We start from the raw sequence: 144,179 nt of genomic DNA on the forward strand, positions 1-144,179 counted from the left end.
AACGTCACTTGGGTATTATCCTGGTTCCCGCATGCAAATATGACGCCACTTCTCATTGACACCCCTGTTTGGTATGAAAACCCTGTAACTCTTAGTCAGGACTGTGAAAACATATCGATGACGATCCCCACTCTGGATCTCATAGGTGAGCAAGACATTCCAGTGGCCGACAGCTACTGGATGTGTGGTGGTGATGTTTTAATGAATGTTTTGCCAAGTTTTTGGGTTGGGTTGTGTACGCTAGTACGTATGAAAGTTCCAGTGATTATCTTACATGAAGGTGTGAGTGAATTACTTCAGTTGGAGACTACCAATAGACGTAGGACAAAGAGGTATGATGTGTTTGATCATAAAGTGCATTTAAACGCCATAGGACTGCCAACAGGAATTCCCATAGAATTTCAAGCAAGAGATGAGGTAGTAGCTGGTTTAGAGTCAATTCTTCCTTGGATAACAATAAATAAGAATGTGAAATGGATCAACTATGTTTATTTTAATCAGCAAAGAATCTTAAATTACACAGTAAATAACCTTGGCCTCTTGGGTGAACAACTTCATGCCACAGTCAAGATGACTTTGCAGCATGACCAGGCTTTGGACTGGTTGCTGGCCGAGAAAGGTGGGCTCTGTAAGTTTCTGAACTCCAGTGGGCAAGAATGTTGCACCTACATTCCAAGTAATACGGCCCCTGATGGTGCATTTACTGAAGGAATGAGGAAATTGAAAGATTTAAAGATAGAGCTGAAGGAGAATGCAGGCAGGGAAAGCTGGTCCTTAGACTCCTTAGCCCTCAAATTGGGTCAGTGGGGAGCTATTTTGGTAAAAGCAGGAATTAGTGCAATAGTAGTACTAATTCTGATTTCTCTATTGGCATGTTGCATCCTACCTGTTGGGAGGAGACTGTGGGAGCGAACTCTGGCTGCCCAAATGAACCTTGCTGCGTCGTCTCAATACGTGCAAATGGAAATGGCCGCAATGGACTCAGCACGACACCCAATGTGCCTGAAGAACGGGACGGCTGATGAGATGGCGGTGGAGTAAGCTTTGCGTCTCATCAGAGATGTTGTTGTTGTGGTTACATGCACTCGACTAAGGAATCGGCCTCGAAGTCCTCTTCCAGCGACAAGACCCCTGCAGCAGTCATCAATGAAACTGAACTTGACTCTTGTGTTTTCTTCACTCCGTTTCTTTTTTCCAGCTCTGCAACTGAGACTCTGGCTCCGTTCTCTATTTCGGTTGAGCAGTTGTGTAGTTACATCTAGTATATTCGTATATTCATTACATTTACTGTTGTGTTTAACTTTTTATAGGTTTAGTCACATCAACATCTCCTAGTTATTCATTCGTATCCACGTCAATCATTTATTTCATATGAGTTTGTATTTTTGATTGCATATTCACGTACAGTTACTGGTTGCAATATTGCTAAGGGTAATTAATGCACGATCGTACTCATGATTTTTTTTATTCTCTGTTGGAAGGTATCATCACTTCATTTTCTCTTATGTGTGTTCTTTTGTTAATTCAATGTTACCTAATGTCTGCCATATACTTAGGCTAGACTTGTATGCTCACTCTGTGCGTTACGTGATCGTCCTGTTGGGGCAGGAGGTCAAGGGGGAATTTTCCTGTTAAGAACAGCGGACAGGTTTTTCGCCCTCTTACAGTGTGCGTATGCATTTTTGATGTATTGCTGGGGTGGTTAAAGACGACACATTCAATGTTGTGTCTTGCAGCTGATACTTACTTTGCAGTTACTTCGTCGTTACATTTATATCTATATAGTTTGGCTGAAGGCTGCAGTATATTAGTCATTTTGTCATTTAACACCCATTTACTGGTCTATGTTAACATTCATTTATGTGTTATGTTATTTGTTATGTAGCCAGCTTGTTTATGGGGGTGGACACCCCCATGGGGGGGATCTGTAGGAGCCAAAAAGCAGTGTTCTGTGTACGTGCATTTTGACAAGATGTTGATCAGCCCAGCATCCTGTGTACGTGCACTTTTAACATCTTGATTGTCCAGCTGCTGCGTACGTGCTCAACAACATGTTGTTCAGTCCAGCTTATGTAACTTCCAGTAAGTATTGGCTTACTTTGACCATATTGGGTAATAAAACAGCATCCCATCATTTCCCGAAATCATGAGGGTGGGGGCCAGAAGAGTATAACCGATGCTGCGTGGTGTAGGAGAGAGGGCTTTGCAGCAGGTTTCCAGCCGAGGCATTTAGTTCGAGGCTGAAGGCTGTCCCCATGAAGTGTTGGTGATGTATTGCTGAATTGTACAAATAAAGCCCCACGCTGAGATTGGATAAACTGTCTCTCTCTTGTTTTTGATAAGGAAAAAGAACCACAACTGGACTACTTCTTTAAAGTGACACCAGATCCGGTGACCTTTGGGACATGGTTTGACCCCCTTAGGAATGTGCGATCATTATGAAACGTTCAGATCACTTACAACTCAATAGATTCTACCTACTTGTAACGTTTCAGCCTGATTGGACCTTGTTTTCACACAAATGGACCCAGAATGATGTGAAATTGTGCTTCATGCAACATAATTCTGGGTGCCGTTTAAAAACCATAAGTGCTAATGACTCCATTCCTTTTTGAGGTAATAGGGGCTGTTAATTTGAGTACTCTAAAACAAACTTGACCTCTTTAGGATATTCAGAAGCCAAGTTATAAGCCCACAAATGTGTAACTGGACTACTTCTTTAACGTGACACCAGGCCCAGAGACCTTTGGGACATGGTTTGACCCCCTATAGGAATATGCTATCATCCTGAAATGTTCAGATCACTTACAACTCAATAGATTCTACCTTCTTGTAACGTTTCAGCCTGATTGGACCTTGTTTTCACACAAATGGACCCAGAATGATGTGAAATTGTGCTTCGTGCAACATAATTCTGGGTGCCATTTACAAACCATAAGTGCTAATGACTACATTCCTTTTTGGGGTAATGGGGGCTGTTAATTGGAGTACACTAAATTAAACCTGACCTCTCTAGGATATTCAGAAGCCAAGTTATAAGCCCAAAAAGGTGTAACTGCACTACTTCTTTAAAGTGACACCAGGCCCGGTGACCTTTGGGACATGGTTTGACCCCCTATAGGAATGTGCGATCATCATGAAACGTTCAGATCACTTACAACTCAATAGATTCTACCTTCTTGTAACGTTTCAGCCTGATTGGACCTTGTTTTCACACAAATGGACCCAGAATGATGTGAAATTGTGCTTCGTGCAACATAATTCTGGGTGCCATTTACAAACCATAAGTGCTAATGACTCCATTCCTTTTTGTGGTTGTAGGGGCTGTTGATTGGAGTACACTAAAACAAACCTGACCTCTCTAGGACATTCAGAAGCCAAGTTATAAAACCACAAAGGTGTAACTGGACTACTTCTTTAAAGTGACACCAGGCCCGGTGACCTTTGGGACATGGTTTGACCCCCTTAGGAATGTGTGATCATCATGAAACGTTCAGATCACTTACAACTCAATAGATTCTACCTTCTTGTAACGTTTCAGCCTGATTGGACCTTGTTTTCACACAAATGGACCCAGAATGATGTGAAATTGTGCTTCGTGCAACATAATTCTGGGTGCCATTTACAAACCATAAGTGCTAATGACTCCATTCCTTTTTGTGGTTGTAGGGGCTGTTGATTGGAGTACACTAAAACAAACCTGATCTCTCTAGGACATTCAGAAGCCAAGTGATAAGCCCACAAATGTGTAACTGGACTACTTCTTTAAAGTGACACATGGCCCAGTGACCTTTGGGACATGGTTTGACCCCCTATAGGAATGTGCGATCATCATGAAACGTTCAGATCACTTACAACTCAATAGAATCTACCTTCTTGTAACGTTTCAGCCTGATTGGACCTTGTTTTCACACAAATGGACCCAGAATGATGTGAAATTGTGCTTCGTGCAACATAATTCTGGGTGCCATTTACAAACCATAAGTACTAATGACTCCATTTCTTTTTGAGGTAATAGGGGCTTTTAATTGGAGTACTCTAAAACAAACCTGATGTCTCTAGGATATTCAGAAGCCAAGTTATAAGCCCACAAATGTGTAACTTGACTACTTCTTTAAAGTGACACCAGGCCCGGTGACCTTTGGGACATAGTTTGACCCCCTATAGGAATATGCGATCATCATGAAACGTTCATATCACTTACAACTCAATAGATTCTACCTTCTTGTAACGTTTCAGCCTGATTGGACCTTGTTTTCACACAAATGGACCCAGAATGATGTGAAATTGTGCTTTGTGCAACCTAATTCTTGGTGCCATTTACAAACCATAAGTGCTAATGACTCCATTCCTTTTTGTGGTTGTAGGGGCTGTTGATTGGAGTACACTAAAACAAACCTGACATCTCTAGGAAATTCAGAAGCCAAGTTATAAGCCCACAAAGGTGTAACTGGACTACTTCTTCAAAGTGACACCAGGCCTGGTGACATTTGGGACATGCTTTGACCCCCTATAGGAATGTGCGATCGTCATGAAACGTTCAGATCACTTACAACTCAATAGATTCTACCTTCTTGTAACGTTTCAGCCTGATTGGACCTTGTTTTCACACAAATGGACCCAGAATGATGTGAAATTGTCCTTCGTGCAACATAATTCTGGGTGCCATTTACAAACCATAAGTGCTAATGACGGCATTCCTTTTTGGGGTAATTGGGGCTGTTAAATGGAGTACTCTAAATTAAACCTGACCTCTCTAGGATATTCAGAAGCCAAGTTATAAGCCCACAAAGGTGTAACTGCACTACTTCTTTAAAGTGACACCAGGCCCGGTGACCTTTGGGACATGGTTTGACCCCCTATAGGAATGTGCGATCATCATGAAACGTTCAGATCACTTACAACTCAATAGATTCTACCTTCTTGTAACATTTCAGCCTGATTGGACCTTGTTTTCACACAAATGGACCCAGAATGATGTGAAATTGTGCTTCTTGCAACATAATTCTGGGTGCCATTTACAAACCATAAGTGCTAATGACTCCATTCCTTTTTGTGGTTGTAGGGGCTGTTGATTGGAGTACACTAAAACAAACCTGATCTCACTAGGTTATTCAGAAGCCAAGTTATAAGCCCACAAATGTGTAACTGGACCAATTCTTTAAATTGACACCAGATCCGGTGACATTTGGGACATGGTTTGACCCCCTTAGGAAAGTGCTATCATCATGAAACGTTCAGATCACTTACAACTCAATAGATTCTACCTTCCTGTAACGTTTCAGCCTGATTGGACCTTGTTTTCACAAAAATGAACCCAGAATGATGTGAAATTGTGCATCGTGCAACATAATTCTGGGTGCCATTTAAAAACCATAAGTGCTAATGACTCCATTCCTTTTTGTGGTTGTAGGGGCTGTTGATTGGAGTACACTAAAACAAACCTGACCTCTCTAGGACATTCAGAAGCCAAGTTATAAAACCACAAAGGTGTAACTGGACTACTTCTTTAAAGTGACACCAGGCCCGGTGACCTTTGGGACATGGTTTGACCCCCTACAGGAATGTGCGATCATCATGAAACGTTCAGATCACTTACAACTCAATAGATTCTACCTTCTTGTAACGTTTCAGCCTGATTGGACCTTGTTTTCACACAAATGGACCCAGAATGATGTGAAATTGTGCTTCGTGCAACATAATTCTGGGTGCCATTTACAAAGCATAAGTGCTAATGACACCATTCCTTTTTGTGGTTGTAGGGGCTGTTGATTGGAGTACACTAAAATAAACCTGATCTCTCCAGGACATTCAGAAGCCAAGTTATAAGCCCACAAATGTGTAACTGGATTACTTCTTTAAAGTGACACCAGGCCCGGTGACCTTTGGGACATGGTTTGACCCCCTATAGGAATGTGCGATCATCATGAAACGTTCAGATCATTTACAACTCAATAGATTCTACCTTCTTGTGACGTTTCAGCCTGATTGGACCTTGTTTTCACACAAATGGACCCAGAATGATGTGAAATTGTGCTTCGTGCAACATAATTCTGGGTGCCATTTACAAACCATAAGTGCTAATGACTCCATTCCTTTTTGGGGTAATGGGGGCTGTTAATTGGAGTACTCTAAATTAAACCTGACCTCTCTAGGATATTCAGAAGCCAAGTTATAAGCCCACAAATGTGTAACTGGACCACTTCTTTAAAGTGACACCAGATCCGGTGACCTTTGGGACATGGTTTGACCCCCTTAGGAATGTGCGATCATCATGAAACTTTCAGATCACTTACAACTCAATAGATTCTACCTTCTTGTAACGTTTCAGCCTGATTGGACCTTGTTTTCACACAAATGGACCCAGAATGATGTGAAATTGTGCTTCGTGCAACATAATTCTGGGTGCCATTTAAAAACCATAAGTGCTAATGACTCCATTCCTTTTTGAGGTAATAGGGGCTGTTAATTGGAGTACTCTAAAACAAACTTGACCTCTCTAGGATATTCAGAAGCCAAGTTATAAGCCCACAAATGTGTAACTTGACTACTTCTTTAAAGTGACACCAGGCCCGGTGACCTTTGGGACATGGTATGACCCCCTATAGGAATATGCGATCATCATGAAACGTTCAGATCACTTACAACTCAATAGATTCTACCTTCTTGTAACGCTTCAGCCTGATTGGACCTTGTTTTCACACAAATGGACCCAGAATGATGTGAAATTGTGCTTTGTGCAACCTAAGTCTTGGTGCCATTTACAAACCATAAGTGCTAATGACTCCATTCCTTTTTGTGGTTGTAGGGGCTGTTGATTGGAGTACACTAAAACAAACCTGACCTCTCTAGGACATTCAGAAGCCAAGTTACAAGCCCACAAAGGTGTAACTGGACTACTTCTTCAAAGTGACACCAGGCCCAGTGACCTTTGGGACATGGTTTGACCCCCTATAGGAATGTGCGATCATCATGAAACGTTCAGATCACTTACAACTCAATAGATTCTACCTTCTTGTAACGTTTCAGCCTGATTGGACCTTGTTTTCACACAAATGGACCCAGAATGATGTGAAATTGTGCTTCGTGCAACATAATTCTGGGTGCCATTTAAAAACCATAAGTGCTAATGACTCCATTCCTTTTTGAGGTTGTAGGGGCTGTTGATTGGAGTACACTAAAACAAACCTGACCTCTCTAGGACATTCAGAAGCCAAGTTATAAGCCCACAAAGGTGTAACTGGACTACTTCTTCAAAGTGACACCAGGCCCAGTGACCTTTGGGACATGGTTTGACCCCCTATAGGAATGTGCGATCATCATGAAACGTTCAGATCACTTACAACTCAATAGATTCTATCTTCTTGTAACGTTTCAGCCTGATTGGACCTTGTTTTCACACAAATGGACCCAGAATGATGTGAAATTGTGCTTCGTGCAACATAATTCTGGGTGCCATTTAAAAACCATAAGTGCTAATGACTCCATTCCTTTTTGAGGTAATAGAGGCTGCTAATTGGAGTACTCTAAAACAAACTTGAACTCTCTAGGATATTCAGAAGCCAAGTTATAAGCCCACAAATGTGTAACTTGACTACTTCTTTAAAGTGACACCAGGCCCGGTGACCTTTGGGACATGGTTTGACCCCCTTAGGAAAGTGCTATCATCATGAAACGTTCAGATCACTTACAACTCAATAGATTCTACCTTCCTGTAACGTTTCAGCCTGATTGGACCTTGTTTTCACACAAATGAACCCAGAATGATGTGAAATTGTGCTTCGTGCAACATAATTCTGGGTGCCATTTACAAACCATAAGTGCTAATGACTCCATTCCTTGTTGTGGTTGTAGGGGCTGTTGATTGGAGTACTCTGAAACAAACCTGATCACTCTAGGACATTCAGAAGCCAAGTTATGAGCCCACAAATGTGTAATTGGACTACTTATTTAAATTTACACCAGATCCGGTGACCTTTGGGACATGGTTTGACCCCCTTAGGAAAGTGCTATCATCATGAAACGTTCAGATCACTTACAACTCAATAGATTCTACCTTCTTGTAACGTTTCAGCCTGAATGGACCTTGTTTTCACACAAATGGACCCAGAATGATGTGAAATTGTGCTTCGTGCAACATAATTCTGGGTGCCATTTAAAAACCATAAGTGCTAATGACTCCTTTCCTTTTTGGGGTAATGGGGGCTGTTAATTGGAGTACTCTAAATTAAACCTGACCTCTCTAGGATATTCAGAAGCCAAGTTATAAGCCCAAAAAGGTGTAAATGCACTACTTCTTTAAAGTGACACCAGGCCCGGTGACCTTTGGGACATGGTTTTACCCCCTATAGGAATGTGCGATCATCATGAAACGTTCAGATCACTTACAACTCAATAGATTCTACCGTCTTGTAACGTTTCAGCCTGATTGGACATTGTTTTCACACAAATGGACCCAGAATGATGTGAAATTGTGCTTCGTGCAGCATAATTCTGGGTGCCAGTTACAAACCATAAGTGCTAATGACGCCATTCCTTTTTGTGGTTATAGGGGCTGTTGATTGGAGTACACTAAAACAAACCTGATCTCTCTAGGACATTCAGAAGCCAAGTTATAAGCCCACAAATGTGTAACTGGACCACTTCTTTAAAGTGACACCAGATCCGGTGACCTTTGGGACATGGTTTGACCCCCTTAGGAATGTGCGATCATCATGAAACTTTCAGATCCCTTACAACTCAATAGATTCTACCGTCTTGTAACGTTTCAGCCTGATTGGACCTTGTTTTCACACAAATGGACCCAGAATGATGTGAAATTGTGCTTCGTGCAACATAATTCTGGGTGCCATTTAAAAACCATAAGTGCTAATGACTCCATTCCTTTTTGAGGTAATAGGGGCTGTTAATTGGAGTACTCTAAAACAAACTTGACCTCTCTAGGATATTCAGAAGCCAAGTTATAAGCCCACAAATATGTAACTTGACTACTTCTTTAAAGTGACACCAGGCCCGGTGACCTTTGGGACATGGTATGACCCCCTATAGGAATATGCGATCATCATGAAACGTTCTGATCACGTACAACTCAATAGATTCTACCTTCTTGTAACGTTTCAGCCTGATTGGACCTTGTTTTCACACAAATGGACCCAGAATGATGTGAAATTGTGCTTTGTGCAACCTAATTCTTGGTGCCATTTACAAACCATAAGTGCTAATGACTCCATTCCTTTTTGTGGTTGTAGGGGCTGTTGATTGGAGTACACTAAAACAAACCTGACCTCTCTAGGACATTCAGAAGCCAAGTTATAAGCCCACAAAGGTGTAACTGGACTACTTCTTCAAAGTGACACCAGGCCCAGTGACCTTTGGGACATGGTTTGACCCCCTATAGGAATGTGCGATCATCATGAAACGTTCAGATCACTTACAACTCAATAGATTCTACCTTCTTGTAACGTTTCAGCCTGAATGGACCTTGTTTTCACACAAATGGACCCAGAATGATGTGAAATTGTGCTTCGTGCAACATAATTCTGGGTGCCATTTAAAAACCATAAGTGCTAATGACTCCTTTCCTTTTTGGGGTAATGGGGGCTGTTAATTGGAGTACTCTAAATTAAACCTGACCTCTCTAGGATATTCAGAAGCCAAGTTATAAGCCCAAAAAGGTGTAAATGCACTACTTCTTTAAAGTGACACCAGGCCCGGTGACCTTTGGGACATGGTTTTATCCCCTATAGGAATGTGCGATCATCATGAAACGTTCAGATCACTTACAACTCAATAGATTCTACCTTCTTGTAACGTTTCAGCCTGATTGGACATTGTTTTCACACAAATGGACCCAGAATGATGTGAAATTGTGCTTCGTGCAGCATAATTCTGGGTGCCAGTTACAAACCATAAGTGCTAATGACACCATTCCTTTTTGTGGTTATAGGGGCTGTTGATTGGAGTACACTAAAACAAACCTGATCTCTCTAGGACATTCAGAAGCCAAGTTATAAGCCCACAAATGTGTAACTGGACCACTTCTTTAAAGTGACACCAGATCCGGTGACCTTTGGGACATGGTTTGACCCCCTTAGGAATGTGCGATCATCATGAAACTTTCAGATCCCTTACAACTCAATAGATTCTACCTTCTTGTAACGTTTCAGCCTGATTGGACCTTGTTTTCACACAAATGGACCCAGAATGATGTGAAATTGTGCTTCGTGCAACATAATTCTGGGTGCCATTTAAAAACCATAAGTGCTAATGACTCCATTCCTTTTTGAGGTAATAGGGGCTGTTAATTGGAGTACTCTAAAACAAACTTGACCTCTCTAGGATATTCAGAAGCCAAGTTATAAGCCCACAAATATGTAACTTGACTACTTCTTTAAAGTGACACCAGGCCCGGTGACCTTTGGGACATGGTATGACCCCCTATAGGAATATGCGATCATCATGAAACGTTCTGATCACGTACAACTCAATAGATTCTACCTTCTTGTAACGTTTCAGCCTGATTGGACCTTGTTTTCACACAAATGGACCCAGAATGATGTGAAATTGTGCTTTGTGCAACCTAATTCTTGGTGCCATTTACAAACCATAAGTGCTAATGACTCCATTCCTTTTTGTGGTTGTAGGGGCTGTTGATTGGAGTACACTAAAACAAACCTGACCTCTCTAGGACATTCAGAAGCCAAGTTATAAGCCCACAAAGGTGTAACTGGACTACTTCTTCAAAGTGACACCAGGCCCAGTGACCTTTGGGACATGGTTTGACCCCCTATAGGAATGTGCGATCATCATGAAACGTTCAGATCACTTACAACTCAATAGATTCTACCTTCTTGTAACGTTTCAGCCTGATTGGACCTTGTTTTCACACAAATGGACCCAGAATGATGTGAAATTGTGCTTCGTGCAACATAATTCTGGGTGCCATTTAAAAACCATAAGTGCTAATGACTCCATTCCTTTTTGAGGTTGTAGGGGCTTTTGATTGGAGTACACTAAAACAATCCTGACCTCTCTAGGACATTCAGAAGCAAAGTTATAAGCCCACAAAGGTGTAACTGGACTACTTCTTCAAAGTGACACCAGGCCCAGTGACCTTTGGGACATGGTTTGACCCCCTATAGGAATGTGCGATCATCATGAAACGTTCAGATCACTTACAACTCTATAGATTCTATCTTCTTGTAACGTTTCAGCCTGATTGGACCTTGTTTTCACACAAATGGACCCAGAATGATGTGAAATTGTGCTTCGTGCAACATAATTCTGGGTGCCATTTAAAAACCATAAGTGCTAATGACTCCATTCCTTTTTGAGGTAATAGGGGCTTTTAATTGGAGTACTCTAAAAAAACTTGAACTCTCTAGGATATTCAGAAGCCAAGTTATAAGCCCACAAATGTGTAACTTGACTACTTCTTTAAAGTGACAGGCCCGGTGACCTTTGGGACATGGTTTGACCCCCTTAGGAATGTGCGATCATCATGAAACGTTCAGATCACTTACAACTCAATAGATTCTACCTTCTTGTAACGTTTCAACCTGAATGGACCTTGTTTTCACACAAATGGACCCAGAATGATGTGATATTGTGCTTCGTGCAACATAATTCTGGGTGCCATTTACAAACCATAAGTGCTAATGACTCCATTCCTTGTTGTGGTTGTAGGGGCTGTTGATTGGAGTACTCTGAAACAAACCTGATCACTCTAGGACATTCAGAAGCCAAGTTATGAGCCCACAAATGTGTAACTGGACTACTTTTTTAAATTGACACCAGATCCGGTAACCTTTGGGACATGGTTTGACCCCCTTAGGAAAGTACTATCATCATGAAACGTTCAGATCACTTACAACTCAATAGATTCTACCTTCTTGTAACGTTTCAGCCTGACTGGACCTTGTTTTCACACAAATGGACCCAGAATGATGTGAAATTGTGCTTCGTGCAACATAATTCTGGGTGCCATTTAAAAACCATAAGTGTTAATGACTCCATTCCTTTTTGAGGTAATAGGGGCTGTTAATTGGAGTACTCTAAAACAAACTTGACCTCTCTAGGATATTCAGAAGCCAAGTTATAAGCCCAAAAATGTGTAACTGGACTACTTCTTTAAAGTGACCCCAGGCCCCGTGACCTTTGGGACATGGTTTGACCCCCTATAGGAATATGCGATCATCATGAAACGTTCAGATCACTTACAACTCAATAGATTCTACCTTCTTGTAACGTTTCAGCCTGATTGGACCTTGTTTTCACACAAATGGACCCAGAATGATGTGAAATTGTGCTTCATGCAACATAATTCTGGGTGCCATTTACAAACCATAAGTGCTAATGACTCCATTCCTTTTTGTGGTTGTAGGGGCTGTTGATTGGAGTACACTAAAACAAACCTGATCTCTCTAGGACATTCAGAAGCCACGTTATAAGCCCACAAATCTGTAACTGGACTACTTCTTTAAAGTGACACCAGGCCCAGTGACCTTTGGGACATGGTTTGACCACCTATAGGAATGTGCGATCATCATGAAACGTTCAGATCACTTACAACTCAATAGATTCTACCTTCTTGTAACGTTTCCGCCTGATTGGACCTTGTTTTCACACAAATGGACCCAGAATGATGTGAAATTGTGCTTCGTGCAACATAATTCTGGGTGCCATTTACAAACCATAAGTGCTAATGACTCCATTCCTTTTTGTGGTTGTAGGGGCTGTTGATTGGAGTACACTAAAACAAACCTGACCTCTTTAGGACATTCAGAAGCCAAGTTATAAAACCACAAAGGTGTAACTGGACTACTTCTTTAAAGTGACACCAGGCCCGGTGACCTTTGGGACATGGTTTGACCCCCTATAGGAATGTGCAATCATCATGAAACGTTCAGATCACTTACAACTCAATAGATTCTACCTTCTTGTAACGTTTCCGCCTGATTGGACCTTGTTTTCACACAAATGGACCCAGAATGATGTGAAATTGTGCTTCATGCAACATAATTCTGGGTGCCATTTACAAACCATAAGTGCTAATGACTCCATTCCTTTTTGTGGTTGTAGGGGCTGTTGATTGGAGTACACTAAAACAAACCTGATCTCTCTAGGACATTCAGAAGCCAAGTTATAAGCCCACAAATCTGTAACTGGACTACTTCTTTAAAGTGACACCAGGCCCAGTGACCTTTGTGACATGGTTTGACCACCTATAGGAATGTGCGATCATCATGAAACGTTCAGATCACTTACAACTCAATAGATTCTACCTTCTTGTAACGTTTCAGCCTGGTTGGACCTTGTTTTCACACAAATGGACCCAGAATGATGTGAAATTGTGCTTCGTGCAACATAATTCTGGGTGCCATTTACAAACCATAAGTGCTAATGACTCCATTCCTTTTTGGGGTAATGGGGGCTGTTAATTGGAGTACTCTAAATTAAACCTGACCTCTCTAGGATATTCAGAAGCCAAGTTATAAGCCCAAAAAGGTGTAACTGCACTACTTCTTTAAAGTGACACCAGGCCCGGTGACCTTTGGGACATGGTTTGACCCCCTATAGGAATGTGCGATCATCATGAAACGTTCAGATCACTTACAACTCAATAGATTCTACCTTCTTGTAACGTTTCAGCCTGATTGGACCTTGTTTTCACACAAATGGACCCAGAATGATGTGAAATTGTGCTTCGTGCAACATAATTCTGGGTGCCATTTACAAACCATAAGTGCTAATGACTCCATTCCTTTTTGTGGTTGTAGGGGCTGTTGATTGGATTACACTAAAACAAACCTGACCTCTCTAGTACATTCAGAAGCCAAGTTATAAAACCACAAAGGTGTAACTGGACTACTTCTTTAAAGTGACACCAGGCCCGGTGACCTTTGGGACATGGTTTGACCCCCTTAGGAATGTGCGATCATCATGAAACGTTCAGATCACTTACAACTCAATAGATTCTACCTTCTTGTAACGTTTCAGCCTGATTGGACCTTGTTTTCACAAAAATGGACCCAGAATGATGTGAAATTGTGCTTCGTGCAACATAATTCTGGGTGCCATTTACAAACCATAAGTGCTAATGACTCCATTCCTTTTTGTGGTTGTAGGGGCTGTTGATTGGAGTACACTAAAACAAACCTGATCTCTCTAGGACATTCAGAAGCCAAGTTATAAGCCCACAAATGTGTAACTGGACTACTTCTTTAAAGTGACACATGGCCCAGTGACCTTTGGGACATGGTTTGACCCCCTATAGGAATGTGCGATCATCATGAAACGTTCAGATCACTTACAACTCAATAGATTCTACCTTCTTGTAACGTTTCAGCTTGATTGGACCTTGTTTTCACACAAATGGACCCAGAATGATGTGAAATTGTGCTTCGTGCAACATAATTCTGGGTGCCATTTACAAACCATAAGTGCTAATGACTCCATTCCTTTTTGAGGTAATAGGGGCTGTTAATTGGAGTACTCTAAAACAAACTTGAACTCTCTAGGATATTCAGAAGCCAAGTTATAAGCCCACAAATGTGTAGCTTGACTACTTCTTTAAAGTGACACCAGGCCCGGTGACCTTTGGGACATGGTTTGACCCCCTATAGGAATATGCGATCATCATGAAACGTTCAGATCACTTACAACTCAATAGATTCTACCTTCTTGTAACGTTTCAGCCTGATTGGACCTTGTTTTCACACAAATGGACCCAGAATGATGTGAAATTGTGCTTTGTGCAACCTAATTCTTGGTGCCATTTACAAACCATAAGTGCTAATGACTCCATTCCTTTTTGTGGTTGTAGGGGCTGTTGATTGGAGTACACTAAAACAAACCTGACCTCTCTAGGAAATTCAGAAGCCAAGTTATAAGCCCACAAAGGAGTAACTGGACTACTTCTTCAAAGTGACACCAGGCCTGGTGACCTTTGGGACATGGTTTGACCCCCTATAGGAATGTGCGATCATCATGAAACGTTCAGATCACTTACAACTCAATAGATTCTACCTTCTTGTAACGTTTCAGCCTGATTGGACCTTGTTTTCACACAAATGGACCCAGAATGATGTGAAATTGTGCTTCGTGCAACATAATTCTGGGTGCCATTTACAAACCATAAGTGCTAATGACTGCAGTCCTTTTTGGGGTAATGGGGGCTGTTAAATGGAGTACTCTAAATTAAACCTGACCTCTCTAGGATATTCAGAAGCCAAGTTATAAGCCCACAAAGGTGTAACTGCACTACTTCTTTAAAGTGACACCAGGCCCGGTGACCTTTGGGACATGGTTTGACCCCCTATAGGAATGTGCAATCATCATGAAACGTTCAGATCACTTACAACTCAATAGATTCTACCTTCTTGTAACGTTTCCGCCTGATTGGACCTTGTTTTCACACAAATGGACCCAGAATGATGTGAAATTGTGCTTCATGCAACATAATTCTGGGTGCCATTTACAAACCATAAGTGCTAATGACTCCATTCCTTTTTGTGGTTGTAGGGGCTGTTGATTGGAGTACACTAAAACAAACCTGATCTCTCTAGGACATTCAGAAGCCAAGTTATAAGCCCACAAATCTGTAACTGGACTACTTCTTTAAAGTGACACCAGGCCCAGTGACCTTTGTGACATGGTTTGACCACCTATAGGAATGTGCGATCATCATGAAACGTTCAGATCACTTACAACTCAATAGATTCTACCTTCTTGTAACGTTTCAGCCTGGTTGGACCTTGTTTTCACACAAATGGACCCAGAATGATGTGAAATTGTGCTTCGTGCAACATAATTCTGGGTGCCATTTACAAACCATAAGTGCTAATGACTCCATTCCTTTTTGGGGTAATGGGGGCTGTTAATTGGAGTACTCTAAATTAAACCTGACCTCTCTAGGATATTCAGAAGCCAAGTTATAAGCCCAAAAAGGTGTAACTGCACTACTTCTTTAAAGTGACACCAGGCCCGGTGACCTTTGGGACATGGTTTGACCCCCTTAGGAAAGTGCTATAATCATGAAACGTTCAGATCATTTACAACTCAATAGATTCTACCTTCCTGTAACGTTTCAGCCTGATTGGACCTTGTTTTCACATAAATGAACCCAGAATGATGTGAAATTGTGCTTCGTGCAACATAATTCTGGGTGCCATTTAAAAACCATAAGTGCTAATGACTCCATTCCTTTTTGTGGTTGTAGGGGCTGTTGATTGGAGTACACTAAAACAAACCTGACCTCTCTAGGACATTCAGAAGCCAAGTTATAAAACCACAAAGGTGTACCTGGACTACTTCTTTAAAGTGACACCAGGCCCGGTGACCTTTGGAACATGGTTTGACCCCCTATAGGAATATGGGATCATCATGAAACGTTCAGATCACTTACAACTCAATAGATTCTACCTTCTTGTAACGTTTCAGCCTGATTGGACCTTGTTTTCACACAAATGGACCCAGAATGATGTGAAATTGTGCTTTGTGCAACCTAATTCTTGGTGCCATTTACAAACCATAAGTGCTAATGACTCCATTCCTTTTTGTGGTTGTAGGGGCTGTTGATTGGAGTACACTAAAACAAACCTGACCTCTCTAGGAAATTCAGAAGCCAAGTTATAAGCCCACAAAGGAGTAACTGGACTACTTCTTCAAAGTGACACCAGGCCTGGTGACCTTTGGGACATGGTTTGACCCCCTATAGGAATGTGCGATCATCATGAAACGTTCAGATCACTTACAACTCAATAGATTCTACCTTCTTGTAACGTTTCAGCCTGATTGGACCTTGTTTTCACACAAATGGACCCAGAATGATGTGAAATTGTACTTCGTGCAACATAATTCTGGGTGCCATTTACAAACCATAAGTGCTAATGACTCCATTCCTTTTTGTGGTTGTAGGGGCTGTTGATTGGAGTACACTAAAACAAACCTGATCTCTCTAGGATATTCAGAAGCCAAGTTATAAGCCCACAAATGTGTAACTGGACCACTTCTTTAAATTGACACCAGATCCGGTGACCTTTGGGACATGGTTTGACCCCCTTAGGAAAGTGCTATAATCATGAAACGTTCAGATCATTTACAACTCAATAGATTCTACCTTCCTGTAACGTTTCAGCCTGATTGGACCTTGTTTTCACATAAATGAACCCAGAATGATGTGAAATTGTGCTTCGTGCAACATAATTCTGGGTGCCATTTAAAAACCATAAGTGCTAATGACTCCATTCCTTTTTGTGGTTGTAGGGGCTGTTGATTGGAGTACACTAAAACAAACCTGACCTCTCTAGGACATTCAGAAGCCAAGTTATAAAACCACAAAGGTGTACCTGGACTACTTCTTTAAAGTGACACCAGGCCCGGTGACCTTTGGGACGTGGTTTGACCCCCTACAGGAATGTGCGATCATCATGAAACGTTCAGATCACTTACAACTCAATAGATTCTACCTTCTTGTAACGTTTCAGCCTGATTGGACCTTGTTTTCACACAAATGGACCCAGAATGATGTGAAATTGTGCTTCGTGCAACATAATTCTGGGTGCCATTTACAAACCATAAGTGCTAATGACTCCATTCCTTTTTGAGGTTGTAGGGGCTGTTGATTGGAGTACACTAAAACAAACCTGATCTCTCTAGGACATTCAGAAGCCGAGTTATAAGCCCACAAATGTGTAACTGGATTACTCCTTTAAAGTGACACCAGGCCCGGTGACCTTTGGGACATGGTTTGACCCCCTATAGGAATGTGCGATCATCATGAAACGTTCAGATAATTTACAACTCAATAGATTCTACCTTCTTGTAACGTTTCAGCCTGATTGGACCTTGTTTTCACACAAATGGACCCAGAATGATGTGAAATTTTGATTCGTGCAACATAATTCTGGGTGCCATTTACAAACCATAAGTGCTAATGACTCCATTCCTTTTTGGGGTAATGGGGGCTGTTAATTGGAGTACTCTAAATTAAACCTGACCTCTCTAGGATATTCAGAAGCCAAGTTATAAGCCCAAAAAGGTGTAAATGCACTACTTCTTTAAAGTGACACCAGGCCCGGTGACCTTTGGGACATGGTTTTACCCCCTATAGGAATGTGCGATCATCATGAAACGTTCAGATCACTTACAACTCAATAGATTCTACCTTCTTGTAACGTTTCAGCCTGATTGGACCTTGTTTTCACACAAATTGACCCAGAATGATGTGAAATTGTGCTTCGTGCAGCATAATTATGGGTGCCATTTACAAACCATAAGTGCTAATGACTCCATTCCTTTTTGTGGTTGTAGGGGCTGTTGATTGGAGTACACTAAAACAAACCTGACCTCTCTAGGACATTCAGAAGCCAAGTTATAAAACCACAAAGTGTAACTGGACTACTTCTTTAAAGTGAAACCAGGCCCGGTGACCTTTGGGACATGGTTTGACCCCCTATAGGAATGTGCGATCATCATGAAACGTTCAGATCACTTACAACTCAATAGATTCTACCTTCTTGTAACGTTTCAGCCTGATTGGACCTTGTTTTCACACAAATGGACCCAGAATGATGTGAAATTGTGCTTCGTGCAGCATAATTATGGGTGCCATTTACAAACCATAAGTGCTAATGACTCCATTCCTTTTTGTGGTTGTAGGGGCTGTTGATTGGAGTACACTAAAACAAACCTGACCTCTCTAGGACATTCAGAAGCCAAGTTATAAAACCACAAAGTGTAACTGGACCACTTCTTTAAAGTGACACCAGATCCGGTGACCTTTGGGACATGGTTTGACCCCCTTAGGAAAGTGCTATCATCATGAAACGTTCAGATCACTTACAACTCAATAGATTCTACCTTCTTGTAACGTTTCAGCCTGATTGGACCTTGTTTTCACACAAATGGACCCAGAATGATGTGAAATTGTTCTTCGTGCAACATAATTCTGGGTGCCATTTAAAAACCATAAGTGTTAATGACTCCATTCATTTTTGAGGTAATAGGGGCTGTTAATTGGAGTACTCTAAAACAAACTTGACCTCTCTAGGATATTCAGAAACCAAGTTATAAGCCCAAAAATGTGTAACTGGACTACTTCTTTAAAGTGACCCCAGGCCCCGTGACCTTTGGGACATGGTTTGACCCCCTATAGGAATATGCGATCATCATGAAACGTTCAGATCACTTACAACTCAATAGATTCTACCTTCTTGTAACGTTTCAGCCTGATTGGACCTTGTTTTCACACAAATGGACCCAGAATGATGTGAAATTGTGCTTCATGCAACATAATTCTGGGTGCCATTTACAAACCATAAGTGCTAATGACTCCATTCCTTTTTGTGGTTGTAGGGGCTGTTGATTGGAGTACACTAAAACAAACCTGACCTCTTTAGGACATTCAGAAGCCAAGTTATAAAACCACAAAGGTGTAACTGGACGACTTCTTTAAAGTGACACCAGGCCCGGTGACCTTTGGGACATGGTTTGACCCCCTATAGGAATGTGCAATCATCATGAAACGTTCAGATCACTTACAACTCAATAGATTCTACCTTCCTGTAACGTTTCCGCCTGATTGGACCTTGTTTTCACACAAATGGACCCAGAATGATGTGAAATTGTGCTTCATGCAACATAATTCTGGGTGCCATTTACAAACCATAAGTGCTAATGACTCCATTCCTTTTTGTGGTTGTAGGGGCTGTTGATTGGAGTACACTAAAACAAACCTGACCTCTCTAGGACATTCAGAAGCCAAGTTATAAAACCACAAAGTGTAACTGGACTACTTCTTTAAAGTGAAACCAGGCCCGGTGACCTTTGGGACATGGTTTGACCCCCTATAGGAATGTGCGATCATCATGAAACGTTCAGATCACTTACAACTCAATAGATTCTACCTTCTTGTAACGTTTCAGCCTGATTGGACCTTGTTTTCACACAAATGGACCAAGAATGATGTGAAATTGTGCTTCGTGCAACATAATTCTGGGTGCCATTTACAAACCATAAGTGCTAATGACTCCATTCCTTTTTGTGGTTATAGGGGCTGTTGATTGGAGTACACTAAAACAAACCTGATCTCTCTAGGACATTCAGAAGCCAAGTTATAAGCCCCCAAATGTGTAACTGGACCACTTCTTTAAAGTGACACCAGATCCGGTGACCTTTGGGACATGGTTTGACCCCCTTAGGAAAGTGCTATCATCATGAAACGTTCAGATCACTTACAACTCAATAGATTCTACCTTCTTGTAACGTTTCAGCCTGATTGGACCTTGTTTTCACACAAATGGACCCAGAATGATGTGAAATTGTGCTTCGTGCAACATAATTCTGGGTGCCATTTAAAAACCATAAGTGTTAATGACTCCATTCCTTTTTGAGGTAATAGGGGCTGTTAATTGGAGTACTCTAAAACAAACTTGACCTCTCTAGGATATTCAGAAGCCAAGTTATAAGCCCAAAAATGTGTAACTGGACTACTTCTTTAAAGCTACCCCAGGCCCCGTGACCTTTGGGACATGGTTTGACCCCCTATAGGAATATGCGATCATCATGAAACGTTCAGATCACTTACAACTCAATAGATTCTACCTTCTTGTAACGTTTCAGCCTGATTGGACCTTGTTTTCACACAAATGGACCCAGAATGATGTGAAATTGTGCTTCATGCAACCTAATTCTGGGTGCCATTTACAAACCATAAGTGCTAATGACTCCATTCCTTTTTGTGGTTGTAGGGGCTGTTGATTGGAGTACACTAAAACAAACCTGATCTCTCTAGGACATTCAGAAGCCACGTTATAAGCCCACAAATCTGTAACTGGACTACTTCTTTAAAGTGACACCAGGCCCAGTGACCTTTGGGACATGGTTTGACCACCTATAGGAATGTGCGATCATCATGAAACGTTCAGATCACTTACAACTCAATAGATTCTACCTTCTTGTAACGTTTCCGCCTGATTGGACCTTGTTTTCACACAAATGGACCCAGAATGATGTGAAATTGTGCTTCGTGCAACATAATTCTGGGTGCCATTTACAAACCATAAGTGCTAATGACTCCATTCCTTTTTGTGGTTGTAGGGGCTAATGATTGGAGTACACTAAAACAAACCTGATCTCTCTAGGACATTCAGAAGCCAAGTTATAAGCCCCCAAATGTGTAACTGGACCACTTCTTTAAAGTGACACCAGATCCGGTGACCTTTGGGACATGGTTTGACCCCCTTAGGAAAGTGCTATCATCATGAAACGTTCAGATCACTTACAACTCAATAGATTCTACCTTCTTGTAACGTTTCAGCCTGATTGGACCTTGTTTTCACACAAATGGACCCAGAATGATGTGAAATTGTGCTTTGTGCAACATAATTCTGGGTGCCATTTAAAAACCATAAGTGTTAATGACTCCATTCCTTTTTGAGGTAATAGGGGCTGTTAATTGGAGTACTCTAAAACAAACTTGACCTCTCTAGGATATTCAGAAGCCAAGTTATAAGCCCAAAAATGTGTAACTGGACTACTTCTTTAAAGTGACCCCAGGCCCCGTGACCTTTGGGACATGGTTTGACCCCCTATAGGAATATGCGATCATCATGAAACGTTCAGATCACTTACAACTCAATAGATTCTACCTTCTTGTAACGTTTCAGCCTGATTGGACCTTGTTTTCACACAAATGGACCCAGAATGATGTGAAATTGTGCTTCATGCAACCTAATTCTGGGTGCCATTTACAAACCATAAGTGCTAATGACTCCATTCCTTTTTGTGGTTGTAGGGGCTGTTGATTGGAGTACACTAAAACAAACCTGATCTCTCTAGGACATTCAGAAGCCACGTTATAAGCCCACAAATCTGTAACTGGACTACTTCTTTAAAGTGACACCAGGCCCAGTGACCTTTGGGACATGGTTTGACCACCTATAGGAATCTGCGATCATCATGAAACGTTCAGATCACTTACAACTCAATAGATTCTACCTTCTTGTAACGTTTCCGCCTGATTGGACCTTGTTTTCACACAAATGGACCCAGAATGATGTGAAATTGTGCTTCGTGCAACATAATTCTGGGTGCCATTTACAAACCATAAGTGCTAATGACTCCATTCCTTTTTGTGGTTGTAGGGGCTAATGATTGGAGTACACTAAAACAAACCTGATCTCTCTAGGACATTCAGAAGCCAAGTTATAAGCCCACAAATGTGTAACTGGACCACTTCTTTAAATTGACACCAGAGCCGGTGACCTTTGGGACATGGTTTGACCCCCTTAGGAAAGTAGTGTCATCATGAAACGTTCAGATCACTTACAACTCAATAGATTCTTCCTTCCTGTAACATTTCAGCCTGATTGGACCTTGTTTTCACACAAATGGACCCAGAATGATGTGAAATTGTGCTTCGTGCAACATAATTCTGGGTGCCATTTAAAAACCATAAGTGCTAATGACTCCATTCCTTTTTGTGGTTGTAGGGGCTGTTGATTGGAGTACACTAAAACAAACCTGACCTCTTTAGGACATTGAGAAGCCAAGTTATAAAACCACAAAGGTGTAACTGGACGACTTCTTTAAAGTGACACCAGGCCCGGTGACCTTTGGGACATGGTTTGACCCCCTATAGGAATGTGCAATCATCATGAAACGTTCAGATCACTTACAACTCAATAGATTCTACCTTCTTGTAACGTTTCCGCCTGATTGGACCTTGTTTTCACACAAATTGACCCAGAATGATGTGAAATTGTGCTTCATGCAACATAATTCTGGGTGCCATTTACAAACCATAAGTGCTAATGACTCCATTCCTTTTTGTGGTTGTAGGGGCTGTTGATTGGAGTACACTAAAACAAACCTGATCTCTCTAGGACATTCAGAATCCAAGTTATAAGCCCACAAATCTGTAACTGGACTACTTCTTTAAAGTGACACCAGGCCCAGTGACCTTTGGGACATGGTTTGACCACCTATAGGAATGTGCGATCATCATGAAACATTCAGATCACTTACAACTCAATAGATTCTACCTTCTTGTAACGTTTCAGCCTGGTTGGACCTTGTTTTCACACAAATGGACCCAGAATGATGTGAAATTGTGCTTCGTGCAACATAATTCTGGGTGCCATTTACAAACCATAAGTGCTAATGACTCCATTCCTTTTTGGGGTAATGGGGGCTATTAATTGGAGTACTCTAAATTAAACCTGACCTCTCTAGGATATTCAGAAGCCAAGTTATAAGCCCAAAAAGGTGTAACTGCACTACTTCTTTAAAGTGACACCAGGCCCGGTGACCTTTGGGACATGGTTTGACCCCCTATAGGAATGTGCGATCATCATGAAACGTTCAGATCACTTACAACTCAATAGATTCTACCTTCTTGTAACGTTTCAGCCTGATTGGACCTTGTTTTCACACAAATGGACCCAGAATGATGTGAAATTGTGCTTCGTGCAACATAATTCTGGGTGCCATTTACAAACCATAAGTGCTAATGACTCCATTCCTTTTTGTGGTTGTAGGGGCTGTTGATTGGAGTACACTAAAACAAACCTGACCTCTCTAGGACATTCAGAAGCCAAGTTATAAAACCACAAAGGTGTAACTGGACTACTTCTTTAAAGTGACACCAGGCCCGGTGACCTTTGGGACATGGTTTGACCCCCTTAAGAAAGTGCGATCATCATGAAACGTTCAGATCACTTACAACTCAATAGATTCTACCTTCTTGTAACGTTTCAGCCTGATTGGACCTTGTTTTCACAAAAATGGACCCAGAATGATGTGAAATTGTTCTTCGTGCAACATAATTCTGGGTGCCATTTACAAACCATAAGTGCTAATGACTCCATTCCTTTTTGAGGTTGTAGGGGCTGTTGATTGGAGTACACTAAAACAAACCTGATCTCTCTAGGACATTCAGAAGCCAAGTTATAAGCCCACAAATGTGTAACTGGACTACTTTAAAGTGACACATGGCCCAGTGACCTTTGGGACATGGTTTGACCCCCTATAGGAATGTGCGATCATCATGAAACGTTCAGATCACTTACAACTCAATAGATTCTACCTTCTTGTAACGTTTCAGCTTGATTGGACCTTGTTTTCACACAAATGGACCCAGAATGATGTGAAATTGTGCTTCGTGCAACATAATTCTGGGTGCCATTTACAAACCATAAGTGCTAATGACTCCATTCCTTTTTGAGGTAATAGGGGCTGTTAATTGGAGTACTCTAAAACAAACTTGAACTCTCTAGGATATTCAGAAGCCAAGTTATAAGCCCACAAATGTGTAACTGGACTACTTCTTTAAATTGACACCAGATCCGGTGACCTTTGGGACATGGTTTGACACCCTTAGGAAAGTGCTATCATCATGAAACGTTCAGATCACTTACAACTCAATAGATTCTACCTTCTTGTAACGTTTCAGCTTGATTGGACCTTGTTTTCACACAAATGGACCCAGAATGATGTGAAATTGTGCTTCGTGCAACAGAATTCTGGGTGCCATTTACAAACCATAAGTGCTAATGACTGCATTCCTTTTTGGGGTAATGGGGGCTGTTAAATGGAGTACTCTAAATTAAACCTGACCTCTCTAGGATATTCAGAAGCCAAGTTATAAGCCCACAAAGGTGTAACTGCACTACTTCTTTAAAGTGACACCAGGCCCGGTGACCTTTGGGACATGGTTTGACCCCCTATAGGAATGTGAGATCATCATGAAACGTTCAGATCATTTACAACTCAATAGGTTCTACCTTCCTGTAACGTTTCAGCCTGATTGGACCTTGTTTTCACATAAATGAACCCAGAATGATGTGAAATTGTGCTTCGTGCAACATAATTCTGGGTGCCATTTAAAAACCATAAGTGCTAATGACTCCATTCCTTTTTGTGGTTGTAGGGGCTGTTGATTGGAGTACACTAAAACAAACCTGACCTCTCTAGGACATTCAGAAGCCAAGTTATAAAACCACAAAGGTGTAACTGGACTACTTCTTTAAAGTGACACCAGGCCCGGTGACCTTTGGGACATGGTTTGACCCCCTACAGGAATGTGCAATCATCATGAAACGTTCAGATCACTTACAACTCAATAGATTCTACCTTCTTGTAACGTTTCAGCCTGATTGGACCTTGTTTTCACACAAATGGACCCAGAATGATGTGAAATTGTGCTTCGTGCAACATAATTCTGGGTGCCATTTACAAACCATAAGTGCTAATGACTCCATTCCTGTTTATGGTTGTAGGGGCTGTTGATTGGAGTACACTAAAACAAACCTGATCTCTCTAGGACATTCAGAAGACAAGTTATAAGCCCAAAAAGGTGTAAATGCACTACTTCTTTAAAGTGACACCAGGCCCGGTGACCTTTGGGACATGGTTTTACCCCCTATAGGAATGTGCGATCATCATGAAACGTTCAGATCACTTACAACTCAATAGATTCTACCTTCTTGTAACGTTTCAGCCTGATTGGACCTTGTTTTCACACAAATGGACCCAGAATGATGTGAAATTGTGCTTCGTGCAGCATAATTCTGGGTGCCATTTACAAACCATAAGTGCTAATGACTCCATTCCTTTTTGTGGTTGTAGGGGCTGTTGATTGGAGTACACTAAAACAAACCTGACCTCTCTAGGACATTCAGAAGCCAAGTTATAAAACCACAAAGTGTAACTGGACTACTTCTTTAAAGTGAAACAAGGCCCGGTGACCTTTGGGACATGGTTTGACCCCCTATAGGAATGTGCGATCATCATGAAACGTTCAGATCACTTACAACTCAATAGATTCTACCTTCTTGTAACGTTTCAGCCTGATTGGACCTTGTTTTCACACAAATGGACCAAGAATGATGTGAAATTGTGCTTCGTGCAACATAATTCTGGGTGCCATTTACAAACCATAAGTGCTAATGACTCCATTCCTTTATGTGGTTATAGGGGCTGTTGATTGGAGTACACTAAAACAAACCTGACCTCTCTAGGACATTCAGAAGCCAAGTTATAAGCCCCCAAATGTGTAACTGGACCACTTCTTTAAAGTGACACCAGATCCGGTGACCTTTGGGACATGGTTTGACCCCCTTAGGAATGTGCGATCATCATGAAACTTTCAGATCACTTACAACTCAATAGATTCTACCTTCTTGTAAAGTTTCAGCCTGATTGGACCTTGTTTTCACACAAATGGACCCAGAATGATGTGAAATTGTGCTTCGTGCAACATAATTCTGGGTGCCATTTAAAAACCATAAGTGCTAATGACTCCATTCCTTTTTGAGGTAATAGGGGCTGTTAATTGGAGTACTCTAAAACAAACTTGACCTCTCTAGGATATTCAGAAGCCAAGTTATAAGCCCACAAATGTGCAACTTGACTACTTCTTTAAAGTGACACCAGGCCCGGTGACCTTTGGGACATGGTAAGACCCCCTATAGGAATATGCGATCATCATGAAACGTTCAGATCACTTACAACTCAATAGATTCTACCTTCTTGTAACGTTTCAGCCTGGTTGGACCTTGTTTTCACACAAATGGACCCAGAATGATGTGAAATTGTGTTTCGTGCAACATAATTCTGGGTGCCATTTACAAACCATAAGTGCTAATGACTCCATTCCTTTTTGGGGTAATGGGGGCTGTTGATTGGAGTACACTAAAACAAACCTGACCTCTCTAGGACATTCAGAAGCCAAGTTATGAGCCCACAAATGTGTAACTGGACTACTTATTTAAATTGACACCAGATCCGGTGACCTTTGGGACATGGTTTGACCCCCTATAGGAATGTGCAATCATCATGAAACGTTCAGATCACTTACAACTCAATAGATTCTACCTTCTTGTAACGTTTCAGCCTGATTGGACCTTGTTTTCACACAAATGGACCCAGAATGATGTGAAATTGTGCTTCGTGCAACATAATTCTGGGTGCCATTTAAAAACCATAAGTGATAATGACTCCATTCCTTTTTGAGGTAATAGGGGCTGTTAATTGGAGTACTCTAAAACAAACCTGAACTCTCTAGGATATTCAGAAGCCAAGTTATAAGCCCACAAATGTGTAACTTGACTACTTCTTTAAAGTGACACCAGGCCCGGTGACATTTGGGACATGGTTTGACCCCCTATAGGAATGTGCGATCATCATGAAACGTTCAGATCAATTACAACTCAATAGAATCTACCTTCTTGTAACGTTTCAACCTGAATGGACCTTGTTTTCACACAAATGGACCCAGAATGATGTGATATTGTGCTTCGTGCAACATAATTCTGGGTGCCATTTACAAACCATAAGTGCTAATGACTCCATTCCTTGTTGTGGTTGTAGGGGCTGTTGATTGGAATACTCTGAAACAAACCTGATCACTCTAGGACATTCAGAAGCCAAGTTATGAGCCCACAAATGTGTAACTGGACTACTTATTTAAATTGACACCAGATCCGGTGACCTTTGGGACATGGTTTGACCCCCTTAGGAAAGTGCTATCATCATGAAACGTTCAGATCACTTACAACTCAATAGATTCTACCTTCCCGTAACGTTTCCGCCTGATTGGACCTTGTTTTCACACAAATGAACCCAGAATGATGTGAAATTGTGCTTTGTGCAACATAATTCTTGGTGCCATTTAAAAACCATAAGTGCTAATGACTCCATTCCTTTTTGGGGTAATGGGGGCTCTTAATTGGAGTACTCTAAAACAAACCTGACCTCTTTAGGATATTCAGAAGCCAAGTTGTAAGCCCACAAACGTGTAACTGCACTACTTCTTTAAAGTGACACCAGGCCCGGTGACCTTTGGGACATGGGTTGATCCCCTATAGGAATGTGCGATCATCATGAAACGTTCAGATCACTTACAACTCAATAGATTCTACCTTCTTGTAATGTTTCAGCCTGATTGGACCTTGTTTTCACACAAATGGACCCAGAATGATGTGAAATTGTGCTTCGTGCAACATAATTCTGGGTGCCATTTACAAACCATAAGTGCTAATGACTCCATTCCTTTTTTGGGTAATGGGGGCTGTTAATTGGAGTACTCTAAATTAAACCTGACCTCTCTAGATTATTCAGAAGCCAAGTTATAAGCCCACAAAGGTGTAACTGCACTACTTCTTTAAAGTGACACCAGGCCCGGTGACCTTTGGGACATGGTTTGACCCCCTATAGGAATGTGCGATCATCATGAAACGTTCAGATCACTTACAACTCAATAGATTCTACATTCTTGTAACGTTTCAGCCTGATTGGACCTTGTTTTCACACAAATGGACCCAGAATGATGTGAAATTGTGCTTCGTGCAACATAATTCTGGGTGCCATTTACACAACATAAGTGCTAATGACTCCATTCCTTTTTGTGGTTGTAGGGGCTGTTGATTGTAGTACATTAAAACAAACCTGATCTCTCTAGGATATTCAGAAGCCAAGTTATAAGCCCACAAATGTGTAACTGGACTACTTCTTTAAATTGACAACAGATCCGGTGACCTTTGGGACATGGTTTGACCCCCTTAGGAATGTGCGATCATCATGAAACGTTCAGATCACTTACAACTCAATAGATTCTACCTTCCTGTAACGTTTCCGCCTGATTGGACCTTGTTTTCACACAAATGAACCCAGAATGATGTGAAATTGTGCATCGTGCAACATAATTCTGGGTGCCATTTAAAAACCATAAGTGCTAATGACTCCATTCCTTTTTGGGGTAATGGGGGCTCTTAATTGGAGTACTCTAAAACAAACCTGACCTCTTTAGGATATTCAGAAGCCAAGTTGTAAGCCCACAAAGGTGTAACTGGACTACTTCTTTAAAGTGACACCAGGCCCGGTGACCTTTGGGACATGGTTTGACCCCCTATAGGAATGTGCGATCATCATGAAACGTTCAGATCACTTACAACTCAATAGATTCTACCTTCTTGTAAAGTTTCAGCCTGATTGGACCTTGTTTTCACACAAATGGACCCAGAATGATGTGAAATTGTGCTTCGTGCAACATAATTCTGGGTGCCATTTACAAACCATAAGTGCTAATGACTCAATTCCTTTTTGTGGTTGTAGGGGCTGTTGATTGGAGTACACCAAAACAAACCTGATCTCTCTAGGACATTCAGAAGCCAAGTTATAAGCCCTCAAATGTGTAACTGGACCACTTCTTTAAATTGACACCAGATCCGGTGACCTTTGGGACATGGTTTGACACCCTTAGGAAAGTGCTATCATCATGAAACGTTCAGATCACTTACAACTCAATAGATTCTACCTTCTTGTAACGTTTCAGCTTGATTGGACCTTGTTTTCACACAAATGGACCCAGAATGATGTGAAATTGTGCTTCGTGCAACAGAATTCTGGGTGCCATTTACAAACCATAAGTGCTAATGACTGCATTCCTTTTTGGGGTAATGGGGGCTGTTAAATGGAGTACTCTAAATTAAACCTGACCTCTCTAGGATATTCAGAAGCCAAGTTATAAGCCCACAAAGGTGTAACTGCACTACTTCTTTAAAGTGACACCAGGCCCGGTGACCTTTGGGACATGGTTTGACCCCCTATAGGAATGTGAGATCATCATGAAACGTTCAGATCATTTACAACTCAATAGGTTCTACCTTCCTGTAACGTTTCAGCCTGATTGGACCTTGTTTTCACATAAATGAACCCAGAATGATGTGAAATTGTGCTTCGTGCAACAGAATTCTGGGTGCCATTTACAAACCATAAGTGCTAATGACTGCATTCCTTTTTGGGGTAATGGGGGCTGTTAAATGGAGTACTCTAAATTAAACCTGACCTCTCTAGGATATTCAGAAGCCAAGTTATAAGCCCACAAAGGTGTAACTGCACTACTTCTTTAAAGTGACACCAGGCCCGGTGACCTTTGGGACATGGTTTGACCCCCTATAGGAATGTGAGATCATCATGAAACGTTCAGATCATTTACAACTCAATAGGTTCTACCTTCCTGTAACGTTTCAGCCTGATTGGACCTTGTTTTCACATAAATGAACCCAGAATGATGTGAAATTGTGCTTCGTGCAACATAATTCTGGGTGCCATTTAAAAACCATAAGTGCTAATGACTCCATTCCTTTTTGTGGTTGTAGGGGCTGTTGATTGGAGTACACTAAAACAAACCTGACCTCTCTAGGACATTCAGAAGCCAAGTTATAAAACCACAAAGGTGTAACTGGACTACTTCTTTAAAGTGACACCAGGCCCGGTGACCTTTGGGACATGGTTTGACCCCCTACAGGAATGTGCAATCATCATGAAACGTTCAGATCACTTACAACTCAATAGATTCTACCTTCTTGTAACGTTTCAGCCTGATTGGACCTTGTTTTCACACAAATGGACCCAGAATGATGTGAAATTGTGCTTCGTGCAACATAATTCTGGGTGCCATTTACAAACCATAAGTGCTAATGACTCCATTCCTGTTTATGGTTGTAGGGGCTGTTGATTGGAGTACACTAAAACAAACCTGATCTCTCTAGGACATTCAGAAGACAAGTTATAAGCCCAAAAAGGTGTAAATGCACTACTTCTTTAAAGTGACACCAGGCCCGGTGACCTTTGGGACATGGTTTTACCCCCTATAGGAATGTGCGATCATCATGAAACGTTCAGATCACTTACAACTCAATAGATTCTACCTTCTTGTAACGTTTCAGCCTGATTGGACCTTGTTTTCACATAAATGGACCCAGAATGATGTGAAATTGTGCTTCGTGCAGCATAATTCTGGGTGCTATTTACAAACCATAAGTGCTAATGACTCCATTCCTTTTTGTGGTTGTAGGGGCTGTTGATTGGAGTACACTAAAACAAACCTGACCTCTCTAGGACATTCAGAAGCCAAGTTATAAAACCACAAAGTGTAACTGGACTACTTCTTTAAAGTGAAACAAGGCCCGGTGACCTTTGGGACATGGTTTGACCCCCTATAGGAATGTGCGATCATCATGAAACGTTCAGATCACTTACAACTCAATAGATTCTACCTTCTTGTAACGTTTCAGCCTCATTGGACCTTGTTTTCACACAAATGGACCAAGAATGATGTGAAATTGTGCTTCGTGCAACATAATTCTGGGTGCCATTTACAAACCATAAGTGCTAATGACTCCATTCCTTTATGTGGTTATAGGGGCTGTTGATTGGAGTACACTAAAACAAACCTGACCTCTCTAGGACATTCAGAAGCCAAGTTATAAGCCCCCAAATGTGTAACTGGACCACTTCTTTAAAGTGACACCAGATCCGGTGACCTTTGGGACATGGTTTGACCCCCTTAGGAATGTGCGATCATCATGAAACTTTCAGATCACTTACAACTCAATAGATTCTACCTTCTTGTAAAGTTTCAGCCTGATTGGACCTTGTTTTCACACAAATGGACCCAGAATGATGTGAAATTGTGCTTCGTGCAACATAATTCTGGGTGCCATTTAAAAACCATAAGTGCTAATGACTCCATTCCTTTTTGAGGTAATAGGGGCTGTTAATTGGAGTACTCTAAAACAAACTTGACCTCTCTAGGATATTCAGAAGCCAAGTTATAAGCCCACAAATGTGCAACTTGACTACTTCTTTAAAGTGACACCAGGCCCGGTGACCTTTGGGACATGGTATGACCCCCTATAGGAATATGCGATCATCATGAAACGTTCAGATCACTTACAACTCAATAGATTCTAACTTCTTGTAACGTTTCAGCCTGATTGGACCTTGTTTTCACACAAATGGACCCAGAATGATGTGAAATTGTGCTTTGTGCAACCTAATTCTTGGTGCCATTTACAAACCATAAGTGCTAATGACTCCATTCCTTTTTGTGGTTGTAGGGGCTGTTGATTGGAGTACACTAAAACAAACCTGACCTCTCTAGGACATACAGAAGCCAAGTTATAAGCCCACAAAGGTGTAACTGGACTACTTCTTCAAAGTGACACCAGGCCCAGTAACCTTTGGGGCATGGTTTGACCCCCTATAGGAATGTGCGATCATCATGAAACGTTCAGATCACTTACAACTCAATAGATTCTACCTTCTTGTAACGTTTCAGCCTGATTGGACCTTGTTTTCACACAAATGGACCCAGAATGATGTGAAATTGTGCTTCGTGCAACATAATTCTGGGTGCCATTTAAAAACCATAAGTGCTAATGACTCCATTCCTTTTTGAGGTAATAGGGGCTGTTAATTGGAGTACTCTAAAACAAACCTGAACTCTCTAGGATATTCAGAAACCAAGTTATAAGCCCACAAATGTGTAACTTGACTACTTCTTTAAAGTGACACCAGGCCCGGTGACATTTGGGACATGGTTTGACCCCCTATAGGAATGTGCGATCATCATGAAACGTTCAGATCACTTACAACTCAATAGAATCTACCTTCTTGTAACGTTTCAACCTGAATGGACCTTGTTTTCACACAAATGGACCCAGAATGATGTGATATTGTGCTTCGTGCAACATAATTCTGGGTGCCATTTACAAACCATAAGTGCTAATGACTCCATTCCTTGTTGTGGTTGTAGGGGCTGTTGATTGGAGTACTCTGAAACAAACCTGATCACTCTAGGACATTCAGAAGCCAAGTTATGAGCCCACAAATGTGTAACTGGACTACTTATTTAAATTGACACCAGATCCGGTGACCTTTGGGACATGGTTTGACCCCCTTAGGAAAGTGCTATCATCATGAAACGTTCAGATCACTTACAACTCAATAGATTCTACCTTCCCGTAACGTTTCCGCCTGATTGGACCTTGTTTTCACACAAATGAACCCAGAATGATGTGAAATTGTGCTTTGTGCAACATAATTCTTGGTGCCATTTAAAAACCATAAGTGCTAATGACTCCATTCCTTTTTGGGGTAATGGGGGCTCTTAATTGGAGTACTCTAAAACAAACCTGACCTCTTTAGGATATTCAGAAGCCAAGTTGTAAGCCCACAAACGTGTAACTGCACTACTTCTTTAAAGTGACACCAGGCCCGGTGACCTTTGGGACATGGGTTGATCCCCTATAGGAATGTGCGATCATCATGAAACGTTCAGATCACTTACAACTCAATAGATTCTACCTTCTTGTAATGTTTCAGCCTGATTGGACCTTGTTTTCACACAAATGGACCCAGAATGATGTGAAATTGTGCTTCGTGCAACATAATTCTGGGTGCCATTTACAAACCATAAGTGCTAATGACTCCATTCCTTTTTTGGGTAATGGGGGCTGTTAATTGGAGTACTCTAAATTAAACCTGACCTCTCTAGATTATTCAGAAGCCAAGTTATAAGCCCACAAAGGTGTAACTGCACTACTTCTTTAAAGTGACACCAGGCCCGGTGACCTTTGGGACATGGTTTGACCCCCTATAGGAATGTGCGATCATCATGAAACGTTCAGATCACTTACAACTCAATAGATTCTACATTCTTGTAACGTTTCAGCCTGATTGGACCTTGTTTTCACACAAATGGACCCAGAATGATGTGAAATTGTGCTTCGTGCAACATAATTCTGGGTGCCATTTACACAACATAAGTGCTAATGACTCCATTCCTTTTTGTGGTTGTAGGGGCTGTTGATTGTAGTACATTAAAACAAACCTGATCTCTCTAGGATATTCAGAAGCCAAGTTATAAGCCCACAAATGTGTAACTGGACTACTTCTTTAAATTGACAACAGATCCGGTGACCTTTGGGACATGGTTTGACCCCCTTAGGAATGTGCGATCATCATGAAACGTTCAGATCACTTACAACTCAATAGATTCTACCTTCCTGTAACGTTTCCGCCTGATTGGACCTTGTTTTCACACAAATGAACCCAGAATGATGTGAAATTGTGCATCGTGCAACATAATTCTGGGTGCCATTTAAAAACCATAAGTGCTAATGACTCCATTCCTTTTTGGGGTAATGGGGGCTCTTAATTGGAGTACTCTAAAACAAACCTGACCTCTTTAGGATATTCAGAAGCCAAGTTGTAAGCCCACAAAGGTGTAACTGGACTACTTCTTTAAAGTGACACCAGGCCCGGTGACCTTTGGGACATGGTTTGACCCCCTATAGGAATGTGCGATCATCATGAAACGTTCAGATCACTTACAACTCAATAGATTCTACCTTCTTGTAAAGTTTCAGCCTGATTGGACCTTGTTTTCACACAAATGGACCCAGAATGATGTGAAATTGTGCTTCGTGCAACATAATTCTGGGTGCCATTTACAAACCATAAGTGCTAATGACTCAATTGCTTTTTGTGGTTGTAGGGGCTGTTGATTGGAGTACACCAAAACAAACCTGATCTCTCTAGGACATTCAGAAGCCAAGTTATAAGCCCTCAAATGTGTAACTGGACCACTTCTTTAAATTGACACCAGATCCGGTGACCTTTGGGACATGGTTTGACCCCCTTAGGAAAGTGCTATCATCATGAAACGTTCAGATCACTTACAACTCAATAGATTCTACCTTCCTGTAACGTTTCAGCCTGATTGGACCTTGTTTTCACACAAATGAACCCAGAATGATGTGAAATTGTGCTTCGTGCAACATAATTCTGGGTGCCATTTACAAACCATAAGTGCTAATGACTCCATTCCTTTTTGTGGTTGTAGAGGCTGTTGATTGGAGTACACTAAAACAAACCTGACCTCTCTAGAACATTCAGAAGCCAAGTTATAAGCCCACAAAGGTGTAACTGGACTACTTCTTTAAAGTGACACCAGGCCCAGTGACTTTTGTGACATGGTTTGACCCCCTATAGAAATGAGTGATCATCATGAAACGTTCAGATCACTTACAACTCAATAGATTCTACCTTCTTGTAACGTTTCAGCCTGATTGGACCTTGTTTTCACACAAATGGACCCAGAATGATGTGAAATTGTGCTTCGTGCAACATAATTCTGGGTGCCCTTTACAAACCATAAGTGCTAATGACTCCATTCCTTTTTAGGGTAATGGGGGCTGTTAATTGGAGTACTCTAAATTAAACCTGACCTCTCTAGGATATTCAGAAGCCAAGTTATAAGCCCACAAAGGTGTAACTGCACTACTTCTTTAAAGTGACACCAGGCCCGGTGACCTTTGGGACATGGTTTGACCCCCTATAGGAATGTGCGATCATCATGAAACGTTCAGATCACTTACAACTCAATAGATTCTACCTTCTTGTAACGTTTCAGCCTGATTGGACATTGTTTTCACACAAATGGACCCAGAATGATGTGAAATTGTGCTTCGTGCAACATAATTCTGGGTGCCATTTAAAAACCATAAGTGCTAATGACTCCATTCCTTTTTGAGGTAATAGGGGCTGTTAATTGGAGTACTCTAAAACAAACTTGACCTCTCTAGGAAATTCATAAGCCAAGTTATAAGCCCACAAATGTGCAACTTGACTACTTCTTTAAAGTGACACCAGGCCCGGTGACCTTTGGGACATGGTATGACCCCCTATAGGAATATGCGATCATCATGAAACGTTCAGATCACTTACAACTCAATAGATTCTAACTTCTTGTAACGTTTCAGCCTGATTGGACCTTGTTTTCACACAAATGGAACCAGAATGATGTGAAATTGTGCTTTGTGCAACCTAATTCTTGGTGCCATTTACAAACCATATGTGCTAATGACTCCATTCCTTTTTGTGGTTGTAGGGGCTGTTGATTGGAGAACACAAAACAAACCTGACCTCTCTAGGACATTCAGAAGCCAAGTTATAAGCCCACAAAGGTGTAACTGGACTACTTCTTTAAAGTGACACCAGGCCCAGTGACCTTTGGGACATGGTTTGACCCCCTATAGGAATGTGCGATCATCATGAAACGTTCAGATCACTTACATCTCAATAGATTCTACCTTCTTGTAACGTTTCAGCCTGATTGGACCTTGTTTTCACACAAATGGACCCAGAATGATGTGAAATTGTGCTTCGTGCAACATAATTCTGGGTGCCATTTAAAAACCATAAGTGCTAATGACTCCATTCCTTTTTGAGGTAATAGGGGCTGTTAATTGGAGTACTCTAAAACAAACTTGACCTCTCTAGGATATTCATAAGCCAAGTTATAAGCCCACAAATGTGCAACTTGACTACTTCTTTAAAGTGACACCAGGCCCGGTGACCTTTGGGACATGGTATGACACCCTATAGGAATATGCGATCATCATGAAACGTTCAGATCACTTACAACTCAATAGATTCTAACTTCTTGTAACGTTTCAGCCTGATTGGACCTTGTTTTCACACAAATGGACCCAGAATGATGTGAAATTGTGCTTTGTGCAACCTAATTCTTGGTGCCATTTACAAACCATAAGTGCTAATGACTCCATTCCTTTTTGTGGTTGTAGGGGCTGTTGATTGGAGTACACTAAAACAAACCTGACCTCTCTAGGACATTCAGAAGCCAAGTTATAAGCCCACAAAGGTGTAACTGGACTACTTCTTCAAAGTGACACCAGGCCCAGTCACCTTTGGGACATGGTTTGACCCCCTATAGGAATGTGCGATCATCATGAAACATTCAGATCACTTACAACTCAATAGATTCTACCTTCTTGTAACGTTTCAGCCTGATTGGACCTTGTTTTCACACAAATGGACCCAGAATGATGTGAAATTGTGCTTCGTGCAACATAATTCTGGGTGCCATTTAAAAACCATAAGTGCTAATGACTCCATTCCTTTTTGAGGTAATAGGGGCTGTTAATTGGAGTACTCTAAAACAAACCTGAACTCTCTAGGATATTCAGAAGCCAAGTTATAAGCCCACAAATGTGTAACTTGACTACTTCTTTAAAGTGACACCAGGCCCGGTGACATTTGGGACATGGTTTGACCCCCTATAGGAATGTGCGATCATCATGAAACGTTCAGATCACTTACAACTCAATAGAATCTACCTTCTTGTAACGTTTCAACCTGAATGGACCTTGTTTTCACACAAATGGACCCAGAATGATGTGATATTGTGCTTCGTGCAACATAATTCTGGGTGCCATTTACAAACCATAAGTGCTAATGACTCCATTCCTTGTTGTGGTTGTAGGGGCTGTTGATTGGAGTACTCTGAAACAAACCTGATCACTCTAGGACATTCAGTAGCCAAGTTATGAGCCCACAAATGTGTAACTGGACTACTTATTTAAATTGACACCAGATCCGGTGACCTTTGGGACATGGTTTGACCCCCTTAGGAAAGTGCTATCATCATGAAACGTTCAGATCACTTACAACTCAATAGATTCTACCTTCCCGTAACGTTTCCGCCTGATTGGACCTTGTTTTCACACAAATGAACCCAGAATGATGTGAAATTGTGCTTTGTGCAACATAATTCTGGGTGCCATTTAAAAACCATAAGTGCTAATGACTCAATTCCTTTTTGGGGTAATGGGGGCTCTTAATTGGAGTACTCTAAAACAAACCTGACCTCTTTAGGATATTCAGAAGCCAAGTTGTAAGCCCACAAACGTGTAACTGGACTACTTCTTTAAAGTGACACCAGGCCCGGTGACCTTTGGGACATGGGTTGATCCCCTATAGGAATGTGCGATCATCATGAAACGTTCAGATCACTTACAACTCAATAGATTCTACCTTCTTGTAATGTTTCAGCCTGATTGGACCTTGTTTTCACACAAATGGACCCAGAATGATGTGAAATTGTGCTTCGTGCAACATAATTCTGGGTGCCATTTACAAACCATAAGTGCTAATGACTCCATTCCTTTTTGGGGTAATGGGGGCTGTTAATTGGAGTACTCTAAATTAAACCTGACCTCTCTAGATTATTCAGAAGCCAAGTTATAAGCCCACAAAGGTGTAACTGCACTACTTCTTTAAAGTGACACCAGGCCCGGTGACCTTTGGGACATGGTTTGACCCCCTATAGGAATGTGCGATCATCATGAAACGTTCAGATCACTTACAACTCAATAGATTCTACATTCTTGTAACGTTTCAGCCTGATTGGACCTTGTTTTCACACAAATGGACCCAGAATGATGTGAAATTGTGCTTCGTGCAACATAATTCTGGGTGCCATTTACACAACATAAGTGCTAATGACTCCATTCCTTTTTGTGGTTGTAGGGGCTGTTGATTGTAGTACATTAAAACAAACCTGATCTCTCTAGGATATTCAGAAGCCAAGTTATAAGCCCACAAATGTGTAACTGGACTACTTCTTTAAATTGACAACAGATCCGGTGACCTTTGGGACATGGTTTGACCCCGTTAGGAATGTGCGATCATCATGAAACGTTCAGATCACTTACAACTCAATAGATTCTACCTTCCTGTAACGTTTCCGCCTGATTGGACCTTGTTTTCACACAAATGAACCCAGAATGATGTGAAATTGTGCTTCGTGCAACATAATTCTGGGTGCCATTTAAAAACCATAAGTGCTAATGACTCCATTCCTTTTTGGGGTAATGGGGGCTCTTAATTGGAGTACTCTAAAACAAACCTGACCTCTTTAGGATATTCAGAAGCCAAGTTGTAAGCCCACAAAGGTGTAACTGGACTACTTCTTTAAAGTGACACCAGGCCCGGTGACCTTTGGGACATGGTTTGACCCCCTATAGGAATGTGCGATCATCATGAAACGTTCAGATCACTTACAACTCAATAGAGTCTACCTTCTTGTAAAGTTTCAGCCTGATTGGACCTTGTTTTCACACAAATGGACCCAGAATGATGTGAAATTGTGCTTCGTGCAACATAATTCTGGGTGCCATTTACAAACCATAAGTGCTAATGACTCCATTCCTTTTTGTGGTTGTAGGGGCTGTTGATTGGAGTACACCAAAACAAACCTGATCTCTCTAGGACATTCAGAAGCCAAGTTATAAGCCCTCAAATGTGTAACTGGACCACTTCTTTAAATTGACACCAGATCCGGTGACCTTTGGGACATGGTTTGACCCCCTTAGGAAAGTGCTATCATCATGAAACGTTCAGATCACTTACAACTCAATAGATTCTACCTTCCTGTAACGTTTCAGCCTGATTGGACCTTGTTTTCACACAAATGAACCCAGAATGATGTGAAATTGTGCTTCGTGCAACATAATTCTGGGTGCCATTTACAAACCATAAGTGCTAATGACTCCATTCCTTTTTGTGGTTGTAGAGGCTGTTGATTGGAGTACACTAAAACAAACCTGACCTCTCTAGGACATTCAGAAGCCAAGTTATAAGCCCACAAAGGTGTAACTGGACTACTTCTTTAAAGTGACACTAGGCCCAGTGACTTTTGTGACATGGTTTGACCCCCTATAGGAATGTGTGATCATCATGAAACGTTCAGATCACTTACAACTCAATAGATTCTACCTTCTTGTAACGTTTCAGCCTGATTGGACCTTGTTTTCACACAAATGGACCCAGAATGATGTGAAATTGTGCTTCGTGCAACATAATTCTGGGTGCCCTTTACAAACCATAAGTGCTAATGACTCCATTCCTTTTTGGGGTAATGGGGGCTGTTAATTGGAGTACTCTAAATTAAACCTGACCTCTCTAGGATATTCAGAAGCCAAGTTATAAGCCCACAAAGGTGTAACTGCACTACTTCTTTAAAGTGACACCAGGCCCGGTGACCTTTGGGACATGGTTTGACCCCCTATAGGAATGTGCGATCATCATGAAACGTTCAGATCACTTACATCTCAATAGATTCTACCTTCTTGTAACGTTTCAGCCTGATTGGACATTGTTTTCACACAAATGGACCCAGAATGATGTGAAATTGTGCTTCGTGCAACATAATTCTGGGTGCCATTTACAAAGCATAAGTGCTAATGACTCCAGTCCTATTTGTGGTTGTAGGGGCTGTTGATTGGAGTACACTAAAACAAACCTGATCTCTCTAGGACATTCAGAAGCCAAGTTATAAGCCCACAAATGTGTAACTGGACTATTTCTTTAAAGTGGCACCAGGCCCGGTGACCTTTGGGACATGGTTTGACCCCCTATAGGAATATGCGATCATCATGAAACGTTCAGATCACTTACAACTCATTAGATTCTACCTTCTTGTAACGTTTCAGCCTGATTGGACCTTGTTTTCACACAAATGGACCCAGAATGATGTGAAATTGTTCTTTGTGCAACCTAATTCTTGGTGCCATTTACAAACCATATGTGCTAATGACTCCATTCCTTTTTGTGGTTGTAGGGGCTGTTGATTGGAGAACACAAAACAAACCTGACCTCTCTAGGACATTCAGAAGCCAAGTTATAAGCCCACAAAGGTGTAACTGGACTACTTCTTTAAAGTGACACCAGGCCCAGTGACCTTTGGGACATGGTTTGACCCCCTATAGGAATGTGCGATCATCATGAAACATTCAGATCACTTACATCTCAATAGATTCTACCTTCTTGTAACGTTTCAGCCTGATTGGACCTTGTTTTCACACAAATGGACCCAGAATGATGTGAAATTGTGCTTTGTGCAAAATAATTCTGGGTGCCATTTACAAACCATAAGTGCTAATGACTCCATTCCTTTTTGTGGTTGTAGGGGCTGTTGATTGGAGTACACCAAAACAAACCTGATCTCTCTAGGACATTCAGAAGCCAAGTTATAAGCCCTCAAATGTGTAACTGGACCACTTCTTTAAATTGACACCAGATCCGGTGACCTTTGGGACATGGTTTGACCCCCTTAGGAAAGTGCTATCATCATGAAACGTTCAGATCACTTACAACTCAATAGATTCTACCTTCCTGTAACGTTTCAGCCTGATTGGACCTTGTTTTCACACAAATGAACCCAGAATGATGTGAAATTGTGCTTCGTGCAACATAATTCTGGGTGCCATTTACAAACCATAAGTGCTAATGACTCCATTCCTTTTTGTGGTTGTAGAGGCTGTTGATTGGAGTACACTAAAACAAACCTGACCTCTCTAGGACATTCAGAAGCCAAGTTATAAGCCCACAAAGGTGTAACTGGACTACTTCTTTAAAGTGACACCAGGCCCAGTGACTTTTGTGACATGGTTTGACCCCCTATAGGAATGTGCGATCATCATGAAACGTTCAGATCACTTACAACTCAATAGATTCTACCTTCTTGTAACGTTTCAGCCTGATTGGACCTTGTTTTCACACAAATGGACCCAGAATGATGTGAAATTGTGCTTCGTGCAACATAATTCTGGGTGCCATTTACAAACCATAAGTGCTAATGACTCCATTCCTTTTTGGGGTAATGGGGGCTGTTAATTGGAGTACTCTAAATTAAACCTGACCTCTCTAGGATATTCAGAAGCCAAGTTATAAGCCCACAAAGGTGTAACTGCACTACTTCTTTAAAGTGACACCAGGCCCGGTGACATTTGGGACATGGTTTGACCCCCTATAGGAATGTGCGATCATCATGAAACGTTCAGATCACTTATAACTCAATAGATTCTACCTTCTTGTAACGTTTCAGCCTGATTGGACATTGTTTTCACACAAATGGACCCAGAATGATGTGAAATTGTGCTTCGTGCAACATAATTCTGGGTGCCATTTACAAAGCATAAGTGCTAATGACTCCATTCCTTTTTGTGGTTGTAGGGGCTGTTGATTGGAGTACACTAAAACAAACCTGATCTCTCTAGGATATTCAGAAGCCAAGTTATAAGCCCACAAAGGTGTAACTGGACTACTTCTTTAAAGTGACACCAGGCCCGGTGACCTTTGGGACATGGTTTGACCCCCTTAGGAATGTGCGATCATCATGAAACGTTCAGATCACTTACAACTCAATAGTTTCTACCTTCTTGTAACGTTTCAGCCTGATTGGACCTTGTTTTCACACAAATGGACCCAGAATGATGTGAAATTGTGCTTCGTGCAACATAATTCTGGGTGCCATTTAAAAACCATAAGTGCTAATGACTCCATTCCTTTTTGGGGTAATGGGGGCTGTTAATTGGAGTACTCTAAATTAAACCTGACCTCTCTAGGATATTCAGAAGCCAAGTTATAAGCCCACAAAGGTGTAACTGCACTACTTCTTTAAAGTGACACCAGGCCCGGTGACCTTTGGGACATGGTTTGACCCCCTATAGGAATGTGCGATCATCATGAAACGTTCAGATCACTTATAACTCAATAGATTCTACCTTCTTGTAACGTTTCAGCCTGATTGGACCTTGTTTTCACACAAATGGACCCAGAATGATGTGAAATTGTGCTTTGTGCAACCTAATTCTTGGTGCCATTTACAAACCATATGTGCTAATGACTCCATTCCTTTTTGTGGTTGTAGGGGCTGTTGATTGGAGTACACAAAACAAACCTGACCTCTCTAGGACATTCAGAAGCCAAGTTATAAGCCCACAAAGGTGTAACTGGAATACTTCTTTAAAGTGACACCAGGCCCAGTGACCTTTGGGACATGGTTTGACCCCCTATAGGAATGTGCGATCATCATGAAACGTTCAGATCACTTACATCTCAATAGATTCTACCTTCTTGTAACGTTTCAGCCTGATTGGACCTTGTTTTCACACAAATGGACCCAGAATGATGTGAAATTGTTCTTCGTGCAACATAATTCTGGGTGCCATTTACAAACCATAAGTGCTAATGACTCCATTTCTTTTTGGGGTAATGGGGGCTGTTAATTGGAGTACTCTAAATTAAACTGACCTCTCTAGGATATTCAGAAGCCAAGTTATAAGCCCACAAAGGTGTAACTGGACTACTTCTTTAAAGTGACACCAGGCCCGGTGACCTTTGGGACATGGTTTGACCCCCTTAGGAATGTGCGATCATCATGAAACGTTCAGATCACTTACAACTCAATAGATTCTACCTTCTTGTAACATTTCAGCCTGATTGGACCTTGTTTTCACACAAATGGACCCAGAATGATGTGAAATTGTGCTTTGTGCAACATAATTCTGGGTGCCATTTAAAAACCATAAGTGCTAATGACTCCATTCCTTTTTGAGGTAATAGGGGCTGTTATTTGGAGTACTCTAAAACAAACTTGACCTCTCTAGGATATTCAGAAGCCAAGTTATAAGCCCACAAATGTGTAACTGGACTACTTCTTTAAAGTGGCACCAGGCCCGGTGACCTTTGGGACATGGTTTGACCCCCTATAGGAATATGCGATCATCATGAAACGTTCAGATCACTTACAACTCAATAGATTCTACCTTCTTGTAACGTTTCAGCCTGATTGGACCTTGTTTTCACACAAATGGACCCAGAATGATGTGAAATTGTGCTTTGTGCAACCTAATTCTTGGTGCCATTTACAAACCATATGTGCTAAAGACTCCATTCCTTTTTGTGGTTGTAGGGGCTGTTCATTGGAGTACACAAAACAAACCTGACCTCTCTAGGACATTCAGAAGCCAAGTTATAAGCCCACAAACGTGTAACTGGACTACTTCTTTAAAGTGACACCAGGCCCAGTGACCTTTGGGACATGGTTTGACCCCCTATAGGAATGTGCGATCATCATGAAACGTTCAGATCCCTTACAACTCAATAGATTCTACCTTCTTGTAACGTTTCAGCCTGATTGGACCTTGTTTTCACAAAAAATGGACCCAGAATGATGTGAAATTGTGCTTCGTGCAACATAATTCTGGGTGCCATTTACAAACCATAAGTGCTAATGACTCCATTCCTTGTTGTGGTTGTAGGGGCTGTTGATTGGAGTACTCTGAAACAAACCTGATCACTCTAGGACATTCAGAAGCCAAGTTATGAGCCCACAAATGTGTAACTGGACTACTTATTTAAATTGACACCAGATCCGGTGACCTTAAGGACATGGTTTGACCCCCTTATGAAAGTGCTATCATCATGAAACGTTCAGATCACTTACAACTCAATAGATTCTACCTTCCAGAAACGTTTCAGCCTGATTGGACCTTGTTTTCACACAAATGAACCCAGAATGATGTGAAATTGTGCTTTGTGCAACATAATTCTGGGTGCCATTTAAAAACCATAAGTGCTAATGACTCCATTCCTTTTTGGGGTAATGGGGGCTCTTAATTGGAGTACTCTAAAACAAACCTGACCTCTTTAGGATTTTCAGAAGCCAAGTTGTAAGCCCACAAAGGTGTAACTGGACTACTTCTTTAAAGTGACACCAGGCCCGGTGAACTTTGGGACATGGTTTGACCCCCTATAGGAATGTGCGATCATCATGAAACGTTCAGATCACTTACAACTCAATAGATTCTACCTTCTTGTAACGTTTCAGCCTGATTGGACCTTGTTTTCACACAAATGGACCCAGAATGATGTGAAATTGTGCTTCGTGCAACATAATTCTGGGTGCCATTTACAAACCATAAGTGCTAATGACTCCATTCCTTTTTGTGGTTGTAGGGGCTGTTGATTGTAGTACATTAAAACAAACCTGATCTATCTAGGATATTCAGAAGCCAAGTTATAAGCCCACAAATGTGTAACTGGACTACTTTAAATTGACAACAGATCCGGTGACCTTTGCGACATGGTTTGACCCCCTTAGGAATGTGCGATCATCATGAAACGTTCAGATCACTTACAACTCAATAGATTCTACCTTCTTGTAATGTTTCAACCTGAATGGACCTTGTTTTCACACAAATGGACCCAGAATGATGTGATATTGTGCTTCGTGCAACATAATTCTGGGTGCCATTTACAAACCATAAGTGCTAATGACTCCATTCCTTGTTGTGGTTGTAGGGGCTGTTGATTGGAGTACTCTGAAACAAACCTGACCTCTCTAGGACATTCAGAAGCCAAGTTATGAGCCCACAAATGTGTAACTGGACTACTAATTTAAATTGACACCAGATCCGGTGACCTTTAGGACATGGTTTGACCCCCTTAGGAAAGTGCTATCATCATAAAACGTTCAGATCACTTACAACTCAATAGATTCTACCTTTCTGTAACGTTTCCGCCTGATTGGACCTTGTTTTCACACAAATGAACCCAGAATGATGTGAAATTGTGCTTCGTGCAACATAATTCTGGGTGCCATTTAAAAACCATAAGTGCTAATGACTCCATTCCTTTTTGTGGTTGTAGAGGCTGTTGATTGAAGTACACAAAAAAAAACTGATCTCTCTAGGACATTCAGAAGCCAAGTTATAAGCCCACAAAGGTGTAACTGGACTACTTCTTTAAAGTGACACCAGGCCCAGTGACCTTTGGGACATGGTTTGACCCCCTATAGGAATGTGCGATCATCATGAAACGTTCAGATCACTTACATCTCAATAGATTCTACCTTCTTGTAACGTTTCAGCCTGATTGGACCTTGTTTTCACACAAATGGACCCAGAATGATGTGAAATTGTGCTTCGTGCAAAATAATTCTGGGTGCCATTTACAAACCATAAGTGCTAATGACTCCATTCCTTTTTGTGGTTGTAGGGGCTGTTGATTGGAGTACACCAAAACAAACCTGATCTCTCTAGGACATTCAGAAGCCAAGTTATAAGCCCTCAAATGTGTAACTGGACCACTTCTTTAAATTGACACCAGATCCGGTGACCTTTGGGACATGGTTTGACCCCCTTAGGAAAGTACTATCATCATGAAACGTTCAAATCACTTACAACTCAATAGATTCTACCTTCCTGTAACGTTTCAGCCTGATTGGACCTTGTTTTCACACAAATGAACCCAGAATGATGTGAAATTGTGCTTCGTGCAACATAATTCTGGGTGCCATTTACAAACCATAAGTGCTAATGACTCCATTCCTTTTTGTGGTTGTAGAGGCTGTTGATTGGAGTACACTAAAACAAACCTGACCTCTCTAGGACATTCAGAAGCCAAGTTATAAGCCCACAAAGGTGTAACTGGACTACTTCTTTAAAGTGACACCAGGCCCAGTGACTTTTGTGACATGGTTTGACCCCCTATAGGAATGTGCGATCATCATGAAACGTTCAGATCACTTACAACTCAATAGATTCTACCTTCTTGTAACGTTTCAGCCTGATTGGACCTTGTTTTCACACAAATGGACCCAGAATGATGTGAAATTGTGCTTCGTGCAACATAATTCTGGGTGCCATTTAAAAACCATAAGTGCTAATGACTCCATTCCTTTTTGAGGTAATAGGGGCTGTTATTTAGAGTACTCTAAAACAAACTTGACCTCTCTAGGATATTCAGAAGCCAAGTTATAAGCCCACAAATGTGTAACTGGACTATTTCTTTAAAGTGGCACCAGGCCCGGTGACCTTTGGGACATGGTTTGACCCCCTATAGGAATGTGCGATCATCATGAAACGTTCAGATCACTTACAACTCATTAGATTCTACCTTCTTGTAACGTTTCAGCCTGATTGGACCTTGTTTTCACACAAATGGACCCAGAATGATGTGAAATTGTGCTTTGTGCAACCTAATTCTTGGTGCCATTTACAAACCATATGTGCTAATGACTCCATTCCTTTTTGTGGTTGTAGGGGCTGTTGATTGGAGTACACAAAACAAACCTGACCTCTCTAGGACATTCAGAAGCCAAGTTATAAGCCCACAAAGGTGTAACTGGACTACTTCTTTAAAGTGACACCAGGCCCAGTGACCTTTGGGACATGGTTTGACCCCCTATAGGAATGTGCGATCATCATGAAACGTTCAGATCACTTACATCTCAATAGATTCTACCTTCTTGTAACGTTTCAGCCTGATTGGACCTTGTTTTCACACAAATGGACCCAGAATGATGTGAAATTGTGCTTCGTGCAACATAATTCTGGGTGCCATTTACAAACCATAAGTGCTAATGACTCCATTTCTTTTTGGGGTAATGGGGGCTGTTAATTGGAGTACTCTAAATTAAACTGACCTCTCTAGGATATTCAGAAGCCAAGTTATAAGCCCACAAAGGTGTAACTGGACTACTTCTTTAAAGTGACACCAGGCCCAGTGACCTTTGGGACATGTTTTGACCCCCTTAGGAATGTGCGATCATCATGAAACGTTCAGATCACTTACAACTCAATAGATTCTACCTTCTTGTAACGTTTCAGCCTGATTGGACCTTGTTTTCACACAAATGGACCCAGAATGATGTGAAATTGTGCTTTGTGCAACATAATTCTGGGTGCCATTTAAAAACCATAAGTGCTAATGACTCCATTCCTTTTTGAGGTAATAGGGGCTGTGATTTGGAGTACTCTAAAACAAACTTGACCTCTCTAGGATATTCAGAAGCCAAGTTATAAGCCCACAAATGTGTAACTGGACTACTTCTTTAAAGTGGCACCAGGCCCGGTGACCTTTGGGACATGGTTTGACCCCCTATAGGAATATGCGATCATCATGAAACGTTCAGATCACTTACAACTCAATAGATTCTACCTTCTTGTAACGTTTCAGCCTGATTGGACCTTGTTTTCACACAAATGGACCCAGAATGATGTGAAATTGTGCTTTGTGCAACCTAATTCTTGGTGCCATTTACAAACCATATGTGCTAAAGACTCCATTCCTTTTTGTGGTTGTAGGGGCTGTTGATTGGAGTACACAAAACAAACCTGACCTCTCTAGGACATTCAGAAGCCAAGTTATAAGCCCACAAAGGTGTAACTGGACTACTTCTTTAAAGTGACACCAGGCCCAGTGACCTTTGGGACATGGTTTGACCCCCTATAGGAATGTGCGATCATCATGAAACGTTCAGATCACTTACAACTCAATAGATTCTACCTTCTTGTAACGTTTCAGCCTGATTGGACCTTGTTTTCACACAAATGGACCCAGAATGATGTAAAATTGTGCTTCGTGCAACATAATTCTGGGTGCCATTTACAAACCATAAGTGCTAATGACTCCATTCCTTTTTGGGTTAATGGGGGCTGTTAAGTGGAGTACTCTAAATTAAACCTGACCTCTCTAGGATATTCAGAAGCCAAGTTATAAGCCCACAAAGGTGTAACTGCACTACTTCTTTAAAGTGACACCAGGCCCGGTGACCTTTGGGACATGGTTTGACCCCCTATAGGAATGTGCTATCATCATGAAACGTTCAGATCACTTACAACTCAATAGATTCTACCTTCTTGTAACGTTTCAGCCTGATTGGACCTTGTTTTCACACAAATGATCCCAGAATGATGTGAAATTGTGCTTTGTGCAACATAATTCTGGGTGCCATTTAAAAACCATAAGTGCTAATGACTCCATTCCTTTTTGGGGTAATGGGGGCTCTTAATTGGAGTACTCTAAAACAAACCTGACCTCTTTAGGATTTTCAGAAGCCAAGTTGTAAGCCCACAAAGGTGTAAGTGGACTACTTCTTTAAAGTGACACCAGGCCCGGTGACCTTTGGGACATGGTTTGACCCCCTATAGGAATGTGCGATCATCATGAAACGTTCAGATCACTTACAACTCAATAGATTCTACCTTCTTGTAACGTTTCAGCCTGATTGGACCTTGTTTTCACACAAATGGACCCAGAATGATGTGAAATTGTGCTTCGTGCAACATAATTCTGGGTGCCATTTACAAACCATAAGTGCTAATGACTCCATTCCTATTTGTGGTTGTAGGGGCTGTTGATTGGAGTACTCTAAAACAAACTTGACCTCTCTAGGATATTCAGAAGCCAAGTTATAAGCCCACAAATGTGTAACTGGACTATTTCTTTAAAGTGGCACCAGGCCCGGTGACCTTTGGGACATGGTTTGACCCCCTATAGGAATGTGCGATCATCATGAAACGTTCAGATCACTTACAACTCATTAGATTCTACCTTCTTGTAACGTTTCAGCCTGATTGGACCTTGTTTTCACACAAATGGACCCAGAATGATGTGAAATTGTGCTTTGTGCAACCTAATTCTTGGTGCCATTTACAAACCATATGTGCTAATGACTCCATTCCTTTTTGTGGTTGTAGGGGCTGTTGATTGGAGTACACAAAACAAACCTGACCTCTCTAGGACATTCAGAAGCCAAGTTATAAGCCCACAAAGGTGTAACTGGACTACTTCTTTAAAGTGACACCAGGCCCAGTGACCTTTGGGACATGGTTTGACCCCCTATAGGAATGTGCGATCATCATGAAACGTTCAGATCACTTACATCTCAATAGATTCTACCTTCTTGTAACGTTTCAGCCTGATTGGACCTTGTTTTCACACAAATGGACCCAGAATGATGTGAAATTGTGCTTCGTGCAACATAATTCTGGGTGCCATTTACAAACCATAAGTGCTAATGACTCCATTTCTTTTTGGGGTAATGGGGGCTGTTAATTGGAGTACTCTAAATTAAACTGACCTCTCTAGGATATTCAGAAGCCAAGTTATAAGCCCACAAAGGTGTAACTGGACTACTTCTTTAAAGTGACACCAGGCCCAGTGACCTTTGGGACATGTTTTGACCCCCTTAGGAATGTGCGATCATCATGAAACGTTCAGATCACTTACAACTCAATAGATTCTACCTTCTTGTAACGTTTCAGCCTGATTGGACCTTGTTTTCACACAAATGGACCCAGAATGATGTGAAATTGTGCTTTGTGCAACATAATTCTGGGTGCCATTTAAAAACCATAAGTGCTAATGACTCCATTCCTTTTTGAGGTAATAGGGGCTGTGATTTGGAGTACTCTAAAACAAACTTGACCTCTCTAGGATATTCAGAAGCCAAGTTATAAGCCCACAAATGTGTAACTGGACTACTTCTTTAAAGTGGCACCAGGCCCGGTGACCTTTGGGACATGGTTTGACCCCCTATAGGAATATGCGATCATCATGAAACGTTCAGATCACTTACAACTCAATAGATTCTACCTTCTTGTAACGTTTCAGCCTGATTGGACCTTGTTTTCACACAAATGGACCCAGAATGATGTGAAATTGTGCTTTGTGCAACCTAATTCTTGGTGCCATTTACAAACCATATGTGCTAAAGACTCCATTCCTTTTTGTGGTTGTAGGGGCTGTTGATTGGAGTACACAAAACAAACCTGACCTCTCTAGGACATTCAGAAGCCAAGTTATAAGCCCACAAAGGTGTAACTGGACTACTTCTTTAAAGTGACACCAGGCCCAGTGACCTTTGGGACATGGTTTGACCCCCTATAGGAATGTGCGATCATCATGAAACGTTCAGATCACTTACAACTCAATAGATTCTACCTTCTTGTAACGTTTCAGCCTGATTGGACCTTGTTTTCACACAAATGGACCCAGAATGATGTGAAATTGTGCTTCGTGCAACATAATTCTGGGTGCCATTTACAAACCATAAGTGCTAATGACTCCATTCCTTTTTGGGTTAATGGGGGCTGTTAAGTGGAGTACTCTAAATTAAACCTGACCTCTCTAGGATATTCAGAAGCCAAGTTATAAGCCCACAAAGGTGTAACTGCACTACTTCTTTAAAGTGACACCAGGCCCGGTGACCTTTGGGACATGGTTTGACCCCCTATAGGAATGTGCTATCATCATGAAACGTTCAGATCACTTACAACTCAATAGATTCTACCTTCCTTTAACGTTTCAGCCTGATTGGACCTTGTTTTCACACAAATGATCCCAGAATGATGTGAAATTGTGCTTTGTGCAACATAATTCTGGGTGCCATTTAAAAACCATAAGTGCTAATGACTCCATTCCTTTTTGGGGTAATGGGGGCTCTTAATTGGAGTACTCTAAAACAAACCTGACCTCTTTAGGATTTTCAGAAGCCAAGTTGTAAGCCCACAAAGGTGTAAGTGGACTACTTCTTTAAAGTGACACCAGGCCCGGTGACCTTTGGGACATGGTTTGACCCCCTATAGGAATGTGCGATCATCATGAAACGTTCAGATCACTTACAACTCAATAGATTCTACCTTCTTGTAACGTTTCAGCCTGATTGGACCTTGTTTTCACACAAATGGACCCAGAATGATGTGAAATTGTGCTTCGTGCAACATAATTCTGGGTGCCATTTACAAACCATAAGTGCTAATGACTCCATTCCTATTTGTGGTTGTAGGGGCTGTTGATTGGAGTACACTAAAACAAACCTGATCTCTCTAGGACATTCAGAAGCCAAGTTATAAGCCCACAAATGTGTAACTGGACTACTTCTTTAAAGTGACACCAGATCTGATGACCTTTGGGACATGGTTTGACCCCCTTAGGAAAGTGCTATCATCATGAAACGTTCAGATCACTTACAACTCAATAGATTCTACCTTTCTGTAACGTTTCAGCCCTATTGGACCTTGTTTTCACACAAATGAACCCAGAATGATGTGAAATTGTGCTTCGTGCAACAGAATTCTGGGTGCCATTTACAAACCATAAGTGCTAATGACTCCATTCCGTTTTTTTGGTTGTAGGGGCTGTTGATTGGAGTACAGTAAAATAAACCTGATCTCTCTAGGACATTCAGAAGCCAAGTTATAAGCCCACAAATGTGTAACTGGACTACTTCTTTAAAGTGACACCAGATCCGGTGACCTTTGGGACATGGTTTGACCCCCCTTAGGAATGTGCGATCAACATAAAACGTTCAAATCACTTACAACTCAATAGATTCTACCTTCTTGTAACGTTTCAGCCCTATTGGACCTTGTTTTCACACAAATGGACCCAGAATGATGTGAAATTGTGCTTCGTGCAAAATAATTCTGGGTGCCATTTACAAACCATAAGTGCTAATGAAACCATTCATTTTTGAGGTAATAGGGGCTGTTAATTGGAGTACTCTAAAACAAACTTGACCTCTCTAGGATATTCAGAAGTCAAGTTATAAGCCCACAAATGTGTAACTGGACTACTTCTTTAAAGTGACACCACGCCCGGTGACCTTTGGGACATGGTTTGACCCCCTATAGGAATATGCGATCATCATGAAACGTTCAGATCACTTACAACTCAATAGAGTCTACCTTTTTGTAACGTTTCAGCCTGATTGGACTTTGTTTTCACACAAATGGACCCAGAATGATGTGAAATTGTGCTTTGTGCAACATAATTCTGGGTGCCATTTAAAAACCATAAGTGCTAATGACTCCATTCCTTTTTGGGGTAATGGGGGCTCTTAATTGGAGTACTCTAAAACAAACCTGACCTCTTTAAGATATTCAGAAGCCAAGTTGTAAGCCCACAAAGGTGTAACTGGACTACTTCTTTAAATTGACACCAGGCCCGGTGACCTTTGGGACATGGTTTGACCCCCTACAGGAATGTGCGATCATCATGAAACGTTCAGATCACTTACAACTCAATAGATTCTACCTTCTTGTAACGTTTCAGCCTGATTGGACCTTGTTTTCACACAAATGGACCCAGAATGATGTGAAATTGTGCTTCGTGCAACATAATTCTGGGTGCCATTTACAAACCATAAGTGCTAATGACTCCATTCCTTTTTGTGGTTGTAGGGGCTGTTGATTGTAGTACATTAAAACAAACCTGATCTCTCTAGGATATTCAGAAGCCAAGTTATAAGCCCACAAATGTGTAACTGGACTACTTTAAATTGACAACAGATCCGGTGACCTTTGGGACATGGTTTGACCCCCTTAGGAATGTGCGATCATCATGAAACGTTCAGATCACTTACAACTCAATAGATTCTACCTTCTTGTAACGTTTCAACCTGAATGGACCTTGTTTTCACACAAATGGACCCAGAATGATGTGATATTGTGCTTCGTGCAACATAATTCTGGGTGCCATTTACAAACCATAAGTGCTAATGACTCCATTCCTTGTTGTGGTTGTAGGGGCTGTTGATTGGAGTACTCTGAAACAAACCTGACCTCTCTAGGACATTCAGAAGCCAAGTTATGAGCCCACAAATGTGTAACTGGACTACTTATTTAAATTGACACCAGATCCGGTGACCTTTAGGACATGGTTTGACCCCCTTAGGAAAGTGCTATCATCATGAAACGTTCATATCACTTACAACTCAATAGATTCTACCTTTCTGTAACGTTTCCGCCTGATTGGACCTTGTTTTCACACAAATGAACCCAGAATGATGTGAAATTGTGCTTCGTGCAACATAATTCTGGGTGCCATTTAAAAACCATAAGTGCTAATGACTCCATTCCTTTTTGTGGTTGTAGAGGCTGTTGATTGAAGTACACTAAAAAAAACTGATCTCTCTAGGACATTCAGACGCCAAGTTATAAGCACACAAATGTGTAACTGGACTTCTTCTTTAAATTGACACCAGATCCGGTGACCTTTGGGACATGGTTTGACCCCCTTAGGAAAGTGCTATCATCATGAAACGTTCAGATCACTTACAACTCAAAAGATTCTACCTTCCTGTAACGTTTCAGCCTGATTGGACCTTGTTTTCACACAAATGAACCCAGAATGATGTGAAATTGTGCTTTGTGCAACATAATTCTGGGTGCCATTTAAAAACCATAAGTGCTAATGACTCCATTCCTTTTTGGGGTAATGGGGGCTCTTAATTGGAGTACTCTAAAACAAACCTGACCTCTTTAGGATATTCAGAAGTAAGCCCACAAAGGTGTAACTGGACTATTTCTTTAAAGTGACACCAGGCCCGGTGACCTTTGGGACATGGTTTGACCCCCTATAGGAATGTGCGATCATCATGAAACGTTCAGATCACTTACAACTCAATAGATTCTACCTTCTTGTAATGTTTCAGCCTGATTGGACCTTGTTTTCACACAAATGGACCAAGAATGATGTGAAATTGTGCTTCGTGCAACATAATTCTGGGTGCCATTTACAAACCATAAGTGCTAATGACTCCATTCCTATTTGTGGTTGTAGGGGCTGTTGATTGGAGTACACTAAAACAAACCTGATCTCTCTATGACATTCAGAAGCCAAGTTAAAAGCCCACAAATGTGTAACTGGACTACTTCTTTAAAGTGACACCAGATCCGGTGACCTTTGGGACATGGTTTGACCCCCTTAGGAAAGTGCTATCATCATGAAACGTTCAGATCACTTACAACTCAATAGATTCTACCTTTCTGTAACGTTTCAGCCCTATTGGACCTTGTTTTCACACAAATGAACCCAGAATGATGTGAAATTGTGCTTCGTGCAACATAATTCTGGGTGCCATTTACAAACCATAAGTGCTAATGACTCCATTCCTATTTGTGGTTGTAGGGGCTGTTGATTGGAGTACACTAAAACAAACCTGATCTCTCTAGGACATTCAGAAGCCAAGTTATAAGCCCACAAACGTGTAACTGGACTACTTCTTTAAAGTGACACCAGATCCGATGACCTTTGGGACATGGTTTGACCCCCTTAGGAAAGTGCTATCATCATGAAACGTTCAGATCACTTACAACTCAATAGATTCTACCTTCTTGTAACGTTTCAGCCTGATTGGACCTTGTTTTCACACAAATGGACCCAGAATGATGTGAAATTGTGCTTCGTGCAACATAATTCTGGGTGCCATTTAAAAACCATAAGTGCTAATGAAACCATTCATTTTTGAGGTAATAGGGGCTGTTAATTGGAGTACTCTAAAACAAACTTGACCCCTCTAGGATATTCAGAAGCCAAGTTATAAGCCCACAAATGTGTAACTGGACTACTTCTTTAAAGTGACACCAGGCCCGGTGACCTTTGGGACATGGTTTGACCCCCTATAGGAATGTGCGATCATCATGAAACGTTCAGATCACTTACAACTCAATAGAATCTACCTTCTTGTAACGTTTCAACCTGAATGGACCTTGTTTTCACACAAATGGACCCAGAATGATGTGATATTGTGCTTCGTGCAACATAATTCTGGGTGCCATTTACAAACCATAAGTGCTAATGACTCCATTCCTTGTTGTGGTTGTAGGGGCTGTTGATTGGAGTACTCTGAAACAAACCTGATCACTCTAGGACATTCAGTAGCCAAGTTATGAGCCCACAAATGTGTAACTGGACTACTTATTTAAATTGACACCAGATCCGGTGACCTTTGGGACATGGTTTGACCCCCTTAGGAAAGTGCTATCATCATGAAACGTTCAGATCACTTACAACTCAATAGATTCTACCTTCCCGTAACGTTTCCGCCTGATTGGACCTTGTTTTCACACAAATGAACCCAGAATGATGTGAAATTGTGCTTTGTGCAACATAATTCTGGGTGCCATTTAAAAACCATAAGTGCTAATGACTCAATTCCTTTTTGGGGTAATGGGGGCTCTTAATTGGAGTACTCTAAAACAAACCTGACCTCTTTAGGATATTCAGAAGCCAAGTTGTAAGCCCACAAACGTGTAACTGGACTACTTCTTTAAAGTGACACCAGGCCCGGTGACCTTTGGGACATGGGTTGATCCCCTATAGGAATGTGCGATCATCATGAAACGTTCAGATCACTTACAACTCAATAGATTCTACCTTCTTGTAATGTTTCAGCCTGATTGGACCTTGTTTTCACACAAATGGACCCAGAATGATGTGAAATTGTGCTTCGTGCAACATAATTCTGGGTGCCATTTACAAACCATAAGTGCTAATGACTCCATTCCTTTTTGGGGTAATGGGGGCTGTTAATTGGAGTACTCTAAATTAAACCTGACCTCTCTAGATTATTCAGAAGCCAAGTTATAAGCCCACAAAGGTGTAACTGCACTACTTCTTTAAAGTGACACCAGGCCCGGTGACCTTTGGGACATGGTTTGACCCCCTATAGGAATGTGCGATCATCATGAAACGTTCAGATCACTTACAACTCAATAGATTCTACATTCTTGTAACGTTTCAGCCTGATTGGACCTTGTTTTCACACAAATGGACCCAGAATGATGTGAAATTGTGCTTCGTGCAACATAATTCTGGGTGCCATTTACACAACATAAGTGCTAATGACTCCATTCCTTTTTGTGGTTGTAGGGGCTGTTGATTGTAGTACATTAAAACAAACCTGATCTCTCTAGGATATTCAGAAGCCAAGTTATAAGCCCACAAATGTGTAACTGGACTACTTCTTTAAATTGACAACAGATCCGGTGACCTTTGGGACATGGTTTGACCCCCTTAGGAATGTGCGATCATCATGAAACGTTCAGATCACTTACAACTCAATAGATTCTACCTTCCTGTAACGTTTCCGCCTGATTGGACCTTGTTTTCACACAAATGAACCCAGAATGATGTGAAATTGTGCTTCGTGCATTATAATTCTGGGTGCCATTTAAAAACCATAAGTGCTAATGACTCCATTCCTTTTTGGGGTAATGGGGGCTCTTAATTGGAGTACTCTAAAACAAACCTGACCTCTTTAGGATATTCAGAAGCCAAGTTGTAAGCCCACAAAGGTGTAACTGGACTACTTCTTTAAAGTGACACCAGGCCCGGTGACCTTTGGGACATGGTTTGACCCCCTATAGGAATGTGCGATCATCATGAAACGTTCAGATCACTTACAACTCAATAGAGTCTACCTTCTTGTAAAGTTTCAGCCTGATTGGACCTTGTTTTCACACAAATGGACCCAGAATGATGTGAAATTGTGCTTCGTGCAACATAATTCTGGGTGCCATTTACAAACCATAAGTGCTAATGACTCCATTCCTTTTTGTGGTTGTAGGGGCTGTTGATTGGAGTACACCAAAACAAACCTGATCTCTCTAGGACATTCAGAAGCCAAGTTATAAGCCCTCAAATGTGTAACTGGACCACTTCTTTAAATTGACACCAGATCCGGTGACCTTTGGGACATGGTTTGACCCCCTTAGGAAAGTGCTATCATCATGAAACGTTCAGATCACTTACAACTCAATAGATTCTACCTTCCTGTAACGTTTCAGCCTGATTGGACCTTGTTTTCACACAAATGAACCCAGAATGATGTGAAATTGTGCTTCGTGCAACATAATTCTGGGTGCCATTTACAAACCATAAGTGCTAATGACTCCATTCCTTTTTGTGGTTGTAGAGGCTGTTGATTGGAGTACACTAAAACAAACCTGACCTCTCTAGGACATTCAGAAGCCAAGTTATAAGCCCACAAAGGTGTAACTGGACTACTTCTTTAAAGTGACACTAGGCCCAGTGACTTTTGTGACATGGTTTGACCCCCTATAGGAATGTGTGATCATCATGAAACGTTCAGATCACTTACAACTCAATAGATTCTACCTTCTTGTAACGTTTCAGCCTGATTGGACCTTGTTTTCACACAAATGGACCCAGAATGATGTGAAATTGTGCTTCGTGCAACATAATTCTGGGTGCCCTTTACAAACCATAAGTGCTAATGACTCCATTCCTTTTTGGGGTAATGGGGGCTGTTAATTGGAGTACTCTAAATTAAACCTGACCTCTCTAGGATATTCAGAAGCCAAGTTATAAGCCCACAAAGGTGTAACTGCACTACTTCTTTAAAGTGACACCAGGCCCGGTGACCTTTGGGACATGGTTTGACCCCCTATAGGAATGTGCGATCATCATGAAACGTTCAGATCACTTACATCTCAATAGATTCTACCTTCTTGTAACGTTTCAGCCTGATTGGACATTGTTTTCACACAAATGGACCCAGAATGATGTGAAATTGTGCTTCGTGCAACATAATTCTGGGTGCCATTTACAAAGCATAAGTGCTAATGACTCCAGTCCTATTTGTGGTTGTAGGGGCTGTTGATTGGAGTACACTAAAACAAACCTGATCTCTCTAGGACATTCAGAAGCCAAGTTATAAGCCCACAAATGTGTAACTGGACTATTTCTTTAAAGTGGCACCAGGCCCGGTGACCTTTGGGACATGGTTTGACCCCCTATAGGAATATGCGATCATCATGAAACGTTCAGATCACTTACAACTCATTAGATTCTACCTTCTTGTAACGTTTCAGCCTGATTGGACCTTGTTTTCACACAAATGGACCCAGAATGATGTGAAATTGTTCTTTGTGCAACCTAATTCTTGGTGCCATTTACAAACCATATGTGCTAATGACTCCATTCCTTTTTGTGGTTGTAGGGGCTGTTGATTGGAGAACACAAAACAAACCTGACCTCTCTAGGACATTCAGAAGCCAAGTTATAAGCCCACAAAGGTGTAACTGGACTACTTCTTTAAAGTGACACCAGGCCCAGTGACCTTTGGGACATGGTTTGACCCCCTATAGGAATGTGCGATCATCATGAAACATTCAGATCACTTACATCTCAATAGATTCTACCTTCTTGTAACGTTTCAGCCTGATTGGACCTTGTTTTCACACAAATGGACCCAGAATGATGTGAAATTGTGCTTTGTGCAAAATAATTCTGGGTGCCATTTACAAACCATAAGTGCTAATGACTCCATTCCTTTTTGTGGTTGTAGGGGCTGTTGATTGGAGTACACCAAAACAAACCTGATCTCTCTAGGACATTCAGAAGCCAAGTTATAAGCCCTCAAATGTGTAACTGGACCACTTCTTTAAATTGACACCAGATCCGGTGACCTTTGGGACATGGTTTGACCCCCTTAGGAAAGTGCTATCATCATGAAACGTTCAGATCACTTACAACTCAATAGATTCTACCTTCCTGTAACGTTTCAGCCTGATTGGACCTTGTTTTCACACAAATGAACCCAGAATGATGTGAAATTGTGCTTCGTGCAACATAATTCTGGGTGCCATTTACAAACCATAAGTGCTAATGACTCCATTCCTTTTTGTGGTTGTAGAGGCTGTTGATTGGAGTACACTAAAACAAACCTGACCTCTCTAGGACATTCAGAAGCCAAGTTATAAGCCCACAAAGGTGTAACTGGACTACTTCTTTAAAGTGACACCAGGCCCAGTGACTTTTGTGACATGGTTTGACCCCCTATAGGAATGTGCGATCATCATGAAACGTTCAGATCACTTACAACTCAATAGATTCTACCTTCTTGTAACGTTTCAGCCTGATTGGACCTTGTTTTCACACAAATGGACCCAGAATGATGTGAAATTGTGCTTCGTGCAACATAATTCTGGGTGCCATTTACAAACCATAAGTGCTAATGACTCCATTCCTTTTTGGGGTAATGGGGGCTGTTAATTGGAGTACTCTAAATTAAACCTGACCTCTCTAGGATATTCAGAAGCCAAGTTATAAGCCCACAAAGGTGTAACTGCACTACTTCTTTAAAGTGACACCAGGCCCGGTGACCTTTGGGACATGGTTTGACCCCCTATAGGAATGTGCGATCATCATGAAACGTTCAGATCACTTATAACTCAATAGATTCTACCTTCTTGTAACGTTTCAGCCTGATTGGACATTGTTTTCACACAAATGGACCCAGAATGATGTGAAATTGTGCTTCGTGCAACATAATTCTGGGTGCCATTTACAAAGCATAAGTGCTAATGACTCCATTCCTTTTTGTGGTTGTAGGGGCTGTTGATTGGAGTACACTAAAACAAACCTGATCTCTCTAGGATATTCAGAAGCCAAGTTATAAGCCCACAAAGGTGTAACTGGACTACTTCTTTAAAGTGACACCAGGCCCGGTGACCTTTGGGACATGGTTTGACCCCCTTAGGAATGTGCGATCATCATGAAACGTTCAGATCACTTACAACTCAATAGTTTCTACCTTCTTGTAACGTTTCAGCCTGATTGGACCTTGTTTTCACACAAATGGACCCAGAATGATGTGAAATTGTGCTTCGTGCAACATAATTCTGGGTGCCATTTAAAAACCATAAGTGCTAATGACTCCATTCCTTTTTGGGGTAATGGGGGCTGTTAATTGGAGTACTCTAAATTAAACCTGACCTCTCTAGGATATTCAGAAGCCAAGTTATAAGCCCACAAAGGTGTAACTGCACTACTTCTTTAAAGTGACACCAGGCCCGGTGACCTTTGGGACATGGTTTGACCCCCTATAGGAATGTGCGATCATCATGAAACGTTCAGATCACTTATAACTCAATAGATTCTACCTTCTTGTAACGTTTCAGCCTGATTGGACCTTGTTTTCACACAAATGGACCCAGAATGATGTGAAATTGTGCTTTGTGCAACCTAATTCTTGGTGCCATTTACAAACCATATGTGCTAATGACTCCATTCCTTTTTGTGGTTGTAGGGGCTGTTGATTGGAGTACACAAAACAAACCTGACCTCTCTAGGACATTCAGAAGCCAAGTTATAAGCCCACAAAGGTGTAACTGGAATACTTCTTTAAAGTGACACCAGGCCCAGTGACCTTTGGGACATGGTTTGACCCCCTATAGGAATGTGCGATCATCATGAAACGTTCAGATCACTTACATCTCAATAGATTCTACCTTCTTGTAACGTTTCAGCCTGATTGGACCTTGTTTTCACACAAATGGACCCAGAATGATGTGAAATTGTGCTTCGTGCAACATAATTCTGGGTGCCATTTACAAACCATAAGTGCTAATGACTCCATTTCTTTTTGGGGTAATGGGGGCTGTTAATTGGAGTACTCTAAATTAAACTGACCTCTCTAGGATATTCAGAAGCCAAGTTATAAGCCCACAAAGGTGTAACTGGACTACTTCTTTAAAGTGACACCAGGCCCGGTGACCTTTGGGACATGGTTTGACCCCCTTAGGAATGTGCGATCATCATGAAACGTTCAGATCACTTACAACTCAATAGATTCTACCTTCTTGTAACGTTTCAGCCTGATTGGACCTTGTTTTCACACAAATGGACCCAGAATGATGTGAAATTGTGCTTTGTGCAACATAATTCTGGGTGCCATTTAAAAACCATAAGTGCTAATGACTCCATTCCTTTTTGAGGTAATAGGGGCTGTTATTTGGAGTACTCTAAAACAAACTTGACCTCTCTAGGATATTCAGAAGCCAAGTTATAAGCCCACAAATGTGTAACTGGACTACTTCTTTAAAGTGGCACCAGGCCCGGTGACCTTTGGGACATGGTTTGACCCCCTATAGGAATATGCGATCATCATGAAACGTTCAGATCACTTACAACTCAATAGATTCTACCTTCTTGTAACGTTTCAGCCTGATTGGACCTTGTTTTCACACAAATGGACCCAGAATGATGTGAAATTGTGCTTTGTGCAACCTAATTCTTGGTGCCATTTACAAACCATATGTGCTAAAGACTCCATTCCTTTTTGTGGTTGTAGGGGCTGTTCATTGGAGTACACAAAACAAACCTGACCTCTCTAGGACATTCAGAAGCCAAGTTATAAGCCCACAAACGTGTAACTGGACTACTTCTTTAAAGTGACACCAGGCCCAGTGACCTTTGGGACATGGTTTGACCCCCTATAGGAATGTGCGATCATCATGAAACGTTCAGATCCCTTACAACTCAATAGATTCTACCTTCTTGTAACGTTTCAGCCTGATTGGACCTTGTTTTCACACAAATGGACCCAGAATGATGTGAAATTGTGCTTCGTGCAACATAATTCTGGGTGCCATTTACAAACCATAAGTGCTAATGACTCCATTCCTTGTTGTGGTTGTAGGGGCTGTTGATTGGAGTACTCTGAAACAAACCTGATCACTCTAGGACATTCAGAAGCCAAGTTATGAGCCCACAAATGTGTAACTGGACTACTTATTTAAATTGACACCAGATCCGGTGACCTTAAGGACATGGTTTGACCCCCTTATGAAAGTGCTATCATCATGAAACGTTCAGATCACTTACAACTAAATAGATTCTACCTTCCAGAAACGTTTCAGCCTGATTGGACCTTGTTTTCACACAAATGAACCCAGAATGATGTGAAATTGTGCTTTGTGCAACATAATTCTGGGTGCCATTTAAAAACCATAAGTGCTAATGACTCCATTCCTTTTTGGGGTAATGGGGGCTCTTAATTGGAGTACTCTAAAACAAACCTGACCTCTTTAGGATTTTCAGAAGCCAAGTTGTAAGCCCACAAAGGTGTAACTGGACTACTTCTTTAAAGTGACACCAGGCCCGGTGAACTTTGGGACATGGTTTGACCCCCTATAGGAATGTGCGATCATCATGAAACGTTCAGATCACTTACAACTCAATAGATTCTACCTTCTTGTAACGTTTCAGCCTGATTGGACCTTGTTTTCACACAAATGGACCCAGAATGATGTGAAATTGTGCTTCGTGCAACATAATTCTGGGTGCCATTTACAAACCATAAGTGCTAATGACTCCATTCCTTTTTGTGGTTGTAGGGGCTGTTGATTGTAGTACATTAAAACAAACCTGATCTATCTAGGATATTCAGAAGCCAAGTTATAAGCCCACAAATGTGTAACTGGACTACTTTAAATTGACAACAGATCCGGTGACCTTTGCGACATGGTTTGACCCCCTTAGGAATGTGCGATCATCATGAAACGTTCAGATCACTTACAACTCAATAGATTCTACCTTCTTGTAATGTTTCAACCTGAATGGACCTTGTTTTCACACAAATGGACCCAGAATGATGTGATATTGTGCTTCGTGCAACATAATTCTGGGTGCCATTTACAAACCATAAGTGCTAATGACTCCATTCCTTGTTGTGGTTGTAGGGGCTGTTGATTGGAGTACTCTGAAACAAACCTGACCTCTCTAGGACATTCAGAAGCCAAGTTATGAGCCCACAAATGTGTAACTGGACTACTAATTTAAATTGACACCAGATCCGGTGACCTTTAGGACATGGTTTGACCCCCTTAGGAAAGTGCTATCATCATAAAACGTTCAGATCACTTACAACTCAATAGATTCTACCTTTCTGTAACGTTTCCGCCTGATTGGACCTTGTTTTCACACAAATGAACCCAGAATGATGTGAAATTGTGCTTCGTGCAACATAATTCTGGGTGCCATTTAAAAACCATAAGTGCTAATGACTCCATTCCTTTTTGTGGTTGTAGAGGCTGTTGATTGAAGTACACAAAAAAAAACTGATCTCTCTAGGACATTCAGAAGCCAAGTTATAAGCCCACAAAGGTGTAACTGGACTACTTCTTTAAAGTGACACCAGGCCCAGTGACCTTTGGGACATGGTTTGACCCCCTATAGGAATGTGCGATCATCATGAAACGTTCAGATCACTTACATCTCAATAGATTCTACCTTCTTGTAACGTTTCAGCCTGATTGGACCTTGTTTTCACACAAATGGACCCAGAATGATGTGAAATTGTGCTTCGTGCAAAATAATTCTGGGTGCCATTTACAAACCATAAGTGCTAATGACTCCATTCCTTTTTGTGGTTGTAGGGGCTGTTGATTGGAGTACACCAAAACAAACCTGATCTCTCTAGGACATTCAGAAGCCAAGTTATAAGCCCTCAAATGTGTAACTGGACCACTTCTTTAAATTGACACCAGATCCGGTGACCTTTGGGACATGGTTTGACCCCCTTAGGAAAGTACTATCATCATGAAACGTTTAGATCACTTACAACTCAATAGATTCTACCTTCCTGTAACGTTTCAGCCTGATTGGACCTTGTTTTCACACAAATGAACCCAGAATGATGTGAAATTGTGCTTCGTGCAACATAATTCTGGGTGCCATTTACAAACCATAAGTGCTAATGACTCCATTCCTTTTTGTGGTTGTAGAGGCTGTTGATTGGAGTACACTAAAACAAACCTGACCTCTCTAGGACATTCAGAAGCCAAGTTATAAGCCCACAAAGGTGTAACTGGACTACTTCTTTAAAGTGACACCAGGCCCAGTGACTTTTGTGACATGGTTTGACCCCCTATAGGAATGTGCGATCATCATGAAACGTTCAGATCACTTACAACTCAATAGATTCTACCTTCTTGTAACGTTTCAGCCTGATTGGACCTTGTTTTCACACAAATGGACCCAGAATGATGTGAAATTGTGCTTCGTGCAACATAATTCTGGGTGCCATTTAAAAACCATAAGTGCTAATGACTCCATTCCTTTTTGAGGTAATAGGGGCTGTTATTTAGAGTACTCTAAAACAAACTTGACCTCTCTAGGATATTCAGAAGCCAAGTTATAAGCCCACAAATGTGTAACTGGACTATTTCTTTAAAGTGGCACCAGGCCCGGTGACCTTTGGGACATGGTTTGACCCCCTATAGGAATGTGCGATCATCATGAAACGTTCAGATCACTTACAACTCATTAGATTCTACCTTCTTGTAACGTTTCAGCCTGATTGGACCTTGTTTTCACACAAATGGACCCAGAATGATGTGAAATTGTGCTTTGTGCAACCTAATTCTTGGTGCCATTTACAAACCATATGTGCTAATGACTCCATTCCTTTTTGTGGTTGTAGGGGCTGTTGATTGGAGTACACAAAACAAACCTGACCTCTCTAGGACATTCAGAAGCCAAGTTATAAGCCCACAAAGGTGTAACTGGACTACTTCTTTAAAGTGACACCAGGCCCAGTGACCTTTGGGACATGGTTTGACCCCCTATAGGAATGTGCGATCATCATGAAACGTTCAGATCACTTACATCTCAATAGATTCTACCTTCTTGTAACGTTTCAGCCTGATTGGACCTTGTTTTCACACAAATGGACCCAGAATGATGTGAAATTGTGCTTCGTGCAACATAATTCTGGGTGCCATTTACAAACCATAAGTGCTAATGACTCCATTTCTTTTTGGGGTAATGGGGGCTGTTAATTGGAGTACTCTAAATTAAACTGACCTCTCTAGGATATTCAGAAGCCAAGTTATAAGCCCACAAAGGTGTAACTGGACTACTTCTTTAAAGTGACACCAGGCCCAGTGACCTTTGGGACATGTTTTGACCCCCTTAGGAATGTGCGATCATCATGAAACGTTCAGATCACTTACAACTCAATAGATTCTACCTTCTTGTAACGTTTCAGCCTGATTGGACCTTGTTTTCACACAAATGGACCCAGAATGATGTGAAATTGTGCTTTGTGCAACATAATTCTGGGTGCCATTTAAAAACCATAAGTGCTAATGACTCCATTCCTTTTTGAGGTAATAGGGGCTGTGATTTGGAGTACTCTAAAACAAACTTGACCTCTCTAGGATATTCAGAAGCCAAGTTATAAGCCCACAAATGTGTAACTGGACTACTTCTTTAAAGTGGCACCAGGCCCGGTGACCTTTGGGACATGGTTTGACCCCCTATAGGAATATGCGATCATCATGAAACGTTCAGATCACTTACAACTCAATAGATTCTACCTTCTTGTAACGTTTCAGCCTGATTGGACCTTGTTTTCACACAAATGGACCCAGAATGATGTGAAATTGTGCTTTGTGCAACCTAATTCTTGGTGCCATTTACAAACCATATGTGCTAAAGACTCCATTCCTTTTTGTGGTTGTAGGGGCTGTTGATTGGAGTACACAAAACAAACCTGACCTCTCTAGGACATTCAGAAGCCAAGTTATAAGCCCACAAAGGTGTAACTGGACTACTTCTTTAAAGTGACACCAGGCCCAGTGACCTTTGGGACATGGTTTGACCCCCTATAGGAATGTGCGATCATCATGAAACGTTCAGATCACTTACAACTCAATAGATTCTACCTTCTTGTAACGTTTCAGCCCGATTGGACCTTGTTTTCACACAAATGGACCCAGAATGATGTGAAATTGTGCTTCGTGCAACATAATTCTGGGTGCCATTTACAAACCATAAGTGCTAATGACTCCATTCCTTTTTGGGTTAATGGGGGCTGTTAAGTGGAGTACTCTAAATTAAACCTGACCTCTCTAGGATATTCAGAAGCCAAGTTATAAGCCCACAAAGGTGTAACTGCACTACTTCTTTAAAGTGACACCAGGCCCGGTGACCTTTGGGACATGGTTTGACCCCCTATAGGAATGTGCTATCATCATGAAACGTTCAGATCACTTACAACTCAATAGATTCTACCTTCCTTTAACGTTTCAGCCTGATTGGACCTTGTTTTCACACAAATGATCCCAGAATGATGTGAAATTGTGCTTTGTGCAACATAATTCTGGGTGCCATTTAAAAACCATAAGTGCTAATGACTCCATTCCTTTTTGGGGTAATGGGGGCTCTTAATTGGAGTACTCTAAAACAAACCTGACCTCTTTAGGATTTTCAGAAGCCAAGTTGTAAGCCCACAAAGGTGTAAGTGGACTACTTCTTTAAAGTGACACCAGGCCCGGTGACCTTTGGGACATGGTTTGACCCCCTATAGGAATGTGCGATCATCATGAAACGTTCAGATCACTTACAACTCAATAGATTCTACCTTCTTGTAACGTTTCAGCCTGATTGGACCTTGTTTTCACACAAATGGACCCAGAATGATGTGAAATTGTGCTTCGTGCAACATAATTCTGGGTGCCATTTACAAACCATAAGTGCTAATGACTCCATTCCTTTTTGTGGTTGTAGGGGCTGTTGATTGTAGTACATTAAAACAAACCTGATCTCTCTAGGATATTCAGAAGCCAAGTTATAAGCCCACAAATGTGTAACTGGACTACTTTAAATTGACAACAGATCCGGTGACCTTTGCGACATGGTTTGACCCCCTTAGGAATGTGCGATCATCATGAAACGTTCAGATCACTTACAACTCAATAGATTCTACCTTCTTGTAATGTTTCAACCTGAATGGACCTTGTTTTCACACAAATGGACCCAGAATGATGTGATATTGTGCTTCGTGCAACATAATTCTGGGTGCCATTTACAAACCATAAGTGCTAATGACTCCATTCCTTGTTGTGGTTGTAGGGGCTGTTGATTGGAGTACTCTGAAACAAACCTGACCTCTCTAGGACATTCAGAAGCCAAGTTATGAGCCCACAAATGTGTAACTGGACTACTAATTTAAATTGACACCAGATCCGGTGACCTTTAGGACATGGTTTGACCCCCTTAGGAAAGTGCTATCATCATGAAACGTTCAGATCACTTACAACTCAATAGATTCTACCTTTCTGTAACGTTTCCGCCTGATTGGACCTTGTTTTCACACAAATGAACCCAGAATGTTGTGAAATTGTGCTTCGTGCAACATAATTCTGGGTGCCATTTAAAAACCATAAGTGCTAATGACTCCATTCCTTTTTGTGGTTGTAGAGGCTGTTGATTGAAGTACACAAAAAAAAAACCTGATCTCTCTAGGACATTCAGAAGCCAAGTTATAAGCACACAAATGTGTAACTGGACTTCTTCTTTAAATTGACACCAGATCCGGTGACCTTTGGGACATGGTTTGACCCCCTTAGGAAAGTGCTATCATCATGAAACGTTCAGATCACTTACAACTCAATAGATTCTACCTTCCTGTAACGTTACAGCCTGATTGGACCTTGTTTTCACACAAATGAACCCAGAATGATGTGAAATTGTGCTTTGTGCAACATAATTCTGGGTGCCATTTAAAAACCATAAGTGCTAATGACTCCATTCCTTCTTGGGGTAATGGGGGCTCTTAATTGGAGTACTCTAAAACAAAACTGACCTCTTTAGGATATTCAGAAGCCAAGTTGTAAGCCCACAAAGGTGTAACTGGACTATTTCTTTAAAGTGACACCAGGCCCGGTGACCTTTGGGACATGGTTTGACCCCCTATAGGAATGTGCGATCATCATGAAACATTCAGATCACTTACAACTCAATAGGTTCTACCTTCTTGTAATGTTTCAGCCTGATTGGACCTTGTTTTCACACAAATGGACCAAGAATGATGTGAACATGTGCTTCGTGCAACATAATTCTGGGTGCCATTTACAAACCATAAGTGCTAATGACTCCATTCCTTTTTGTGGTTGTAGGGGCTGTTGATTGGAGTACACTAAAACAAACCTGATCTCTCTATGACATTCAGAAGCCAAGTTAAAAGCCCACAAATGTGTAACTGGACTACTTCTTTAAAGTGACACCAGATCCGGTGACCTTTGGGACATGGTTTGACCCCCTTAGGAAAGTGCTATCATCATGAAACGTTCAGATCACTTACAACTCAATAGATTCTACCTTTCTGTAACGTTTCAGCCCTATTGGACCTTGTTTTCACACAAATGAACCCAGAATGATGTGAAATTGTGCTTCGTGCAACATAATTCTGGGTGCCATTTACAAACCATAAGTGCTAATGACTCCATTCCTATTTGTGGTTGTAGGGGCTGTTGATTGGAGTACACTAAAACAAACCTGATCCCTCTAGGACATTCAGAAGCCAAGTTATAAGCCCACAAATGTGTAACTGGACTACTTCTTTAAAGTGACACCAGATCCGATGACCTTTGGGACATGGTTTGACCCCCTTAGGAAAGTGCTATCATCATGAAACGTTCAGATCACTTACAACTCAATAGATTCTACCTTTCTGTAACGTTTCAGCCCTATTGGACCTTGTTTTCACACAAATGAACCCAGAATGATGTGAAATTGTGCTTCGTGCAACAGAATTCTGGGTGCCATTTACAAACCATAAGTGCTAATGACTCCATTCCGTTTTTTTGGTTGTAGGGGCTGTTGATTGGAGTACAGTAAAATAAACCTGATCTCTCTAGGACATTCAGAAGCCAAGTTATAAGCCCACAAATGTGTAACTGGACTACTTCTTTAAAGTGACACCAGATCCGGTGACCTTTGGGACATGGTTTGACCCCCCTTAGGAATGTGCGATCAACATAAAACGTTCAAATCACTTACAACTCAATAGATTCTACCTTCTTGTAACGTTTCAGCCCTATTGGACCTTGTTTTCACACAAATGGACCCAGAATGATGTGAAATTGTGCTTCGTGCAAAATAATTCTGGGTGCCATTTACAAACCATAAGTGCTAATGAAACCATTCATTTTTGAGGTAATAGGGGCTGTTAATTGGAGTACTCTAAAACAAACTTGACCTCTCTAGGATATTCAGAAGTCAAGTTATAAGCCCACAAATGTGTAACTGGACTACTTCTTTAAAGTGACACCACGCCCGGTGACCTTTGGGACATGGTTTGACCCCCTATAGGAATATGCGATCATCATGAAACGTTCAGATCACTTACAACTCAATAGAGTCTACCTTTTTGTAACGTTTCAGCCTGATTGGACTTTGTTTTCACACAAATGGACCCAGAATGATGTGAAATTGTGCTTTGTGCAACATAATTCTGGGTGCCATTTAAAAACCATAAGTGCTAATGACTCCATTCCTTTTTGGGGTAATGGGGGCTCTTAATTGGAGTACTCTAAAACAAACCTGACCTCTTTAAGATATTCAGAAGCCAAGTTGTAAGCCCACAAAGGTGTAACTGGACTACTTCTTTAAATTGACACCAGGCCCGGTGACCTTTGGGACATGGTTTGACCCCCTACAGGAATGTGCGATCATCATGAAACGTTCAGATCACTTACAACTCAATAGATTCTACCTTCTTGTAACGTTTCAGCCTGATTGGACCTTGTTTTCACACAAATGGACCCAGAATGATGTGAAATTGTGCTTCGTGCAACATAATTCTGGGTGCCATTTACAAACCATAAGTGCTAATGACTCCATTCCTTTTTGTGGTTGTAGGGGCTGTTGATTGTAGTACATTAAAACAAACCTGATCTCTCTAGGATATTCAGAAGCCAAGTTATAAGCCCACAAATGTGTAACTGGACTACTTTAAATTGACAACAGATCCGGTGACCTTTGGGACATGGTTTGACCCCCTTAGGAATGTGCGATCATCATGAAACGTTCAGATCACTTACAACTCAATAGATTCTACCTTCTTGTAACGTTTCAACCTGAATGGACCTTGTTTTCACACAAATGGACCCAGAATGATGTGATATTGTGCTTCGTGCAACATAATTCTGGGTGCCATTTACAAACCATAAGTGCTAATGACTCCATTCCTTGTTGTGGTTGTAGGGGCTGTTGATTGGAGTACTCTGAAACAAACCTGACCTCTCTAGGACATTCAGAAGCCAAGTTATGAGCCCACAAATGTGTAACTGGACTACTTATTTAAATTGACACCAGATCCGGTGACCTTTAGGACATGGTTTGACCCCCTTAGGAAAGTGCTATCATCATGAAACGTTCATATCACTTACAACTCAATAGATTCTACCTTTCTGTAACGTTTCCGCCTGATTGGACCTTGTTTTCACACAAATGAACCCAGAATGATGTGAAATTGTGCTTCGTGCAACATAATTCTGGGTGCCATTTAAAAACCATAAGTGCTAATGACTCCATTCCTTTTTGTGGTTGTAGAGGCTGTTGATTGAAGTACACTAAAAAAACCTGATCTCTCTAGGACATTCAGACGCCAAGTTATAAGCACACAAATGTGTAACTGGACTTCTTCTTTAAATTGACACCAGATCCGGTGACCTTTGGGACATGGTTTGACCCCCTTAGGAAAGTGCTATCATCATGAAACGTTCAGATCACTTACAACTCAAAAGATTCTACCTTCCTGTAACGTTTCAGCCTGATTGGACCTTGTTTTCACACAAATGAACCCAGAATGATGTGAAATTGTGCTTTGTGCAACATAATTCTGGGTGCCATTTAAAAACCATAAGTGCTAATGACTCCATTCCTTTTTGGGGTAATGGGGGCTCTTAATTGGAGTACTCTAAAACAAACCTGACCTCTTTAGGATATTCAGAAGTAAGCCCACAAAGGTGTAACTGGACTATTTCTTTAAAGTGACACCAGGCCCGGTGACCTTTGGGACATGGTTTGACCCCCTATAGGAATGTGCGATCATCATGAAACGTTCAGATCACTTACAACTCAATAGATTCTACCTTCTTGTAATGTTTCAGCCTGATTGGACCTTGTTTTCACACAAATGGACCAAGAATGATGTGAAATTGTGCTTCGTGCAACATAATTCTGGGTGCCATTTACAAACCATAAGTGCTAATGACTCCATTCCTATTTGTGGTTGTAGGGGCTGTTGATTGGAGTACACTAAAACAAACCTGATCTCTCTATGACATTCAGAAGCCAAGTTAAAAGCCCACAAATGTGTAACTGGACTACTTCTTTAAAGTGACACCAGATCCGGTGACCTTTGGGACATGGTTTGACCCCCTTAGGAAAGTGCTATCATCATGAAACGTTCAGATCACTTACAACTCAATAGATTCTACCTTTCTGTAACGTTTCAGCCCTATTGGACCTTGTTTTCACACAAATGAACCCAGAATGATGTGAAATTGTGCTTCGTGCAACATAATTCTGGGTGCCATTTACAAACCATAAGTGCTAATGACTCCATTCCTATTTGTGGTTGTAGGGGCTGTTGATTGGAGTACACTAAAACAAACCTGATCTCTCTAGGACATTCAGAAGCCAAGTTATAAGCCCACAAACGTGTAACTGGACTACTTCTTTAAAGTGACACCAGATCCGATGACCTTTGGGACATGGTTTGACCCCCTTAGGAAAGTGCTATCATCATGAAACGTTCAGATCACTTACAACTCAATAGATTCTACCTTCTTGTAACGTTTCAGCCTGATTGGACCTTGTTTTCACACAAATGGACCCAGAATGATGTGAAATTGTGCTTCGTGCAACATAATTCTGGGTGCCATTTAAAAACCATAAGTGCTAATGAAACCATTCATTTTTGAGGTAATAGGGGCTGTTAATTGGAGTACTCTAAAACAAACTTGACCCCTCTAGGATATTCAGAAGCCAAGTTATAAGCCCACAAATGTGTAACTGGACTACTTCTTTAAAGTGACACCAGGCCCGGTGACCTTTGGGACATGGTTTGACCCCCTATAGGAATGTGCGATCATCATGAAACGTTCAGATCACTTACTACTGAATAGATTCTACCTTCATGTAACGTTTCAGCCTGATTGGACCTTGTTTTCACACAAATGAACCCAGAATGATGTGAAATTGTGCTTCGTGCAACATAAAGCTGGGTGCCATTTAAAAACCATAAGTGCTAATGACTCCATTCCTTTTTGTGGTTGTAGGGGCTGTTGATTGGAGTACACTAAAATAAACCTGATCTCTCTAGGGCATTCAGAAGCCAAGTTATAAGCCCACAAATGTGTAACTGGACTACTTCTTTAAAGTGACACCAGATCCGGTGACCTTTGGGACATGGTTTGACCCCCTTAGGAAAGTGCTATCATCATGAAACGTTCAGATCACTTACAACTCAATAGATTCTACCTTCCTGTAACGTTTCAGCCCTATTGGACCTTGTTTTCACACAAATGAACCCAGAATGATGTGAAATTGTGCTTCGTGCAACATAATTCTGGGTGCCATTTACAAACCATAAGTGCTAATGACTCCATTCCTATTTGTGGTTGTAGGGGCTGTTGATTGGAGTAGACTAAAACAAACCTGATCTCTCTAGGACATTCAGAAGCCAAGTTATAAGCCCACAAACGTGTAACTGGACTACTTCTTTAAAGTGACACCAGATCCGATGACCTTTGGGACATGGTTTGACCCCCTTAGGAAAGTGATATCATCATGAAACGTTCAGATCACTTACAACTCAATAGATTCTACCTTCTTGTAACGTTTCAGCCTGATTGGACCTTGTTTTCACACAAATGGACCCAGAATGATGTGAAATTGTGCTTCGTGCAACATAATTCTGGGTGCCATTTAAAAACCATAAGTGCTAATGACTCCATTCCTTTTTGTGGTTGTAGAGGCTGTTGATTGGAGTACACTAAAACAAACCTGACCTCTCTAGGACATTCAGAAGCCAAGTTATAAGCCCACAAAGGTGTAACTGGACTACTTCTTTAAAGTGACACCAGGCCCAGTGACTTTTGTGACATGGTTTGACCCCCTATAGGAATGTGTGATCATCATGAAACGTTCAGATCACTTACAACTCAATAGATTCTACCTTCTTGTAACGTTTCAGCCTGATTGGACCTTGTTTTCACACAAATGGACCCAGAATGATGTGAAATTGTGCTTCGTGCAACATAATTCTGGGTGCCCTTTACAAACCATAAGTGCTAAAGACTCCATTCCTTTTTGGGGTAATGGGGGCTGTTAATTGGAGTACTCTAAATTAAACCTGACCTCTCTAGGATATTCAGAAGCCAAGTTATAAGCCCACAAAGGTGTAACTGCACTACTTCTTTAAAGTGACACCAGGCCCGGTGACCTTTGGGACATGGTTTGACCCGCTATAGGAATGTGCGATCATCATGAAACGTTCAGATCACTTACAACTCAATAGATTCTACCTTCTTGTAACGTTTCAGCCTGATTGGACATTGTTTTCACACAAATGGACCCAGAATGATGTGAAATTGTGCTTCGTGCAACATAATTCTGGGTGCCATTTACAAAGCATAAGTGCTAACGACTCCATTCCTTTTTGTGGTTGTAGGGGCTGTTGATTGGAGTACACTAAAACAAACCTGATCTCTCTAGGATATTCAGAAGCCAAGTTATAAGCCCACAAAGGTGTAACTGGACTACTTCTTTAAAGTGACACCAGGCCCGGTGACCTTTGGGACATGGTTTGACCCCCTTAGGAATGTGCGATCATCATGAAACGTTCAGATCACTTACAACTCAATCGATTCTACCTTCTTGTAACGTTTCAGCCTGATTGGACCTTGTTTTCACACAAATGGACCCAGAATGATGTGAAATTGTGCTTCGTGCAACATAATTCTGGGTGCCATTTAAAAACCATAAGTGCTAATGACTCCATTCCTTTTTGAGGTAATAGGGGCTGTTATTTAGAGTACTCTAAAACAAACTTGACCTCTCTAGGATATTCAGAAGCCAAGTTATAAGCCCACAAATGTGTAACTGGACTATTTCTTTAAAGTGGCACCAGGCCCGGTGACCTTTGGGACATGGTTTGACCCCCTATAGGAATATGCGATCATCATGAAATGTTCAGATCACTTACAACTCATTAGATTCTACCTTCTTGTAACGTTTCAGCCTGATTGGACCTTGTTTTCACACAAATGGACCCAGAATGATGTGAAATTGTGCTTTGTGCAACCTAATTCTTGGTGCCATTTACAAACCATATGTGCTAATGACTCCATTCCTTTTTGTGGTTGTAGGGGCTGTTGATTGGAGAACACAAAACAAACCTGACCTCTCTAGGACATTCAGAAGCCAAGTTATAAGCCCTCAAATGTGTAACTGGACCACTTCTTTAAATTGACACCAGATCCGGTGACCTTTGGGACATGGTTTGGCCCCCTTAGGAAAGTGCTATCATCATGAAACGTTCAGATCACTTACAACTCAATAGATTCTACCTTCCTGTAACGTTTCAGCCTGATTGGACCTTGTTTTCACACAAATGAACCCAGAATGATGTGAAATTGTGCTTCGTGCAACATAATTCTGGGTGCCATTTACAAACCATAAGTGCTAATGACTCCATTCCTTTTTGTGGTTGTAGAGGCTGTTGATTGGAGTACACTAAAACAAACCTGACCTCTCTAGGACATTCAGAAGCCAAGTTATAAGCCCACAAAGGTGTAACTGGACTACTTCTTTAAAGTGACACCAGGCCCAGTGACTTTTGTGACATGGTTTGACCCCCTATAGGAATGTGCGATCATCATGAAACGTTCAGATCACTTACAACTCAATAGATTCTACCTTCTTGTAACGTTTCAGCCTGATTGGACCTTGTTTTCACACAAATGGACCCAGAATGATGTGAAATTGTGCTTCGTGCAACATAATTCTGGGTGCCATTTACAAACCATAAGTGCTAATGACTCCATTCCTTTTTGGGGTAATGGGGGCTGTTAATTGGAGTACTCTAAATTAAACCTGACCTCTCTAGGATATTCAGAAGCCAAGTTATAAGCCCACAAAGGTGTAACTGCACTACTTCTTTAAAGTGACACCAGGCCCGGTGACCTTTGGGACATGGTTTGACCCCCTATAGGAATGTGCGATCATCATGAAACGTTCAGATCACTTACAACTCAATAGATTCTACCTTCTTGTAACGTTTCAGCCTGATTGGACCTTGTTTTCACACAAATGGACCCAGAATGATGTGAAATTGTGCTTTGTGCAACCTAATTCTTGGTGCCATTTACAAACCATATGTGCTAATGACTCCATTCCTTTTTGTGGTTGTAGGGGCTGTTGATTGGAGAACACAAAACAAACCTGACCTCTCTAGGACATTCAGAAGCCAAGTTATAAGCCCACAAAGGTGTAACTGGACTACTTCTTTAAAGTGACACCAGGCCCAGTGACCTTTGGGACATGGTTTGACCCCCTATAGGAATGTGCGATCATCATGAAACGTTCAGATCACTTACATCTCAATATATTCTACCTTCTTGTAACATTTCAGCCTGATTGGACCTTGTTTTCACACAAATGGACCCAGAATGATGTGAAATTGTGCTTCGTGCAAAATAATTCTGGGTGCCATTTACAAACCATAAGTGCTAATGACTCCATTCCTTTTTGTGGTTGTAGGGGCTGTTGATTGGAGTACACCAAAACAAACCTGATCTCTCTAGGACATTCAGAAGCCAAGTTATAAGCCCTCAAATGTGTAACTGGACCACTTCTTTAAATTGACACCAGATCCGGTGACCTTTGGGACATGGTTTGACCCCCTTAGGAAAGTGCTATCATCATGAAACGTTCAGATCACTTACAACTCAATAGATTCTACCGTCCTGTAACGTTTCAGCCTGATTGGACCTTGTTTTCACACAAATGAACCCAGAATGATGTGAAATTGTGCTTCGTGCAAAATAATTCTGGGTGCCATTTACAAACCATAAGTGCTAATGACTCCATTCCTTTTTGTGGTTGTAGAGGCTGTTGATTGGAGTACACTAAAACAAACCTGACCTCTCTAGGACATTCAGAAGCCAAGTTATAAGCCCACAAAGGTGTAACTGGACTACTTCTTTAAAGTGACACCAGGCCCAGTGACTTTTGTGACATGGTTTGACCCCCTATAGGAATGTGAGATCATCATGAAACGTTCAGATCACTTACAACTCAATAGATTCTACCTTCTTGTAACGTTTCAGCCTGATTGGACCTTGTTTTCACACAAATGGACCCAGAATGATGTGAAATTGTGCTTCGTGCAACATAATTCTGGGTGCCATTTACAAACCATAAGTGCTAATGACTCCATTCCTTTTTGGGGTAATGGGGGCTGTTAATTGGAGTACTCTAAATTAAACCTGACCTCTCTAGGATATTCAGAAGCCAAGTTATAAGCCCACAAAGGTGTAACTGCACTACTTCTTTAAAGTGACACCAGGCCCGGTGACCTTTGGGACATGGTTTGACCCCCTATAGGAATGTGCGATCATCATGAAACGTTCAGATCACTTACAACTCAATAGATTCTACCTTCTTGTAACGTTTCAGCCTGATTGGACATTGTTTTCACACAAATGGACCCAGAATGATGTGAAATTGTGCTTCGTGCAACATAATTCTGGGTGCCATTTACAAAGCATAAGTGCTAATGACTCCATTACTTTTTGTGGTTGTAGGGGCTGTTGATTGGAGTACACTAAAACAAACCTGATCTCTCTAGGATATTCAGAAGCCAAGTTATAAGCCCACAAAGGTGTAACTGGATTACTTCTTTAAAGTGACACCAGGCCCGGTGACCTTTGGGACATGGTTTGACCCCCTTAGGAATGTGCGATCATCATGAAACGTTCAGATCACTTACAACTCAATAGATTCTACCTTCTTGTAACGTTTCAGCCTGATTGGACCTTGTTTTCACACAAATGGACCCAGAATGATGTGAAATTGTGCTTCGTGCAACATAATTCTGGGTGCCATTTAAAAACCATAAGTGCTAATGACTCCATTCCTTTTTGAGGTAATAGGGGCTGTTATTTAGAGTACTCTAAAACAAACTTGACCTCTATAGGATATTCAGAAGCCAAGTTATAAGCCCACAAATGTGTAACTGGACTATTTCTTTAAAGTGGCACCAGGCCCGGTGACCTTTGGGACATGGTTTGACCCCCTATAGGAATATGCGATCATCATGAAACGTTCAGATCACTTACAACTCATTAGATTCTACCTTCTTGTAACGTTTCAGCCTGATTGGACCTTGTTTTCACACAAATGGACCCAGAATGATGTGAAATTGTGCTTTGTACAACCTAATTCTTGGTGCCATTTACAAACCATATGTGCTAATGACTCCATTCCTTTTTGTGGTTGTAGGGGCTGTTGATTGGAGTACACAAAACAAACCTGACCTCTCTAGGACATTCAGAAGCCAAGTTATAAGCCCACAAAGGTGTAACTGGACTACTTCTTTAAAGTGACACCAGGCCCGGTGACCTTTGGGACATGGTTTGACCCCCTATAGGAATGTGCGATCATCATGAAACATTCAGATCACTTACATCTCAATAGATTCTACCTTCTTGTAACGTTTCAGCCTGATTGGACCTTGTTTTCACACAAATGGACCCAGAATGATGTGAAATTGTGCTTCGTGCAACATAATTCTGGGTGCCATTTACAAACCATAAGTGCTAATGACTCCATTTCTTTTTGGGGTAATGGGGGCTGTTAATTGGAGTACTCTAAATTAAACTGACCTCTCTAGGATATTCAGAAGCCAAGTTATAAGCCCACAAAGGTGTAACTGGACTACTTCTTTAAAGTGACACCAGGCCCGGTGACCTTTGGGACATGGTTTGACCCCCTTAGGAATGTGCGATCATCATGAAACGTTCAGATCACTTACAACTCAATAGATTCTACCTTCTTGTAACGTTTCAGCCTGATTGGACCTTGTTTTCACACAAATGGACCCAGAATGATGTGAAATTGTGCTTTGTGCAACATAATTCTGGGTGCCATTTAAAAACCATAAGTGCTAATGACTCCATTCCTTTTTGAGGTAATAGGGGCTGTTATTTGGAGTACTCTAAAACAAACTTGACCTCTCTAGGATATTCAGAAGCCAAGTTATAAGCCCACAAATGTGTAACTGGACTACTTCTTTAAAGTGGCACCAGGCCCGGTGACCTTTGGGACATGGTTTGACCCCCTATAGGAATATGCGATCATCATGAAACGTTCAGATCACTTACAACTCAATAGATTCTACCTTCTTGTAACGTTTCAGCCTGATTGGACCTTGTTTTCACACAAATGGACCCAGAATGATGTGAAATTGTGCTTTGTGCAACCTAATTCTTGGTGCCATTTACAAACCATATGTGCTAAAGACTCCATTCCTTTTTGTGGTTGTAGGGGCTGTTGATTGGAGTACACAAAACAAACCTGACCTCTCTACGACATTCAGAAGCCAAGTTATAAGCCCACAAAGGTGTAACTGGACTACTTCTTTAAAGTGACACCAGGCCCAGTGACCTTTAGGACATGGTTTGACCCCCTATAGGAATGTGCGATCATCATGAAACGTTCAGATCACTTACAACTCAATAGATTCTACCTTCTTGTAACGTTTCAGCCTGATTGGACCTTGTTTTCACACAAATGGACCCAGAATGATGTGAAATTGTGCTTCGTGCAACATAATTCTGGGTGCCATTTACAAACCATAAGTGCTAATGACTCCATTCCTTTTTGGGTTAATGGGGGCTGTTAAGTGGAGTACTCTAAATTAAACCTGACCTCTCTAGGATATTCAGAAGCCAAGTTATAAGCCCACAAAGGTGTAACTGCACTACTTCTTTAAAGTGACACCAGGCCCGGTGACCTTTGGGACATGGTTTGACCCCCTATAGGAATGTGCGATCATCATGAAATGTTCAGATCACTTACAACTCAATAGATTCTACCTTCTTGTAACGTTTCAGCATTATTGGACCTTGTTTTCACACAAATGGACCCAGAATGATGTGAAATTGTGCTTTGTGCAACATAATTCTGGGTGCCATTTAAAAACCATAAGTGCTAATGACTCCATTCCTTTTTGAGGTAATAGGGGCTGTTATTTGGAGTACTCTAAAACAAACTTGACCTCTCTAGGATATTCAGAAGCCAAGTTATAAGCCCACAAATGTGTAACTGGACTACTTCTTTAAAGTGGCACCAGGCCCGGTGACCTTTGGGACATGGTTTGACCCCCTATAGGAATATGCGATCATCATGAAACGTTCAGATCACTTACAACTCAATAGATTCTACCTTCTTGTAACGTTTCAGCCTGATTGGACCTTGTTTTCACACAAATGGACCCAGAATGATGTGAAATTGTGCTTTGTGCAACCTAATTCTTGGTGCCATTTACAAACCATATGTGCTAAAGACTCCATTCCTTTTTGTGGTTGTAGGGGCTGTTGATTGGAGTACACAAAACAAACCTGACCTCTCTACGACATTCAGAAGCCAAGTTATAAGCCCACAAAGGTGTAACTGGACTACTTCTTTAAAGTGACACCAGGCCCAGTGACCTTTAGGACATGGTTTGACCCCCTATAGGAATGTGCGATCATCATGAAACGTTCAGATCACTTACAACTCAATAGATTCTACCTTCTTGTAACGTTTCAGCCTGATTGGACCTTGTTTTCACACAAATGGACCCAGAATGATGTGAAATTGTGCTTCGTGCAACATAATTCTGGGTGCCATTTACAAACCATAAGTGCTAATGACTCCATTCCTTTTTGGGTTAATGGGGGCTGTTAAGTGGAGTACTCTAAATTAAACCTGACCTCTCTAGGATATTCAGAAGCCAAGTTATAAGCCCACAAAGGTGTAACTGCACTACTTCTTTAAAGTGACACCAGGCCCGGTGACCTTTGGGACATGGTTTGACCCCCTATAGGAATGTGCGATCATCATGAAATGTTCAGATCACTTACAACTCAATAGATTCTACCTTCTTGTAACGTTTCAGCATTATTGGACCTTGTTTTCACACAAATGGACCCAGAATGATGTGAAATTGTGCTTCGTGCAACATAATTCTGGGTGCCATTTACAAACCATAAGTTCTAATGACTCCATTCCTTGTTGTGGTTGTAGGGGCTGTTGATTGGAGTACTCTGAAACAAACCTGATCACTCTAGGACATTCAGAAGCCAAGTTATGAGCCCACAAATGTGTAACTGGACTACTTATTTAAATTGACACCAGATCCGGTGACCTTAAGGACATGGTTTGACCCCCTTATGAAAGTGCTATCATCATGAAACCTTCAGATCACTTACAACTCAATAGATTCTACCTTCCTGTAACGTTTCAGCCTGATTGGACCTTGTTTTCACACAAATGAACCCAGAATGATGTGAAATTGTGCTTTGTGCAACATAATTCTGGGTGCCATTTAAAAACCATAAGTGCTAATGACTCCATTCCTTTTTGGGGTAATGGGGGCTCTTAATTGGAGTACTCTAAAACAAACCTGACCTCTTTAGGATTTTCAGAAGCCAAGTTGTAAGCCCACAAAGGTGTAACTGGACTACTTCTTTAAAGTGACACCAGGCCCAGTGACTTTTGTGACATGGTTTGACCCCCTATAGGAATGTGCGATCATCATGAAACGATTAGATCACTTACAACTCAATAGATTCTACCTTCTTGTAACGTTTCAGCCTGATTGGACCTTGTTTTCACACAAATGGACCCAGAATGATGTGAAATTGTGATTCGTGCAACATAATTGTGGGTGCCATTTACAAACCATAAGTGCTAATGACTCCATTCCTTTTTAGGGTAATGGGGGCTGTTAATTGGAGTACTCTAAATTAAACCTGACCTCTCTAGGATATTCAGAAGCCAAGTTATAAGCCCACAAAGGTGTAACTGCACTACTTCTTTAAAGTGACACCAGGCCCGGTGACCTTTGGGACATGGTTTGACCCCCTATAGGAATGTGCGATCATCATGAAACGTTCAGATCACTTACAACTCAATAGATTCTACCTTCTTGTAATGTTTCAGCCTGATTGGACATTGTTTTCACACAAATGGACCCAGAATGATGTGAAATTGTGCTTCGTGCAACATAATTCTGGGTGCCATTTACAAAGCATAAGTGCTAATGACTCCATTCCTTTTTGTGGTTGTAGGGGCTCTTGATTGGAGTACACTAAAACAAACCTGATCTCTCTAGGATATTCAGAAGCCAAGTTATAAGCCCACAAAGGTGTAACTGGACTACTTCTTTAAAGTGACACCAGGCCCGGTGACCTTTGGGACATGGTTTGACCCCCTTAGGAATGTGCGATCATCATGAAACGTTCAGATCACTTACAACTCAATAGATTCTACCTTCTTGTAACGTTTCAGCCTGATTGGACCTTGTTTTCACACAAATGGACCCAGAATGATGTGAAATTGTGCTTCGTGCAACATAATTCTGGGTGCCATTTAAAAACCATAAGTGCTAATGACTCCATTCCTTTTTGAGGTAATAGGGGCTGTTATTTAGAGTACTCTAAAACAAACTTGACCTCTCTAGGATATTCAGAAGCCAAGTTATAAGCCCACAAATGTGTAACTGGACTATTTCTTTAAAGTGGCACCAGGCCCGGTGACCTTTGGGACATGGTTTGACCCCCTATAGGAATATGCGATCATCATGAAACGTTCAGATCACTTACAACTCATTAGATTCTACCTTCTTGTAACGTTTCAGCCTGATTGGACCTTGTTTTCACACAAATGGACCCAGAATGATGTGAAATTGTGCTTTGTGCAACCTAATTCTTGGTCCCATTTACAAACCATATGTTCTAATGACTCCATTCCTTTTTGTGGTTGTAGGGGCTGTTGATTGGAGTACACAAAACAAACCTGACCTCTCTAGGACATTCAGAAGCCAAGTTATAAGCCCACAAAGGTGTAACTGGACTACTTCTTTAAAGTGACACCAGGCCCAGTGACCTTTGGGACATGGTTTGACCCCCTATAGGAATGTGCGATCATCATGAAACGTTCAGATCACTTACATCTCAATAGATTCTACCTTCTTGTAACGTTTCAGCCTGATTGGACCTTGTTTTCACACAAATGGACCCAGAATGATGTGAAATTGTGCTTCGTGCAACATAATTCTGGGTGCCATTTACAAACCATAAGTGCTAATGACTCCATTTCTTTTTGGGGTAATGGGGGCTGTTAATTGGAGTACTCTAAATTAAACTGACCTCTCTAGGATATTCAGAAGCCAAGTTATAAGCCCACAAAGGTGTAACTGGACTACTTCTTTAAAGTGACACCAGGCCCAGTGACCTTTGGGACATGGTTTGACCCCCTTAGGAATGTGCGATCATCATGAAACGTTCAGATCACTTACAACTCAATAGATTCTACCTTCTTGTAACGTTTCAGCCTGATTGGACCTTGTTTTCACACAAATGGACCCAGAATGATGTGAAATTGTGCTTTGTGCAACATAATTCTGGGTGCCATTTAAAAACCATAAGTGCTAATGACTCCATTCCTTTTTGAGGTAATAGGGGCTGTGATTTGGAGTACTCTAAAACAAACTTGACCTCTCTAGGATATTCAGAAGCCAAGTTATAAGGCCTCAAATGTGTAACTGGACTACTTCTTTAAAGTGGCACCAGGCCCGGTGACCTTTGGGACATGGTTTGACCCCCTATAGGAATATGCGATCATCATGAAACGTTCAGATCACTTACAACTCAATAGATTCTACCTTCTTGTAACGTTTCAGCCTGATTGGACCTTGTTTTCACACAAATGGACCCAGAATGATGTGAAATTGTGCTTTGTGCAACCTAATTCTTGGTGCCATTTACAAACCATATGTGCTAAAGACTCCATTCCTTTTTGTGGTTGTAGGGGCTGTTGATTGGAGTACACAAAACAAACCTGACCTCTCTAGGACATTCAGAAGCCAAGTTATAAGCCCACAAAGGTGTAACTGCACTACTTCTTTAAAGTGACACCAGGCCCAGTGACCTTTGGGACATGGTTTGACCCCCTATAGGAATGTGCGATCATCATGAAACGTTCAGATCACTTACAACTCAATAGATTCTACCTTCTTGTAACGTTTCAGCCTGATTGGACCTTGTTTTCACACAAATGGACCAAGAATGATGTGAAATTGTGCTTCGTGCAACATAATTCTGGGTGCCATTTACAAACCATAAGTGCTAATGACTCCATTCCTTTTTGGGTTAATGGGGGCTGTTAAGTGGAGTACTCTAAATTAAACCTGACCTCTCTAGGATATTCAGAAGCCAAGTTATAAGCCCACAAAGGTGTAACTGCACTACTTCTTTAAAGTGACACCAGGCCCGGTGACCTTTGGGACATGGTTTGACCCCCTATAGGAATGTGCGATCATCATGAAATGTTCAGATCACTTACAACTCAATAGATTCTACCTTCTTGTAACGTTTCAGCCTTATTGGACCTTGTTTTCACACAAATGGACCCAGAATGATGTGAAATTGTGCTTCGTGCAACATAATTCTGGGTGCCATTTACAAACCATAAGTGCTAATGACTCCATTCCTTGTTGTGGTTGTAGGGGCTGTTGATTGGAGTACTCTGAAACAAACCTGATCACTCTAGGACATTCAGAAGCCAAGTTATGAGCCCACAAATGTGTAACTGGACTACTTATTTAAATTGACACCAGATCCGGTGACCTTAAGGACATGGTTTGACCCCCTTATGAAAGTGCTATCATCATGAAACGTTCAGATCAATTACAACTCAATAGATTCTACCTTCCTTTAACGTTTCAGCCTGATTGGACCTTGTTTTCACACAAATGAACCCAGAATGATGTGAAATTGTGCTTTGTGCAACATAATTCTGGGTGCCATTTAAAAACCATAAGTGCTAATGACTCCATTCCTTTTTGGGGTAATGGGGGCTCTTAATTGGAGTACTCTAAAACAAACCTGACCTCTTTAGGATTTTCAGAAGCCAAGTTGTAAGCCCACAAAGGTGTAACTGGACTACTTCTTTAAAGTGACACCAGGCCCGGTGACCTTTGGGACATGGTTTGACCCCCTATAGGAATGTGCGATCATCATGAAACGTTCAGATCACTTACAACTCAATAGATTCTACCTTCTTGTAACGTTTCAGCCTGATTGGACCTTGTTTTCACACAAATGGACCCAGAATGATGTGAAATTGTGCTTCGTGCAACATAATTCTGGGTGCCATTTACAAACCATAAGTGCTAATGACTCCATTCCTTTTTGTGGTTGTAGGGGCTGTTGATTGTAGTACATTAAAACAAACCTGATCTCTCTAGGATATTCAGAAGCCAAGTTATAAGCCCACAAATGTGTAACTGGACTACTTTAAATTGACAACAGATCCGGTGACCTTTGCGACATGGTTTGACCCCCTTAGGAATGTGCGATCATCATGAAACGTTCAGATCACTTACAACTCAATAGATTCTACCTTCTTGTAATGTTTCAACCTGAATGGACCTTGTTTTCACACAAATGGACCCAGAATGATGTGATATTGTGCTTCGTGCAACATAATTCTGGGTGCCATTTACAAACCATAAGTGCTAATGACTCCATTCCTTGATGTGGTTGTAGGGGCTGTTGATTGGAGTACTCTGAAACAAACCTGACCTCTCTAGGACATTCAGAAGCCAAGTTATGAGCCCACAAATGTGTAACTGGACTACTAATTTAAATTGACACCAGATCCGGTGACCTTTAGGACATGGTTTGACCCCCTTAGGAAAGTGCTATCATCATGAAACGTTCAGATCACTTACAACTCAATAGATTCTACCTTTCTGTAACGTTTCCGCCTGATTGGACCTTGTTTTCACACAAATGAACCCAGAATGATGTGAAATTGTGCTTCGTGCAACATAATTCTGGGTGCCATTTAAAAACCATAAGTGCTAATGACTCCATTCCTTTTTGTGGTTGTAGAGGCTGTTGATTGAAGTACACAAAAAAAAAAACCTGATCTCTCTAGGACATTCAGAAGCCAAGTTATAAGCACACAAATGTGTAACTGGACTTCTTCTTTAAATTGACACCAGATCCGGTGACCTTTGGGACATGGTTTGACCCCCTTAGGAAAGTGCTATCATCATGAAACGTTCAGATCACTTACAACTCAATAGATTCTACCTTCCTGTAACGTTTCAGCCTGATTGGACCTTGTTTTCACACAAATGAACCCAGAATGATGTGAAATTGTGCTTTGTGCAACATAATTCTGGGTGTCATTTAAAAACCATAAGTGCTAATGACTCCATTCCTTCTTGGGGTAATGGGGGCTCTTAATTGGAGTACTCTAAAACAAAACTGACCTCTTTAGGATATTCAGAAGCCAAGTTGTAAGCCCACAAAGGTGTAACTGGACTATTTCTTTAAAGTGACACCAGGCCCGGTGACCTTTGGGACATGGTTTGACCCCCTATAGGAATGTGCGATCATCATGAAACATTCAGATCACTTACAACTCAATAGGTTCTACCTTCTTGTAATGTTTCAGCCTGATTGGACCTTGTTTTCACACAAATGGACCAAGAATGATGTGAAATTGTGCTTCGTGCAACATAATTCTGGGTGCCATTTACAAACCATAAGTGCTAATGACTCCATTCCTTTTTGTGGTTGTAGGGGCTGTTGATTGGAGTACACTAAAACAAACCTGATCTCTCTATGACATTCAGAAGCCAAGTTAAAAGCCCACAAATGTGTAACTGGACTACTTCTTTAAAGTGACACCAGATCTGGTGACCTTTGGGACATGGTTTGACCCCCTTAGGAAAGTGCTATCATCATGAAACGTTCAGACCACTTACAACTCAATAGATTCTACCTTTTTGTAACGTTTCAGCCCTATTGGACCTTGTTTTCACACAAATGAACCCAGAATGATGTGAAATTGTGCTTCGTGCAACATAATTCTGGGTGCCATTTACAAACCATAAGTGCTAATGACTCCATTCCTATTTGTGGTTGTAGGGGCTGTTGATTGGAGTACACTAAAACAAACCTGATCTCTCTAGGACATTCAGAAGCCAAGTTATAAGCCCACAAACGTGTAACTGGACTACTTCTTTAAAGTGACACCAGATCCGATGACCTTTGGGACATGGTTTGACCCCCTTAGGAAAGTGCTATCATCATGAAACGTTCAGATCACTTACAACTCAATAGATTCTACCTTCTTGTAACGTTTCAGCCTGATTGGACCTTGTTTTCACACAAATGGACCCAGAATGATGTGAAATTGTGCTTCGTGCAACATAATTCTGGGTGCCATTTAAAAACCATAAGTGCTAATGAAACCATTCATTTTTGAGGTAATAGGGGCTGTTAATTGGAGTACTCTAAAACAAACTTGACCCCTCTAGGATATTCAGAAGCCAAGTTATAAGCCCACAAATGTGTAACTGGACTACTTCTTTAAAGTGACACCAGGCCCGGTGACCTTTGGGACATGGTTTGACCCCCTATAGGAATATGCGATCATCATGAAACGTTCAGATCACTTACAACTCAATAGATTCTACCTTCTTGTAACGTTTCAGCCTGATTGGACTTTGTTTTCACACAAATGGACCCAGAATGATGTGAAATTGTGCTTTGTGCAACATAATTCTTGGTGCCATTTACAAACCATAAGTGCTAATGACTCCATTCCTTTTTGTGGTTGTAGGGGCTGTTGATTGGAGTACACTAAAGCAAACCTGACCTCTCTAGGACATTCAGAAGCCAAGTTATAAAACCACAAATGTGTAACTGGACTACTTCTTTAAAGTGACACCAGGCCCGGTGACCTTTGGGACATGGTTTGACCCCCTATAGGAATGTGCGATCATCATGAAACGTTCAGATCACTTACTACTGAATAGATTCTACCTTCATGTAACGTTTCAGCCTGATTGGACCTTGTTTTCACACAAATGAACCCAGAATGATGTGAAATTGTGCTTCGTGCAACATAAATCTGGGTGCCATTTAAAAACCATAAGTGCTAATGACTCCATTCCTTTTTGTGGTTGTAGGGGCTGTTGATTGGAGTACACTAAAATAAACCTGATCTCTCTAGGGCATTCAGAAGCCAAGTTAAAAGCCCACAAATGTGTAACTGGACTACTTCTTTAAAGTGACACCAGATCCGGTGACCTTTGGGACATGGTTTGACCCCCTTAGGAAAGTGCTATCATCATGAAACGTTCAGATCACTTACAACTCAATAGATTCTACCTTTCTGTAACGTTTCAGCCCTATTGGACCTTGTTTTCACACAAATGAACCCAGAATGATGTGAAATTGTGCTTCGTGCAACATAATTCTGGGTGCCATTTACAAACCATAAGTGCTAATGACTCCATTCCTATTTGTGGTTGTAGGGGCTGTTGATTGGAGTACACTAAAACAAACCTGATCTCTCTAGGACATTCAGAAGCCAAGTTATAAGCCCACAAACGTGTAACTGGACTACTTCTTTAAAGTGACACCAGATCCGATGACCTTTGGGACATGGTTTGACCCCCTTAGGAAAGTGCTATCATCATGAAACGTTCAGATCACTTACAACTCAATAGATTCTACCTTCTTGTAACGTTTCAGCCTGATTGGACCTTGTTTTCACACAAATGGACCCAGAATGATGTGAAATTGTGCTTCGTGCAACATAATTCTGGGTGCCATTTAAAAACCATAAGTGCTAATGAAACCATTCATTTTTGAGGTAATAGGGGCTGTTAATTGGAGTACTCTAAAACAAACTTGACCCCTCTAGGATATTCAGAAGCCAAGTTATAAGCCCACAAATGTGTAACTGGACTACTTCTTTAAAGTGACACCAGGCCCGGTGACCTTTGGGACATGGTTTGACCCCCTATAGGAATATGCGATCATCATGAAACGTTCAGATCACTTACAACTCAATAGATTCTACCTTCTTGTAACGTTTCAGCCTGATTGGACTTTGTTTTCACACAAATGGACCCAGAATGATGTGAAATTGTGCTTTGTGCAACATAATTCTTGGTGCCATTTACAAACCATAAGTGCTAATGACTCCATTCCTTTTTGTGGTTGTAGGGGCTGTTGATTGGAGTACACTAAAGCAAACCTGACCTCTCTAGGACATTCAGAAGCCAAGTTATAAAACCACAAATGTGTAACTGGACTACTTCTTTTAAAGTGACACCAGGCCCGGTGACCTTTGGGACATGGTTTGACCCCCTATAGGAATGTGCGATCATCATGAAACGTTCAGATCACTTACTACTGATTAGATTCTACCTTCATGTAACGTTTCAGCCTGATTCGACCTTGTTTTCACACAAATGAACCCAGAATGATGTGAAATTGTGCTTCGTGCAACATAAATCTGGGTGCCATTTAAAAACCATAAGTGCTAATGACTCCATTCCTTTTTGTGGTTGTAGGGGCTGTTGATTGGAGTACACTAAAATAAACCTGATCTCTCTAGGGCATTCAGAAGCCAAGTTATAAGCCCACAAATGTGTAACTGGACTACTTCTTTAAAGTGACACCAGATCCAGTGACCTTTGGGACATGGTTTGACCCCCTTAGGAATGTGCGATCATCATGAAACGTTCAGATCACTTACAACTCAATAGATTCTACCTTCCTGTAACGTTTCAGCCCTATTGGACCTTGTTTTCACACAAATGAACCCAGAATGATGTGAAATTGTGCTTCGTGCAACATAATTCTGGGTGCCATTTACAAACCATAAGTGCTAATGACTCCATTCCTATTTGTGGTTGTAGGGGCTGTTGATTGGAGTAGACTAAAACAAACCTGATCTCTCTAGGACATTCAGAAGCCAAGTTATAAGCCCACAAACGTGTAACTGGACTACTTCTTTAAAGTGACACCAGATCCGATGACCTTTGGGACATGGTTTGACCCCCTTAGGAAAGTGATATCATCATGAAACGTTCAGATCACTTACAACTCAATAGATTCTACCTTCTTGTAACGTTTCAGCCTTATTGGACCTTGTTTTCACACAAATGGACCCAGAATGATGTGAAATTGTGCTTCGTGCAACATAATTCTGGGTGCCATTTAAAAACCATAAGTGCTAATGAAACCATTCATTTTTGAGGTAATAGGGGCTGTTAATTGGAGTACTCTAAAACAAACTTGACCCCTCTAGGATATTCAGAAGCCAAGTTATAAGCCCACAAATGTGTAACTGGACTACTTCTTTAAAGTGACACCAGGCCCGGTGACCTTTGGGACATGGTTTGACCCCCTATAGGAATATGCGATCATCATGAAATGTTCAGATCACTTACAACTCAATAGATTCTACCTTCTTGTAACGTTTCAGCCTGATTGGACTTTGTTTTCACACAAATGGACCCAGAATGATGTGAAATTGTGCTTTGTGCAACATAATTCTTGGTGCCATTTCCAAACCATAAGTGCTAATGACTCCATTCCTTTGTGTGGTTGTAGGGGCTGTTGATTGGAGTACACTAAAGCAAACCTGACCTCTCTAGGACATTCAGAAGCCAAGTTATAAAACCACAAATGTGTAACTGGACTACTTCTTTAAAGTGACACCAGGCCCGGTGACCTTTGGGACATGGTTTGACCCCCTATAGGAATGTGCGATCATCATGAAACGTTCAGATCACTTACAACTGAATAGATTCTACCTTCATGTAACGTTTCAGCCTGATTGGACCTTGTTTTCACACAAATGAACCCAGAATGATGTGAAATTGTGCTTCGTGCACCATAAATCTGGGTGCCATTTAAAAACCATAAGTGCTAATGACTCCATTCCTTTTTGTGGTTGTAGGGGCTGTTGATTGGAGTACACTAAAATAAACCTGATCTCTCTAGGGCATTCAGAAGCCAAGTTATAAGCCCACAAATGTGTAACTGGACTACTTCTTTAAAGTGACACCAGATCCGGTGACCTTTGGGACATGGTTTGACCCCCTTAGGAAAGTGCTATCATCATGAAACGTTCAGATCACTTACAACTCAATAGATTCTACCTTCCTGTAACGTTTCAGCCCTATTGGACCTTGTTTTCACACAAATGAACCCAGAATGATGTGAAATTGTGCTTCGTGCAACATAATTCTGGGTGCCATTTACAAACCATAAGTGCTAATGACTCCATTCCTATTTGTGGTTGTAGGGGCTGTTGATTGGAGTAGACTAAAACAAACCTGATCTCTCTAGGACATTCAGAAGCCAAGTTATAAGCCCACAAATGTGTAACTGGACTACTTTAAAGTGACACCAGATCCGATGACTTTTGGGACATGGTTTGACCCCCTTAGGAAAGTGCTATCATCATGAAACGTTCAGATCACTTACAACTCAATAGATTCTACCTTTCTGTAACGTTTCAGCCCTATTGGACCTTGTTTTCACACAAATGAACCTAGAATGATGTGAAATTGTGCTTCGTGCAACAGAATTCTGGGTGCCATTTACAAACCATAAGTGCTAATGACTCCATTCCTTTTTGTGGATGTAGGGACTGTTGATTGGAGTACACTAAAACAAACCTGATCTCTCTAGGACATTCAGAAGCCAAGTTATAAGCCCACAAATGTGTAACTGGACTGCTTCTTTAAATTGACACCAGATCCGGTGACCTTTGGGACATGGTTTGACCCCCTTAGGAAAGTGCTATCATCATGAAACGCTCAGATCACTTACAACTCAATAGATTCTACCTTCCTGTAACGTTTCAGCCTGATTGGACCTTGTTTTCACACAAATGAACCCAGAATGATGTGAAATTGTGCTTTGTGCAACATAATTCTGGGTGCCATTTAAAAACCATAAGTGCTAATGACTCCATTCCTTTTTGTGGCTGTAGGGGCTGTTGATTGGAGTACACTAAAATAAACCTGATCTCTCTAGGACATTCAGAAGCCAAGTTATAAGCCCACAAATGTGTAACTGGACTACTTCTTTAAAGTGACACCAGATCCGGTGACCTTTGGGACATGGTTTGACCCCCTTAGGAATGTGCGATCAACATGAAACGTTCAGATCACTTACAACTCAATAGATTCTACCTTCTTGTAACGTTTCAGCCTGATTGGACCTTGTTTTCATACAAATGGACCCAAAATGATGTGAAATTGTGCTTCGTGCAACATAATTCTTGGTGCCATTTAAAAACCATAAGTGCTAATGACTCCATTCCTTTTTGTGGTTGTAGGGGCTGTTGATAGGAGTACACTAAAGCAAACCTGACCTCTCTAGGACATTCAGAAGCCAAGTTATAAAACCACAAATGTGTAACTGGACTACTTCTTTAAAGTGACACCAGGCCCGGTGACCTTTGGGACATGGTTTGACCCCCTTAGGAAAGTGCTATCATCATGAAACGTTCAGATCACTTACAACTCAATAGATTCTACCTTCCTGTAACGTTTCAGCCCTATTGGACCTTGTTTTCACACAAATGAACCCAGAATGATGTGAAATTGTGCTTCGTGCAACATAATTCTGGGTGCCATTTACAAACCATAAGTGCTAATGACTCCATTCCTATTTGTGGTTGTAGGGGCTGTTGATTGGAGTAGACTAAAACAAACCTGATCTCTCTAGGACATTCAGAAGCCAAGTTATAAGCCCACAAACGTGTAACTGGACTACTTCTTTAAAGTGACACCAGATCCGATGACCTTTGGGACATGGTTTGACCCCCTTAGGAAAGTGCTATCATCATGAAACGTTCAGATCACTTACAACTCAATAGATTCTACCTTCTTGTAACGTTTCAGCCTGATTGGACCTTGTTTTCACACAAATGGACCCAGAATGATGTGAAATTGTGCTTCGTGCAACATAATTCTGGGTGCCATTTGAAAACCATAAGTGCTAATGAAACCATTCATTTTTGAGGTAATAGGGGCTGTTAATTGGAGTACTCTAAAACAAACTTGACCCCCCTAGGATATTCAGAAGCCAAGTTATAAGCCCACAAATGTGTAACTGGACTACTTCTTTAAAGTGACACCAGGCCCGGTGACCTTTGGGACATGGTTTGATCCCCTATAGGAATATGCGATCATCATGAAACGTTCAGATCACTTACAACTCAATAGATTCTACCTTCTTGTAACGTTTCAGCCTGATTGGACTTTGTTTTCACACAAATGGACCCAGAATGATGTGAAATTGTGCTTTGTGCAACATAATTCTTGGTGCCATTTACAAACCATAAGTGCTAATGACTCCATTCCTTTTTGTGGTTGTAGGGGCTGTCGATTGGAGTACACTAAAGCAAACCTGACCTCTCTAGGACATTCAGAAGCCAAGTTATAAAACCACAAATGTGTAACTGGACTACTTCTTTAAAGTGACACCAGGCCCGGTGACCTTTGGGACATGGTTTGACCCCCTTAGGAATGTGCGATCAACATGAAACGTTCAGATCACTTACAACTCAATAGATTCTACCTTCTTGTAACGTTTCAGCCTGATTGGACCTTGTTTTCATACAAATGGACCCAGAATGATGTGAAATTGTGCTTCGTGCAACATAATTCTTGGTGCCATTTAAAAACCATAAGTGCTAATGACTCCATTCCTTTTTGTGGTTGTAGGGGCTGTTGATAGGAGTACACTAAAGCAAACCTGACCTCTCTAGGACATTCAGAAGCCAAGTTATAAAACCACAAATGTGTAACTGGACTACTTCTTTAAAGTGACACCAGGCCCGGTGACCTTTGGGACATGGTTTGACCCCCTATAGGAATGTGCGATCATCATGAAACGTTCAGATCATTTACAACTCCATAGATTCTATCTTCTTGTAACGTGTCAGCCTGATTGGACCTTGTTTTCACACAAATGGACCCAAATTGATATGAAATTGTGCTTCGTGCAACATAATTCTGGGTGCCATTTACAAACCATAAGTGCTAATGACTCCATTCCTTTTTGTGGTTATAGGGGCTGTTGATTGGAATACACTAAAACAAACCTGATCTCTCTAGGACATTCAGAAGCCAAGTTATAAGCCCACAAATGTGTAACTGGACCACTTCTTTAAATTGACACCAGATCCGGTGACCTTTGGGACATGGTTTTACCCCCTTAGGAAAGTGCTATCATCATGAAACGTTCATATCACTTACAACTCAATAGATTCTACCTTCCTGTAACGTTTCAGCCTGATTGGACCTTGTTTTCACACAAATGAACCCAGAATGATGTGAAATTGTGCTTCGTGCAACATAAATCTGGGTGCCATTTAAAAACCATAAGTGCTAATGACTCCATTCCTTTTTGTGGTTGTAGGGGCTGTTGATTGGAGTACACTAAAATAAACCTGATCTCTCTAGGGCATTCAGAAGCCAAGTTATAAGCCCACAAATGTTTAACTGGACTACTTCTTTAAAGTGACAACAGATCCGGTGACCTTTGGGACATGGTTTGACCCCCTTAGGAACGTGCTATCATCATGAAACGTTCAGATCACTTACAACTCAATAGATTCTACCTTCCTGTAACGTTTCAGCCCTATTGGACCTTGTTTTCACACAAATGAACCCAGAATGATGTGAAATTGTGCTTCGTGCAACATAATTCTGGGTGCCATTTACAAACCATATGTGCTAATGACTCCATTCCTATTTGTGGTTGTAGGGGCTGTTGATTGGAGTAGACTAAAACAAACCTGATCTCTCTAGGACATTCAGAAGCCAAGTTATAAGCCCACAAATGTGTAACTGGAGTACTTTAAAGTGACACCAGATCCGATGACTTTTGGGACATGGTTTGACCCCCTTAGGAAAGTGCTATCATCATGAAACGTTCAGATCACTTACAACTCAATAGATTCTACCTTTCTGTAACGTTTCAGCCCTATTGGACCTTGTTTTCACACAAATGAACCTAGAATGATGAGAAATTGTGCTTCGTGCAACAGAATTCTGGGTGCCATTTACAAACCATAAGTGCTAATGACTCCATTCCTTTTTGTGGATGTAGGGACTGTTGATTGGAGTACACTAAAACAAACCTGATCTCTCTAGGACATTCAGAAGCCAAGTTATAAGCCCACAAATGTGTAACTGGACTACTTCTTTAAATTGACACCAGATCCGGTGACCTTTGGGACATGGTTTGACCCCCTTAGGAAAGTGCTATCATCATGAAACGTTCAGATCACTTACAACTCAATAGATTCTACATTCCTGTAACGTTTCAGCCTGATTGGACCTTGTTTTCACACAAATGAACCCAGAATGATGTGAAATTGTGCTTTGTGCAACATAATTCTGGGTGCCATTTAAAAACCATAAGTGCTAATGACTCCATTCCTTTTTGTGGCTGTAGGGGCTGTTGATTGGAGTACACTAAAATAAACCTGATCTCTCTAGGACATTCAGAAGCCAAGTTATAAGCCCACAAATGTGTAACTGGACTACTTCTTTAAAGTGACACCAGATCCGGTGACCTTTGGGACATGGTTTGACCCCCTATTGGAATATGCGATCATCATGAAACGTTCAGATCACTTACAGCTCAATAGATTCTACCTTCTTGTAACGTTTCAGCCTGATTGGACTTTGTTTTCACACAAATGGACCCAGAATGATGTGAAATTGTGCTTTGTGCAACATAATTCTGGGTGCCATTTAAAAACCATAAGTGCTAATCAAACCATTCATTTTTGAGGTAATAGGGGCTGTTAATTGGAGTACACTAAAGCAAACCTGACCTCTCTAGGACATTCAGAAGCCAAGTTATAAAACCACAAAGGTGTAACTGGACTACTTCTTTAAAGTGACACCAGGCCCGGTGACCTTTGGGACATGGTTTGACCCCCTATAGGAATGTGCGATCATCATGAAACGTTCAGATCACTTACAACTCAATAGATTCTACCTTCATGTAACGTTTCAGCCTGATTGGACCTTGTTTTCACACAAATGAACCCAGAATGATGTGAAATTGTGCTTCATGCAACATAAATCTGGGTGCCATTTAAAAACCACAAGTGCTAATGACTCCATTCCTTTTTGTGGTTGTAGGGGCTGTTGATTGGAGTACACTAAAATAAACCTGATCTCTCTAGGGCATTCAGAAGCCAAGTTAAAAGCCCACAAATGTGTAACTGGACTACTTCTTTAAAGTGACACCAGATCCGGTGACCTGTGGGACATGGTTTGACCCCCTTAGGAAAGTGCTATCATCATGAAACGTTCAGATCACTTACAACTCAATAGATTCTACCTTCCTGTAACGTTTCAGCCTGATTGGACCTTGTTTTCACACAAATGGACCCAGAATGATGTGAAATTGTGCTTCGTGCAACATAATTCTGGGTGCCATTTGAAAACCATAAGTGCTAATGAAACCATTCATTTTTGAGGTAATAGGGGCTGTTAATTGGAGTACTCTAAAACAAACTTGACCCCTCTAGGATATTCAGAAGCCAAGTTATAAGCCCACAAATGTGTAACTGGACTACTTCTTTAAAGTGACACCAGGCCCGGTGACCTTTGGGACATGGTTTGACCCCCTATAGGAATATGCGATCATCATGAAACGTTCAGATCACTTACAACTCAATAGATTCTACCTTCTTGTAACGTTTCAGCCTGATTGGACTTTGTTTTCACACAAATGGACCCAGAATGATGTGAAATTGTGCTTTGTGCAACATAATTCTTGGTGCCATTTACAAACCATAAGTGCTAATGACTCCATTCCTTTTTGTGGTTGTAGGGGCTGTTGATTGGAGTACACTAAAGCAAACCTGACCTCTCTAGGACATTCAGAAGCCAAGTTATAAAACCACAAATGTGTAACTGGACTACTTCTTTAAAGTGACACCAGGCCCGGTGACCTTTGGGACATGGTTTGACCCCCTTAGGAATGTGCGATCAACATGAAACGTTCAGATCACTTACAACTCAATAGATTCTACCTTCTTGTAACGTTTCAGCCTGATTGGACCTTGTTTTCATACAAATGGACCCAGAATGATGTGAAATTGTGCTTCGTGCAACATAATTCTTGGTGCCATTTAAAAACCATAAGTGCTAATGACTCCATTCCTTTTTGTGGTTGTAGGGGCTGTTGATAGGAGTACACTAAAGCAAACCTGACCTCTCTAGGACATTCAGAAGCCAAGTTATAAAACCACAAATGTGTAACTGGACTACTTCTTTAAAGTGACACCAGGCCCGGTGACCTTTGGGACATGGTTTGACCCCCTATAGGAATGTGCGATCATCATGAAACGTTCAGATCATTTACAACTCCATAGATTCTATCTTCTTGTAACGTTTCAGCCTGATTGGACCTTGTTTTCACACAAATGGACCCAAATTGATATGAAATTGTGCTTCGTGCAACATAATTCTGGGTGCCATTTACAAACCATAAGTGCTAATGACTCCATTCCTTTTTGTGGTTATAGGGGCTGTTGATTGGAATACACTAAAACAAACCTGATCTCTCTAGGACATTCAGAAGCAAAGTTATAAGCCCACAAATGTGTAACTGGACCACTTCTTTAAATTGACACCAGATTCGGTGACCTTTGGGACATGGTTTTACCCCCTTAGGAAAGTGCTATCATCATGAAACGTTCATATCACTTACAACTCAATAGATTCTACCTTCCTGTAACGTTTCAGCCTGATTGGACCTTGTTTTCACACAAATGAACCCAGAATGATGTGAAATTGTGCTTCGTGCAACATAAATCTGGGTGCCATTTAAAAACCATAAGTGCTAATGACTCCATTCCTTTTTGTGGTTGTAGGGGCTGTTGATTGGAGTACACTAAAATAAACCTGATCTCTCTAGGGCATTCAGAAGCCAAGTTATAGGCCCACAAATGTTTAACTGGACTACTTCTTTAAAGTGACAACAGATCCGGTGACCTTTGGGACATGGTTTGACCCCCTTAGGAACGTGCTATCATCATGAAACGTTCAGATCACTTACAACTCAATAGATTCTACCTTCCTGTAACGTTTCAGCCCTATTGGACCTTGTTTTCACACAAATGAACCCAGAATGATGTGAAATTGTGCTTCGTGCAACATAATTCTGGGTGCCATTTACAAACCATAAGTGCTAATGACTCCATTCCTATTTGTGGTTGTAGGGGCTGTTGATTGGAGTAGACTAAAACAAACCTGATCTCTCTAGGACATTCAGAAGCCAAGTTATAAGCCCACAAATGTGTAACTGGAGTACTTTAAAGTGACACCAGATCCGATGACTTTTGGGACATGGTTTGACCCCCTTAGGAAAGTGCTATCATCATGAAACGTTCAGATCACTTACAACTCAATAGATTCTACCTTTCTGTAACGTTTCAGCCCTATTGGACCTTGTTTTCACACAAATGAACCTAGAATGATGTGAAATTGTGCTTCGTGCAACAGAATTCTGGGTGCCATTTACAAACCATAAGTGCTAATGACTCCATTCCTTTTTGTGGATGTAGGGACTGTTGATTGGAGTACACTAAAACAAACCTGATCTCTCTAGGACATTCAGAAGCCAAGTTATAAGCCCACAAATGTGTAACTGGACTACTTCTTTAAATTGACACCAGATCCGGTGACCTTTGGGACATGGTTTGACCCCCTTAGGAAAGTGCTATCATCATGAAACGTTCAGATCACTTACAACTCAATAGATTCTACCTTCCTGTAACGTTTCAGCCTGATTGGACCTTGTTTTCACACAAATGAACCCAGAATGATGTGAAATTGTGCTTTGTGCAACATAATTCTGGGTGCCATTTAAAAACCATAAGTGCTAATGACTCCATTCATTTTTGTGGCTGTAGGGGCTGTTGATTGGAGTACACTAAAATAAACCTGATCTCTCTAGGACATTCAGAAGCCAAGTTATAAGCCCACAAATGTGTAACTGGACTACTTCTTTAAAGTGACACCAGATCCGGTGACCTTTGGGACATGGTTTGACCCCCTATTGGAATATGCGATCATCATGAAACGTTCAGATCACTTACAGCTCAATAGATTCTACCTTCTTGTAACGTTTCAGCCTGATTGGACTTTGTTTTCACACAAATGGACCCAGAATGATGTGAAATTGTGCTTTGTGCAAAATAATTCTGGGTGCCATTTAAAAACCATAAGTGCTAATGAAACCATTCATTTTTGAGGTAATAGGGGCTGTTAATTGGAGTACACTAAAGCAAACCTGACCTCTCTAGGACATTCAGAAGCCAAGTTATAAAACCACAAAGGTGTAACTGGACTACTTCTTTAAAGTGACACCAGGCCCGGTGACCTTTGGGACATGGTTTGACCCCCTATAGGAATGTGCGATCATCATGAAACGTTCAGATCACTTACAACTCAATAGATTCTACCTTCATGTAACGTTTCAGCCTGATTGGACCTTGTTTTCACACAAATGAACCCAGAATGATGTGAAATTGTGCTTCATGCAACATAAATCTGGGTGCCATTTAAAAACCATAAGTGCTAATGACTCCATTCCTTTTTGTGGTTGTAGGGGCTGTTGATTGGAGTACACTAAAATAAACCTGATCTCTCTAGGGCATTCAGAAGCCAAGTTAAAAGCCCACAAATGTGTAACTGGACTACTTCTTTAAAGTGACACCAGATCCGGTGACCTGTGGGACATGGTTTGACCCCCTTAGGAAAGTGCTATCATCATGAAACGTTCAGATCACTTACAACTCAATAGATTCTACCTTCCTGTAACGTTTCAGCCTGATTGGACCTTGTTTTCACACAAATGAACCCAGAATGATGTGAAATTGTGCTTCATGCAACATAAATCTGGGTGCCATTTAAAAACCATAAGTGCTAATGACTCCATTCCTTTTTGGGGTAATGGGGGCTCTTAATTGGAGTACTCTAAAACAAACCTGACCTCTTTAGGATATTCAGAAGCCAAGTTGTAAGCCCACAAAGGTGTAACTGGACTATTTCTTTAAAGTGACACCAGGCCCGGTGACCTTCGGGACATGGTTTGACCCCCTATAGGAATGTGCGATCATCATGAAATGTTCAGATCACTTACAACTCAATAGATTCTACCTTCTTGTAATGTTTCAGCCTGATTGGACCTTGTTTTCACACAAATGGACCAAGAATGATGTGAAATTGTGCTTCGTGCAACATAATTCTGGGTGCCATTTACAAACCATAAGTGCTAATGACTCCATTCCTATTTGTGGTTGTAGGGGCTGTTGATTGGAGTACACTAAAACAAACCTGATCTCTCTATGACATTCAGAAGCCAAGTTAAAAGCCCACAAATGTGTAACTGGACTACTTCTTTAAAGTGACACCAGATCCGGTGACCTTTGGGACATGGTTTGACCCCCTTAGGAAAGTGCTATCATCATGAAACGTTCAGATCACTTACAACTCAATAGATTCTACCTTTCTGTAACGTTTCAGCCCTATTGGACCTTGTTTTCACACAAATGAACCCAGACTGATGTGAAATTGTGCTTCGTGCAACATAATTCTGGGTGCCATTTACAAACCATAAGTGCTAATGACTCCATTCCTATTTGTGGTTGTAGGGGCTGTTGATTGGAGTACACTAAAACAAACCTGATCTCTCTAGGACATACAGAAGCCAAGTTATAAGCCCACAAATGTGTAACTGGACTACTTCTTTAAAGTGACACCAGGCCCGGTGACCTTTGGGACATGGTTTGACCCCCTATAGGAATATGCGATCATCATGAAACGTTCAGATCACTTACAACTCAATAGATTCTACCTTCTTGTAACGTTTCAGCCTGATTGGACTTTGTTTTCACACAAATGGACCCAGAATGATGTGAAATTGTGCTTTGTGCAACATAATTCTTGGTGCCATTTACAAACCATAAGTGCTAATGACTCCATTCCTTTTTGTGGTTGTAGGGGCTGTTGATTAGAGTACACTAAAGCAAACCTGACCTCTCTAGGACATTCAGAAACCAAGTTATAAAACCACAAAGGTGTAACTGGACTACTTCTTTAAAGTGACACCATGCCCGGTGACCTTTGGGACATGGTTTGACCCCCTATAGGAATGTGCGATCATCATGAAACGTTCAGATCACTTACAACTCAATAGATTCTACCTTCATGTAACGTTTCAGCCTGATTGGACCTTGTTTTCACACAAATGAACCCAGAATGATGTGAAATTGTGCTTCGTGCAACATAAATCTGGGTGCCATTTAAAAACCATAAGTGCTAATGACTCCATTCCTTTTTGTGGTTGTAGGGGCTGTTGATTGGAGTACACTAAAATAAACCTGATCTCTCTAGGGCATTCAGAAGCCAAGTTATAAGCCCACAAATGTGTAACTGGACTACTTCTTTAAAGTGACACCAGATCCGGTGACCTTTGGGACATGGTTTGACCCCCTTAGGAAAGTGCTATCATCATGAAACGTTCAGATCACTTACAACTCAATAGATTCTACCTTTCTGTAACGTTTCAGCCCTATTGGACCTTGTTTTCACACAAATGAACCCAGAATGATGTGAAATTGTGCTTCGTGCAACAGAATTCTGGGTGCCATTTACAAACCATAAGTGCTAATGACTCCATTCCTTTTTGTGGATGTAGGGACTGTTGATTGGAGTACACTTAATCAAACCTGATCTCTCTAGGACATTCAGAAGCCAAGTTATAAGCCCACAAATGTGTAACTGGACTACTTCTTTAAATTGACACCAGATCCGGTGACCTTTGGGACATGGTTTGACCCCCTTAGGAAAGTGCTATCATCATGAAACGTTCAGATCACTTACAACTCATTAGATTCTACCTTCCTGTAACGTTTCAGCCTGATTGGACCTTGTTTTCACACAAATGAACCCAGAATGATGTGAAATTGTTCTTTGTGCAACATAATTCTGGGTGCCATTTAAAAACCATAAGTGCTAATGACTCCATTCCTTTTTGTGGCTGTAGGGGCTGTTGATTGGAGTACACTAAAATAAACCTGATCTCTCTAGGACATTCAGAAGCCAAGTTATAAGCCCACAAATGTGTAACTGGACTACTTCTTTAAAGTGACACCAGATCCGGTGACCTTTGGGACATGATTTGACCCCCTTAGGAATGTGCGATCAACATGAAACGTTCAGATCACTTACAACTCAATAGATTCTACCTTCTTGTAACGTTTCAGCCTGATTGGACCTTGTTTTCATACAAATGGACCCAGAATGATGTGAAATTGTGCTTCGTGCAACATAATTCTTGGTGCCATTTAAAAACCATAAGTGCTAATGACTCCATTCCTTTTTGTGGTTGTAGGGGCTGTTGATTGGAGTACACTAAAGCAACCCTGACCTCTCTAGGACATTCAGAAGCCAAGTTATAAGCCGGCAAAGATGTAACTGGACTACTTCTTTAAAGTGACACCAGATCTGTTGACCTTTGGGACATGGTTTGACCCCCTATAGGAATGTGCGATCATCATGAAACGTTCAGATCATTTACAACTCCATAGATTCTATCTTCTTGTAACGTTTGAGCCTGATTGGACCTTGTTTTCACACAAATGGACCCAAATTTATGTGAAATTTTGCTTCGTGCAACATAATTCTGGGTGCCATTTACAAACCATAAGTGCTAATGACTCCATTCCTTTTTGTGGTTATAGGGGCTGTTGATTGGAATACAGTAAAACAAACCTGATCTCTCTAGGACATTCAGAAGCCAAGTTATAAAACCACAAATGTGTAACTGGACCACTTCTTTAAATTGACACCAGATCCGGTGACCTTTGGGACATGGTTTTACCCCCTTAGGAAAGTGCTATCATCATGAAACGTTCAGATCACTTACAACTCAATAGATTCTACCTTCCTGTAACGTTTCAGCTTGATTGGACCTTGTTTTCACACAAATGAACCCAGAATGATGTGAAATTGTGCTTCGTGCAACATAAATCTGGGTGCCATTTAAAAACCATAAGTGCTAATGACTCCATTCCTTTTTGTGGTTGTAGGGGCTGTTGATTGGAGTACACTAAAATAAACCTGATCTCTCTAGGGCATTCAGAAGCCAAGTTATAAGCCCACAAATGATTAACTGGACTACTTCTTTAAAGTGACACCAGATCCGGTGACCTTTGGGACATGGTTTGACCCCCTTAGGAACGTGCGATCATCATGAAACGTTCAGATCACTTACAACTCAATAGATTCTACCTTCTTGTAACGTTTCAGCCTGATTGGACCTTGTTTTCACACAAATGGACCCAGAATGATGTGAAATTGTGCTTCGTGAAACATAATTCTGGGTGCCATTTAAAAACCATAAGTGCTAATGACTCCATTCCTTTTTGTGGTTGTAGGGGCTGTTGATTGGACTACACTAAAACAAACCTGACCTCTCTAGGACATTCAGAAGCCAAGTTATAAAACCACAAAGGTGTAACTGGACTACTTCTTTAAAGTGACATCAGGCCCGGTGACCTTTGGGACATGGTTTGACACCCTATAGGAATGTGCGATCATCATGAAAGGTTCAGATCACTTACAACTCAATAGATTCTACCTTCTTGTAACGTTTCAGCCTGATTGGACCTTGTTTTCACACAAATGGACCCAGAATGATGTGAAATTGTGCTTTGTGCAACATAATTCTGGGTGCCATTTACAAACCATAAGTGCTAATGACTCCATTCCTTTTTGTGGTTGTAGGGGCTGTTGATTGGAGTACACTAAAACAAACCTGATCTCTCTAGGACTTTCAGAAGCCAAGTTATAAGCCCACAAATGTGTAACTGGACCACGTCTTTAAATTGACACCAGATCCGGTGACCTTTGGGACATGGTTTGACCCCCTTAGGAAAGTAATATCATCATGAAACGCTCAGATCTCTTACAACTCAATAGATTCTACCTTCCTGTAACGTTTCAGCCTGATTGGACCTTGTTTTCACACAAATGGACCCAGAATGATGTGAAATTGTGCTACGTGCAACATAATTCTGGGTGCCATTTAAAAACCATAAGTGCTAATGACTCCATTCCTTTTTGTGGTTGTAGGGGCTGTTGATTGGAGTACACTAAAACAAACCTGACCTCTCTAGGACATTCAGAAGCCAAGTTATAAAACCACAAAGGTGTAACTGGACTACTTCTTTAAATTGATACCAGGCCCGGTGACCTTTGGGACATGGTTTGACCCCCTATAGGAATGTGCGATCATCATGAAACGTTCAGATCACTTACAACTCAATAGATTCTACCTTCTTGTAACGTTTCAGCCTGATTGGACCTTGTTTTCACACAAATGGACCCAGAATGATGTGAAATTGTGCTTTGTGCAACATAATTCTGGGTGCCATTTACAAACCATAAGTGCTAATGACTCCATTCCTTTTTGTGGTTGTAGGGGCTGTTTATTGGAGTACACTAAAACAAACCTGATCTCTCTAGGACATTAAGAAACCAAGTTATAAGCCCACAAATATGTAACTGGACTAATTCTTTAAAGTGACACCAGGCCCAGTGACCTTTGGGACATGGTTTGAACCCCTATAGGAATGTGCGATCATCATGAAACGTTCAGATCACTTACAACTCAATAGATTCTACCTTCTTGTAACGTTTCAGCCTGATTGGACCTTGTTTTCACACAAATGGACCCAGAATGATGTGAAATTGTGCTTCGTGCAACATAATTCTGGGTGCCATTTACAAACCATAAGTGCTAATGACTCCACTCCTTTTTGTGGTTGTAGGGGCTGTTGATTGGAGTACACTAAAACAAACCTGATCTCTCTAGGACATTCAGAAGCCAAGTTATAAGCCCACAAATGTGTAACTGGACTACTTCTTTAAAGTGACACCAGGCCCAGTGACCTTTGGGACATGGTTTGACCCCCTATAGGAATGTGCGATCATCATGAAACGTTCAGATCACTTACAACTCAATAGATTCTACCTTCTTGTAACGTTTCAGCCTGATTGGACCTTGTTTTCACACAAATGAACCCAGAATGATGTGAAATTGTGCTTCGTGCAACATAATTCTGGGTGCAATTTAAAAACCATAAGTGCTAATGACTCCATTCCTTTTTGAGGTAATAGGGCTGTTGATTGAAGTACACTAAACAAACCTGACCTCTCTAGGACATTCAGAAGCCAAGTTATAAGCCCACAAAGGTGTAACTGGACTACTTCTTCAAAGTGAAACCAGGCCCAGTGACCTTTGGGACATGGTTTGACCCCCTATAGGAATGTGCGATCATCATGAAACATTCAGATCACTTACAACTCAATAGATTCTACCTTCTTGTAACGTTTCAGCCTGATTGGACCTTGTTTTCACACAAATGGACGCAGAATGATGTGAAATTGTGCTTCGTGCAACATAATTCTGGGTGCCATTTACAAACCATAAGTGCTAATGACTCCATTCCTTTTTGAGGTAATGGGGGCTGTTAATTGGAGTACTCTAAATTAAACCTGACCTCTCTAGGATATTCAGAAGCCAAGTTATAAGCCCACAAAGGTGTAACTGCACTACTTCTTTAAAGTGACACCAGGCCCGGTGACCTTTGGGACATGGTTTGACCCCCTATAGGAATGTGCGATCATCATGAAACGTTCAGATCACTTACAACTCAATAGATTCTACCTTCTTGTAACGTTTCAGCCTGATTGGACCTTGTTTTCACACAAATGGACCCAGAATGATGTGAAATTGTGCTTCGTGCAACATAATTCTGGGTGCCATTTACAAACCATAAGTGCTAATGACTCCATTCCTTTTTGTGGTTGTAGGGGCTAATGATTGGAGTACACTAAAACAAACCTGATCTCTCTAGGACATTCAGAAGCCAAGTTATAAGCCCACAAATGTGTAACTGGACCACTTCTTTAAATTGACACCAGATCCGGTGACCTTTGGGACATGGTTTGACCCCCTTAGGAAAGTGCTATCATCATGAAATGTTCAGATCACTTAAAACTCAATATATTCTACCTTCCTGTAACGTTTCAGCCTGATTGGACCTTGTTTTCACACAAATGAACCAAGAATGATGTGAAATTGTGCTTCGTGCAACATTATTCTGGGTGCCATTAAAAAACCATAAGTGCTAATGACTCCATTCCTTTTTGTGGTTGTAGGGGCTGTTCATTGGAGTACACTAAAACAAACCTGATCTCTCTAGGACTGTCAGAAGCCAAGTTATAAGCCCACAAATGTGTTACTGGACTAATTCTTTAAAGTGACACCTGGCCCAGTTACCTTTCGGACATGGTTTGACCCCCTATAGGAATGTGCGATCATCATGAAACGTTCAGATCACTTACAACTCAATAGATTCTACCTTCTAGTAACGTTTCAGCCTAATTGGACCTTGTTTTCACACAAATGGACCCAGAATGATGTGAAATTGTGCTTCGTGCATCATAATTCTGGGTGCCATTTACAAACCATAAGTGCTAATGACTCCATTCCTTTTTGGGGTAATGGGGGCTGTTAATTGGAGTACTCTAAATTAAACCTGACCTCTCTAGGATATTCTGAAGCCAAGTTATAAAACCACAAATGTGTAACTGCACTACTTCTTTAAAGTGACACCAGGCCCGGTGACCTTTGGGACATGGTTTGACCCCCTATAGGAATGTGCGATCATCATGAAACCTTAAGATCACTTACAACTCAATAGATTCTACCTTCTTGTAACGTTTCAGCCTGATTGGACCTTGTTTTCACACAAATGGACCCAGAATGATGTGAAATTGTGCTTCGTGCAACATAATTCTGGGTGCCATTTACAAACCATAAGTGCTAATGACTCCATTCCTTTTTGTGGTTGTAGGGGCTGTTGATTGGAGTACACTAAAACAAACCTGATCTCTCTAGGACATTCAGAAGCCAAGTTATAAGCCCACAAATGTGTAACTGGACTACTTCTTTAAAGTGACACCAGATCCGGTGACCTTTGGGACATGGTTTGACCCCCTTAGGAAAGTGCTATAATCATGAAACGTTCAGATCACTTACAACTCAATAGATTCTACCTTCCTGTAACGTTTCAGCCTGATTGGACCTTGTTTTCACACAAATGAACCCAGAATGATGTGAAATTGTGCTTCGTGCAACATAATTCTGGGTGCCATTTAAAAACCATGAGTGCTAATGACTCCAATCCTTTTTGAGGTAATAGGGGCTGTTAATTGGAGTACTCTAAAACAAACTTGACCTCTCTAGGATATTCAGAAGCCAAGTTATAAGCCCACAAATGTGTAACTGGACTACTTCTTTAAAGTGACACCAGGCCCAGTGACCTTTGGGACATGGTTTGACCCCCTATAGGAATGTGCGATCATCATGAAACGTTCAGATCACTTACAACTCAATAGATTCTACCTTCTTGTAACGTTTCAGCCTGATTGGACCTTGTTTTCACACAAATGAACCCAGAATGATGTGAAATTGTGCTTCGTGCAACATAATTCTGGGTGCAATTTAAAAACCATAAGTGCTAATGACTCCATTCCTTTTTGAGGTAATAGGGCTGTTGATTGAAGTACACTAAAACAAACCTGACCTCTCTAGGACATTCAGAAGCCAAGTTATAAGCCCACAAAGGTGTAACTGGACTACTTCTTCAAAGTGAAACCAGGCCCAGTGACCTTTGGGACATGGTTTGACCCCCTATAGGAATGTGCGATCATCATGAAACATTCAGATCACTTACAACTCAATAGATTCTACCTTCTTGTAACGTTTCAGCCTGATTGGACCTTGTTTTCACACAAATGGACGCAGAATGATGTGAAATTGTGCTTCGTGCAACATAATTCTGGGTGCCATTTACAAACCATAAGTGCTAATGACTCCATTCCTTTTTGAGGTAATGGGGGCTGTTAATTGGAGTACTCTAAATTAAACCTGACCTCTCTAGGATATTCAGAAGCCAAGTTATAAGCCCACAAAGGTGTAACTGCACTACTTCTTTAAAGTGACACCAGGCCCGGTGACCTTTGGGACATGGTTTGACCCCCTATAGGAATGTGCGATCATCATGAAACGTTCAGATCACTTACAACTCAATAGATTCTACCTTCTTGTAACGTTTCAGCCTGATTGGACCTTGTTTTCACACAAATGGACCCAGAATGATGTGAAATTGTGCTTCGTGCAACATAATTCTGGGTGCCATTTACAAACCATAAGTGCTAATGACTCCATTCCTTTTTGTGGTTGTAGGGGCTAATGATTGGAGTACACTAAAACAAACCTGATCTCTCTAGGACATTCGGAAGCCAAGTTATAAGCCCACAAATGTGTAACTGGACCACTTCTTTAAATTGACACCAGATCCGGTGACCTTTGGGACATGGTTTGACCCCCTTAGGAAAGTGCTATCATCATGAAATGTTCAGATCACTTAAAACTCAATATATTCTACCTTCCTGTAACGTTTCAGCCTGATTGGACCTTGTTTTCACACAAATGAACCAAGAATGATGTGAAATTGTGCTTCGTGCAACATTATTCTGGGTGCCATTAAAAAACCATAAGTGCTAATGACTCCATTCCTTTTTGTGGTTGTAGGGGCTGTTCATTGGAGTACACTAAAACAAACCTGATCTCTCTAGGACTGTCAGAAGCCAAGTTATAAGCCCACAAATGTGTTACTGGACTAATTCTTTAAAGTGACACCTGGCCCAGTTACCTTTGGGACATGGTTTGACCCCCTATAGGAATGTGCGATCATCATGAAACGTTCAGATCACTTACAACTCAATAGATTCTACCTTCTAGTAACGTTTCAGCCTAATTGGACCTTGTTTTCACACAAATGGACCCAGAATGATGTGAAATTGTGCTTCGTGCATCATAATTCTGGGTGCCATTTACAAACCATAAGTGCTAATGACTCCATTCCTTTTTGGGGTAATGGGGGCTGTTAATTGGAGTACTCTAAATTAAACCTGACCTCTCTAGGATATTCTGAAGCCAAGTTATAAAACCACAAATGTGTAACTGCACTACTTCTTTAAAGTGACACCAGGCCCGGTGACCTTTGGGACATGGTTTGACCCCCTATAGGAATGTGCGATCATCATGAAACCTTAAGATCACTTACAACTCAATAGATTCTACCTTCTTGTAACGTTTCAGCCTGATTGGACCTTGTTTTCACACAAATGGACCCAGAATGATGTGAAATTGTGCTTCGTGCAACATAATTCTGGGTGCCATTTACAAACCATAAGTGCTAATGACTCCATTCCTTTTTGTGGTTGTAGGGGCTGTTGATTGGAGTACACTAAAACAAACCTGATCTCTCTAGGACATTCAGAAGCCAAGTTATAAGCCCACAAATGTGTAACTGGACTACTTCTTTAAAGTGACACCAGATCCGGTGACCTTTGGGACATGGTTTGACCCCCTTAGGAAAGTGCTATAATCATGAAACGTTCAGATCACTTACAACTCAATAGATTCTACCTTCCTGTAACGTTTCAGCCTGATTGGACCTTGTTTTCACACAAATGAACCCAGAATGATGTGAAATTGTGCTTCGTGCAACATAATTCTGGGTGCCATTTAAAAACCATGAGTGCTAATGACTCCAATCCTTTTTGAGGTAATAGGGGCTGTTAATTGGAGTACTCTAAAACAAACTTGACCTCTCTAGGATATTCAGAAGCCAAGTTATAAGCCCACAAATGTGTAACTGGACTACTTCTTTAAAGTGACACCAGGCCCGGTGACCTTTGGGACATGGTTTGACCCCCTATAGGAATATGCGATCATCATGAAACGTTCAGATCACTTACAACTCAATAGATTCTACCTTCTTGTAACGTTTCAGCCTGATTGGACCTTGTTTTCACACAAATGGACCCAGAATGATGTGAAATTGTGCTTCGTGCAACATAATTCTGGGTGCCATTTACAAACCATAAGTGCTAATGACTCCATTCCTTTTTGTGGTTGTAGGGGCTAATGATTGGAGTACACTAAAACAAACCTGATCTCTCTAGGATATTCAGAAGCCAAGTTATAAGCCTACAAATGTGTAACTGGACCACGTCTTTAAATTGACACCAGATCCGGTGACCTTTGGCACATGGTTTGACCCCCTTAGGAAAGTAGTATCATCATGAAACGCTCAGATCACTTACAACTCAATAGATTCTACCTTCCTGTAACGTTTCAGCCTGATTGGACCTTGTTTTCACACAAATGGACCCAGAATGATGTGAAATTGTGCTTCGTGCAACATAATTCTGGGTGCCATTTAAAACCATAAGTGCTAATGACTCCATTCCTTTTTGTGGTTGTAGGGGCTTTTGATTGGAGTACACTAAAACAAACCTGACCTCTCTAGGACATTCAGAAGCCAAGTTATAAGCCCACAAAGGTGTAACTGCACTACTTCTATAAAGTGACACCAGGCCCGGTGACCTTTGGGACATGGTTTGACCCCCTATAGGAATGTGCGATCATCATGAAACATTCAGATCACTTACAACTCAATAGATTCTACCTTCTTGTAACGTTTCAGCCTGATTGGACCTTGTTTTCACACAAATGGACCCAGAATGATGTGAAATTGTGCTTCGTGCAACATAATTCTGGGTGCCATTTACAAACCATAAGTGCTAATGACTCCATTCCTTTTTGGGGTAATGGGGGCTGTTAATTGGAGTACTCTAAATTAAACCTGACCTCTCTAGGATATTCAGAAGCCAAGTTATAAGCCCACAAAGGTGTAACTGCACTACTTCTATAAAGTGACACCAGGCCCGGTGACCTTTGGGACATGGTTTGACCCCCTATAGGAATGTGCGATCATCATGAAACGTTCAGATCACTTACAACTCAATAGATTCTACCTTCTTGTAACGTTTCAGCCTGATTGGACCTTGTTTTCACACAAATGGACCCAGAATGATGTGAAATTGTGCTTCGTGCAACATAATTCTGGGTGCCATTTACAAACCATAAGTGCTAATGACTCCATTCCTTTTTGTGGTTGTAGGGGCAAATGATTGGGGTACACTAAAACAAACCTGATCTCTCTAGGACATTCAGAAGCCAAGTTATAAGCCCACAAATGTGTAACTGGACCACTTCTTTAAATTGACACCAGATCCGGTGACCTTTGGGACATGGTTTGACCCCCTTAGGAAAGTGCTATCATCATGAAACGTTCAGATCACTTACAACTCAATAGATTCTACCTTCCTGTAACGTTTCAGCCTGATTGGACCTTGTTTTCACACAAATGAACCCAGAATGATGTGAAATTGTGCTTCGTGCAACATAATTCTGGGTGCCATTTAAAAACCATAAGTGCTAATGACTCCATTCCTTTTTGAGGTGGTAGGGGCTGTTGATTGGAGTACACTAAAACAAACCTGACCTCTCTAGGATATTCAGAAGCCAAGTTATAAGCCCACAAATGTGTAACTGGACTACTTCTTTAAAGTGACACCAGGCCCAGTGACCTTTGGGACATGGTTTGACCCCCTATAGGAATGTGCGATCATCATGAAACGTTCAGATCACTTACAACTCAATAGATTCTACCTTCTTGTAACGTTTCAGCCTGATTGGACCTTGTTTTCACACAAATGGACCCAGAATGATGTGAAATTGTGCTTCGTGCAACATAATTCTGGGTGCCATTTACAAACCATAAGTGCTAATGACTCCATTCCTTTTTGTGGTTGTAGGGGCTGTTGATTGGAGTACACTAAAACAAACCTGATCTCTCTAGGACATTCAGAAGCCAAGTTATAAGCCCACAAATGTGTAACTGGACTACTTCTTTAAAGTGACACCAGATCCGGTGACCTTTGGGACATGGTTTGACCCCCTTAGGAAAGTGCTATCATCATGAAACGTTCAGATCCCTTACAACTCAATAGATTCCACCTTTCTGTAACGTTTCAGCCCTATTGGACCTTGTTTTCACACAAATGAACCCAGAATGATGTGAAATTGTGCTTCGTGCAACATAATTCTGGGTGCCATTTAAAAACCATAAGTGCTAATGACCCCATTCCTTTTTGTGGATGTAGGGACTGTTGATTGGAGTACACTAAAAGAAACCTGATCTCTCTAGGACATTCAGAAGCCAAGTTATAAGCCCACAAATGTGTAACTGGACTACTTCTTTAAATTGACACCAGATCCGGTGACCTTTGGGACATGTTTTGACCCCCTTAGGAAAGTGCTATAATCATGAAACGTTCAGATCACTTACAACTCAATAGATTCTACCTTCCTGTAACGTTTCAGCCTGATTGGACCTTGTTTTCACACAAATGAACCCAGAATGATGTGAAATTGTGCTTCGTGCAACATAATTCTGGGTGCCATTTAAAAACCATGAGTGCTAATGACTCCAATCCTTTTTGAGGTAATAGGGGCTGTTAATTGGAGTACTCTAAAACAAACTTGACCTCTCTAGGATATTCAGAAGCCAAGTTATAAGCCCACAAATGTGTAACTGGACTACTTCTTTAAAGTGACACCAGGCCCGGTGACCTTTGGGACATGGTTTGACCCCCTATAGGAATATGCGATCATCATGAAACGTTCAGATCACTTACAACTCAATAGATTCTACTTTCTTGTAACGTTTCAGCCTGATTGGACCTTGTTTTCACACAAATGGACCCAGAATGATGTGAAATTGTGCTTCGTGCAACATAATTCTGGGTGCCATTTACAAACCATAAGTGCTAATGACTCCATTCCTTTTTGTGGTTGCAGGGGCTAATGATTGGAGTACACTAAAACAAACCTGATCTCTCTAGGATATTCAGAAGCCAAGTTATAAGCCTACAAATGTGTAACTGGACCACGTCTTTAAATTGACACCAGATCCGGTGACCTTTGGGACATGGTTTGACCCCCTTAGGAAAGTAGTATCATCATGAAACGCTCAGATCACTTACAACTCAATAGATTCTACCTTCCTGTAACGTTTCAGCCTGATTGGACCTTGTTTTCACACAAATGGACCCAGAATGATGTGAAATTGTGCTTCGTGCAACATAATTCTGGGTGCCATTTAAAACCATAAGTGCTAATGACTCCATTCCTTTTTGTGGTTGTAGGGGCTTTTGATTGGAGTACACTAAAACAAACCTGACCTCTCTAGGACATTCAGAAGCCAAGTTATAAGCCCACAAAGGTGTAACTGCACTACTTCCATAAAGTGACACCAGGCCCGGTGACCTTTGGGACATGGTTTGACCCCCTATAGGAATGTGCGATCATCATGAAACATTCAGATCACTTACAACTCAATAGATTCTACCTTCTTGTAACGTTTCAGCCTGATTGGACCTTGTTTTCACACAAATGGACCCAGAATGATGTGAAATTGTGCTTCGTGCAACATAATTCTGGGTGCCATTTACAAACCATAAGTGCTAATGACTCCATTCCTTTTTGGGGTAATGGGGGCTGTTAATTGGAGTACTCTAAATTAAACCTGACCTCTCTAGGATATTCAGAAGCCAAGTTATAAGCCCACAAAGGTGTAACTGCACTACTTCTATAAAGTGACACCAGGCCCGGTGACCTTTGGGACATGGTTTGACCCCCTATAGGAATGTGCGATCATCATGAAACGTTCAGATCACTTACAACTCAATAGATTCTACCTTCTTGTAACGTTTCAGCCTGATTGGACCTTGTTTTCACACAAATGGACCCAGAATGATGTGAAATTGTGCTTCGTGCAACATAATTCTGGGTGCCATTTACAAACCATAAGTGCTAATGACTCCATTCCTTTTTGTGGTTGTAGGGGCTAATGATTGGAGTACACTAAAACAAACCTGATCTCTCTAGGACATTCAGAAGCCAAGTTATAAGCCCACAAATGTGTAACTGGACCACTTCTTTAAATTGACACCAGATCCGGTGACCTTTGGGACATGGTTTGACCCCCTTAGGAAAGTGCTATCATCATGAAACGTTAAGATCACTTACAACTCAATAGATTCTACCTTCCTGTAACGTTTCAGCCTGATTGGACCTTGTTTTCACACAAATGAACCCAGAATGATGTGAAATTGTGCTTCGTGCAACATAATTCTGGGTGCCATTTAAAAACCATAAGTGCTAATGACTCCATTCCTTTTTGAGGTGGTAGGGGCTGTTGATTGGAGTACACTAAAACAAACCTGACCTCTCTAGGATATTCAGAAGCCAAGTTATAAGCCCACAAATGTGCAACTTGACTACTTCTTTAAAGTGACACCAGGCCCGGTGACCTTTGGGACATGGTATGACCCCCTATAGGAATATGCGATCATCATGAAACGTTCGGATCACTTACAACTCAATAGATTCTAACTTCTTGTAACGTTTCAGCCTGATTGGACCTTGTTTTCACACAAATGGACCCAGAATGATGTGAAATTGTGCTTTGTGCAACCTAATTCTTGGTGCCATTTACAAACCATAAGTGCTAATGACTCCATTCCTTTTTGTGGTTGTAGGGGCTGTTGATTGGAGTACACTAAAACAAACCTGACCTCTCTAGGACATTCAGAAGCCAAGTTATAAGCCCACAAAGGTGTAACTGGACTACTTCTTCAAAGTGACACCAGGCCCAGTAAACTTTGGGACATGGTTTGACCCCCTATAGGAATGTGCGATCATCATGAAACGTTCAGATCACTTACAACTCAATAGATTCTACCTTCTTGTAACGTTTCAGCCTGATTGGACCTTGTTTTCACACAAATGGACCCAGAATGATGTGAAATTGTGCTTCGTGCAACATAATTCTGGGTGCCATTTACAAACCATAAGTGCTAATGACTCCATTCCTTTTTGTGGTTGTAGGGGCTGTTGATTGGAGTACACTAAAACAAACCTGATCTCTCTAGGACATTCAGAAGCCAAGTTATAAGCCCACAAATGTGTAACTGGACTACTTCTTTAAAGTGACACCAGATCCGGTGACCTTTGGGACATGGTTTGACCCCCTTAGGAAAGTGCTATCATCATGAAACGTTCAGATCCCTTACAACTCAATAGATTCCACCTTTCTGTAACGTTTCAGCCCTATTGGACCTTGTTTTCACACAAATGAACCCAGAATGATGTGAAATTGTGCTTCGTGCAACATAATTCTGGGTGCCATTTAAAAACCATAAGTGCTAATGACTCCATTCCTTTTTGTGGATGTAGGGACTGTTGATTGGAGTACACTAAAAGAAACCTGATCTCTCTAGGACATTCAGAAGCCAAGTTATAAGCCCACAAATGTGTAACTGGACTACTTCTTTAAATTGACACCAGATCCGGTGACCTTTGGGACATGTTTTGACCCCCTTAGGAAAGTGCTATAATCATGAAACGTTCAGATCACTTACAACTCAATGGATTCTACCTTCCTGTAACGTTTCAGCTTGATTGGACCTTGTTTTCACACAAATGAACCCAGAATGATGTGAAATTGTGCTTCGTGCAACATAATTCTGGGTGCCATTAAAAAACCATAAGTGCTAATGACTCCATTCCTTTTTGTGGTTGTAGGGGCTGTTGAATGGAGTACACTAAAACAAACCTGATCTCTCTAGGACATTCAGAAGCCAAGTTATAAGCCCACAAATGTGTAACTGGACTACTTCTTTAAAGTGACACCAGGCCCAGTGGCCTTTGGGACATGGTTTGACCCCCTATAGGAATGTGCGATCATCATGAAACGTTCAGATCACTTACAACTCAATAGATTCTACCTTCTTGTAACGTTTCAGCCTGATTGGACCTTGTTTTCACACAAATGGACCCAGAATGATGTGAAATTGTGCTTCGTGCAACATAATTCTGGGTGCCATTTACAAACCATAAGTGCTAATGACTCCATTCCTTTTTGTGGTTGTAGGGGCTGTTGATTGGAGTACACTAAAACAAACCTGATCTCTCTAGGACATTCAGAAGCCAAGTTATAAGCCCACAAATGTGTAACTGGACTACTTCTTTAAAGTGACACCAGGCCCAGTGACCTTTGGGACATGGTTTGACCCCCTATAGGAATGTGCGATCATCATGAAACGTTCAGATCACTTACAACTCAATAGATTCTACCTTCTTGTAACGTTTCAGCCTGATTGGACCTTGTTTTCACACAAATGGACCCAGAATGATGTGAAATTGTGCTTCGTGCAACATAATTCTGGGTGCCATTTACAAACCATAAGTGCTAATGACTCCATTCCTTTTTGGGGTAATGGGGGCTGTTAATTGGAGTACTCTAAATTAAACCTGACCTCTCTAGGATATTCAGACGCCAAGTTATAAGCCCACAAAGGTGTAACTGGACTACTTCTTTAAAGTGACACCAGGCCCGGTGACCTTTGGGACATGGTTTGAACCCCTGTAGGAATGTGCGATCATCATGAAACGTTCAGATCACTTACAACTCAATAGATTCTACCTTCTTGCAACGTTTCAGCCTGATTGGACCTTGGTTTCACACAAATGGACCCAGAATGATGTGAAATTGTGCTTCGTGCAACATAATTCTGGGTGCCATTTACTAACCATAAGTGCTAATGACTCCATTCCTTTTTGTGGTTGTAGGGGCTGTTGATTGGACTACACTAAAACAAACCTGATCTCTCTAGGATATTCAGAAGCCAAGTTATAAGCCCACAAATGTGTAACTGGAGTACTTCTTTAAAGTGACACCAGATCCGGTGACATTTGGGACATGGTTTGACCCCCTTAGGAATGTGCGATCATCATGAAACGTTCAGATCACTTACAACTCAATAGATTCTACCTTCTTGTAACGTTTCAGCCTGATTGGACCTTGTTTTCACACAAATGGACCCAGAATGATGTGAAATTGTGCTTTGTGCAACCTAATTCTTGGTGCCATTTACAAACCATAAGTGCTAATGACTCCAGTCCTTTTTGTGGTTGTAGGGGCTGTTGATTTGAGTACTCTAAAACAAACATGACCTCTCTAGGACATTCAGAAGCCAAGTTATAAGCCCACAAAGGTGTAACTGGACTACTTCTTTAAAGTAACACCAGTTCAAGTGACCTTTGGGACATGGTTTGACCCCTTATAGGAATGTGCGATCATCATGAAACGTTCAGATCACTTACAACTCAATAGATTCTACCTTCTTGTAACGTTTCAGCCTGATTGGACCTTGTTTTCACACAAATGGACCCAGAATGATGTGAAATTGTGCTTCGTGCAACATAATTCTGGGTGCCGTTTACAAACCATAAGTGCTAATGACTCCATTCCTTTTTGGGGTAATGGGGGCTGTTAATTGGAGTACTCTAAATTAAACCTGACCTCTCTAGGATATTCAGAAGCCAAGTTATAAGCCCTCAAAGGTGTAACTGCTCTACTTCTTTAAAGTGACACCAGGCCCGGTGACCTTTGGGACATGGTTTGACCCCCTATAGGAATGTGCGATCATCATGAAACGTTCAGATCACTTACAACTCAATAGATTCTACCTTCTTGTAACGTTTCAGCCTGATTGGACCTTGTTTTCACACAAATGGACCCAGAATGATGTGAAATTGTGCTTCGTGCAACATAATTCTGGGTGCCATTTACAAACCATAAGTGCTAATGACTCCACTCCTTTTTGTGGTTGTAGGGGCTGTTGATTGGAGTACACTAAAACAAACCTGATCTCTCTAGGACATTCAGAAGCCAAGTTATAAGCCCACAAATGTGTAACTGGACTACTTCTTTAAAGTGACACCAGGCCCAGTGACCCTTGGGACATGGTTTGACCCCCTATAGGAATGTGCGATCATCATGAAACGTTCAGATCACTTACAACTCAATAGATTCTACCTTCTTGTAACGTTTCAGCCTGATTGGACCTTGTTTTCACACAAATGGACCCAGAATGATGTGAAATTGTGCTTCGTGCAACATAATTCTGGGTGCCGTTTACAAACCATAAGTGCTAATGACTCCATTCATTTTTGGGGTAATGGGGGCTGTTAATTGGAGTACTCTAAATTAAACCTGACCTCTCTAGGATATTCAGAAGCCAAGTTATAAGCCCACAAAGGTGTAACTGCTCTACTTCTTTAAATTGACACCAGGCCCGGTGACCTTTGGGACATGGTTTGACCCCCTATAGGAATGTGCGATCATCATGAAACGTTCAGATCACTTATAACTCAGTAGATTCTACCTTCTTGTAACGTTTCAGCCTGATTGGACCTTGTTTTCACACAAATGAACCCAGAATGATGTGAAATTGTGCTTCGTGCAACATAATTCTGGGTGCCATTTAAAAACCATAAGTGCTAATGACTCCATTCCTTTTTGAGGTAATAGGGGCTGTTGATTGGAGTACACTAAAACAAACCTGACCTCTCTAGGACATTCAGAAGCCAAGTTATAAGCCCACAAAGGTGTAACTGGACTACTTCTTTAAAGTGACACCAGATCCGGTGACGTTTGGGACATGGTTTGACCGCCTTAGGAATGTGCGATCATCATGAAACGTTCAGATCACTTACAACTCAATAGATTCTACCTTCTTGTAACGTTTCAGCCTGATTGGATCTTGTTTTCACACAAATGGACCCAGAATGATGTGAAATTGTGCTTCGTGCAACATAATTCTGGGTGCCATTTAAAAACCATAAGTGCTAATGACTCCATTCCTTTTTGAGGTAATAGGGGCTGCTAATTGGAGTACTCCAAAACAAACTTGACCTCTCTAGGATATTCAGAAGCCAAGTTATAAGCCCACAAATGTGTAACTTGACTACTTCTTTAAAGTGACACCAGGCCCGGTGGCCTTTGGGACATGGTTTGACCCCCTATAGGAATATGAGATCATCATGAAACGTTCAGATCACTTACAACTCAATAGATTCTACCTTATTGTAATGTTACAGCCTGATTGGACCTTGTTTTCACACAAATGGACCCAGAATGATGTGAAATTGTGCTTTGTGCAACCTATTTCTTGGTGCCATTTACAAACCATAAGTGCTAATGACTCCATTCCTTTTTGAGGTTGTAGGGGCTGTTGATTGGAGTACACTAAAACAAACCTGACCTCTCTAGGACATTCAGAAGCCAAGTTATAAGCCCACAAAGGTGTAACTGGACTACTTCTTCAAAGTGACACCAGGCCCAGTGACCTTTGGGACATGGTTTGACCCCCTATAGGAATGTGCGATCATCATGAAACATTCAGATCACTTACAACTCAATAGATTCTACCTTCTTGTAACGTTTCAGCCTGATTGGACCTTGTTTTCACACAAATGGACCCAGAATGATGTGAAATTGTGCTTCGTGCAACATAATTCTGGGTGCCATTTACAAACCATAAGTGCTAATGACTCCATTCCTTTTTGGGGTAATGGGGGCTGTTAATTGGAGTACTCTAAATTAAACCTGACCTCTCTAGGATATTCAGAAGCCAAGTTATAAGCCCACAAAGGTGTAACTGCACTACTTCTTTAAAGTGACACCAGGCCCGGTGACCTTTGGGACATGGTTTGACCCCCTATAGGAATGTGCGATCATCATGAAACGTTCAGATCACTTACAACTCAATAGATTCTAACTTCTTGTCACGTTTCAGCCTGATTGGACCTTGTTTTCACACAAATGGACCCAGAATGATGTGAAATTGTGCTTCGTGCAACATAAATCTGGGTGCCATTTACAAACCATAAGTGCTAATGACTCCATTCCTTTTTGTGGTTGTAGGGGCTAATGATTGGAGTAGACTAAAACAAACCTGATCTCTCTAGGACATTCAGAAGCCAAGTTATAAGCCCACAAATGTGTAACTGGACCACTTCTTTAAATTGACACCAGATCCGGTGACCTTTGGGACATGGTTTGACCCCCTTAGGAAAGTGCTATCATCATGAAACGTTCAGATCACTTACAACTCAATAGATTCTACCTTCCTGTAACGTTTCAGCCTGATTGGACCTTGTTTTCACACAAATGAACCCAGAATGTTGTGAAATTGTGCTTCGTGCAACGTAATTCTGGGTGCCATTAAAAAAACCATAAGTGCTAATGACTCCATTCATTTTTGTGGTTGTAGGGGCTGTTGATTGGAGTACACTAAAACAAACCTGATCTCTCTAGGACATTCAGAAGCCAAGTTATAAGCCCACAAATGTGTAACTGGACTACTTCTTTAAAGTGACACCAGGCCCAGTGACCTTTGGGACATGGTTTGACCCCCTATAGGAATGTGCGATCATCATGAAACGTTCAGATCACTTACAACTCAATAGATTCTACCTTCTTGTAACGTTTCAGCCTGATTGTACCTTGTTTTCACACAAATGGACCCAGAATGATGTGAAATTGTGCTTCGTGCAACATAATTCTGGGTGCCGTTTACAAACCATGAGTGCTAATGACTCCATTCCTTTTTGGGGTAATGGGGGCTGTTAATTGGAGTACTCTAAATTAAGCCTGACCTCTCTAGGATATTCAGAAGCCAAGTTATAAGCCCACAAAGGTGTAACTGCTCTACTTCTTTAAAGTGACACCAGGCCCGGTGACCTTTGGGACATGGTTTGACCCCCTATAGGAATGTGCGATCATCATGAAACGTTCAGATCACTTACAACTCAATAGATTCTACCTTCTTGTAACGTTTCAGCCTGATTGGACCTTGTTTTCACACAAATGAACCCAGAATGATGTGAAATTGTGCTTCGTGCAACATAATTCTGGGTGCCATTTAAAAACCATAAGTGCTAATGACTCCATTCCTTTTTGAGGTAATAGGGGCTGTTGATTGGAGTACACTAAAACAAACCTGACCTCTCTAGGACATTCAGAAGCCAAGTTATAAGCCCACAAATGTGTAACTGGACTACTTCTTTAAAGTGACACCAGATCCGGTGACGTTTGGGACATGGTTTGACCGCCTTAGGAATGTGCGATCATCATGAAACGTTCAGATCACTTACAACTCAATAGATTCTACCTTCTTGTAACGTTTCAGCCTGATTGGACCTTGTTTTCACACAAATGGACCCAGAATGATGTGAAATTGTGCTTCGTGCAACATAATTCTGGGTGCCATTTAAAAACCATAAGTGCTAATGACTCCATTCCTTTTTGAGGTAATAGGGGCTGCTAACTGGAGTACTCCAAAACAAACTTGACCTCTCTAGGATATTCAGAAGCCAAGTTATAAGCCCACAAATGTGTAACTTGACTACTTCTTTAAAGTGACACCAGGCCCGGTGGCCTTTGGGACATGGTTTGACCCCCTATAGGAATATGCGATCATCATGAAACGTTCAGATCACTTACAACTCAATAGATTCTACTTTATTGTAATGTTACAGCCTGATTGGACCTTGTTTTCACACAAATGGACCCAGAATGATGTGAAATTGTGCTTTGTGCAACCTATTTCTTGGTGCCATTTACAAACCATAGGTGCTAATGACTCCATTACTTTTTGTGGTTGTAGGGGCTGTTGGTTGGAGTACACTAAAACAAACCTGACCTCTCTAGGACATTCAGAAGCCAAGTTATAAGCCCACAAAGGTGTAACTGGACTACTTCTTCAAAATGACACCAGGCCCAGTGACCTTTGGGACATGGTTTGACCCCCTATAGGAATGTGCGATCATCATGAAACATTCAGATCACTTACAACTCAATAGATTCTACCTTCTTGTAACGTTTCAGCCTGATTGGACCTTGTTTTCACACAAATGGACCCAGAATGATGTGAAATTGTGCTTCGTGCAACATAATTCTGGGTGCCATTTACAAACCATAAGTGCTAATGACTCCATTCCTTTTAGGGGTAATGGGGGCTGTTAATTGGAGTACTCTAAATTAAACCTGACCTCTCTAGGATATTCAGAAGCCAAGTTATAAGCCCACAAAGGTGTAACTGCACTACTTCTTTAAAGTGACACCAGGCCCGGTGACCTTTGGGACATGGTTTGACCCCCTATAGGAATGTGCGATCATCATGAAACGTTCAGATCACTTACAACTGAATAGATTCTAACTTCTTGTAACGTTTCAGCCTGATTGGACCTTGTTTTCACACAAATGGACCCAGAATGATGTGAAATTGTGCTTCGTGCAACATAAATCTGGGTGCCATTTACAAACCATAAGTGCTAATGACTCCATTCCTTTTTGTGGTTGTAGGGGCTAATGATTGGAGTACACTAAAACAAACCTGATCTCTCTAGGACATTCAGAAGCCAAGTTATAAGCCCACAAATGTGTAACTGGACCACTTCTTTAAATTGACACCAGATCCGGTGACCTTTGGGACATGGTTTGACCCCCTTAGGAAAGTGCTGTCATCATGAAACGTTCAGATCACTTACAACTCAATAGATTCTACCTTCCTGTAACGTTTCAGCCTGATTGGACCTTGTTTTCACACAAATGAACCCAGAATGATGTGAAATTGTGCTTCGTGCAACATAATTCTGGGTGCCATTAAAAAAACCATAAGTGCTAATGACTCCATTCCTTTTTGTGGTTGTAGGGGCTGTTGATTGGAGTACACTAAAACAAACCTGATCTCTCTAGGACATTCAGAAGCCAAGTTATAAGCCCACAAATGTGTAACTGGACTACTTCTTTAAAGTGACACCAGGCCCAGTGACCTTTGGGACATGGTTTGACCCCCTATAGGAATGTGCGATCATCATGAAACGTTCAGATCACTTACAACTCAATAGATTCTACCTTCTTGTAACGTTTCAGCCTGATTGGACCTTGTTTTCACACAAATGGACCCAGAATGATGTGAAATTGTGCTTCGTGCAACATAATTCTGGGTGCCATTTACAAACCATAAGTGCTAATGACTCCATTCCTTTTTGGGGTAATGGGGGCTGTTAATTGGAGTACTCTAAATTAAACCTGACCTCTCTAGGATATTCAGAAGCCAAGTTATAAGCCCACAAAGGTGTAACTGCACTACTTCTTTAAAGTGACACCAGGCCCGGTGACCTTTGGGACATGGTTTGACCCGCTATAGGAATGTGCGATCATCATGAAACGTTCAAATCACTTACAACTCAATAGATTCTACCTTCTTGTAACGTTTCAGCCTGATTGGACCTTGGTTTCACACAAATGGACCCAGAATGATGTGAAATTGTGCTTCGTGCAACATAATTCTGGGTGCCATTTACAAACCATAAGTGCTAATGACTCCATTCCTTTTTGTGGTTGTAGGGGCTGTTGATTGGAGTACACTAAAACAAACCTGATCTCTCTAGGACATTCAGAAGCCAAGTTATAAAACCACAAAGGTGTAACTGGACTACTTCTTTAAAGTGACACCAGGCCCGGTGACCTTTGGGACATGGTTTGACCCCCTATAGGAATGTGCGATCATCATGAAACGTTCAGATCACTTACAACTCAATAGATTCTACCTTCTTGTAACGTTTTAGCCTGATTGGACCTTGTTTTCACACAAATGGACCCAGAATGATGTGAAATTGTGCTTCGTGCAACATAATTCTGGGTGCCATTTACAAACCATAAGTGCTAATGACTCCATTCCTTTTTGTGGTTGTATGGGCTGTTGATTGGAGTACACTAAAACAAATCTGATCTCTCTAGGACATTCAGAAGCCAAGTTATAAGCCCACAAATGTGTAACTGGACCACTTCTTTAAATTGACACCAGATCCGGAGACCTTTGGGACATGGTTTGACCCCCTTAGGAAAGTGCTATCATCATGAAACGTTCAGATCACTTACAACTCAATAGATTCTACCTTCCTGTAACGTTTCAGCCTGATTAGACCTTGTTTTCACTTAAATGAACCCAGAATGATGTGAAATTGTGCTTCGTGCAACATAATTCTGGGTGCCATTTAAAAACCATAAGTGCTAATGACTCCATTCCTTTTTGTGGTTGTAGGGGCTGTTGATTGGAGTACACTAAAATAAACCTGATCTCTCTAGGACATTCAGAAGCCAAGTTATAAGCCCACAAATGTGTAACTGGACTACTTCTTTAAAGTGACACCAGATCCGGTGACCTTTGGGACATGGTTTGACCCCCTTAGGAATGTGTGATCATCATGAAACGTTCAGATAACTTACAACTCAATAGATTCTACCTTCTTGTAACGTTTCAGCCCTATTGGACCTTGTTTTCACACAAATGGACCCAGAATGATGTGAAATTGTGCTTCGTGCAACATAATTCTGGGTGCCATTTACAAACCATAAGTGCTAATGACTCCATTCCTTTTTGTGGTTGTATGGGCTGTTGATTGGAGTACACTAAAACAAATCTGATCTCTCTAGGACATTCAGAAGCCAAGTTATAAGCCCACAAATGTGTAACTGGACCACTTCTTTAAATTGACACCAGATCCGGTGACCTTTGGGACATGGTTTGACCCCCTTAGGAAAGTGCTATCATCATGAAACGTTCAGATCACTTACAACTCAATAGATTCTACCTTCCTGTAATGTTTCAGCCTGATTAGACCTTGTTTTCACACAAATGAACCCAGAATGATGTGAAATTGTGCTTCGTATAACATAATTCTGGGTGCCATTTAAAAACCATAAGTGCTAATGACTCCATTCCTTTTTGTGGTTGTAGGGGCTGTTGATTGGAGTACACTAAAATAAACCTGATCTCTCTAGGACATTCAGAAGCCAAGTTATAAGCCCACAAATGTGTAACTGGACTACTTCTTTAAAGTGACACCAGATCCGGTGACCTTTGGGACATGGTTTGACCCCCTTAGGAATGTGTGATCATCATGAAACGTTCAGATCACTTACAACTCAATAGATTCTACCTTCTTGTAACGTTTCAGCCCTATTGGACCTTGTTTTCACACAAATGGACCCAGAATGATGTGAAATTGTGCTTCGTGCAACATAATTATGGGTGCCATTTACAAACCATAAGTGCTAATGACTCCATTCCTTTTTGCGGTAATGGGGGCTGTTAATTGGAGTACTCTAAATTAAACCTGACCTCTCTAGGATATTCAGAAGCCAAGTTATAAGCCCACAAAGGTGTAACTTCACTACTTCTTTAAAGTGACACCAGATCCGGTGACCTTTGGGACATGGTTTGACCCCCTTAGGAAAGTGCTATCATCATGAAACGTTCAGATCACTTACAACTCAATAGATTCTACCTTCCTGTTACGTTTCAGCCTGATTAGACCTTGTTTTCACACAAATGAACCCAGAATGATGTGAAATTGTGCTTCGTGCAACATAATTCTGGGTGCCATTTAAAAACCATAAGTGCTAATGACTCCATTCCTTTTTGTGGTTGTAGGGGCTGTTGATTGGAGTACACTAAAATAAACCTGATCTCTCTAGGACATTCAGAAGCCAAGTTATAAGCCCACAAATGTGTAACTGGACTACTTCTTTAAAGTGACACCAGGCCCGGTGACCTTTGGGACATGGTTTGACCCCCTATAGGAATGTGCGATCATCATGAAACGTTCAGATCACTTACAACTCAATAGATTCTACCTTCTTGTAACGTTTCAGCCTGATTGGACCTTGTTTTCACACAAATGGACCCAGAATGATGTGAAATTGTGCTTCGTGCAACATAATTCTGGGTGCCATTTACAAACCATAAGTGCTAATGACTCCACTCCTTTTTGTGGTTGTAGGGGCTGTTGATTGGAGTACACTAAAACAAACCTGATCTCTCCAGGACATTCAGAAGCCAAGTTATAAGCCCACAAATGTATAACTGGACTACTTCTTTAAAGTGACACCAGGCCCAGTGACCTTTGGGACATGGTTTGACCCCCTATAGGAATGTGCGATCATCATGAAACGTTCAGATCACTTACAACTCAATAGATTCTACCTTCTTGTAACGTTTCAGCCTGATTGGACCTTGTTTTCACACAAATGAACCCAGAATGATGTGAAATTGTGCTTCGTGCAACCAAATTCTGGGTGCCATTTAAAAACCATAAGTGCTAATGACTCCATTCCTTTTTGAGGTAATAGGGGCTGTTGATTGGAGTACACTAAAACAAACCTGACCTCTCTAGGACATTCAGAAGCCAAGTTATAAGCCCACAAATGTGTAACTGGACTACTTCTTTAAAGTGACACCAGATCCGTTGACGTTTGGGACATGGTTTGACCGCCTTAGGAATGTGCGATCATCATGAAACGTTCAGATCACTTACAACTCAATAGATTCTACCTTCTTGTAACGTTTCAGCCTGATTGGACCTTGTTTTCACACAAATGGACCCAGAATGATGTGAAATTGTGCTTCGTGCAACATAATTCTGGGTGCCATTTAAAAACCATAAGTGCTAATGACTCCATTCCTTTTTGAGGTAATAGGGGCTGCTAATTGGAGTACTCCAAAACAAACTTGACCTCTCTAGGATATTCAGAAGCCAAGTTATAAGCCCACAAATGTGTAACTTGACTACTTCTTTAAAGTGACACCAGGCCCGGTGGCCTTTGGGACATGGTTTGACCCCCTATGGGAATATGCGATCATCATGAAACGTTCAGATCACTTACAACTCAATAGATTCTACTTTATTGTAATGTTACAGCCTGATTGGACCTTGTTTTCACACAAATGGACCCAGAATGATGTGAAATTGTGCTTTGTGCAACCTATTTCTTGGTGCCATTTACAAACCATAGGTGCTAATGACTCCATTCCTTTTTGTGGTTGTAGGGGCTGTTGATTGGAGTACACTAAAACAAACCTGACCTCTCTAGGACATTCAGAAGCCAAGTTATAAGCCCACAAAGGTGTAACTGGACTACTTCTTCAAAATGACACCAGGCCCAGTGACCTTTGGGACATGGTTTGACCCCCTATAGGAATGTGCGATCATCATGAAACATTCAGATCACTTACAACTCAATAGATTCTACCTTCTTGTAACGTTTCAGCCTGATTGGACCTTGTTTTCACACAAATGGACCCAGAATGATGTGAAATTGTGCTTCGTGCAACATAATTCTGGGTGCCATTTACAAACCATAAGTGCTAATGACTCCATTCCTTTTAGGGGTAATGGGGGCTGTTAATTGGAGTACTCTAAATTAAACCTGACCTCTCTAGGATATTCAGAAGCCAAGTTATAAGCCCACAAAGGTGTAACTGCACTACTTCTTTAAAGTGACACCAGGCCCGGTGACCTTTGGGACATGGTTTGACCCCCTATAGGAATGTGCGATCATCATGAAACGTTCAGATCACTTACAACTGAATAGATTCTAACTTCTTGTAACGTTTCAGCCCGATTGGACCTTGTTTTCACACAAATGGACCCAGAATGATGTGAAATTGTGCTTCGTGCAACATAAATCTGGGTGCCATTTACAAACCATAAGTGCTAATGACTCCATTCCTTTTTGTGGTTGTAGGGGCTAATGATTGGAGTACACTAAAACAAACCTGATCTCTCTAGGACATTCAGAAGCCAAGTTATAAGCCCACAAATGTGTAACTGGACCACTTCTTTAAATTGACACCAGATCCGGTGACCTTTGGGACATGGTTTGACCCCCTTAGGAAAGTGCTGTCATCATGAAACGTTCAGATCACTTACAACTCACTAGATTCTACCTTCCTGTAACGTTTCAGCCTGATTGGACCTTGTTTTCACACAAATGAACCCAGAATGATGTGAAATTGTGCTTCGTGCAACATAATTCTGGGTGCCATTAAAAAAACCATAAGTGCTAATGACTCCATTCCTTTTTGTGGTTGTAGGGGCTGTTGATTGGAGTACACTAAAACAAACCTGATCTCTCTAGGACATTCAGAAGCCAAGTTATAAGCCCACAAATGTGTAACTGGACTACTTCTTTAAAGTGACACCAGGCCCAGTGACCTTTGGGACATGGTTTGACCCCCTATAGGAATGTGCGATCATCATGAAACGTTCAGATCACTTACAACTCAATAGATTCTACCGTCTTGTAACGTTTCAGCCTGATTGGACCTTGTTTTCACACAAATGGACCCAGAATGATGTGAAATTGTGCTTCGTGCAACATAATTCTGGGTGCCATTTACAAACCATAAGTGCTAATGACTCCATTCCTTTTTGGGGTAATGGGGGCTGTTAATTGGAGTACTCTAAATTAAACCTGACCTCTCTAGGATATTCAGAAGCCAAGTTATAAGCCCACAAAGGTGTAACTGCACTACTTCTTTAAAGTGACACCAGGCCCGGTGACCTTTGGGACATGGTTTGACCCGCTATAGGAATGTGCGATCATCATGAAACGTTCAAATCACTTACAACTCAATAGATTCTACCTTCTTGTAACGTTTCAGCCTGATTGGACCTTGGTTTCACACAAATGGACCCAGAATGATGTGAAATTGTGCTTCGTGCAACATAATTCTGGGTGCCATTTACAAACCATAAGTGCTAATGACTCCATTCCTTTTTGTGGTTGTAGGGGCTGTTGATTGGAGTACACTAAAACAAACTTGATCTCTCTAGGACATTCAGAAGCCAAGTTATAAAACCACAAAGGTGTAACTGGACTACTTCTTTAATGTGACACCAGGCCCGGTGACCTTTGGGACATGGTTTGACCCACTATAGGAATGTGCGATCATCATGAAACGTTAAGATCACTTACAACTCAATAGATTCTACCTTCTTGTAACGTTTTAGCCTGATTGGACCTTGTTTTCACACAAATGGACCCAGAATGATGTGAAATTGTGCTTCGTGCAACATAATTCTGGGTGCCATTTACAAACCATAAGTGCTAATGACTCCATTCCTTTTTGTGGTTGTATGGGCTGTTGATTGGAGTACACTAAAACAAATCTGATCTCTCTAGGACATTCAGAAGCCAAGTTATAAGCCCACAAATGTGTAACTGGACCACTTCTTTAAATTGACACCAGATCCGGTGACCTTTGGGACATGGTTTGACCCCCTTAGGAAAGTGCTATCATCATGAAACGTTCAGATCACTTACAACTCAATAGATTCTACCTTCCTGTAACGTTTCAGCCTGATTAGACCTTGTTTTCACACAAATGAACCCAGAATGATGTGAAATTGTGCTTCGTGCAACATAATTCTGGGTGCCATTTAAAAACCATAAGTGCTAATGACTCCATTCCTTTTTGTGGTTGTAGGGGCTGTTGATTGGAGTACACTAAAATAAACCTGATCTCTCTAGGACATTCAGAAGCCAAGTTATAAGCCCACAAATGTGTAACTGGACTACTTCTTTAAAGTGACACCAGATCCGGTGACCTTTGGGACATGGTTTGACCCCCTTAGGAATGTGTGATCATCATGAAACGTTCAGATAACTTACAACTCAATAGATTCTACCTTCTTGTAACGTTTCAGCCCTATTGGACCTTGTTTTCACACAAATGGACCAGGAATGATGTGAAATTGTGCTTCGTGCAACATAATTCTGGGTGCCATTTACAAACCATAAGTGCTAATGACTCCATTCCTTTTTGTGGTTGTATGGGCTGTTGATTGGAGTACACTAAAACAAATCTGATCTCTCTAGGACATTCAGAAGCCAAGTTATAAGCCCACAAATGTGTAACTGGACCACTTCTTTAAATTGACACCAGATCCGGTGACCTTTGGGACATGGTTTGACCGCCTTAGGAAAGTGCTATCATCATGAAACGTTCAGATCACTTACAACTCAATAGATTCTACCTTCCTGTAACGTTTCAGCCTGATTAGACCTTGTTTTCACACAAATGAACCCAGAATGATGTGAAATTGTGCTTCGTGCAACATAATTCTGGGTGCCATTTAAAAACCATAAGTGCTAATGACTCCATTCCTTTTTGTGGTTGTAGGGGCTGTTGATTGGAGTACACTAAAATAAACCTGATCTCTCTAGGACATTCAGAAGCCAAGTTATAAGCCCACAAATGTGTAACTGGACTACTTCTTTAAAGTGACACCAGATCCGGTGACCTTTGGGACATGGTTTGACCCCCTTAGGAATGTGTGATCATCATGAAATGTTCAGATCACTTACAACTCAATAGATTCTACCTTCTTGTAACGTTTCAGCCCTATTGGACCTTGTTTTCACACAAATGAACCCAGAATGATGTGAAATTGTGCTTCGTGCAACATAATTCTGGGTGCCATTTAAAAACCATAAGTGCTAATGACTCCATTCCTATTTGGGGTAATGGGGGCTGTTAATTGGAGTACTCTAAAACAAACCTGACCTCTCTAGGATATTCAGAAGCCAAGTTATAATCCCACAAATGAGTAACTGGACTACTTCTTTAAAGTGACACCAGGCCCGGTGACCTTTGGGACATGGTTTGACCCCCTATAGGAATGTGCGATCATCATGAAACGTTCAGATCACTTACAACTCAATAGATTCTACCTTCTTGTAACGTTTCAGCCTGATTGGACCTTGTTTTCACACAAATGGACCCAGAATGATGTGAAATTGTGCTTCGTGCAACATAATTCTGGGTGCCATTTACAAAGCATTAGTGCTAATGACTATATTCCTTTTTGTGGTTGTAGGGGCTGTTGATTGGAGTACACTAAAACAAACCTGATCTCTCTAGGATATTCAGAAGCCAATATATAAGCCCACAAAGGTGTAACTGGACTACTTCTTTAAAGTGACACCAGGCCCGGTGACCTTTGGGACATGGTTTGACCCCCTTGGGAATGTGTGATCATCATGAAACGTTCAGATCACTTACAACTCAATAGATTCTACCTTCTTGTAACGTTTCAGCCTGATTGGACCTTGTTTTCACACAAATGGACCCAGAATGATGTGAAATTGTGCTTCGTGCAACATAATTCTGGGTGCCATTTAAAAACCATAAGTGCTAAAGACTTCATTCCTTTTTGAGTTAATAGGGGCTATTAATTGGAGTACTCTAAAACAAACTTGACCTCTCTAGGATATTCAGAAGCCAAGTTATAAGCCCACAAATGTGTAACTGGACTACTTCTTTAAAGTGACACCAGGCCCGGTGACCTTTGGGACATGGTTTGACCCCCTATAGGAATATGCGATCATCATGAAACGTTCAGATCACTTACAACTCAATAGATTCTACCTTCTTGGAACGTTTCAGCCTGATTGGACCTTGTTTTCACACAAATGGACCCAGAATGATGTGAAATTGTGCTTTGTGCAACCTAATTCTTGGTGCCATTTACAAACCATAAGCGCTAATGACTCAATTCCTTTTTGTGGTTGTAGGGGCTGTTGATTGGAGTACACTAAAACAAACCTGACCTCTCTAGGACATTCAGAAGCCAAGTAATAAGCCCACAAAGGTGTAATTGGACTACTTCTTTAAAGTGACACCAGGCCCAGTGACCTTTGGGACATGGTTTGACCCCCTATAGGAATGTGCGATCATCATGAAACGTTCAGATCACTTACAACTCAATAGATTCTACCTTCTTGTAACGTTTCAGCCTGATTGGACCTTGTTTTCACACAAATGTACCCAGAATGATGTGAAATTGTGCTTCATGCAACATAATTCAGGGTGCCATTTACAAACCATAAGTGCTAATGACTCCATTCCTTTTTGGGGTAATGGGGGCTGTTAATTGGAGTACTCTAAATTAAACCTGACATCTCTAGGATATTCAGAAGCCAAGTTATAAGCCCACAAAGGTGTATCTGCACTACTTCTTTAAAGTGACACCAGGCCCGGTGACCTTTGGGAAATGGTTTGACCCCCTATAGGAATGTGCGATCATCATGAAACGTTCAGATCACTTACAACTCAATAGATTCTACCTTTCTGTAACGTTTCAGCCTGATTGGACCTTGTTTTCACACAAATGAACCCAGAATGATGTGAAATTGTGCTTCATGCAACATAATTCTGGGTGCCATTTAAAAACCATAAGTGCTAATGACTCCATTCCTTTTTGAGGTAATAGGGGCTGTTAATTGGAGTACTCTAAAACAAACTTGACCTCTCTAGGATATTCAGAAGCCAAGTTATAATCCCACAAATGTGTAACTGGACTACTTCTTTAAAGTTAAACCAGGCCCGGTGACCTTTGGGACATGGTTTGACCCCCTATAGGAATGTTCGATCCTCATGAAACGTTCAGATCACTTACAACTCAATAGATTCTACCTTCTTGTAACGTTTCAGCCTGATTGGACCGTGTTTTCACACAAATGGACCCAGAATGATGTGAAATTGTGCTTCGTGCAACATAATTCTGGGTGCCATTTTCAAAGCATAAGTGCTAATGACTCCATTCCTTTTTGTGGTTGTAGGGGCTGTTGATTGGAGTACACTAAAACAAACCTGATCTCTCTAGGATATTCAGAAGCCAAGTTATAAGCCCACAAAGGTGTAACTGCACTACTTCTTTAAAGTGACACCAGGCCCGGTGACCTTTGGGACATGGTTTGACCCGCTATAGGAATGTGCGATCATCATGAAACGTTCAGATCACTTACAACTCAATAGATTCTACCTTCTTGTAACGTTTCAGCCTGATTGGACCTTGGTTTCACACAAATGGACCCAGAATGATGTGAAATTGTGCTTCGTGCAACATAATTCTGGGTGCCATTTACAAACCATAAGTGCTAATGACTCCATTCCTTTTTGTGGTTGTAGGGGCTGTTGATTGGAGTACACTAAAAGAAACCTGACCTCTCTAGGACATTCAGAGGCCAAGTTATAAAACCACAAAGGTGTAACTGGACTACTTCTTTAAAGTGACACCATTCCCGGTGACCTTTGGGACATGGTTTGACCACCTATAGGAATGTGCGATCATCATGAAACGTTCAGATCACTTACAACTCAATAGATTCTACCTTCTTGTAACGTTTCAGCCTGATTGGACCTTGTTTTCACACAAATGGACCCAGAATGATGTGAAATTGTGCTTCGTGCAACATAATTCTGGGTGCCTTTTACAAACCATAAGTGCTAATGACTCCATTCCTTTTTGTGGTTGTAGGGGCTGTTGATTGGAGTACACTAAAACAAATCTGATCTCTCTAGGACATTCAGAAGCCAAGTTATAAGCCCACAAATGTGTAACTGGACCACTTCTTTAAATTGACACCAGATCTGGTGACCTTTGGGACATGGTTTGACCCCCTTAGGAAAGTGCTATCATCATGAAACGTTCAGATCACTTACAACTCAATAGATTCTACCTTCTTGTAACGTTTCAGCCTGATTGGACCTTGTTTTCACAGAAATGAACCCAGATTGATGTGAAATTATGCTTCGTGCAACATAATTCTGGGTGCCATTTAAAAACCATAAGTGCTAATGACTCCATTCCTTTTTGAGCTAATAGGGGCTGTTGATTGGAGTACACTAAAACAAACCTGACCTCTCTAGGACATTCAGAAGCCAAGTTATAAGCCCACAAATGTGTAACTGGACTACTTCTTTAAAGTGACACCAGATCCGGTGACGTTTTGGACATGGTTTGACCCCCTTAGGAATGTGCGATCATCATGAAACGTTCAGATCACTTACAACTCAATAGATTCTACCTTCTTGTAACGTTTCAGCCTGATTGGACCTTGTTTTCACACAAATGGACCCAGAATGATGTGAAATTGTGCTTCGTGCAACATAATTCGTGGTGCCATTTAAAAACCATAAGTGCTAATGACTCCATTCCTTTTTGAGGTAATAGGCGCTGCTAATTGGAGTACTCCAAAACAAACTTGACCTCTCTAGGATATTCAGAAGCCAAGTTATAAGCCCACAAATGTGTAACTTGACTACTTCTTTAAAGTGACACCAGGCCCGGTGACCTTTGGGACATGGTTTGACCCCCTATAGGAATATGCGATCATCATGAAATGTTCAGATCACTTACAACTCAATAGATTCTACCTTATTGTAATGTTACAGCCTGATTGGACCTTGTTTTCACACAAATGGACCCAGAATGATGTGAAATTGTGCTTTGTGCAACCTATTTCTTGGTGCCATTTACAAACCATAAGTGCTAATGACTCCATTCCTTTTTGTGGTTGTAGGGGCTGTTGATTGGAGTACACTAAAACAAACCTGACCTCTCTAGGACATTCAGAAGCCAAGTTATAAGCCCACAAAGGTGTAACTGGACTACTTCTTCAAAGTGACACCAGGCCAAGTGACCTTTGGGACATGGTTTGACCCCCTATGGGAATGTGCGATCATCATGAAACATTCAGATCACTTACAACTCAATAGATTCTACCTTCTTGTAACGTTTCAGCCTGATTGGACCTTGTTTTCACACAAATGGACCCAGAATGATGTGAAATTGTGCTTCGTGCAACATAATTCTGGGTGCCATTTACAAACCATAAGTGCTAATGACTCCATTCCTTTTTGGGGTAATGGGGGCTGTTAATTGGAGTACTCTAAATTAAACCTGACCTCTCTAGGATATTCAGAAGCCAAGTTATAAGCCCAAAAAGGTGTAACTGCACTACTTCTTTAAAGTGGCACCAGGCCCGGTGACCTTTGGGACATGGTTTGACCCGCTATAGGAATGTGCGATCATCATGAAACATTCAGATCACTTACAACTCAATAGATTCTACCTTCTTGTAACGTTTCAGCCTGATTGGACCTTGGTTTCACACAAATGGACCCAGAATGATGTGAAATTGTGCTTCGTGCAACATAATTCTGGGTGCCCTTTACAAACCATAAGTGCTAATGACTCCATTCCTTTTTGGGGTAATGGGGGCTGTTAATTGGAGTACTCTAAATTAAACCTGACCTCTCTAGGATATTCAGAAGCCAAGTTATAAGCCCACAAAGGTGTAACTGCACTACTTCTTTAAAGTGACACCAGGCCCGGTGACCTTTGGGACATGGTTTGACCCCCTATAGGAATGTGCAATCATCATGAAACGTTCAGATCACTTACAACTCAATAGATTCTACCTTCCTGTAACGTTTCAGCCTGATTAGACCTTGTTTTCACACAAATGAACCCAGAATGATGTGAAATTGTGCTTCGTGCAACATAATTCTGGGTGCCATTTAAAAACCATAAGTGCTAATGACTCCATTCCTTTTTGTGGTTGTAGGGGCTGTTGATTGGAGTACACTACAATAAACCTGATCTCTCTAGGACATTCAGAAGCCAAGTTATAAGCCCACAAATGTGTAACTGGACTACTTCTTTAAAGTGACACCAGATCCGGTGACCTTTGGGACATGGTTTGACCCCCTTAGGAATGTGCGATCATCATGAAACGTTCAGATCACTTACAACTCAATAGATTCTACCTTCTTGTAATGTTTCAGCCTGATTGGACCTTGTTTTCACACAAATGGACCCAGAATGATGTGAAATTGTGCTTTGTGCAACCTAATTCTTGGTGCCATTTACAAACCATAAGTGCTAATGACTCCAGTCCTTTTTGTGGTTGTAGGGGCTGTTGATTGGAGTACACTAAAACAAACCTGACCTCTCTAGGACATTCAGAAGCCAAGTTATAAGCCCACAAAGGTGTAACTGGACTACTTCTTTAAAGTACCACCAGGCCCAGTGACCTTTGGGACATGGTTTGACCCCCTATAGGAATGTGCGATCATCATGAAACGTTCAGATCACTTACAACTCAATAGATTCTACCTTCTTGTAACGTTTCAGCCTGATTGGACCTTGTTTTCACACAAATGGACCCAGAATGATGTGAAATTGTGCTTCGTGCAACATAATTCTGGGTGCCATTTACAAACCATAAGTGCTAATGACTCCATTCCTTTTTGGGGTAATGGGGGCTGTTAATTGGAGTACTCTAAATTAAACCTGACCTCTCTAGGATATTCAGAAGCCAAGTTATAAGCCCACAAAGGTGTAACTGCACTACTTCTTTAAAGTGACACCAGGCCCGGGGACCTTTGGGACATGGTTTGACCCCCTATAGGAATGTGCAATCATCATGAAACGTTCAGATCAGTTTCAACTCAATAGATTCTACCTTCTTGTAACGTTTCAGCCTGATTGGACCTTGTTTTCACACAAATGGACACAGAATGATGTGAAATTGTGCTTCGTGCAACATAATTCTGGGTGCCATTTACAAACCATAAGTGCTAATGACTCCATTCCTTTTTGTGGTTGTATGGGCTAATGATTGGAGTACACTAAAACAAACCTGATCTCTCTAGGACATTCAGAAGCCAAGTTATAAGCCCACAAATGTGTAACCAGACCACTTCTTTAAATTGACACCGGATCCGGTGACCTTTGGACATGGTTTTACCCCCTTAGGAAAGTGCTATCATCATGAAACGTTCAGATCACTTACAACTCAATAGATTCTACCTTCCTGTAACGTTTCAGCCTGATTGGACCTTGTTTTCACACAAATGAACCCAGAATGATGTGAAATTGTGCTTCGTGCAACATAATTCTGGGTGCCATTTAAAAACCATAAGTGCTAATGACCCCATTCCTATTTTGGGTAATGGGGGCTGTTAATTGGAGTACTCTAAAACAAACCTGACCTCTCTAGGATATTCAGAAGCCAAGTTATAATCCCACAAATGAGTAACTGGACTACTTCTTTAAAGTAACACCAGGCCCGGTGACCTTTGGGACATGGTTTGACCCCCTATAGGAATGTGCGATCATCATGAAACGTTCAGATCACTTACAACTCAATAGATTATACCTTCTTGTAACGTGTCAGCCTGATTGGACCTTGTTTTCACACAAATGGACCCAGAATGATGTGAAATTGTGCTTCGTGCAACATAATTCTGGGTGCCATTTACAAAGCATAAGTGCTAATGACTCCATTCCTTTTTGTGGTTGTAGGGGTTGTTGATTGGAGTACACTAAAACAAACATGATCTCTCTAGGATATTCAGAAGCCAAGTTATAAGCCCACAAATGTTTAACTGGACTACTACTTTAAAGTGACACCAGGCCCGGTGACCTTTGGGAGATGGTTTGACCCGCTATAGGAATGTGCGATCATCATGAAACGTTCAGATCACTTACAACTCAATAGATTCTACCTTCCTGTAACGTTTCAGCCTGATTGGACCTTGTTTTCACACAAATGAACCCAGAATTATGTGAAATTGTGCTTCATGCAACATAATTCTGGGTGCCATTTAAAAACCATAAGTGCTAATGACTCCATTCCTTTTTGGGTAATGGGGGCTGTTAATTGGAGTACTCTAAAACAAACCTGACCTCTCTAGGATATTCAGAAGCCAAGTTATAAGCCCACAAAGGTGTAACTGGACTACTTCTTTAAAGTGACACCAGGCCCGGTGACCTTTGGGACATGGTTTGACCCCCTTAGGAATGTGCGATCATCATGAAACGTTCAGATCACTTACAACTCAATAGATTCTACCTTCTTGTAACGTTTCAGCCTGATTGGACCTTGTTTTCACACAAATGGACCCAGAATGATGTGAAATTGTGCTTCGTGCAACATAATTCTGGGTGCCATTCACAAACCATAAGTGATAATGACTCCATTCCTTTTTGGGGTAATGGGGGCTGTTAATTGGAGTACTCTAAATTAAACCTGACCTCTCTAGGATATTCAGAAGCCAAGTTATAAGCCCACAAAGGTGTAACTGCACTACTTCTTTAAAGTGACACCAGGCCCGGTGACCTTTGGGACATGGTTTGACCCCCTATAGGAATGTGCGATCATCATGAAACGTTCAGATCAGTTTCAACTCAATAGATTCTACCTTCTTGTAACGTTTCAGCCTGATTGGACCTTGTTTTCACACAAATGGACCCAGAATAATGTGAAATTGTGCTTCGTGCAAAATAATTCTGGGTGCCATTTACAAACCATAAGTGCTAATGACTCCATTCCTTTTTGTGGTTGTATGGGCTAATGATTGGAGTACACTAAAACAAACCTGATCTCTCTAGGACATTCAGAAGCCAAGTTATAAGCCCACAAATGTGTAACCGGACCACTTCTTTAAATTGACACCGGATCCGGTGACCTTTGGACATGGTTTGACCCCCGTAGGAAAGGGCTATCATCATGAAACGTTCAGATCACTTACAACTCAATATATTCTACCTTCCTGTAACGTTTCAGCCTGATTGGACCTTGTTTTCACACAAATGAACCCAGAATGATGTGAAATTGTGCTTCGTGCAACATAATTCTGGGTGCCATTTAAAAACCATAAGTGCTAATGACTCCATTCCTATTTTGGGTAATGGGGGCTGTTAATTGGAGTACTCTAAAACAAACCTGACCTCTCTAGGATATTCAGAAGCCAAGTTATAATCCCACAAATGAGTAACTGGACTACTTCTTTAAAGTAACACCAGGCCCGGTGACCTTTGGGACATGGTTTGACCCCCTATAGGAATGTGCGATCATCATGAAACGTTCAGATCACTTACAACTCAATAGAGTATACCTTCTTGTAACGTTTCAGCCTGATTGGACCTTGTTTTCACACAAATGGACCCAGAATGATGTGAAATTGTGCTTCGTGCAACATAATTCTGGGTGCCATTTACAAACCATAAGTGCAAATGACTCCATTCCTTTTTGTGGTTGTAGGGGTTGTTGATTGGAGTACACTAAAACAAACATGATCTCTCTAGGATATTCAGAAGCCAAGTTATAAGCCCACAAATGTGTAACTGGACTACTACTTTAAAGTGACACCAGGCCCGGTGACCTTTGGGACATGGTTTGACCCGCTATAGGAATGTGCGATCATCATGAAACGTTCAGATCCCTTACAACTCAATAGATTCTACCTTCCTGTAACGTTTCAGCCTGATTGGACCTTGTTTTCACACAAATGAACCCAGAATTATGTGAAATTGTGCTTCATGCAACATAATTCTGGGTGCCATTTAAAAACCATAAGTGCTAATGACTCCATTCCTTTTTGGGTAATGGGGGTTGTTAATTGGAGTACTCTAAAACAAACCTGACCTCTCTAGGATATTCAGAAGCCAAGTTATAAGCCCACAAAGGTGTAACTGGACTACTTCTTTAAAGTGACACCAGGCCCGGTGACCTTTGGGACATGGTTTGAACCCCTTAGGAATGTGCGATCATCATGAAACGTTCAGATCACTTACAACTCAATATATTCTACCTTCTTGTAACGTTTCAGCCTGATTGGACCTTGGTTTCACACAAATGGACCCAGAATGATGTGAAATTGTGCTTCGTGCAACATAATTCTGGGTGCCCTTTACAAACCATAAGTGCTAATGACTCCATTCCTTTTTGTGGTAATGGGGGCTGTTAATTGGAGTACTCTAAATTAAACCTGACCTCTCTAGGATATTCAGAAGCCAAGTTATAAGCCCACAAAGGTGTAACTGCACTACTTCTTTAAAGTGACACCAGGCCCGGTGACCTTTGGGACATGGTTTGACCCCCTATAGGAATGTGCAATCATCATGAAACGTTCAGATCACTTACAACTCAATAGATTCTACCTTCCTGTAACGTTTCAGCCTGATTAGACCTTGTTTTCACACAAATGAACCCAGAATGATGTCAAATTGTGCTTCGTGCAACATAATTCTGGGTGCCATTTAAAAACCATAAGTGCTAATGACTCCATTCCTTTTTGTGGTTGTAGGGGCTGTTGATTGGAGTACACTACAATAAACCTGATCTCTCTAGGACATTCAGAAGCCAAGTTATAAGCCCACAAATGTGTAACTGGACTACTTCTTTAAAGTGACTCCAGATCCGGTGACCTTTGGGACATGGTTTGACCCCCTTAGGAATGTGCGATCATCATGAAACGTTCAGATCACTTACAACTCAATAGATTCTACCTTCTTGTAATGTTTCAGCCTGATTGGACCTTGTTTTCACACAAATGGACCCAGAATGATGTGAAATTGTGCTTTGTGCAACCTAATTCTTGGTGCCATTTACAAACCATAAGTGCTAATGACTCCAGTCCTTTTTGTGGTTGTAGGGGCTGTTGATTGGAGTACACTAAAACAAACCTGACCTCTCTAGGACATTCAGAAGCCAAGTTATAAGCCCACAAAGGTGTAACTGGACTACTTCTTTAAAGTAACACCAGGCCCAGTGACCTTTGGGACATGGTTTGACCCCCTATAGGAATGTGCGATCATCATGAAACGTTCAGATCACTTACAACTCAATAGATTCTACCTTCTTGTAACGTTTCAGCCTGATTGGACCTTGTTTTCACACAAATGGACCCAGAATGATGTGAAATTGTGCTTCGTGCAACATAATTCTGGGTGCCATTTACAAACTATAAGTGCTAATGACTCCATTCCTTTTTGGGGTAATGGGGGCTGTTAATTGGAGTACTCTAAATTAAACCTGACCTCTCTAGGATATTCAGAAGCCAAGTTATAAGCCCACAAAGGTGTAACTGCACTACTTCTTTAAAGTGACACCAGGCCCGGGGACCTTTGGGACATGGTTTGACCCCCTATAGGAATGTGCAATCATCATGAAACGTTCAGATCAGTTTCAACTCAATAGATTCTACCTTCTTGTAACGTTTCAGCCTGATTGGACCTTGTTTTCACACAAATGGACCCAGAATGATGTGAAATTGTGCTTCGTGCAACATAATTCTGGGTGCCATTTACAAACCATAAGTGCTAATGACTCCATTCCTTTTTGTGGTTGTATGGGCTAATGATTGGAGTACACTAAAACAAACCTGATCTCTCTAGGACATTCAGAAGCCAAGTTATAAGCCCACAAATGTGTAACCAGACCACTTCTTTAAATTGACACCGGATCCGGTGACCTTTGGACATGGTTTGACCCCCTTAGGAAAGTGCTATCATCATGAAACGTTCAGATCACTTACAACTCAATAGATTCTACCTTCCTGTAACGTTTCAGCCTGATTGGACCTTGTTTTCACACAAATGAACCCAGAATGATGTGAAATTGTGCTTCGTGCAACATAATTCTGGGTGCCATTTAAAAACCATAAGTGCTAATGACCCCATTCCTATTTTGGGTAATGGGGGCTGTTAATTGGAGTACTCTAAAACAAACCTGACCTCTCTAGGATATTCAGAAGCCAAGTTATAATCCCACAAATGAGTAACTGAACTACTTCTTTAAAGTAACACCAGGCCCGGTGACCTTTGGGACATGGTTTGACCCCCTATAGGAATGTGCGATCATCATGAAACGTTCAGATCACTTACAACTCAATAGATTATACCTTCTTGTAACGTGTCAGCCTGATTGGACCTTGTTTTCACACAAATGGACCCAGAATGATGTGAAATTGTGCTTCGTGCAACATAATTCTGGGTGCCATTTACAAAGCATAAGTGCTAATGACTCCATTCCTTTTTGTGGTTGTAGGGGTTGTTGATTGGAGTACACTAAAACAAACATGATCTCTCTAGGATATTCAGAAGCCAAGTTATAAGCCCACAAATGTTTAACTGGACTACTACTTTAAAGTGACACCAGGCCCGGTGACCTTTGGGAGATGGTTTGACCCGCTATAGGAATGTGCGATCATCATGAAACGTTCAGATCACTTACAACTCAATAGATTCTACCTTCCTGTAACGTTTCAGCCTGATTGGACCTTGTTTTCACACAAATGAACCCAGAATTATGTGAAATTGTGCTTCATGCAACATAATTCTGGGTGCCATTTAAAAACCATAAGTGCTAATGACTCCATTCCTTTTTGGGTAATGGGGGCTGTTAATTGGAGTACTCTAAAACAAACCTGACCTCTCTAGGATATTCAGAAGCCAAGTTATAAGCCCACAAAGGTGTAACTGGACTACTTCTTTAAAGTGACACCAGGCCCGGTGACCTTTGGGACATGGTTTGACCCCCTTAGGAATGTGCGATCATCATGAAACGTTCAGATCACTTACAACTCAATAGATTCTACCTTCTTGTAACGTTTCAGCCTGATTGGACCTTGTTTTCACACAAATGGACCCAGAATGATGTGAAATTGTGCTTCGTGCAACATAATTCTGGGTGCCATTTAAAAACCATAAGTGCTAATGACTCCATTCCTTTTTGAGGTAATAGGGGCTGTTAATTGGAGTACTCTAAAACAAACTTGACCTCTCTATGATATTCAGAAGCCAAGTTATAAGCCCACAAATGTGTAACTGGACTACTTCTTTAAAGTGACACCAGGTCCGGTGACCTTTGGGACATGGTTTGACCCCCTATAGGAATATGCGATCATCATGAAACGTTCAGATCACTTACAACTCAATGAATTCTACCTTCTTGTAACGTTTCAGCCTGATTGGACCTTGTTTTCACACAAATGGACCCAGAATGATGTGAAATTGTGCTTCGTGCAACATAATTCTGGGTGCCATTTAAAAACCATAAGTGCTAATGACTCCATTCCTTTTTGTGGGTGTAGGGGCTGTTGATTGGAGTACACTACAATAAACCTGATCTCTCTAGGACATTCAGAAGCCAAGTTATAAGCCCACAAATGTGTAACTGGACTACTTCTTTAAAGTGACACCAGATCCGGTGACCTTTGGGACATGGTTTGACCCCCTTAGGAATGTGCGATCATCATGAAACGTTCAGATCACTTACAACTCAATAGAGTCTACCTTCTTGTAATGTTTCAGCCTGATTGGACCTTGTTTTCACACAAATGGACCCAGAATGATGTGAAATTGTGCTTTGTGCAACCTAATTCTTGGTGCCATTTACAAACCATAAGTGCTAATGACTCCAGTCCTTTTTGTGGTTGTAGGGGCTGTTGATTGGAGTACACTAAAACAAACCTGACCTCTCTAGGACATTCAGAAGCCAAGTTATAAGCCCACAAAGGTGTAACTGGACTACTTCTTTAAAGTAACACCAGGCCCAGTGACCTTTGGGACATGGTTTGACCCCCTATAGGAATGTGCGATCATCATGAAACGTTCAGATCACTTACAACTCAATAGATTCTACCTTCTTGTAACGTTTCAGCCTGATTGGACCTTGTTTTCACACAAATGGACCCAGAATGATGTGAAATTGTGCTTCGTGCAACATAATTCTGGGTGCCATTTACAAACCATAAGTGCTAATGACTCCATTCCTTTTTGTGGTTGTATGGGCTAATGATTGGAGTACACTAAAACAAACCTGATCTCTCTAGGACATTCAGAAGCCAAGTTATAAGCCCACAAATGTGTAACCAGACCACTTCTTTAAATTGACACCGGATCCGGTGAACTTTGGACATGGTTTGACCCCCTTAGGAAAGTGCTATCATCATGAAACGTTCAGATCACTTACAACTCAATAGATTCTACCTTCCTGTAACGTTTCAGCCTGATTGGACCTTGTTTTCACACAAATGAACCCAGAATGATGTGAAATTGTGCTTCGTGCAACATAATTCTGGGTGCCATTTAAAAACCATAAGTGCTAATGACCCCATTCCTATTTTGGGTAATGGGGGCTGTTAATTGGAGTACTCTAAAACAAACCTGACCTCTCTAGGATATTCAGAAGCCAAGTTATAATCCCACAAATGAGTAACTGGACTACTTCTTTAAAGTAACACCAGGCCCGGTGACCTTTGGGACATGGTTTGACCCCCTATAGGAATGTGCGATCATCATGAAACATTCAGATCACTTACAACTCAATAGATTATACCTTCTTGTAACGTGTCAGCCTGATTGGACCTTGTTTTCACACAAATGGACCCAGAATGATGTGAAATTGTGCTTCGTGCAACATAATTCTGGGTGCCATTTACAAAGCATAAGTGCTAATGACTCCATTCCTTTTTGTGGTTGTAGGGGTTGTTGATTGGAGTACACTAAAACAAACATGATCTCTCTAGGATATTCAGAAGCCAAGTTATAAGCCCACAAATGTTTAACTGGACTACTACTTTAAAGTGACACCAGGCCCGGTGACCTTTGGGAGATGGTTTGACCCGCTATAGGAATGTGCGATCATCATGAAACGTTCAGATCACTTACAACTCAATAGATTCTACCTTCCTGTAACGTTTCAGCCTGATTGGACCTTGTTTTCACACAAATGAACCCAGAATTATGTGAAATTGTGCTTCATGCAACATAATTCTGGGTGCCATTTAAAAACCATAAGTGCTAATGACTCCATTCCTTTTTGGGTAATGGGGGCTGTTAATTGGAGTACTCTAAAACAAACCTGACCTCTCTAGGATATTCAGAAGCCAAGTTATAAGCCCACAAAGGTGTAACTGGACTACTTCTTTAAAGTGACACCAGGCCCGGTGACCTTTGGGACATGGTTTGACCCCCTTAGGAATGTGCGATCATCATGAAACGTTCAGATCACTTACAACTCAATAGATTCTACCTTCTTGTAACGTTTCAGCCTGATTGGACCTTGTTTTCACACAAATGGACCCAGAATGATGTGAAATTGTGCTTCGTGCAACATAATTCTGGGTGCCATTTAAAAACCATAAGTGCTAATGACTCCATTCCTTTTTGAGGTAATAGGGGCTGTTAATTGGAGTACTCTAAAACAAACTTGACCTCTCTAGGATATTCAGAAGCCAAGTTATAAGCCCACAAATGTGTAACTGGACTACTTCTTTAAAGTGACACCAGGTCCGGTGACCTTTGGGACATGGTTTGACCCCCTATAGGAATATGCGATCATCATGAAACGTTCAGATCACTTACAACTCAATGAATTCTACCTTCTTGTAACGTTTCAGCCTGATTGGACCTTGTTTTCACACAAATGGACCCAGAATGATGTGAAATTGTGCTTTGTGCAACCTAATTCTTGGTGCCATTCACAAACCATAAGTGATAATGACTCCATTCCTTTTTGGGGTAATGGGGGCTGTTAATTGGAGTACTCTAAATTAAACCTGACCTCTCTAGGATATTCAGAAGCCAAGTTATAAGCCCACAAAGGTGTAACTGCACTACTTCTTTAAAGTGACACCAGGCCCGGTGACCTTTGGGACATGGTTTGACCCCCTATAGGAATGTGCGATCATCATGAAACGTTCAGATCAGTTTCACCTCAATAGATTCTACCTTCTTGTAACGTTTCAGCCTGATTGGACCTTGTTTTCACACAAATGGACCCAGAATGATGTGAAATTGTGCTTCGTGCAACATAATTCTGGGTGCCATTTACAAACCATAAGTGCTAATGACTCCATTCCTTTTTGTGGTTGTATGGGCTAATGATTGGAGTACACTAAAACAAACCTGATCTCTCTAGGACATTCAGAAGCCAAGTTATAAGCCCACAAATGTGTAACCGGACCACTTCTTTAAATT

The sequence above is a fragment of the Nothobranchius furzeri genome, chromosome 10 (assembly GCF_043380555.1).
Source record: "Nothobranchius furzeri strain GRZ-AD chromosome 10, NfurGRZ-RIMD1, whole genome shotgun sequence".
Taxonomy (NCBI): Eukaryota; Metazoa; Chordata; class Actinopteri; order Cyprinodontiformes; family Nothobranchiidae; genus Nothobranchius; species Nothobranchius furzeri.